Source organism: Lacerta agilis, chromosome 4, assembly GCF_009819535.1.
Source record: "Lacerta agilis isolate rLacAgi1 chromosome 4, rLacAgi1.pri, whole genome shotgun sequence".
Taxonomy (NCBI): Eukaryota; Metazoa; Chordata; class Lepidosauria; order Squamata; family Lacertidae; genus Lacerta; species Lacerta agilis.
This window is the reverse complement of record NC_046315.1, coordinates 395,881-518,515: the sequence shown is the minus strand read 5'-3', so window position 1 is coordinate 518,515 and position 122,635 is coordinate 395,881. Positions and strand designations below refer to the sequence as shown.

Below are 122,635 nucleotides of genomic sequence, written 5' to 3'. Positions count from 1 at the left end.
ACGGGGCAATGGATTCAAACTACAAGAAAGAAGATTCCACCTAAACATTAGGAAGAACTTCCTGACAGTAAGAGCTGTTCAGCAGTGGGATTTGCTGCCAAGGAGTGTGGTGGAGTCTCCTTTGGAGGTCTTGAAGCGGAGGCTTGACAGCCGTCCGTCAGGAATGCTTTGATGGTGTTTCCTGCTTGGCAGGGGGTTGGACTGGATGGCCCCTGTGGTCTCTTCCAACTCTAGGATTCTAGGATTCTAAGTACAATATTGCAAAGCACGAAAAACAGCTAGATAAGACTCCAAAAGACGGAATTAAGGTGGTCCTAAGAGCATTCATTGCATCTCTGGCTGCCAGGAGCTCAGGGGGGGGGGCAGGTTGGGGGGGAAGGCTAGCATGGCAGGTGCTGTCTCAGGTGGCGCCATGAATATCTCATGAAGCCCTGGCAGACTCTCTCTGTCTCTTTCCCCACGGCTGCCCCATTCCCAGGCCAGCCTGCTAGGCGCTCAATTCCTCTGGGGCAGACAGATCCTCAGGGGTGGTGGGTGCCTGAAAGGAATTGGGGGCAAGCCTGTAGAGGAGCAATGCAGGAGACAGAATTATTGGGGTGAGGGTAAAGGACCCCAAGTGCTATGGGGTGGCTGCGACCTCCCCTCCCCTCCTGCGGGTCCCCAGGGCCCCACGAGGGACTCACCTTCTCCCTGAAGCAGCAGGAAGATGCCCTGGGAAGGTGAGGGGGCTTCAGCTCAGCTCAGCACAGGTGAGAGGGAAGTTGCAGAGAGAGCGGAACTGGCAGGCAGGTGGGGGGGAGAGGCGTCACGTGATCCTGGAGGCTCTGGCTGGGTTGGCATCCTTTGCAGGGAAGCTCAGAGCAGGAGGGGGTGGGGGGCAGGTGGGGACACGGGCTGCCCCACCCTCTTCAAAAAGGTACCTGAGCGGGACACTTTAGCTTAGAGGAAAGGTGAGGAAGAGGCGACACGATAGAATCTTATTATAAGATTGCAGCCTAGAGAAAGTGCAGAGATCAAGCTGAATGTGGGAAGATTCAGGACGGAGAAAAAGAAAGTCACGCAGTGCAGTGACTATGGAACTCCCTCCCACAAGAAGCAGGGATGGCCACCAACCTTGATGGTTTCACAAGAGGACGGGAGGCAGCCGTGTTTCTAAATGCCAGTTGCTGAAAAATGCAGGAGGGGAGAATTGTTCTGGTGCTCGGATCCTGCTTGTGGGTTTCGCTTTGGGGCAGCCGGTTGACCCCTGTGAGGAAAGGAGGCTGGACTAGGTGGGCCACCTTTGGCCGGATCCAGCTGGGCTTCTCCTATGTCCTCAGGAGATGCAGCTTCAAACTCCACAAGGAGGGTTTCCATATTCTGAAGGGCAAAAAAGAGAACACAGTTGTGTGCCCTGTCATCGGTTATGTGGGGCGGGGCTGGCATGACCCCCCTCCCCTGCCAGGGATACTTTAGCTGAGATTCTTGCATTGGCAGGGGCTGGACTAAATGACCCTCGGGGTCCCTTCCAGCTCTGAAGTTCAATGATCCAGGAACCAGAAGAAGAAGAAGAAGAAGAAGAAGAAGAAGAAGAAGAAGAAGAAGAAGAAGAAGAAGAAGAAGAAGAAGAAGAAGAAGAAGAAGAAGAAGAAGAAGAAGAAGAAGAAGAAGAAGAAGAAGAGTTTGGATTTGATATCCCGCTTTATCACTACCCGGAGGAGTCTCAAAGCGGCTCACATTCTCCTTTCCTTTCTTCCTTTCTTCCCCCACAACAAACACTCTGTGAGGTGAGTGGGGCTGAGAGACTTCAGAGAAGTGTGACTAGCCCAAGGTCACCCAGCAGCTGCATGTGGAGGAGCGGAGACGCGAACCCGGTTCACCAGATTATGAGTCCACCGCTCTTAACCACTACACCAAACTGGCAGAGAAGCAGAGGCTCACCGGGCACCTTGGCAGCGTGGCAGGCCCAACTCAGGAGCAGGTGGAAGGAGCCATTGTCCAGCTGTAGCACTGGGTGCAGGTCCCAGTGGACATCGCAGAAGGGAAACCCCCCCAGCCTCCTCCATCACCCTGCCCTGCCTCGGCTGTGTCCACCCCCTCTGCCAACTGGAAACCAGAGCTGCGTTTCAAGGTTCCGCTGTTCAGACAGGCCCTGGTAACAGAAAGCGGAAATTCTTGCTCTCACGAAGAACCCGGACATTTAGCCAAAATTAAAAAAATCCACCTGAATGGGGGGCTTTTTGCCCTGAAAAAGAGGACATGTCTGGGAGAAGCAGGACATACGGCAGAGGTTTTCAACCTTTTGTGGTCCACAGCTCCCTTGACCAACCGCATTCTTTCTGCAGCTCCCCTTGTGGGGTGTTCCCTCAGCCTCCTCTCCTCACCCCCCTCCTTGGGAGTCCTCTGGGCAGCAGCTGCCCCTGCCCCTGGTCTCTGTGCCTCCTCACACTGCCCCACAGGGGCCCAGGAAGCACCCCCTGGCCAACCTCAGGCACACAATTTATCTAGGGGGCTTGTAGCCAGGTCTGCTGCAACAAACAGCCAAGCAAGCCTTTGGGAGGCAGAGATGTGAGAGGGCATCAGAGGAGCAAGGGAAAGAAGAGGGGCAGAGGCCAGGGTTGCCCACAGCACCTCTGAGCATCATTCAAGGCACCCCAGGGTGCCATGGCACACGGGTTGAAAACCAGTGCTATAAAGCTTTTTGTCTTCTTTTTTTGGTGAAGTACCAACTCCTAGAGTGAAGTGACCTTGGATAGGTGGGGAGGAGAGACTCAGGACGGAGGGCAGTGTCGGCATCCAGAGGGAGTCGGGAGGCCAGCTGGCTAGCCCCCAGCTGGATCATGTCCTTCCAGCTGACCTGCTGGACGATCTCCGATCTCTGGTGCGACTTAAATCAGCGACCCAGACTTCAGAAGCCTGGGCACATTATATTTGCAGGGCGCCCTGTGCAACAGAAGTGGCAAAGAGAGGCTTGTGGAAGCATATTTACAAGCAGATTTATTTAGCATAAATCAAGACAAGGAAAACACGTCGTCTCTCCTTCGTCTCCTCAGAGAGAGTCGCAAAAGCTATACACAACGGAAGTTCCCAGCAATCTGTGCTGGTGTGTAAACAGACATATGACACACAACAGTTCCATGTCTGCAACTTAAGGTGGAATGGAATTTCCTAACCGGCAGCCGTAGCCCCTGGCAATTCCTTCCTGCTGACCCTGAAAAAAGAAAGAAATATACATCTTCTTCTCTGTTGGAGGCCAATGCTGAGAGTGGCAGGCTTCCTGGTCCTGTGGCAGAAGATGGGGGGGGGCAAGGTCCAGCTGCCAGGCCCATTGGCTCCTGGGTGTGTGTGGGGGGGGAATGGGGGTCCAAATCTTATCTCCGCCCCAACAGGCAGGGATATGTCCTGGGACAGCCCGGCCTCCTTAGTGTCTGAATCTTCTGCCCATCCATTTCTAGGGCTATTCTGAATTGAGATCCCACAAGGAAATGGCAAGATAAGTGGGGGGCTGCTGCCCTCTGCTCCCCCCTCACTCACCTCAGGCCTCCTCAGCTGCTCCACTTTCTGATGGGAGCAGGGGGGGGTCATTGTTGGGCCTCCCAGCACGATGCTTTTCTAGCTCCTTCTCAAATGTATGTTGCCCAAGAAACAGCCAGGCTGGCCATAAGAGCATTGGAAGAAGTTGCTGGATCAGGCTAAGGGGTGACCGTTCAGTCCGGCCCCCTGATCTCACACTGGCCAACCAGATGCCCACGTGGGCCCCCCCAGCAGGATTCCAGCACAAGAGCCCTCTTCTCCCCTCCTGCGGCTTCCAGCAATTGGTCTCCGGAAGCCTTGCTGCCATCGACAGCCCTCTCCTCCTCCATTAATTTCTCTAATCCTCCTTTAAAGCCATCCAAATCTGGTGGCCATCGCTGTCTCCTGTGGCAGGGAGTTCCAGAGTTTAACCATGCGCTGCGCGAAGCAGGACTTGCTCTTATCTGTCCTGAAACTTCCCACACAAGTTTAAATCTTTCCTCTACCCACCCTCCTTTCTCGTCTGCAAAGGCAGCACCAAAACGTGCACCCACCCCACCCCCGCCCGCCTTGCAGAGAGCTCTCCCCCCTCCCTCTGTGCTGCTCAGATGCAGCCCCCCGGGGTGATGGCGGCAGGGCGCCCTTTGTGACCTCACAGGCCAGCCCTGCCTTCTGCTGCTCCCAGCTCCAAGCCTGCAGGGAGGGGGGGCACATCTCCCCAGCCACTGAACAGCCCCTCCATGCCCAGCCCCATGCCCTTGCCCATGCCCATGCCCACGCTCTCTTGCCATCCTCCTGGACCCCTCTAGGCCTTGTCCAGTTGCTTGCAAAATGGACGGCGGGGTCCAAACCCTGCAGATTGGGGAGGCGGATGCCAATTGGGAGCTGATCCGGGACAAGGTGAGGAGGAGGAGGAGGAGGAGGAGGAGGGGAGCTGGCCTGGCGAGGGGCACCGTGGGAAGGAGGGACTAGTCTGCAGCATGGGCTTCCTGAGCACCCTTCACACCAAGACCCCCAGCTCGGTATCATGGGGGCTCTGCTCCACTTCCTCAGGTGGAGGCAGCAGTGCTTCTGAATGCCAGTTGCCGGAGACTCCGGGAGGGGAGAGATGCTCTGGTGCTCAGATCCCATTGGGGCATCTCTTGGGCCCCTGTGAGAGCAGGAGATGGGCCTGATCCTACAGGCGCTTCCCTGGAGAGGGGCAGCAGAGCTAACCTGACCTGGGGGCTCTCATGTGACACCTTGGGACGTGACTTGTGGGGCCCTCAGTTTAAGGAGGATATGGATCGTGCTGGGCCCCCTCCTCTGCCCGCCTTCCAGCTTGTCACACATCCTCCTTAAATTGTGGTGCCCAGAAGTGGAGACAGGACTCCAGGTGTGGTCTGGCCAAGACAGAATAGATAGAGTGGCACTATGACTTCCCTTGATCTGGACCATGGGTAAGCAGACTAAGGCCCGGGGGACGGATCCGGCCCAATTGCCTTCTAAATCTGGCACATGGACAGTCCAGGAATCAGCGTGTTTTTACATGAGTAGAATGTGTCCTTTTATTTAAAATGCATCTCTGGGTTATTTGTGGGGCATAGAAATTTGTTCACCCCCCCAAAAAAAATAGTCCAGCCCCCCACAAGGTCTGAGGGACAGTGGACTGGCCCCCTGCTGAAAAGGTTTGTTGAGCCCTGATCCGGACACTAGACTTCTGTGGATGCAGCCTAGAATAGCATTAGCCTTTTTTTGCTACTGCTGCATCTCATGGTGGGCTCATGTTCATCAAGACCCCCAGATCCTTTTCACATGCACTGCTACTAAATCAGATGTCCCCCATCTTAATATTTGTGCATCTGGTTCTTCCTGCCAGGGACGGAGTGAGGGGGGCGTAGGGGGCGGTCTGCCCCGTGTTCCAGGGAAGGGGAGTGACACTTGGGCCGGTGCGTGCGTCGGATGCAGCGCCGCTGCTGGGTCCCCGGGTTTGCAGCCCCGGGTGAAAGAGCGGCTCGCTCAGCCCCTGCTTCCTGCACCACCTTACTTTTGTCCCTGCTGAAATTCATTTTGTTAGCTAGCACCCGGTTTTCCAATCTGTTAAGGTCATTCTGTCTTCAGTCTCCCTCCAACAGTGATCCCCGGGGGTTGCCCTAGATGACCCTTGGGTGTCCCTCCCCACTCTCTGACCCCCCCCCTCTCTCTGGGCAGGTGGTGGAGGAGCGCTTCGGCCCCACGGTGGTCCCCGTGCCCTTCCTGGAAGACGCCGCCTCCTACGACCTGCTGACGGTGCTGATCAAGAAGCCCCCCCTGGGCCAGGGTCTCCTCCGCCGCCAGCGCTGCCTGGTCCCCGTGGGGCCCCTGGAGAACCTGCTCCAGGAGGGCACCCCCGCCCGGGAGCTGACCCACTGCACGCGCGAGTACAACGCCCGGGTGCGGGGCGAGTCGCGCTACGAGGAGACGCGGCTGGTGGGGGGCGCCCTGCGCCAGGTGCGCCTCACCATGTCGGGCGTCCACAAGAAGGTGGCCTTCCTGGTCCTGCGCCCCGGGACCGTGTCCCTGCGCCCGGACCTGCCCTGGCTGCGCTCGCAGAGCAGTGTCTACGTGGTCTACGAGGTCTTCTACTGCGCCAGCCTGACCATGGCCGTCACGCAGGGCGCCGAGCGCAGCTTCTTCCACCGCGACCAGCCGCTGCCCGTGGCCTTCTCCTGCCTCAAGTTCGCCCTCGGCCCCAAGGGGGTGCTGGGCTCCCAGAAGCCCACGGGCCACAGCTTGCCTGCCAGGGCCGCCTGGGTCCGGATGGCAGTGCTGGAGCCTCCCCCGACCCCAGCCCCCCACCCGCCCCTGGAGAGCCCCCTGCCCAAGGAGGAGGCCAAGGCTGCCCGCAAGCGCTGGAGACCCCTTAGCAGGCCCACCAGGACCCTGGCAGGTGAGGCGGACGTGGGCGGGCCGGGGGTGGGCCTCTCCCTACGAGGAAGCCCCCCATCTCGCTGTTCAGCTGGTCATCGGTCAGGGATGCTTGAGCCGAGATTCCTGCACTGCAGGGGTGGGGCTGGATGACCCCGGGGGTCCCTTCCGACCCTGTGAAGGAAGAGGGCTCTCCGCAGCCACTAGGAAGGGAAGCTGCGCTCTGCCTCTACAGCTGGAGGAAGTTTTCAATGTTTGGCGCTTTCATTTTCGGAAGCTGCCAGGAGTGGCTCTGCCCCCCCCCCCCGTTGGGGGCAGCCGTGTTTCTGGGTCCCAGTTGCTCTTGTGTTCGAATCCTGCTTGTGGATTTCCCACAATGAGCAGGAGACTGGCCTGGGTGGCCCCCTCTGACCCAGATGAAAGCCTCTTCTTCTGTTCGTAGGTTTCCAGCTGTGCCTTCAAGTGGGGTAAAAATAAGGCCCATTGTTTTGGCGACCCATGAGCCCCCTTGGTTTCAGTAGCACATGGGAAGATGCATCTAAAAAAGCCCAGGACACAAATCCCCACGGCCTTCTAGTGGCTAAGTGCCTCTGCCTCAATTTGCTGGCATCTAGACCCACTCCCCCCCCCCCCGGTCATTTCTCAAGGGCACCACCCCACTGGCGCCATGCTGCCTGGCACCCCCTTTCAGCCACTTGGCTCCCTGGACTAGATGATCCTGAATTGTGTGTGTGTGTGTGGGGGGGTGTGCCATTGCTTGGCTCTTTCCCTGTTCAGAATTGCACCCCCCCCCATGATACAAGGTCCAGATGCGTTAGCTGCAATTCTTGCACTGCAGGGGGTTGGGATGGATGACCCTTGGGGGACCCTCCCAACTCTATGATGCTATGCTTTTCCCACGAGGGGAGAAGCGCTTTGGGGAGAGGGGTGCTCTTGCCCACAGGCAGAAGGCCCCCCACTGGAAAGAGCCCCACATTAGCCCCTACAGAGGCTTCTCCCCCTATGCCCCAGCTAGTGGGGCTGAAATGTGGGGAGAGGTGGTGGTTTGGGAATACCCAGCGGGCACCAGGGCACCTTCTGGGAAGGCCCAGGAAGCCACCTGCCAGGGGTTCCTGCATCACGGGGCTGGACTAGATGGCCCCCGGGGAGGCCCTCCCAACTCTCTTATGCCGCGATTCTTCCGCCCCCCGCAGGGAAATGGCCCTTCCGGCGCCACCGCCCCAAGTCCGGCTCGTCCACCACCAGCCTGGCTGATGCTGAGAGGCAGTCCATGTCGCTGCCCCTCCTGCAGAGCGCGACGGCCGAGAGCGACACCGAAGAGTGAGCTGAGAGACGCCGCCAATAAAGGGCCCTTTGCACCCAGAGCCAGGCGTGTGGCCCCAATTGGAGGGGGAGGGCGGGCGCAGGAAGCGGATGGGGGGCAGCAAGCCAAGGGAGAGAGCCTGCAGCGGGGGCAGGGCAGGTCCCGGAGGAGCCGCCTCATGCTCTGGGGGGGCACCCAGAGGCCATCTAGCAGGAACACACTTGGCTGAGGCTCCTACCACCGCCACCCATTGGTCGGAGCAGCTGAGAGCCTGGGGGGCTCTGTGTGTGTGTGTGTGTGTGTGTGTTGTGTGTGAAGCCCCACACTGAGCAACAAGCTGAACGTTAAAAGATTCAGGACAGGACATACAGCACAGAGCCGAACACTGGAACTCCCTCCCACAGGACGCAGTGATTCGGGTCCTGTTTGTGAGAAGAGGAGGCTGGACCAGATGGCCCCCCTTAATCCAGCTGGGCTCCTCTCACCCCCCCCCCCAATTCTCTGCCCTTGTTTGGGGGCAGAGGGAAAACTGAAGCAGGCAGAGAGGGGGGCGGCTTTGGGGCTGGGTGCCTGCCTGCCTGCCTGCCAGGGATGCTTCAGCTGCGATTCCTGCATTGCAAGGGGCTGGGCTAGAGGACCTCTGGAGGTCCCTTCCAACCCCGCAATTCCACAGCGGGCACAAAGGGCACGTTGACGGTCGCCCCCTGCCCTCCCCCAAATGCAAAATCATCCAGCAGAGAGACAGAGAGAGAGAGAGAGAGAGAGCGCTTCTTTTATACATATTGCAACGAATTCTCCAGAAAAAAAAACATTCATTCCCAATAAATTAAAAAGGTCCTTGTCCTGGTACGGAGTTTTCTTTTAAAAAGGTGCCCCCCACCCGCCCCACGGGGTGCCCCCCACAGGCTCCCCGATTAGTGCAGACCCAGCCAGGGCTGAGCCGGGGGGTGAGGGAGAGTCGGGAGATTCCAGTTAAGAGCCCCGGACGGGGGGCGTGGAGTGGCGTTGGGGTGGGGGGAGCAGGCGGGCAGTGGAGGGGGGTCCCGGCCGCGCTCACTCCTGCCCCCCCGCTTCGGCCTTCTCCTCGGGGGGCTCCAGCAGGAAGGGCGAGGTGACGGCGTGCACCTGGGCGATGGCCGCCAGCTCCTTGAGGAACTCGGCGAAGATGACGGCGCAGTAGACGGCGTTCTTGACCCGCAGCGCCTCGCTCTGCTTCTCGGCCGAGGTGCGGAAGAGGGAGGAGCCCCCCGCCAGCGCATGCATCACCGGCCCCTCGCGCATGTGCTGCAGCGCCAGCTGGGCCGCCTGCCGCGCCCGCGTGGGGCTGTTGGTGTGGCGCATGATCAGCTCCCCGATGGACGGCTTGCGGCTCTTCACTGCAGGGGGGGGAGCAAGGGGGGGGTCAGTGCCAGGCAGCGTTTGGGGGGGGGAATGAGAGCCCCCTTGCAACCCCCCCCCCAAAACGCCATGGCCGCTCTGCGCCTTGTGACAACACAAAAGCAGATTTTCCAGTTCGCACATTTCAAGGATTAAAAGCCCTGAAACGTCAGCTGCAAAACTCCTAAAATACGGAAAAGGCAACGTGAACAGGGCAGATCCAAGGAAGGACTGCGGAACTCCCTGCCACAGGAGGCAGTGGGGGCCTGGCTGGCTCTCAAAGGAGACCAGGCCAATTCATGGAGGGGGAGAGAAGGTTCTACTCCACCCTCCGTAGTCGGAGGCAGAGATGCCTCTGGGTACCCGGGGCGGGGGGGGGGAGGGATCTCGTGTTCAAATCCTGCTGGATGATCCCCCTTGGCCTGACCCAGCAGCCTCTTTTGATTATCTTGTGGAACCTCCAGACCCAGAAGCAGTCTACCTGCACTGCCCGGTTCATGGGAGTACTTGGTCTCTGTGAGAACAGGGCGCTGGACTTAGCTAGTTAAATATCACATTTTGCATCCTCAAAGAAGCTGCTTTGGGCTCTCGGAAACCTCAGGTGAGCCTGTGGCTGGGAGTGAGGGGGGCAGGCCAGGAGACCCCCCAACCCCTCCCTGCGTGGCCCATGCAAGACAGCTCCCCTATAGCCACACACAGTAAATACTCCATAGGTCAGCAGCTGGCTGCCCTTGTGGGTTGGGGGGGATCCAGCCCCGTGGCGCCACAGCTGGGCCTGATCCAGCAGGGACTCTTTGGATGGTCTGGTGGAACCTCCAGGCCCAGAGGCAGCCTACCTGGAGTCTGAGGCTGCTGGGGCCATATGGCCGCTGCGATGAGAACAGGATGCTGGGCCGGATGGGACCCCTGACCGTTAGGACCGTTATTTATCTACTTGCACTTTGACGTGCTTTCGAAGTGCTAGGTGGGCAGGAGCTGGGACTGAACAATGAGTGCTCACCCCATCGCGGGGATTCGAACCACCAACCTTATGATCGGCAAGCCCTAGGCTCTGTGGTTTAACCCACAGCGCCACCCGCGTCCCGGGAGAACCGAGGCAGCACTGTATTATTATTATTATTATTATTATTATTATTATTATTATTATTATTATTATTATTATTATTATTATTATATAGCAGGCTTCCACGGACTCTTGTCCCCCAGGGGACCTCTGGGGGCATGGGCTCCTCTCGCTGCCCCTGAGCCACCCCCCCAGAGCCCCCTCCTCCTCACCCAGAGTCTCCGAGCGGCGCAGGGCGGGCGCAGCGTTCTGGGTGTCTGACCAGTCCAGCTTCCCTCGGGCCACCAGGTACTTCTTGGCTTTGGAGAGGAGGGAGGGGAAGTCCTCCTGGGAGGCAGCAAAGCTCTCTATCTTGTTCTTGACCGAGCCCAGGACCTGCCGGGGGGGGGGACGGAGGGAGGGAGGGTGGGTCAGGGGCGCTGCCAGGAAAGGGGTCCTGCCCGCCCCCCACCCCCAGCCTCCTCCTGCGAGGGTCTACCTGGATGAGGGACTTGACGCTGGGCTGGAAGACCATGTTGGTGTTGAGGAGGAAGGAGCGCAGGAGCGGCTGAGGGTGGGCGGCCAGCTGGGCGATGAGCCCCGTCAGGAGGAAGTTGACGTAGAGCGAGTTCTGCAGCATGTTCTCCAGCTTGGCCAGCAGCACCGCCACAAAGGGCCCTGCGAGGGAGGACAGGGGGACGGTCAGCCAAGGGACGGCCCACTTCCAAGGGAACCTGCTTTCCTTCTTTCCTAAAATAATCATCATTCAATGTTCTGCTCCACAATTTGCACAGCCTTCAAATATCAATGGCTTCCCTTCTTCTCTTCCCGTGGTTCATTTTGCGCATCGCAAATCCCTGCATTTTTTACAAAAACTGTACCATTCAGTCAGGGCCAGATTTCGGTTTGATGCGGCCCTCAGCTCCTGAAGGGAATGGAGCCCTTTCTATGTCCAGCTGTCCTTTGTCAACCACAAATTGCCGCTGTTTTTTGTGTTGAATATATGCCATGTGGTAATTGATGGAGCTAAGAGGTATCTCAAGCCATTTGCGCATTACAAAAGATGTATTTTATCTTATAAACTGGAAATGTACATCCAGTTTTTTCCCTTTTGGGGCCCCTAAGAGAGTGGGGCCCTATGCTATAGTTTGTTTAGCTTATATGTACCGGTAAGTTGGGCAATATTCCCTTATTGCATCCATCAAAACTTGTCTACACTGTTGAACTGATCTTAATGCTGCCATCCTTTTCAGCTGTACACAACCCCCCCCCATATCTTCTATATATATAAAATGCAAGTGTCTCTGCGTCCAGTCCCTGTGTCTCTGGGTTTGCGCTACTGAGCATGTGCCCCAGGGACACAGGGATTGGATGGAGAGACATCGGGCCGGGAGCAGCGGCGGCAGTTGAAGCGGGGCAGTTGAAATGGAACGCCAGCACTCCAGAAGAGAGGGGAGGCCAAGGAGGAAGGCCACACTGCCGCTGCTGCCGCTACGAGAGCCCAGAGGCCTAGCGGCCCAGGAGCGGCCCAGAGCAGCCCGCCCCCGTGGAGCGCCGCCGTTTCGCTTCAACTGTCACCGCTGTAGGAGGGGAGGAGAAGGGAAGAGGAGCATTATTGTCATTCTTAAAGGCTCCAGGGTGCCGCTGCTGCCAGTCCGTGTAGGCCACACTGAGCGAGACGGCAGCACCCACGGCGATTCTGAGGTGAGGCCCAGCCGCGGCGGCGACGTATCCAAGGCTGGCGGCCATGAGGCCAGTGCCTGCGCCCATCTCGAGCACGGCCTTGCGGCAGAGAGGGAGCCCCGCCGGGCCCGCCGCCTCTGAGTCCTCGGCCCCCTTCTCGAGGAAGCGCGCCAGCACCAGCGCCGCGTCCCACACCACGTAGCCGTCCCGCCTGGTGAGCGCTGCCCGAGGCGGAGCCCCGCCGAGCCGTCCCGCCGGGCCAGGGTGCGCTCGAACCCCGGCCCCGTCTCTGGAGAAGGGGAAGAAGACATGATGGAGGCCGCGGGAGAGGAGACGGAGGCCGGCTGGCCGGAGAGAGGAAGGGAGGGAGGGAGGAGGAACGAGAGGGAGGGAGGCGGCTTCTGTTCTAGCGCCCGTTATTTTAACGGGCTGAAACCACTAGTATTCTATAATCGTTTTCCACTCTTCTCTAAACGTGTGTTCTTCTTCTTCTTCTTCTTCTCTTATCATGTGTTAAGTCTGCAAGCTGCGCATATTCCGTCAGCTTAAGTTGCCATTCTTCTTCGTTTGGGACCTCGCTCCTTTTCCATTTTTGGGTTAAGAAGACACGGGCCGCAGCATCGGCATGCATAAATAACCTTTTTTTGACACCTGGGAATTTCAGTCTGAATTATCCCCAACAGAAAGGACTCTGGGAGACGCTCCTGAAGGAACATCTCCACCTCCATCATTCAGCCCGGACACTGAGGTCCAGCTCCGAGGGCCTTTTGGCGGTTCCCTCCCTGCGAGAAGCAAAGCTACAGGGAACCAAGCAGAGGGCCTTCTCGGTGGTGGCGCCCGCCCTGTGGAACTCCCTCCCACCAGGGGTCAGAGAGATAAGCAACTACCTGACATTTAGAAAATAACTGAAGGCAGCCCTGTTTACGGAAGTTTTTAATCTGCGACTTTGTATTGTATTTTAATATTTGTTGGAAGCCGCCCAGAGTGGCCGGGGAGACCCAGCCAGGTGGGTGGGGTACAAATAAATTATTATTATTATTATTATTATTATTATTATTATTATTATTATTATTTGGGGGGGGGAGTACTTTTAAACATTTTCTCCTTCCTTGCAGGTTTCTAAGCAGCTTCTGGGGCATTTGGTGCAAATAGGGCCAAAGACCTGACAGGGGATTGCAGAAATGTAGAAGCCCCCCCCCCCCCCGCAATGCACATGCCAAAGTGGCCGGGGTCTCCTTAGCATGCAGAAAAGCACCTGCAGCTTCAAGAAAAGGGACGGAGCTGGCAGCCGGTGACGGGGAAAGAAGGGCATCTCTCTCTCTCTCTCTCTCTCTCTCCCCAAGAGCCTCAAGGGACACTGGGGGCAGGGTGGTCCAATGGGCAGAGACGGGCCGGGGCAACGTCAGCCGTGTTGCTCTGCAGGGGAAAGGGCCCCCTCCAAGGGGGAAGAGGCCCCCGGGCGACACCAGCGCTGCCCTCAGGACTGCCCCTTGGCAGGCTCTGGCTCCTGGAGGTGGGAGCCCCATCTCGCCCAGGCCAGCCCTGCCTGGGCTGGAGAGATGCTGGGGGGCGAGGGCAGGGGGGGGCAGGCACAGGAAAGGAGAGGCGGCAGCAACACACACAGACCCAGCCAGGGGGTCCCCAGTTGGGGGGGTGTCTTAAAAACAGAAAGTAGGGGAGGAAGGAAGGAAGGGAAGAAATAAGAGGGAACAGGAGCAAAAGAGGAGGAGCGGAGGAGAAGGAGACGGATGAAAATGGAAGCAGAGAAAGGAGTCGCTCCCACTGGGAATGGAGCACAAGGCTGGGCAGCGGGCAGAGTGCCCATGTGCCCCCAACTCCTTCTGAAGGGAACTAGGACCCCCATATCCACTCGGCCTCAACCATCTCCTGCCAAGGACTGACCCCTCTGATCCCAGCCAGAGGTTCCTCTTGGGAAGCCCCGCTCAGGCGAAACTCCCACCATGCGCAGCAAACTCAGCCTTGGGGGGCTAGGAGCGCCCCTGGAGGGTGCAAGGCCTCCAGGAGCAGCAGGGGCAGAGAGGGGGTGGGAGCTGCCTCAAACGGCTCACCTGTGAAAGGCTGGCTGGGGAGGGCCCCCGGGGTGGGCGGGGGGCTGCCCACAACCTGCGCCAGTGGGTCGGACAGCCGGGTTGGCCCCAGGCTGCCCTCGAGGGGAGTGGCGAAGCTGCGATAGGCCTCCTCTTCCTCGGGGCTGAGGGGGTCCGCCTGGGGGGGCTCCTCCTCCTCCTCCTCCTCCCGGCCCCCATTCGCCATCTCGTCCTCCAGGCGCCGCAGCTCCGCCGCAAACCTCTCCACGGGATGGGCGCCCCCGTTCTCGGCCGGCGCCAGCGACTCATCTGGGCCGGGGGTCTCTGGGAGGCCCCCGTTCTCCACCACGGCCCCCTCCTGAGGGCACCGGCGGACCTTCTTGATGACGGCAGGGTCCGAGTGCGCCCCGTTCAGCAGGGGCCCCGGGTCCTCACTGCTGGGGGAAGCGGCAGGGGGCGAGGTGCCAGTGTCCGGGGTCCCCTTGGCGGCGGCCCCCTCCTCAGGCGGAAGGCCCCGCTTCTTAGTCCGGGGGGAGGCAGGCCCCGGGTGCCCGCCAGGCTGGAAGGAGGTGTAGGCGAGGGGGTCGCCTTGGCGGGGGGGCAGGGAGGGGTCCAGGCTGGTGGGAGGGGGCCGGTCTCCGTCGTAGGGGGCCGACCAGACGCGGCAGGCCCAGACGCAGCGGTCGACGTTCAGGCGGGCATCGCGCAGGTACTCCAGGTAGTTGCTCTCCAACTCGCAGGCCTCCTCCCAGCGAGGGGGGGTTCGGTGGGAGGGGCTGCCGACGGGGGTCCCCGGGGAGCGGGGAGAGGCGGGGCTGGCGGGATCGGGGCCAAAGCTGGGCTGGCGCATGAAGAAGGAGAGGCGAGACGGCGTGGAGGGCTTGGGCACCGTCACCACCGAGGAGGAGTCCACACTGGGGCTGCCGTGACCTATGGGGGGGGAGAGAGGAGGGGGGTCACTGAATCATAGAGCTGGAAGGGACCCCAGAGGTCATCTAGTCCAAACCGCTGCAAGGCAGGAATCTTTTCCCCAATGTGGGACTCGAACCCACAACCCTGAGATTATTCCTGGTGCCACCCGCCAGGGCCCCTGGAAGACCCGCCCTTTTCCTGCCCCCTTTGCCTGGCCTGCAAGTGAGACCCATCCCATCTGTTTAGCTGTGGGGGTGGACTAGATGACTTTTGGGGATCCCGTCAAAATCTGCGGTTAAACTAACTCCTGCCGCTCCGGGGTCTCCCTCTGCCCCCAACACAAACAGGGAGCAGAGGAAGTTTTGCAACCCCAGTGGGAAAATGCTCCCAAAGAGGGGTGGGTCCAGCACCCCCCCCTGCGCAAAAACCCTCCAAGCCCCACTGCCCCAGACCCCTCAAGAGAGGAGCCCCAGAGATGTGGCAGGGAGCCTTGCCAGGCCGGGTGGTGCCTGTCGTGGATGCCAAGGCCCCCCTTGCCCGTTCCACGTGCCCCTCCAGCCCCCCTGCCGGCCGGCCGCGCAAGGCTCACCCTTGGACCAGGTGGCGTGCTCCTCCTCCTCTCGCTGGGGGGGCGGGGGGCTCTCTGGGCGGCAGCACTGGGGGACGAGCGAGAGGAACTTGCTGGCCGCCTTGCCGTAGAGGTCCAGCTCCTTCACCGCCCGCTTCTGGCTCAGCATGACGTGGCTGCAGGGGATCAGGTACCTGCCGCGGAAAAGCAGAGCTGTGGAGGGGGACCCAAAGGCCATCCAGCCCACCCCGGCGGGGCAGGCGATCACAGAATCGTAGCGTTGGAAGGAACCCCGGGGTCATCTACTCCAACCCCGGAGGAAGGGGAGGCTGGAGGGTGCAGAGGGCCAATGGCGCCACCAGGGGGAGCCCCCGCACCAGGGAAGTCTCTGGGAGCAGGAACAGGCTGCCCTGCCCACCTCTGACCACTAGAGGGAGCCCACGGCTCTGTTGGCGAGAGCAGGAAGACGCCAAGGCTGCGGGTTCGGTCCCCGGCGGCGGCATGTTCCTGCCTCGCAGGGGGCTGGGCTAGATGACCCTCGGGGTCCCTTCCAGCGATCCCATGAGCCAGAGAGCCAAGGGGTCGGGGGGGGGCGCTACCTGAGCACCAGCTGCAGCAAGACGTCTTCACAGTGCAGGTTGAGCAGAGTGCGGAAGAGGCTGAGCGAGACCATGCAGAGCTGCGGGGGGGGGGGGGGAGAGAAAGAGAGGAATGAAGGGGGCAGTGGGGCAGAAGGCTCCCCCCACTCCACCAGCAACCCCCCCCCCCCAGCCAAAGGTCTCCCACCCACTGGGCAACGAGCAGAAGAATCAAACTCCCCTTTTGTGGGACGGAAGATGCCTTCCTGCCCTCCCCCCCACCCCCGATCCCAGGACCCCTTTGTGTGGGGCAGGGCAGGACCTCAAAGCCCAGGGAGCCAAGAGCGGCCTTTGGGAGCCACAACAGCCCTGCGAGGCAGGACGCTGGACTCCCAGGGTGCTTCTGGTGCACAGCCGACTCCAACCCCGCTGCCCCCCGTCCCCTTGGGGTCTCCCCCACTTGCGCACCCCCCCCCAAGACACACCCGGGAGTTGCTGGCGATGCGGGAGACGAGCGTGTCGAGGATGGTGCTGTTGTCGTGGCGATGGAGGAGGAGGAAGCGCAGGAAGGTCTTCAGGAGGGCTGCCTCGCTGATGCTGCGCAGGAACAGGTCCAGGTAGGCCGTGCTGGCAATCATCTCTTCAATGGAGGTCTTGCGGGGGGGGGGAGCAGGGAAGGAGGATCAGGGGGGCTGCCACACCCCGGAACTGCTGAGCTAGGTGGGACCCTGAGGGTCATCTAGCTCAACCCCCAGGAACTGCAGCGCAGAAGCCGGACCAGTCCTGGTGGGGCTCATGCCTCCCCCCCCTGCTTCAGTCCCCCAGAGGCCCACACATGAGCTCGGCTCCTCCTTGCCCTCGCTCCCCACTGACTTGGCGGTGAGAAGCAAAGCCAGTTCCGAGTCAGGTATGCTCCAGCGGCAGGAATGATCTGGCGGGAGGAGGCTTGCTATCAACCTGCTCCAAAGGCAGCTCTAGGAAGCCGGGGGGGTGGGGGGAGCGGAAGGTGGGCTGGGGGGGTCCTCCCTGGCCAGGCCACACAACCCCCCTCCTCAAAGCCCAGGCATGAACTGACCTTGTGCAAGGCAGGGCCCAGGACCGGCACCAGGAACCCATTGTGGATGTAATCCACCAGCTGCTTCTGGACCAGCGGGTGAGCCACCTGGGGGTGGGTGGGAGAGAGAAGAAGGTGAGAAGCGGCCCCAGGATCAGGCCAGGGGCCCAGCCAAGCCAGCGTCCTGCTATCACAGGGGCTATCGGACACCCCACAGGGAAACTCGCAAGCGGGACCTGAGTGCGAGAGCTCCCCTCCCCTCCGCTGGCTTCCAGCAACCGGAATGCAGAAAAAGTGTCTTAAACGGGTGTCACCAACACAAAAAGGTTGGAAAGCTCTGGGTGCGAATGTTGGACCTGGACCCCACAGACCAGGCTTCAAAGCAAGCTTTGACTGAAGGCGACCCTGGGCCTGCCTTCTCCCAGACTACCCTACATTGCAGGGTTGTTGTTGTTAAATTGCCACCTCTGACTGGCAACAAAGAGCCACGGGCAGCCCTCTCCTCCTTCATGGATTTGCCCAATTCTCTTTTAAAACCGCCCTTTCTTGGTGGCTGGCCCTGCGTCCTGCGGGAGGGAGTTCCACCGTTTAACTCTGTGCTGCCTCCACAAGCCCAAGTGCTGCCAAGAGGCCCCAAAACCCGCCCGCCCGCCCAACCTCGGATTTTGCAAACACCAGACCACCCGACAGTCTGGGCCTGCAGAGTTGGCAGGGACCCCTTAGGGTCATCCAGTCCAACCCCCTGCAATGCAGGATCCGCAACCAGATCCCCCTGAGCCTGGCCTGTCCCAGAAAGGTCCCAGGGCAAGAGCTGTGGTTGCAGGTGGGGGAGGCCGGCCAGCCCCTGCCCCTGCGGCCCCACCCCACCCACCCAAAGGCGACTCACCTGGATGACGGCATTGCAGAACTCCAGCGAGTTCATGAAGAGGACGAGCGAGGGAACGCCCACCCAGTCCTCCCGCCGCAGGAAGTGCCAGTCGTCCCCCCGGACCTCCAGCTTGCGGGGCAGCGAGGAGTACAGGGCGCTCAGGCCAGTAGCCAGCACCTGCGGGGGGGGGGCGAGGAAGGAGAGAGAAGGTGTTTGGGGTAAAGGGGGAGTTTGAGATTTATCAGGCGCAAAAAAACTGCCTGGCCTTTCTCAAAGAGCCCGGGCTTTCCAAACCAGAAAATAAACTCTGGCTTCCTGGAAGAAGGAGAAGCCCCCCCCGCCCTCCCGGATGAGGGGCTGCGCAAAGAGCATGGACATCCATCAAGACTTTTAAGCAGAGGTTGGGTGGTTGTCCGTCACAGATGACCTAGTGGAGATTCCCGCTTTGCAGGGGGTTGGGCTAAATGACCGTCGGGGGTCCCCTTTTGATCCTACAACCCCAGGGGGTCGGGGATTCCTGCATGCACAGAGGATGGTATCTGGGGCACAACCGAATCGGGGGAGGCTGGAGCAGGGGAACTGGTATGCAGGATTCCGGATTGCAGGGTTTTACAAGTCTTTTGCCGCCTGCGTATTGTGGCTCCGTGTGCCTAGTCCTCATGAGGGCACCCTGGAATAACCTCTCAAGCCAGGGCATCCTCCATGGGCAGAGCACACGAAGCACTCCTGTCTCAGGCACTCACAGGGGACCCCGGGCGCCATCTAGTCCAACCCCGGCAACGCAGGAACTGCAGCTGATGTGGGGCCAGGGCTTGCTGGGGCTTCTGTCCCCCCCTTCCACCAGCTCCCCCCTTGCTGCCCCCTTCCTTACCGGGCAGAAGAAGGAGTTGTCGGTGATGTAGCGGGCGACGGTGTGGCTGCCGGCCGACAGGGCCATGAGCAGGAGGAGGGCGTCTCTGGCCTGCTGCCCCACCAGCCCCTCGCGGTGGATGAAGGGCACCAGCAGGGAGAAGACCAGCAGGTTGGCAGCGGGGGCCGGCTCTCCCGCCGCGGGGGGGCTGTGGAAGAAGAGCTCCAGCAGGGGGGGCTCCCTGGCCGCCGAGACGCAGAGCTGGTGCAGCAGGAGCACCAGGCTGCCCTCGAGGGCCGCGGAGGCCGGCCCCGCGCACAGGCCCAGCAGGCGCAGGAGGGGGCCCAGCACCGGCCGGTGCCGCAGGAGGGGCTGGTGCGCCTGGCCCAGGAGCATCTCGTAGAGCTTGAGCAGCTCGGCCTTGCGCTCCTCGGGGGGCTCCCCCCGCCGCAGGTGCCAGGCCAGCAGGCGGCCCAGGACGTTCTCGGCCAGCGCCAGCTCCAGGATGGGGCCCGGGGAGCCCTCCGCCCGAGGGCGCTCCTCCGCCAGCAGCGTCAGCATCTGCAGCGTGTGGTTGCGCACGGCGCTCAGGTCGTCCGCCGCGCCCCCCTGCGCCCCACCCCGCGAGGCAGGGCTCTTCTCCAGGATGCGCAGCACCTGCGAAGGGGGGGGGAAGAGTCAGACGGAAACCAAGGTAGACTGCCTCTGGGGCTGGAGGCTCTGAAAGAGGAGGCTCTGCTCTCACGGATGCCCCCAAAGGGAAAACCGCAAAGCAGGACCCAACTCTCCCCAAACAGGGTGACGCTGGGGAGTCTTTTCAAAAACACAGCGGCACCTCTGTTTCCTAACATAATCCGTTCCAGAAGACCCATCGATTTCTGAAACATTTGAAAACCGGAAACTCAATAGCCGAAAGAGAGCCTCCCCAAGCCCCTTGTACTCAGCAGAAGCCGCATGACATGTTCAAGATCCGAAGCATTTGCTTCCAGGTTTACGGCATTCAATAACTGAAATGTTCGTCAATGAAGACGTTCAAAAACCCAAGTACCACCGCACATCGTGACTGTGTGTCCTGACACGTCCGTGTGTCGGCTGCAATGTGCAGGAACACACACATTGCACAAACACTCTCTGCGCCCCTTGCGAAACTGGAAAGGGGTTAGTTTAACCTCCGGTTTACCAGTAAAACTGAATTACTGTGTCGCAAAATGATGCATGTCTAAAAAGTGTGTCACCGACAGGAAAAGCTGGGAAAGCTCTGCAGCAGGTTGTAAAAAAATGTGTAATTATTGAAATCACAATTTCATTTATATACCTTTGTCTTAGACAAGTATGTTTGGAATCAAAGTATTTTGTTTTTTCTTTCTCTGCCCCTTTTTTGCTGTGTTTTTTCTCTCTATTTTGTATAATCTAAAACTTTTCAATATTATATATAGAGAGAAAACACACACACACACACACACACACACCCCTTCCTGTGGTTCCCAGCAACCGGGATGCAGAACATTGCCACCCCTGACTTTGGGGGGCAAAGCAGACCCACTGCGGCTACTAGCCCTCAATAGCCCTCTCCTCCTCCTCCATGAATCCACCTGATCCTCTTAAAGCGGCCATCACAACCTCCAGTGGCAGTGAGTTCCACAGCTGTCCATGCAGGCGCCCCCCTCCCCCCTTTCTTCATTTCCCCACCCTGAAGCCTCTCTTGGGAGGAACGCCCCCTCTCCCCCACCCCCTCCTGGGCCAAGCACCCCTACAGCCCCCACCCCCCAGCCACTCACCTGGACCCAGTGATTCTTGAAGACCATGAGACAGGTTTCGGGGTCGGCCGCCATGGGGCTCTGCAGGCTGGCTCCGCGGGTTCCCCGGTGCCCCCCGGCCCCCGCCCGGGGGTTCAGCTTGCTCAGCCAGCTCATCCTCTCCATGGGGAAGGGCAGCGCTGCGTGGGGGGGGCGGGGGTCACGGGAGGGGGGGGAGAGGCTGTGGCGGGAGGTCAGAGGTCACAGGCGGCCGCGCGCTGGACTGACTCCTCCGAGGGCGGCTGCTGGGCACGGCTGCGGGGCGGGCAAGGAGGGGGGGCGGGAGGTCCTTCTGGCCAGGGGGGGCGCCATGATGCTTCGGAGGAAGCCCCAGCCTGGAAACAGAATGCGGGGAGGAAGAGTGAGGGGGAGCCCCGACCTCAAACTGGGGTGTCAAAACTCTTTCAAAGGAATTGCAAAATTGTAGGGTCGGAAGGGACCCCGCGGGTCATCTAGACCAACCCCCGGCAAGGAATCCCTGACAGACGGTCTTCCAAACTCTGCTTAAAAACCTCCAAGGAATAACAGCTGGGAGGGACCCCAAGGGTCGCCCAGTCCACCCCCTCCAATGTTGAGCAACATTTCAAACAAAAGAAACAGCATTTCCCCCCCCCCCGACATGATGGGCAGACACTGCCGCTGTTTCAAGGCAGCTGAGTTTGAAGGCTGCCTGTCTGGGATTCTTCCGCTGGGATTCCCGCAATTCTCTGATCTCCTGTTCAGCCCAGCGATAGCCCCCTCCCTGCGCTGCAAGGCTCCGCAGAAAGAAAATGAAGCAACCGGCTCTTTGGAGGAGTGTTAAGCCAAGATACGATCTCCTGCTAGAACCTCCCTCCTTCCTTCTCTCCCGAGGCGCCTGCCCCAGAGATAGGTCACCATCTCTTTCCCCCTACTCATCCGGAGAGCAAACGGAAGAAGCATTTGCAGAAGCCGTTTCTCAGACATTCAGGATAAATCCCTCCTGGCTGGCACCATTCAAAGATCCTAAACGCCCGGCATCTGAGCCCATCTTCAGAGAGGCTGTGTGGCACAGTGGTTAGAGTGGCAGGCTAGGGAGCTGCGAGAGACCAGGGTTAAAATCCCCACTTGGCACCCATGAAACTCCCTTGGGTGACCTGGGCGGCCTCTCAGGAACCTGGCCCACTTCGCAGGGTGGTTGTCGTGGGGATTAAATGCAAGGTGGGACAGACATGCAATAAAAGAAAGAAACTTTTATGGCGGATCCGCGTCCCAAAGCCCTCTCTGCTCCTGCGGTTCCCCAGCGGCACGGCTGCCTCCGACTGCGGAGGGCGGAGCCAAACCCTCCTGGCTAGGAGCCCCCGAGAGCCCCCTCCTCCTCCAGGAACTTGTCCAATCCTAAAGCCATCCCAGAGAGTGGCCATCCCTGCCTCCTGCAGCAGGGAGTTCCACTGGGCCTCTTCTCCCGGCTTGGCTGCTGTGCTGAGATACGTTGAGGGTGGCTGGGCGGAGGCGGCTCCCGCTGCCCTTTGCCCAGAAGCAGGGGCTGCGGGATCAGGCCTGGGAGAGGGCGAATACGGAGACCAGGACGGGGGGGGGGCTGCTCTTGGGCTTGGATCCTGCCTGGGGGTTCCAGGCTCCCTTTGGCCTCATCCAGCCAGCCCCTCTGACGCTCATCTTGCTCTGCAACTGCATTTGGTGCTGCTGGTGTCACTTAAGGCAGCGAGGTCCCTGAAGCCACAGGTTGCCGGAAGCTGCGCTTGTGGTCCTTGAAACTGCAGCCAAGCGGCGATGCCACACGCAAGAAACTCGGAGGCTCCTGCCAACCCTCGTGGTGTCAACCACCACCAGCAGGCGGAATCAAGGCTTCCTAGGCTCCCCTGGCCGCTCAGGAGGCCGCGATGCCCGCCTGGAGGGAGACATGCGCTGTGCCCGGCCTTCGTGGTCCCCCCTGGCGCTGGAGAGCAAGAAGAGCCCGCAGGATCAGGTCCCGTCTGGCCCAGCACCTGCTTCTCACAGGGACTAATTTCCCTGTAGGAAGCCCAAATGTTGGAGCTGTTACGGAAATTACCGGGTCGAGGAGGCTCAGCTCCCGGTCCTACGGAGGAAGCCCGTGGTTCACTGCGGAGGTAATGGAGACCAGCCGGAGATTGGAGCAAAAGCAAAGGAGTTTATTGCGCAACAAGGTTCAGGAGGATCCGAACCCCGAACAAAGGGTGTCCTGGACTTTTAAAAGTTCCCGCGATAGCCCAGAATACACAGCGAAATACATCACAGAAACGTCAGAGATGGGGAGGGGAGAGAGGAGGTTACAGTAAAATTTACATAGGGGAAAAACAAGTTTTGCATATCAGGAAGGATGGCAGGAACCGGTGAATGGATCTAGGGTGGGTGTAATACACATTGAAGGTTTCCTCTGCGTCAGGACAATAGAACGCTCCTAGGAGGATGTCTGCTGCCATGGTAACTGATGGACGGGTGCTTGACTGGATTATCGGGAGGGGTGCATTTCCTCCTGCAGCTGGATGAGGACGTGACTCGCCGCCTAAGGGATTATGAAAGCTGCTGAGTTGAGAGTCCAAAAATAGTGCAATATCGAAATAATATACTTCCGATGATCGGAGGATGGCGGGAACCGAGGAGTTAGAAAGGTTATTTTATAAGGAGCAGATAGACACTTGAACCAGGCAAATCGGACACTGCGTTCAGGAGTTGTGGATTTTTACAATAATAAACATTTCGAGCTGTCAAAAACGGGCCACCCAGCGTCTAAATTGTCCATTTGATACATTGTTGCAAGTTATAATTAATAGTTTCCCCAACTGGTTACATTTTGGTTTCGATTCCATTGTTCTCCCAGCAGGGAGCCTGTCAAAACCCACTTAGCGTGCACTGAAGCGTGAAGGTGATGATTGAATCATAGTAGCTGAGCTGAACGTTCCATTTTGCAGGCTGAGCTGAATGCATGCTCCTGATTGGTGGGTTTGCCGTTCATTGAGAAAATGGAGCGTGTACGGAGAGCTGTTTGACAGGAGCGCTTTTCCGGAGGCTTTTCGGGGCGCAGATCGGGACATTTAGGGGAAACCCTTTATCGCGAGGGTTTTATGTGGTGCTTGTGTGACTTGTGTGGTGAAGGGGTACCCGCTCATCGTCGGGGGGGGGGGCAAAGAGAAGAAAGAGGCTTCCAGGTCCCGCATTTGGCAGCGCGGGAGTCCCGCGAGGAGGCTGCGCGGTGGGGGAAGGTGGCGGCTGGAATTTTCCTTATCAGTCCCGCATTTGGAGATAAGATTTGTATCTGGTTCGCAGAACCACAAATCCTTTTCTCCACACCTACACCTTCAAGACTTGGTACTCACCTTCCCCACGCGCCTCGGCTGATCGTATTCAGGGAGAGCGGGCCGGTCATGGTTGGATGCCAACATCGGGTGCAGGCACGGTGGGCTGTCAAAAGCCAGCTGATCGGAGAGTATGATGAGCTGTCACACGGCTGTCAAAGTGGCAGGTAGTCACACCGGCGAGCTGCCAAAGGTGGCCAACGGGGAGACAGGGTGCGCTGTCAAATAGCTGTCAAAGCGGTAAGTCCGAAAATGTGGAGAACTGTGAAACAGCTGTCAAACGGCAAGCAGTCAGAATAAGGCAAGCTGTCAAAGCAGTGAGTCCGAAAATGTGGAGAACTGTCAAACAGCTGTCAAACGGCAGGCAGTCAGAATAAGGCAAGCTGTCAAAGCGGTGAGTCCGAAAATGTGGAGAACTGTCAAACAGCTGTCAAACGGCAAGCAGTCAGAATAAGGCAAGCTGTCAAAGCGGTGAGTCCGAAAATGTGGAGAACTGTCAAACAGCTGTCAAGAGTTGTCAATAGCGGCAAGTCTGAAAATGGTCGGTGGGAACGATGTACGGAGACTCGGGAATGGTGAAGCAGGAACTGGGGTGCGATGGACAGGAGCTGGGGTGCGATGCTGGGGTACGATGCTGGGGTGCGACGAACTGGGGTGCGATGCTGGGGTGCGGTGCTGGGGTACGATGATCAGGAACTGGGGTACGATGCTGGGGTACGATGATCAGGAACTGGGGTACGATGCTGGGGTACGATGATCAGGAACTGGGGTGCGATGCTGGGGTGCGGTGCTGGGGTACGAGGAACAGGAACTGGGGTGCGGTGCTGGGGTGCGGTGCTGGGGTACGAGGAACAGGAACTGGGGCGCGATGCTGGTGTACCGTGGGCTGTACCCCCGGGTATACGAGGAATGGGAATTGAGCGCAGTCCAAAGGGGAAGGGCTGCAAGGTCCTGTTGGGGCTCTCCTTATGTTCTCGAGTCGGAAGGAGGGGCTTGAACGAATTGCGGGTCAGTTTGAGCTGGCAGAGGGGCACGGAAAGGATTTGGAGGGTGTGACTCTGCGGTTGGTTGGGCCACTGAGACCTGGGTGCCTTGGGGTGGCCAATTCCCTTGGGGATGAGGTGGCACCATTTGCGGGTTCTCATAACCCTGGGCCCAAGGAGGGTGCGAAGGAAAGGTCGTGTATGGTGGGTTTCCTCCGGGGAATGGGTAAGAGTTAGCTTCAACCCATGGGCTCCCCGGGTATAAATATGGGCAGTTTCGTCTTAGGTGCCCTGGTTGAAAACACAGGTGACAAAGGCCAGTGGATGGGCCCCAGGGTCGTGGCATGGATGGGCTTGCATTCAATCCTCCCCCTCTTCCTCGCCCCCTGCCTCCTCCCCTGGCCGGGAACCCTGGAGCTGGGAAGTAAGGGGTTTCCATACTGAGGGCAAGCACTGCCTCTTCCTCTGCCCTGGTGTCCGTCCTTTTCTTTTCGTCCCGGTTGTTAAAGACGGACTTGGCGATGGACAGAATTTCGCTAAAAGTTTTCCCATCGTAGCCAACTAGGAGATTTAAGGCTTTCCTTATATCTGGCGTTGCCTGGTCTTTAAAGAAGCCTTTTACTATTATATCATGGTGCGGATTCTCGGGGTCTATTCCGCCCCAGGTTTTAATAGCCGCCACCAACCTAGAATAATAGTCCGACGGGTGTTCATTGGGACCCTGGATTACAGTCTGAACCTTAGTCCAGTTTATGGAGCGCTGTCCTGAAGCTTTAATGCCATCTAGGATGGCCCTTTTAAACAAGTTCAGGCACCAGATGCCATTAGGGGTATTGTAGTCCCAGGCAGGGTTGGGTTCAATACGGAGATCTCTAGGTGTCAGGGCCCCCACCCCTTGAGGTCTTCCTTCCTGGTAGTTTTCTTGGTTTAAGGCTTCTTCAGCCTTACTGAGGATGTCAGCCTTCTCAGCCTCATTGAATAGGGCATTTAAGAGTACGTGGACATCCGTCCAAGAAGGGTGATGGGAAGAGAAGATTGTAGCAATTTGCCGGTGGCACTTGTCAGGGTCATCTCTCAAAGAGGGCATCACGTTTGCCCAGTTTACTAAATCTGCAGTCCGGAAGGGCTGGTGAGTGTAAATCATCCGTGGGGCCCCATCCGGAGTTGCAGGAGGGATGGGAAAGGCACGTAGGGGCATCTGGTAGGAGGCCGCCTGGTGATTGATTCCCCCACTCCCTTTAGCCTTTCCTTTTACTGGCTGCCGGGAAGCAGATGGCGAGAAAGCACCCTGGATGCGGATGGCAAAGTCCTTAGCAGTCTGCACCATAGAGCGGGTGGTCATGCCCTCCACGTTTTCAAGAAGATTGGAGTGGGGCGACAAAGTATAGGCAGCGTGGTCACTGACTGGCGTTAAGACCGGGTCAGGTTCCATTTGGTCGTTGGATACTGTGGCTATTTCTCCCTGGTCCATGGGTTGGACTATTAGCTGCCCGCCTTGAGCTCCTGCCTGATTGTTCGGGTCTGCATCATTTTCGGGTCCCGGGAGATTATTTTGCCCAGGGACATCATTCTGTGCAGGGGGAGCTGTAGGGGCTTGTCTGGGTCTATTATAGTATAGCGCCATGGCCTGATCCATAGAATCATCGTCCGATGGATCCTCATAAGGGGGCGGTGCAGGACCTCCCTTGGGTTTCCTAGAGGCTTTCTTAGGAGGCTTTATCATAGGCATCTGGAGAGCCGGGGAATCCTTCAGAGTAGTGAGGATTTGATATACGACCTCGAAAGCTTTTAGGTAGTCCAACTGGCGGGGTCTTTCTTCTAGTAAGTGCTTCTTTAGAGCATTTAAGCGATCCTGGTTGAAGGATCCCTCCGGTGGCCAGCGGAGTTCAGATGACATTTTATTAGTAAAAGATGGCCAGGTGTTTTCGCAGAGGTCTTGCAACTTCTGCCTGGATAACATTTCTGAACCCGGAATCTCTTTCCAGTGATCCAGTACAAACTCGAGGGGGGAGTCGGGTTCCGGCTGGGTAAAAGAAGGCTTGCGAGAAGCCTTCTTCCCAGCGGAAGTACGACTGGGCTTCGAAGCCTTGGCGCCCATTGTTCCTTGGGTTTTAAGAGGAACCTGGGTTTTTTTGGGAAAAGAGGAACGGGAAAGGTATCTTAGTAAGTCAGGGTTTCTCACTAAGGGAGTGGGACAGGGGGGTTTCTTAACATAAGCAAAGTACAGTACACAACGTTCCAATAATCTAGCCTGGTCCCTTGCGTTCACTAGTTCGGCTAGCGGGGCGGCTGACCAGGGGGATCTACTCTAAACTACCTCTTCCTTTCCTTTTTCTGGAGCTCCCTTTTCCTCTTCCTTTCTCTTCCGTTTCTTCTCATCTATTCCTATTTCTCAACCCCCATTTCCACCCATTACAGGGTACCCCCACCTGGCAACCTCCTGCCTATCGTTAACAGCTAAGGAAGGGAGCCCTACTGGACGCCTGCCACTGCAGTGCCAGATCGGGCAGCCCTTTAAATAGAGTTAAACGGTCCGGAAAAACCTCCCTTGCGTTCGGAAGCGGGCTCACGCACGACCAGCGTGTTTTACATGGCCCGACCGGGGCGGCTGAGGTTTGGGATAGTGCAGAGAAGTCCTTTGCCCCTTGGCAGCTGGCAAAGTAGAAAAAGAGCCCAGTCCCTTGCGTTCGTTAGACCAGCTAACGGGGCGGCTGACTGGGTATTGGAGAAAAGAGATAGAGCTCAGGACTCCCCTTTCGAGTTGAGCAGCAGTCCACGGGACAGACTGAGAGACAGGCAAGAAATGATACGCAAGAGAGCAGTAGATTGCGGTTGCCAGGCTTACCTCCCCCCTCCCCCCAATCACCAGTGCACTGGATTTATACTTACGCGTCTTCCACCGCGATCCGCTGGATCGTTGGAGACGAAGCCGGCTGAACTTTGCCTTTGCTCCCCGGTTGGCTCCCCTTGAGACCTGCAATTACCGCCCGGAGGATGGCCAGGGATCCGTCGAGTCTCCACGGGAGAAAAGGGTCCCGTTGCCGGCTGAAGGCTCGGTGGGGTTCCCCAGCCACCACGGGAGAACGCAGGTCCCGGGTTTCGGCGCCAAGACTGTTACGGAAATTACCGGGTCGAGGAGGCTCAGCTCCCGGTCCTACGGAGGAAGCCCGTGGTTCACTGCGGAGGTAATGGAGACCAGCCGGAGATTGGAGCAAAAGCAAAGGAGTTTATTGCGCAACAAGGTTCAGGAGGATCCGAACCCCGAACAAAGGGTGTCCTGGACTTTTAAAAGTTCCCGCGATAGCCCAGAATACACAGCGAAATACATCACAGAAACGTCAGAGATGGGGAGGGGAGAGAGGAGGTTACAGTAAAATTTACATAGGGGAAAAACAAGTTTTGCATATCAGGAAGGATGGCAGGAACCGGTGAATGGATCTAGGGTGGGTGTAATACACATTGAAGGTTTCCTCTGCGTCAGGACAATAGAACGCTCCTAGGAGGATGTCTGCTGCCATGGTAACTGATGGACGGGTGCTTGACTGGATTATCGGGAGGGGTGCATTTCCTCCTGCAGCTGGATGAGGACGTGACTCGCCGCCTAAGGGATTATGAAAGCTGCTGAGTTGAGAGTCCAAAAATAGTGCAATATCGAAATAATATACTTCCGATGATCGGAGGATGGCGGGAACCGAGGAGTTAGAAAGGTTATTTTATAAGGAGCAGATAGACACTTGAACCAGGCAAATCGGACACTGCGTTCAGGAGTTGTGGATTTTTACAATAATAAACATTTCGAGCTGTCAAAAACGGGCCACCCAGCGTCTAAATTGTCCATTTGATACATTGTTGCAAGTTATAATTAATAGTTTCCCCAACTGGTTACATTTTGGTTTCGATTCCATTGTTCTCCCAGCAGGGAGCCTGTCAAAACCCACTTAGCGTGCACTGAAGCGTGAAGGTGATGATTGAATCATAGTAGCTGAGCTGAACGTTCCATTTTGCAGGCTGAGCTGAATGCATGCTCCTGATTGGTGGGTTTGCCGTTCATTGAGAAAATGGAGCGTGTACGGAGAGCTGTTTGACAGGAGCGCTTTTCCGGAGGCTTTTCGGGGCGCAGATCGGGACATTTAGGGGAAACCCTTTATCGCGAGGGTTTTATGTGGTGCTTGTGTGACTTGTGTGGTGAAGGGGTACCCGCTCATCGTCGGGGGGGGGGCAAAGAGAAGAAAGAGGCTTCCAGGTCCCGCATTTGGCAGCGCGGGAGTCCCGCGAGGAGGCTGCGCGGTGGGGGAAGGTGGCGGCTGGAATTTTCCTTATCAGAGCCAAAGACAAGAGCAACACTCCAGCCCCTGTCCTGCAGTTGCTCACAACTGGCTCTCAGAATCACTGTTCCCTCCAGCCACAGAAGCAGGGACTCTCAAGATAGAAATAATAAAATTATTATTCTTATTATTAACCTTTGTGGCTATAATTTATTTTTGTTTATACCCATCAGATCTAACGACATTAGAAACGCATTAAAGGTAAAGGGACCCCTGACCGTTAGGTCCAGTCGTGTCCGATTCTGGGGTTGCAGCACTCATCTCGCTTTACTGGCCGAGGGAGCCGGCGTACAGCTTCTGGGTCATGTGGCCAGCATGACAAAGCCGCTTCTGGCGAACCAGAGCAGCGCACGGAAACGCCGTTTACCTTCCCGCCAGAGCGGGACCTATTTATCTACTTGCACTTTGATGTGCTTTTGAACTGCTAGGTTGGCAGGAGCTGGGACCGAACAACCAGAGCTCATCCCGTCGTGGGGATTCGAACCGTTGACCTTCTGATCAGCAAGCCCTAGGCTCTGTGGTTTAACCCACAGCGCCACCCGTGGTTTATAGATCATCAATGATAAAAACATAATAAAAAGCAAACCGACAGACAACCTAATAGTGAAATGATCATCGTAAAAAAAAAGTCCTCTCTGCCTCACTTTCACAGGCCATGGGTTATTTAATGGCCAAAGGCCTGGGGAGAGAGGAATGTTTCTTCCTGGCGCCCAAAGGCACCTAAGGATGGCACCAGGCGAGTCTCTCCGGGGAGAGCGTCCCACACTCCGGGAGTCACCGCAGAAAAGGCCTGTTCTCCTGCTGCCGCCCTGCGAACCTCTCTGGGAGGGGGGCACCGAGAGACGGGCCTCTGGGGAGAAGCGGAAGGTCCTGGGTGGGTCGGGGTCCTGAAGGTCTTGAGGCCCTGAGCCACGGATCTCCCTCCGTCTTATCCTCTTTCAAGGCCATTCCAGTGGGCGGCCATGCCCGCTTCCTGCAGCCGGGAGTCCCACAGTTTAACTCTGCGCTACACGAAAAAGGACTTTCTGAATCTTCCAACATTTGGCTTCCCGGGAGTTCTCACGTTCGGCCTCTTTCCCCGCTGCTCCTCTTGGGAAAGGGTTGGGGGGCGGAGCTGGGGATAAATGCTGAATTTTGCCAGTTCTGCCCTGAAGGGCCCTCGGCCAACGGCCGTTGCGAAACTTTCACGTCTTCCAGGGTTGCATTATGCAAAGTCGTGCATCAGCTCTCAAGGGCTGTTTACTCTCATGTAGACCTGCCAGGGCTTTGGCCATCAGCAACCGCAGGAAATCCAGCAGCTGAGCCCAAGGGGGAAGGGTCTGGGGGGGCAGCCCTCCCCCCGGCCTTCTCTCTGAGCCCCTTCACCTAGAGATCAAGGATTTAGTGCAGCAGACACTTAATTCCCCCCACTTTTATTTTATTTTATTTAAAGCCACTTCTGCTTCTGGTGGTTTATTTCAGTCCCGGAAGAGGAACGAGGTGCTGCTTTTAATTGCATTTCTCCTTACTGTCCTGGGTGACTTTCTAGGGAAGTTTCCCCAAATGCAACCAAAAGACGAGCATGATCTGAATGCAGCCCCTCTCTGCTGGGCATCTCCTTCCCCCGCCAAGGGGAGGCTGAAGGGGGGGGGTGAAGCAGAATGCCAGGCGACCCACGGCTCTGCCCTCTCACTGCTGCTGCTTCTGCTGAGCCAAGTTCTCACCTTACAAACAAGCAGGAGGACGGCAGGCCAAGGAGGAGCCTGGCCCCCCGGGGGTGTTCCTCTTGGCAACCAAGAAGCAGCCGCAGCAGCAGCTGCCACCCTTGGCAGCAGCGGGATCAGGCCCTGCCCTCACCCACAAGCCCTCCCTCCCGCTGCTGGCAAGGGTGGGGCTCTCTGGCGCAAGTTGGAGGCCCGGGGAAGGGGTTTCCACGTATCCCAAACATGTCCTTCCTGGCCAGATGAAAGAAGGGGGGGGGGAATTCCTTCTGCATCCAGGCCAGGGAAAGTCTAAAGTCCGCCCAAGAGAGGCTGCCGCCTGCCTTCTGCGGTAGCAGCAAGAGAGGGAGTGGCGTAGGTCCCTGCCAGGCCCGTCTCTGGGTTGGTTGCAACAGGCTGGGCGCAGATCCCGGCTGCCAGGAGGGCTCCTGCCTGGCGGGTCTGGCATAGGGAGCAGCAGGGTCTCAGAAGGGCTGGCTGGATCAGGCCGAGCCCCCCCCCCCAACGAGCCCAGCACCCTGTTCTCACAGGGGCCAGCCAGATGTGTCCCCAAAAGGACATGGGCAAAGCAGCAGCCCAGCCCCCTCCTGCCCTTCCCAGCAACTGGGACTCAGAAGCATTGCAGGTGCCCATTGTGGAGGCAGAGAAAAGCCGGGGGGGGGGGGCAGATCACCAGCTGAATATTGCAATATACCGGCATCTCACGGTGTCTGAAATAAGGACAGAGCTGTGAAGAGGCATTTGCTGGCTTCACGGGTTTCCCCACATGGTGATTTTTGCACAGCACGCAAACACACAATAACACATCATGATTCACAATATATTGCCAGGCAGGGGCGTTCCTAGCCCCTTGGCTTCCCGGGGCGGGAAGCCAAGAGGCACCCCTGGGGGCGGGGCATCGCGGCGCGTGCATCATGACGTCATGACGCACGCACACGCGGCCACGCCCCGCCCCCAGGGGATGCCGGGCGGGGGCTTTGGGAGCCTCTGCGGGCTGCAGAGACTCCCGAAGCCCCCGCCCGGGCCCCCTCGGGGGAGCGCAAGTGGGGCAGGGAGAGGGGCGGGTCCCCTCTCCTTGCCCCGGCTCCGCAAGCCAGCCAGCGGCGTGAAAAGCCGCTGGAGGGCGGGGGCTATTTTCGGCGCTGCCGGGGCAGAGCCGCAGGGGCGGCCAGCGAGGGGGGTGACACCCCGACTCGCTGGCGGCCCCTGCGGCTTCACCCCGGCAGTGCCGAAAATAGCCTAAAAAGAATTTTTTTAAAAGTAAAAAAAAAAAAAGCCCAATGGGTGGGGCCACCTCCCGATGTGTCACCCCAGCAGGGGCGCTGCCCGGGTCCCCCCCCCCCGCGACGCCCCTGTTGCCAGGTCCGAAATTATGAAACTGATATCACAATATGGATTTCAAACCGGATTTGGACAATATAACAATAGCTGGCCCAGCCCTTTCCTCCTCCGTGAACTAGCCTGCTCCTCTTGTAAAGCCATCCAAGTGTGTGGCCCTCGTGGCCTCCTGTGGCAGGGAGTTCCACAGTTCAACTCTGCATGAAGAAGAAGAATCTTCTTTTCTCTGCCCCGAATCTTCCAACATCTGGCTTCACTGCATGCCCAGAGGTTCTAGCATTGGAAGGGAAGGGGGATTTTTTTTCTCTCTAGCCACTTTCTCCGGCCCAGGCATCAGTTTATAAGCTTCTAGAATGCCACCTCTTCCCCAGCCTCGACAAATGTGGCCACCCCTGAGGTCATCTAGTCCACCCCCTGCAAAGCAGGAATCTCAACAAAAGCATTCATATAGTTCTTGACACTCTCACAGAACTCCAAAAAGTTGGTGAGACGTGACTTGTCCTTGCCGAAGCCACGCTGACTCCGCTTCAGCAAGGCTTGTTCTTCTATATGCTTGGTTATTTCATCTGTAGCAATACTTTCCCCGATTTTCCCCAGGACATAAATTCAGCCAATCAGCCTGCAATTCCTAGGATCCCTTTTTAAAAACCGGTGTTACATTGGCTACTTTCCAGTCCTCAGGTATGGAGGTTGATCCGAGGGACAAGTTACTTACTTTTGTTCAATCAGCAATTTCCCGTTTCTTTGAGACCTTGCAAGACAATTTCCAGTCTTTCTCTACCAGCCAATCATTCCTCACTCCTGCCTCAGTTTCTCGGACGGATGCACAGAATTGCCTTGGCTTCTCCGCAATTTCCTTCTCCTCCTTTAGCCCTCCTTGGCCTTCCCTGTCATCCAAGAGTCTCCTTGGACAGTACCTCTCTTAAGGCTTAAGATCAGCCTCTGAGCCCCTCCACACATTCCTCAAAGGGCAGCCCCATTAAGCTGGTGGGGGCCAGAGGCAGGACCTTTTTTGGGGGGGCAGCTCCACATCCTTGCCCCTCTCTCTCCAGGCATGCCCTCCCACATGGGCTCCGGAGGCCATTTTTGTTCAAAACAGCTGTTCCTTAATACTTTGGCTGCTTTCGGAGTTAACTGCTATTTAAAACTCCGTTTCTGCTCGTTGCTTGTATTTTACTGCTGCTATTTTCAGAAGCTTTGGTGTTTGATAGAGTGTGGCTTGCAATTCCACTCAGAACAGATTTTGCGTTTCCAACTATGCCGCCTCGGGTGGGTCAGTCCCCCAATAGATGACCTGTAGCATCAACAGGGAGCAAATCCCAACACTTCCGAGGAGGAGGGGGGGGGTCGGCATCTCCGAGTCCCAACCCAACTCCAGACCGCAGCTACAGGCCAGAGCTGGAGACGGGCCACAATCCACACCCAGAGGAGAGATTGGACTAGAGAAGTCCCTTGCCACCCCCAGCTTTGCGATTCCATGAACAGCCCCAGCCGCTGCTGCTGCGCTGCTTCTCTGGGGGCCACAAAGTCGTGCTCTCTGGGTCCAGAGCGGACCTCCTGCCCCCTCCATCTTAACCAGCCCTTCGTTCCCATCCCAAAGCTGGATCCTGCCACGGGGGCCGGCGTGCCCCCTTTAAGGCCCGAGGTGACGGGGAGGCAGGCAGAGCAGCTACCTGTCAGCCCAGGCCTCCCTCTCCTGGCTGGCTGCATTCCCAGGTAGGTCACAATCCTGCTCGGCAGGTGAACTTCAGCCCTCCGTGCCTGCTGCCCACAGCTCAGAGCCCCACGGCACACACCAGCCCCCCACGCCACCTGACACGCAGAGAAAGAGGCCACCCCCCCCAGCCCCAGTGTGGAGGAGCACCGCAGAGCTGCCCCCTCCCCAGAGACACTACTCACCGGCAGGCAGCAAAGGCGGAAGAGCAGCTCAGCCGCTCCCCCCCCCCCGCCCCGTGTGTGGACTCTGCCCCTTGTCAGGGCAGGGCAGGGCAAAGCCAGAAGGAGGCAGCCTGGTCCGGACACCCCACAGCCATGGGGACAGCCAGGGATCTACGGGGCGGCTGCGTTGGGAGCCCTGCATTTGATGACTCAATTCAAAAAGGAGATTGCAGAGTTCAGAAAATAGCAATCGGGATGATCGAAGTGACTCCTGCGAGGAAAGAGTGTGGCCTTTGGGATCCTTTAGCTTGCAGAAAACGAGAGGCAGCAGGAGAGGCACTTGTAGAATTATTCACGGCAAGGAGAAAGCGGATAGGCCACAGTTTCCCTCCCTCTCTCCTAACTCGCAGACCTCCAGCTGAATGGGGGGAAGCTGAGGAGCAAAGGAAGTTGGACTGTGGAACTCCCTCCCACAGGAAGCCCCCCCCCAACCTGGAAGGCTTTAAAAGAGCATCCAAGCAACTCAGGGAGGAGGAGAGGGCCATGGAGGGAGACTAGCCAGGCTGGCTCTGCTCTGCCTCCAGTTCTTCTCCCTCTCTCATAATCCCAGAATTCGTGGAGATGCAACAAAGCTGAAGGTTGGAGGATTCGGGGCAGGTGGAAGGAAGGACTTCCCTGTCCCGCCCGCCAGCCTGGAGCCAGACCCAAGAGGATCGTGTTGCTGCCTTTCCTCCAGGAATAACAGGAGCCGAGGCGGCAGCCAAAGACCAGGCACCTTGCCCAGGAGCGGAGGCAGCAGGTTGGAAGAGAAGGCGGCCCAGCCACACCTGCCTCACCTGTCTGCTGAGGGAAGGAGTCCTTCCTTTCACCTGCCCTCAATCTTACTAGCTTCTACTGCGTCGCCTCTCCATACTAAAAAGTCCCCAAAGCTGCAGCCTTCCTTTGCAGTCACTCCGTCCCTGGCTCAATTTCCAAACCTTTTCAAACTCTCGCCATATCCTCTTTGGGGATACAGAATGCTAGAGTTGGAAGAGACCCCAAGGGCCACCCAGTCCAACCCCCTGCCAAGCAGGAAACACCATCAAACACCTAATATTTATTAGGAGAGGCACAAAGGGGGGCCTCGGGAGACCTGAATCTCCCCCCCCCCACCACGTAACTCTGCCAGAAGCCAAGTGTGTTTTGCAAGGGGGGGGGGAGAGGTTGCTAAGATCTGCTCCAGGCACCAGGTCCCTCCGGAGGAGCAGCAGCCCCACTGGGATTGCAAGGCAGGCTGCTTTCCCTTTTGCAGCAGCAAGAGCTCTGGGGCTGGGAGGGTCTTGATCAGGAAGACGAGGGGGAGGGGAAGACACCCACCCCATAGCGCTGCTCCTCGGGTTTCCGTTCACCCATTCCCCCCCCCCCCCCAAGCTGCTCTGAACTCCGAAACCTCCTGCAGGAGATCCAGTGTCACCTCCGCTTGTTCAGGACCTGGTTCTAAAACCGGACAGGGTGCCCCAGGGGGCAGAAGGCCAGGAGAGATGGAAGGGACCCCCAGGGTCATCTCGCCCACCCACCCCAGCAGGTGGCCATCCCACCTCTGCTGAAACATCTCCCAGGGAGGAGTCATCGGACGTTGTGGGGCAGGAGCTGTGGAAGGAAGGAAGGAAGGGAGGGAGGGAGGGAGGAAGGAAGGAAGGAAGGAAGGAAGGCGGCCTCCTGATCTGAGTGTCAGACAAGAAGACTCCCCTCAGGCACAGAAGCAGGGGGCTGGGGAGGACCCAACAGCGACCTTCTCCACCAGACTCACGGGGACATCAGGACGTCAGAAGGGCCTGTTGGATCAGGCCGAGCCTCCCGCTCTCACAGCAGCCGAATGCCCCTATCAACCCAGGAATCCAGATAGACTGCCTCTGGGCCTGGAGGCTCCATCAGAAGAGCCAGCCGGATCAGGCCAGGGGTCCACCTAGTCCAGTCTCCTGGGCAGATGCCTGAAGGGAACCTGTGGCTTCCAGCAACGGCTCTTCAGACGCAGGGTTGCCTCCGGCAGTGGAGTCAGAGGCTGGCCAGCCTGGCAAGGAGCCCCCCCAGAGCCCTCTCCTCCTCCTCCTCCCCCGTGAACGGGTGTGGTCCGCTTTCAAAGCCATGAGGCCAAGCATGACCACCAGCACCCTTGCATCGCAGGGGGTTGGGCCGGATGACCCTTGGGGGTCCCTCCCCACTTTACACTTCTACGAACGACTCCAGGCAGGGGCCCCTTATCCTCACTTTGCTTGGGAGAGCTGGCATGTCTGACTTCAGGAAGAAGAGGGGGGGGGGAACGGGACATGAGCCTTGCAAGCCAGGACTCCTGGGTCCCAGCGAAGCAGCCCTCCCCCCCTCCAAAGACGCCACCCTCCACAGGGCTTGGGTGCCCCCCCTCGGTCGGAAGAAGAGGCGAGGGCGAACTCTGACACAGGCTGAGCCTGCCCAGCCCACAGGAATTCCGGCACATTCCACAGGGCGCTGGCCTGGGCTGGGGGCCAAGGAGGCTGGGGGGGGGGCAGCTGCAGCCTTAAGGAGAGAGGGAGGGAGGGAGAGAGAGAGCCATGCCCTCTGGCCCAGACAGGCGTGGCGTGGCTCAGGGGAGAGCAGAGGGCACTCTGCGCACGTGCAGAGGCACTGCCTCCTCCCAGGCATTCATGCCCGCTCTGGCCCCCTCTTCATCCGGTGCTGCAGAATGAAGCCCCAGGAGTCTGGCTAAAGAAACTGTGGGGCGCCCCAGAACTAGGCCGAAACAGGACTGTGGAGCTGGAAGGGGCCCCCAAGGGCCATCTAGTCCAACCCGCTTCAATGTACGAACCGCAGCGGGAGAACCAGCCTCCCAACCCCTTTGGAGCACTTCAGGAAAGCTGAGCCAGCCTCTGGAGAACTGGGGGTGTCTATCACTTATGGGGGGCATCTTCAGGGACCAGGGCAGACCAGCTAAGTCTTCCGTCAGCTTCAGGCAGCCCCCACCCCAAAAACTGTGGGGGGGGGGCACACACTAAATCTGGCCCAAACTGGACCCTTCCTTGGGGTCAGAAGGAAGACACAGCAAGGGGGAGGAGGACAAAGAGGGTGGCGTTCCTGAGAGCCCCCCACCCACAAAACCCCTTCTGCCACAGGGTGGGCAGAGGCAGAGCTAAGCAGAGGGCGGTGAGAAACAGCAGAAATCTCCCCCTCCCCAAACACACACACACACACACACACACACAGTGTTTGGATCTCAGAGGCGCCACCCAACTCCCCCCCCCCCAAGCCGTGAGTCAGGCCAGCCAGAAATAACCATTTGCAGCAGCAGGAGGAGCATGCTGGGAAGGGAAGAGGGAGGGGGCTCATCCTGGCCCGGGACCACCAACCTTCTTTTCCTTTTTTCAATATGGACTTGATTCCATGCTTGCCAAACGGGGGGGGGGGGTTTCCCCCGTTTTGAATTTCCGGGTGCAATTGAGGTTTCGAGCGTCTGCTGTGAGTCGCTTTGGGCACAGCTCCCCCCCCCCCCCGGTGGGGAAGCATCAGTAAACACGGGGCTCAATCCATCCCTCCATCCCAGCCATAAAGGCATCGGGGTGGGGGCTGGCACAGCAAGGGGGTGGGTGGGGCAAGGAATTTGGGTGGCCGTCTGCCCCCAGTGTTTTCCAGCCCGGTGTGGGCACAGCGCTTTGGGGGAGAGCCCAGTCCTTGGGGGGCAGGCCGACTGGGGCCCCGAGGGGAGGTCTCTGCCAGGAGCAACCCCCACCCCTCCCTGCCCCACACACCAGCCTGGCTGCTGAAGACCCAGAGGAGGCCAGACCCTCTCCTTCTCTCCTGGCGCTCAAACTCAGGGGCATCTATGAAAGGGCACCAGTTGCCTCCTGAAAACATTCCCGTTCACACAATCCCATATAGATGCTTAGGAAGTGGAGGGAATTCTAACCCGTTTTCCATGCTTTAAAGCACGGTTGCAGTTCTTTTTGGATTTTCTTATCATTTTGTAAACAGCTTAATCATAATAAATAATGTTTTTCTACCCTGCCCATCCCGCTGGGTGGCCTTGAGGTTTGTTTTGTTTATCAATCAAGCAGTGTATAAACCTTACGAAACAAATAAATGAATCTCAGGGCTGGAAGGATTCAGGGCAGAGAAAAGAAAGCGCTTCTTCGCGCAGAGTTGGCCTGGGGAACTCCCTGCCACAGGAGGCAGCGACAGCCGCCAATCCAGGCAGCCCTGCGAGCCATTTGTTGAGTGTGATAAGTGGGGAAGGGGCCCTGGTGCCTCTGCAGGAAAGAGCCCGTGCCAGGGCAGCCCCCACCCAGGCGGGCAAGGCGGAGGGTGCCTGGCAGGGCAAAACAGGCCTCCCACGCCGCCGGGGATCAAAGCCCTGCTTAAACCTGCCCAGTGGGCAGCTGCCCCGTGCCCGCTGCCGGGCCCCATGCCCAGGGAGGGAGCTGCCAAGGGAGACGGGCGGTGCCAGGCCAGGACGCCTTCCAAGAGGCTGGCTGCCTCTCGCCCTGCTCCTGCTCCTCCTCCTCCTCCTCCCTGCCAGGCCAGGGGGACGAGGGCCGGCTCTCCACAGCCTGGCGGCTAAATTTAGCTCGGAAGAGGCTCTTTGGGGGCCGGGATGTCCTTGAGAACAGCTCTAGAGCTGGAAGGGACCCCAAGGGGGTGACAGGGAAGAGGGCACAACAGGCGGGCAGGGCAGGGCAGGGCAGGAGAGCGCCATCCCAGAGGGAAGGAGGAAGCTGAGCCAGGCCGTTGGCTCCATCCAGCTCCACACTGCCCACACAAACTGGCAGCAGCCGTCCAGGGTTTCAGGCGGGGGTCTCTCTCCCAGCCTGGGAATTGAATCTTCTACATTCCAAGCATGTGCTCTGTCCCTGACACCCAGGAAGGCAGAAAGCTGCCATGCGGGGGGAAGAAAAACACTCTGCACATGGCCAGGTGCCCGTTCTGCCCACAGATATTCAGAAGGCAACGGCTGTGCACAAATGGCAGGTGCCCCCTCAGAGGGCGGACCCCCCCCCAAGAACCCCCCTCTGTCTGGGCACGTTGTGCAGGCAGGCGGCCGTGTCCCAAGGTGACCCCGGCAGCTCAGCTCACTTGCCAGGGAACCTTGGAAAAAATGACGGAGGAAGAGGAGAAGCAGCAGCCAGGCAGGAGTGGCCCCTTCCCTTCCCCACAACACAGCCAGCAGGAGGCAGGGGAAAGGGAGGGACTCCCTACCCAGCACCCCAGAACTCCCGGAGCAGGATCTGAGCCCCAGAGCCCCTCCCCCTCCCAGAATGCAACTGGTATTTGGCTCCAACCAGGAGCCACGTGTCCAGCCCTCTCCTCCTCCTCCTCCACGAACCCGCCCAATCCTCTTTCAAGGCCGTCTCTGCCTCCTGTGGCAGGGAGTTCCGCAGATTAATCTGTGCTGCGAGAAGAAGGGCTTTCTTTGAGGAGGAGGACCTTCCCCTACTGATCGGCTTCTTTGGGCAACCCAGAGCAGCCGGACTCCCCCCACCCACGGGGCACCCGTGAGAAAACGGGGCTCCCTCACCCGGGGGGGGGGGACACAACAGAAAAGAGGTTCCGTGGACCCCTTGATGCGACTGGTGTCAGGCCCACAAGGATTATATCGCAGCCCCACACTTATGGGCTCCATCGAGGCCTGCCCACCCCACCCACTCTCAAACCTCCCTCTACAAGATACTAGTCCTCATTTAATCGCTGCAACAAGCACCAGTGCCCGCCTCCCAAGGTCACATCCAATGAGCTTCAGGGCTGAGTTGCAAGCGGGGGGGGGTGGGGTGGAGAACTGGTTCCCCCCCCCAGATCGTAGCCGTGTGGCACTCTAACCACTATGCCACGCTGTCATGAGCTGCCCTGAAGCCCCCACCCTTAATCCAGTTTGCATCACCCCTACTCCCCCCCCCCCATTGCCACTCGCCAGGCCCACAAAACTCACCTTAGCTGCCTTCTAGGGGGTGGCCTCCTGGTCCTGACCCCCTTCTTTATTTTCAGGGGGCCGCCAAGCAGGGCCGCTCCCCCCACAATCCAAGAGGCCTCTGCGGTGACCCCCTCCCACAAATGCCCCCCCCGAAAGTCCTTTGACGCTTACCTTGCAGTGTAGGCTCCTAGGGTTCAGGTCCCATCCACACAGCAGCTGAGGGGGAAAGGCAGGTGGGGGTCAGGGTGGAGCCCCCTGTCCTCTTCCGGGGGTGCTCCCCCACCCAAAGCCCCCTTCTGCCCTGGGGGGGGGGTCCTACCCAGCACCCCGTCGCACAAACACAGGTAGATGCCCCCCTATTGCAGGCGGGGGAGGCGGAGGCCCACGGGGGGGGGGCTGCCAGCCCAGCCTGCTCTTTCCTTCCAGGGATGAGGAGGGGGCGACCCTTGGCCCCAAGGACCCCCTCCCTCCGCACCCGGTGTCCGCCTGAAGGCCGGGGATCCCCTCCACCGGCGAGACGGACCAGCCCCCCCCCCAAGCTTTGCCCCTGGACCCTCCTGGGGGGGGGGAGTAAAGGGAAGGCATCCCTCTCCCTCCGCCTGCGCATCTGGGGGGGGGGCTGCGATCCACAAATAGACAGACCCCCCCGCAGGGCGCGACCCTGGACACGCGGGGGAGGGGAGGGGAGGGGAGGGGGGCTCTGCTCCCCAGGGTGGGGCCTCGTGGCGGGGGGGGGGAGATGGGGAGGGGGGTCCGAGGCCCAGCAGCCCCCCACCCCGCGGACAGAGAGACGCACCAGACTAGAAAGGGGGGCACGAGAGGGAGCGCCCCCTCCCCTCCCCTCCCCTCCACCCGGGGGCCCCGATCCTGCCTGGCTCCGGCCCGCAGTGGGGCCCGATCCCCCCTCCTTCTCCCGCCTGCCGCCCCCCCCGGCTTTGCCCCCCACCCTCTCTCTCTCTTCTCTCGCCTCCCCCCCCCCGCCGGGCACCTGAGTGTCGCCGCCTCCGCTGCCGCCGCCGAGCCGCCATTTTCCTTCGCCCGCCGCCGCCGCCGCCGCCCGGCCAGGCCACGCCCACGGGGCGGGTCCCCTCCCGCCGCAGTCTCCGCCCCTCGCCGCGCCCCCACCTGCAAGCCCCGCCCCGGCACCTCCCAGGTACGGCCGGAGACCTCTCTGCGCATGCTCGCGGGGGACGCCGGGAGGCCGATGGGGACAGGGCGCCTCTGGGCATGGGCAGAGGGCGCCGAGGAGCAGCCAAGATCCCAGACCCGGCAGGCTACGGGGCCTCCTGGGGGTCTCGGGGGCAGGGCAGGTGCGCAGGCAGGAGGTGAAGGGAGGCTGCGAGGCAGCAGAGCAGCGCTTCTCAGCCTGGAGCTCTTCTTTCTTTCTTTCTTTCCCTCCTCCCGATTCTTAGCCTTCCTAACTGGGATGCTGTGAACCGTGCGGAGACCTCTGGCCTTATGCAAATTTAATTAATAATAAATAACCAGTGCTTTTTTTTCTTTTAAAAAATGTTTAGGGGTACTCTCATTTTGACTCAAGGAAATCACAATTTGGTAGTTCCAATCGGGGGAAATAAATACAGTAAATGGACAAAAGTGCAAAGATTCCCAAAATGTTCAGGGGTAGGCGTGCCCCTGTGTACCCCCACAAAAAAGCACTAATAATAATAATAATAGTAATAATAATAATAATAAATTGTAGTGGAGGGTTGCGATTTTAGCCCTGTTTCTCAAGCGTTTTCCAGCACAACATCTGGGAGTCAAACTACATTAGGTTCTAAAGGTTTGCTTCACCATGAAATACCTGAGATGTCAGTCTCTGCAGATTTCCAAAACATTTGGGCTTGGGGACAATTCCTGAGAAACTCATCCTGCTTCAATGGATCTGCCTGTCCACCTTGGTCGGATCCAGGGCCGGATTTCGGTTTGATGCGGCCCTCAGCTGCTGAAGGTAACAGGGCCCTTTCCATGTCCAGCTGTCCTTTGTCAAGAACCAATTGTCGCTGCTTTTTGTGTTGAATATATGCTATGCGGTAATTTATGGACCTAATGGGTATCTAAAGCCATTTGCGGATAACAAAATATGTATTTTGTCAAATTAATTGATGAACTGAAATACAATTAAGAAGAAGTATATTGATAGTGAAATAATTATTGAGCTCTAACTTGAAATGATTGAGGGCCCATTCCTTGCATCATAGGAGCCTACACAACACAGAACGCTGTTGCTGTGTGTAGGCTTTACTTTATTTGTTTTTTAGCTTATATTTTGGAAATGTACATCCAGGTTTTGTCCCTTTAATTTTTGGGGGGCCCTCAAGAGAGTGGGGCCCTAAGCTATAGCTTGTTTAGCTTATACGCAAATCCCGCACTGGTCAGATCCAAGCCTATATATTCAGGTTAATCTAAGGTAAAGGTAAAGGGACCCCTGACCGTTAGGTCCAGTCGTGTCCGACTCTGGCTCACCTCGCTTTACTGGCCGAGGGAGCCGGCGTACAGCTTCCGGGTCATGTGGCCATCATGACAAAGCCGCTTCTGGCGAACCACAGCAGCGCACAGAAACACCATTTACCTTCCCGCCGGAGCGGTACCTATTTCTCTACTTGCACTTTTGACGTGCTTTGGAACTGCTAGGTGGGCAGGAGCTGGGACCGAGCAACGGGAGCTCACCCCGTCATTGCGGGGATTCGAACCGCCGACCTTCTGATCGGCAAGCCCTAGGCTCAGTGCTTTAACCCACAGTGCCACAGGTTAATCTGGAAGGGTGATAAAGGCCAGTGGCATAGAGTCCAAAAAGAATTTCCTCTTGCGCTTGGGTCTCTCTTGCTGGTTCCGTTTGGGGGACCAGGCTGACCCCTGGGGGAAAGAGGGCGCTGGCCCAGGGGGGGGGGCCTCTTGTGGCGTCTGTGTGTGCGGGAGATCGAACCCGGGAGATGAGCTTCCTGATGTGGAGGAGAATGTCCTTATTTTCACCAGAGAAATGTCGGAGGGGATGTGTCTGCCCTAGAGCAGATGGGGGACACTGGCCTGCAGAGCTTGGTCTCTGGCCCCCATCTTCCCTGCCTGCTTGCTACGCTCTGGCCTGGCAGCCGCCGCCCCCGCCCTGCCTGGTCTCCCCAGGGTCCTCATCAGCGCTGCTCCCTCCCTGATTGGGCCCTTTAGGGTTGCACCTGCCGGCTCAGGTGTGTGGCCGAGCCCCACAGGGAGCAGGGGGGAGGGGGGAGCCCCGCTGCGTTGCTAGGCTCCGATGCGCCTGGATGCAGAGAGCCAGCCGGAGGAGGAGAGTGAGGCTCTGCTGTGGGGCAGAGAGAGAGGGGGGGGGCTGTGGCCTAGCTTGGACCAGGAGCCCGCGGCTGCCAGCCCGTGCCAAGATGAATAGGCTGGCCGGGGTCTTCCGAGCCAAGGACATGGAGGGGGAGGCGAAGCTCGTCAAGACGGAGGAGAGCAGCCCTGGAGCAGCCCCCAAACCACGGTGAGTGGGGACCGGAGGGCGGGGAGAGTGAAGGCAAGCATTGAGGGGGGCAGGAAGGGGGAGGCCCCACAGTAGCAGATATGGCAGGCATTGTACAGGGCGCAGGTTGGGCAAAGGGGTGGCGTGGGGCTGGCCGTCTAAGAGAGGAGTCGGGGAAGTGTAGGACTGAAGAGCTGGAAGGGACCCCAAGGGTCATCTAGTCCAACCTTGTGCAATACAGGAGTCACATCTAGGCCATTCCTGACCGATGGCCCTCCGACTCCTGCTTAAAAACCTCCGGTGAAGGTCCACCACCTTCTGAGGTCCTGCTATCTGTATATATATATACACATATACATGTGTGCGTGTGTGTGTATAATTTTTATTTATTTTCCATTTAATAATATACATTCACATCATTACAGCTTTCAAAACTTTACGGCTTTCAAAATTAACCTTTATATCATTACATTTTGTACCTTTCCCAATTCTAATTACACTCACTACAAAAGAACTCAAAATTTGAATAAATATAGAAAGGTGGAAAATTTCTCATTATAAGTCTTCAGACAGCCCTGCTGGTGATGTTAATTGCTTACAATAATCTTTCGGATATCGTATAAATTTACTCCAGTCCTTTTGGAATACTTGATCTTGCTGGTTTGGGGTTTTTCCTGTCAGCTTTGCCAATTCTGCGTCAGGTCCTGCTATCTGGACCCGCAGAAAACCAGCTTGTTCTCTCCCCCAGGTGGCAGCCCTGGAGATATTTGAAGATGGCTCTTGTATCTCCTCTGAGTCTCCTCTTTTTCCAGGCTAAACAAACCCAACTCCCTCGACCGTTCCTCAAAAATAAGGCTTTGTTTCCAGACCCTCGATTGTCTGGCTCACCCTCCTCTGCCCCTGTTCCAGCTTGTCCACATCCGTCTTCATTTGGGATGCCCTGAACCACCACTGGACAGAGGCCCCGACCGCTGTGGTTGTGATCTGCAGCCCCTCTCTCCCTGTGCCCCCCCCCCCGGTCTTGGGGGGTCACACGCCTTAAACCAGGTTTTGCCCACCTGGTGCCTTCCAGGGTCTCCCATCACTCCCCCCCCCCAAACACAGCTGTGTTGCAGGCCCAAACCTAGAGAACTCCCTGCCACAGGGATAGCCACTGATTCGGAGGATTGGACAAATCCCGTGAAGGTGGAGAGGGCTCCTTCCAAGGGCTCCGGAGGCAGCCACGCTTCTGAATCCCAGTTGCTGCAGGAGCAGAGGGGGCTCTGGAACTCGGATCCTGCTTGCAGGGGGTTTTCATGTGGCTGGCCCCCGTGAGAAGAGGATGCCGGACTCGATGGGCCCCCCGTGGCCTGATCTGGCAGGCTCTTCTTGGGAGGTTCTTAGGGGCTGGCGAGGAGGGAGAGACATCAAGCGAAGTAATAGTACCACTATATGGTCAGACCTCACCTGGAATACTGTGTCCAGTTCTGGGCACCACAGTTCAAGAAGGATACTGACAAGCTGGAAGGTGTCCAGAAGAGGACAACCAAAATGGTCCAAGGCCTGGAAACGATGCCTTAGGAGGAACGGCTTAGGGAGCTGGGTATGTTTAGCCTGGAGAAGAGAAGGTTAAGGGGGGATATGATAGCCATGTTCAAATATATCAAAGGATGTCCTATAGAGGAGGGAGAAAGGTTGTTTTCTGCTGCTCCAGAGAAGCGGACACAGGGCAATGGATTCAAACTGCAAGAAAGAAGATTCCACCTAAACCTTAGGAAGAACTTCCTGACAGTGAGAGCTGTTCGGCAGTGGAATTTGCTGCCAAGGAGTGTGGTGGAGTCTCCTTCTTTGGAGGTCTTGAAGCGGAGGCTTGACAGCCATCTGTCAGGAATGCTTAGATGGTGTTTCCTGCTTGGCAGGGGGTTGGACTGGATGGCCCTTGGGGTCTCTTCCAACTCTAGGATTCTATGATTCTATGACGTCCTTCAGTCCTTGGGATGTTCTGTGACCCAGCCGGCTTCCTCTGCTCTCTTTTTCTCTGTATATACGTATATATATAATTTTTATTGGTTTTTTCACAATTTTATACATTTTAACATAGCCATTTCAAACATTAAAGTGCAAGGTTCTTTTGAACCTCCGGACCTCCTTCCCTCCCTCCGTGGGTTCCACGTTTAAGATTAAGTTTGCTGCATCTTTTACCCTTACCCACCTGTTAAATATCCATAATTACTACAGATAATTCCACATCACAAATGTCATTGCATCCCTGCCAGTCATTTTAACTGTTTACACTGGTCTTTTAAATAAGTTACAGATTTGCTCCGGTCTTTAGAACATACTTGATCTTCCTGGTTTGGGATCTTCCCCGTCAGTTTCCCCATGTCCGTTTCGTCTCGCATTCTTCTCCTTCCTTCCATCTCTGGACTGGTAGCATTCTTGCTGCCGGTGTTGCATACAGAAAAAGTCTTTCATCCTCTTTTGGCAACTCTTCACCTGTTATACCTAACAAAAAGGCTTCTGGTTGTTGTTGTTTTTTAACAAATGTATTTTTAAACATTTTCTTCAGTTCGTTATATATCATTTCCCAGAAAGCCTTTACCAATGTCCCCCACTCCTCTGCTCTGCTCTCAGCCAGGAGAAGAAACGGATCCTGGACCCGTCGGGGGACTATTATTACTGGTGGCTGGTCACCATGGTGTTTCCCATCATGTACAACTGGATCATCCTCATCTGCAGGTGGGCTCAGGGGGGCCTGGGCTGGATCCGCCCCGGGGGGAGGGGGCCGGGGGGGGCTCAGGGAAGCCACGGAGGTGGCCCAGCCCTGGGGCCAAGGCTCTCCGGCTGGGAGCATCATTAGAAGCACGACTGTTGCCCAAGAAGGGGGTGGACGGAAGGGAAGTGGCAGAAACCCCTTTTGGATTTCAGTGCCTGCCTGCCTTCCCTTCCTTCCTTCCTTCCTTCCTTCCTTCCTTCCTTCTTTCCTTTGCTTCTGCATCTGCCAGTCACCTCCTTCCATGCAGAGGAGAGAAAGCCCAGCGGATGACCATAGAAAGCAAAATAGGAAAACAGCAAGAGGCCTGGGAAGCAGACTCCAACAATCCAGCCATGGGGGGGGGGGGGGCAGGGTGGAGGCAAACATTCAGCAAAAAGACATTGGGCTGAAGTCATAGAAAGAGAGAATTATATTTGGAAGGGGCCCCCGAGGGTCATCGGATAATAAAAATACCGCATTTTTTGCTGCATAAGACGCACTTTTCCCCTCCTAAAAAGTAAGTGGAAATATCTGTGCGTCTTATGGAGCAGATGGTGGTCCCTGGAGCTGAATTGCCCAGGGGCCAAAAGAGGATCATGCTTTTTATTTTACAAAGAGAAAAGGGGGTGTTGAAAGGACCCCGATCAGCAGATCAGCAAGAGATCAGGAGAGAGATAAGAGTCCCTGGCTCCCTTTCAGCCCCACCCTCCATTGTTGAATGTGCTGCAGAGGGAGGTTGTTTGTTTCCCCAGCGACATGTGACTGGCTGATTAGATTATCTGTCTGGAAACTGTAGAAAAGGCTCCCTTTCCTTTAGAAGCTGCAGAAATGTGAGTTCAACCCTATAAAAATGGGGCTTTTCCTCTTTGCTTTTCCCCCTTTGGAAAAGGAGCTGCAAAACTTTTAGCTGATCCTAAAAAAAACAGGGTTTTTCCCTTTGCAAAAAAGCTGCAAAACTTTTAGCTGATCCTCAAAAAAACAGGGCTTTTAGAGAAGGAAAACCAGAAAAAAAATTTTTTTCTTGTTTCCTCCTCTAAAAATGAGGTGCGCCCTATGGTGCGGTGCACCCTATGGCGCGAAAAATATGGTAATAATTTTATTGTTTATACCCTGTCCATCTGGCTGGGTTTCCCTGGCTACTCTGGGTGGCTGCCCGCAAAATATTAAAAATAATAAAGTGTCAGACATAAAAAACTTCCCTGAACTTCCCTACTCCAAGTACCCCTTCTGTACTCCAACGCGCCCCACAATGCAGGAATCCCAGCTAAAGAATTCTTGATAGGTGACCATCAAACCTCCCATGAAGGAGACCTTTGAAGGTCTTCTGTGTCGCTGTCAAAGGGCTCCTGCTGCCGGAAAGTTCTTCCTAAAGTTTATTTGGATTTCCCTTCCTTGTCTTTGGAATCCATGGGTTCAGGTCTTGAAGGGTCACTTTCTGGCGAAACAAGAAAGCAGTTCTTTTTTGGGGCGGGGGAGTCCTTTTTGGGAGGGAGGGAGTTTCAGAGCAAACTGGGGGCCCCGATGAACATTTTGGGGAGATTCCTGGGGAACGGGGCGAGCTGAATGGGGGGGGGCTGCTGGTGGATGGAGCAAGGAGCAACAAGGAGAGAGCTGGGGGGGGGGGACTGCCTGACCTTTGGAGCAGCCGCTGCAGTGAGAGGGTTGTGGGTTCAGATGCTGCCACCCACCCCTCTCTCTCCCCTTCCCTCCTGCGCAGGTCCTGCTTCCCTGAGCTGCAGCGCAAATACCTCTTCCTCTGGCTGGCCCTGGACTACCTCTGCGACCTGCTGTACCTGCTGGACATTGGGGTCCACTTCTACACTGGTCAGTGGCCTTTCCTCCTCGGGGCCTTCTCCTCGCCCCTCCCCTTACGCCCCCCCCGCACCCCACCTGGCGAAGGCTTCTCCCCCTTCATCCAATGAAGCTGAACATTGGGAGATTCAGGATAGAGAGAAGAAAGTCTTTTGTCTTTCGTAATGCAGAGTTAAACTGTGGAACTCCCTCCCACAAGAGGCAGGGATGCCCACCAGCCTGGATGGCTTTAGAGAAGACTAGAACAATCCATGGAGAAGGAGAAAGAGATCAAGGGCTCCTGGCCAGCATGTCTTTGTTCTGCCTCCGCAGTCGGATCCCAGTTGCTGGAAACTGCAGGAAGGGAAGAGAGGGGCTCCTGCGTGCGAATCCTGCATGCAGGCTTCCCATAATGGGCGTCTGGCTGGCCACAGTTGAGAACAGGAGGCTGGCCTAGATGGGCCCCTGGCCTGATCCTGCAGGCTCTCCGTAGCATCTTAGGCCTGGCTCTTCCCCTGGGATGCGTCCATCCTCTGCCGGCAGTTTCAGCCTCCACTGGGGGCCCATGTGCATGCCAGGAGTCTGGGCATCTCTGCGGGGGCCGGGGGGGGCTAGTCTTTGTGGTCCCTCCCCCAACATTCTGTGCCCGGATCCCCCCTGCCCCCCCCCCGCTATGCCACTTCCAGGGAGAGACTCTTGGTCTGAAACCCTAAAGAGCTGCTGCCCGCCAGTGCAGACAATACTGACCTGGGTGGACCCGCAGGCTCCCAAATCTGACTCTTCTGTGCCCTGCAGTTTTGTGTTATTCCACTGGGGGGCAGCAGCTGCCCGGCTTTGGGCCCTGATAAGGCTGGCCTGAGAAAATGGCTCAAGAGGATGGATTTGGGGGTTCTTGTAATAATAATAATAATAATAATAATAATAATAATAATAATAATAATAATGTTATTTATACCCCGCCCATCTGGCTGGCTTTTCCCAGCCACTCCCAACAGAATATTAGAAACAGGATAAAACATCAAACATCAAAAATTTCCCTAAACAGAGCTGCCTTCAGGTCTCTTCTAATAGACATCTTGGTGGGAATCTTGTCTGCCTCCTCTAGACCTCAGCCCGGCACTGGGATATGAGGGGCTACATTCCTCCAAAAACAGGTTTCGGCGGGTCCTGCGGTCACACTCTCTTGCTCCCCCACAGGCACTGCCTTTTGGACAATGCCAGGAACTCTTCAACCACAAAGTCTGACCGTTAAACTTTCCCAAAAAACCATCAACACTCCTGGGAAACCCCCCCCCCTTTTAACTTCTCAATTAAATTTTATGCAGCTTCACCAATTTTTATCAAGTTAACATCAAATTTAATACATTCGTACCTAGGTTTTCGATCTGCTTAGTTCTCGGACATTTCGTCTCCCAAACACCGCAAACCCGGATGCGACTGTTTGCTAACTATTTTTGGAAACTGAACGTCCAACGGGGCTTCCGATTGGCTGCAGGAACTTCCTGCAGCCAATCAGAATCCGTGCTTTGGTTTCCGAATGTTTTGGAAGTCGAACGGACTTCCGGAATGGATTCTGTTAGACTTCTAAGGTACGACTGTACATATTTAAAAGTTGACTTCCCATCCTTCTTCCATGATAATAATTGGAACAGAGGAAATGTGTAACAGAGAAATATATAATGTGGGAACAAAAACACTAGAAAACCTCTGACCATAAGATCTGTTCAGGGCCGGATTTAGGATTGATGAGGCCCTCAGGTACTGAAGGTAATGGGGCCCTTTATATGTCCAGCTGTCCTTTGTTTTTTGTGTTGAATATATGCTATATATACAGGGAAGTAGCCGGTCTGGTCTGTCGTAGTCGAAACAAAATGAGAATTTTTTAAAAAAAATCCTTCCAGTATACACACGAAAGCTCGTACCAATAACAAACTTTGTTGGTCCCTATTATGCTATATAGTGATTTATGGACCTCATAGGTATCTCAAGCCGTTTGCATGTGTCATCATGCAACCAGTCCATGCAGAATGTAGGCAGCCTATATATAGAAAGGAGCAAACCAGTGATATTTTAGGGAGCAGGCTGGCAGGCAGGGCCCATGATTTACATCATAGGAGCATACACAAAACAAAACACTGTTGCTGTATGTAGGTTTGATTTTATTTGTTTTACATCTTATGTTTTGGAAATGTACATCCAGTTTTTTTCCTTTAATTTTTTTGCCCCCCACCCCCAAGAGTGGGGCCCTAAGCTATAGCCTGTTTGGCTTACACGTAAATCCGGCACTAGATCTGTTGAAATACTTGACCTATTCCTTTGAAGAGCAGGTTCCAGCTTAACCGGCCCTGGCGCTGACGGAGAGAGAAGCAATCATGGCTGCTTTTCCATCTCTCTGATCCCTACATTTCCCACCTTTGAAGGGTGAGGGGACTAGATGGGACCCTCTGGCCCGATCCAGCAGACCCTTCTTAGGTTGTTCCGTTTGGGGGAGAGCAGTGGAGATGCCTGCCCGGGGCCGGGGGTCTCCTCTCTCTCCGCGGCCCTGACCCACCTCCTTCCCCCCTGCCCACCCCCCAGGGTTCCTGGAGCAAGGCATCCTCATCCAGGACCGCTCCCAGATCTCGCGCCACTACACCTGCTCCTCCGCCTTCCTGCTGGACCTCCTCTCGGTGCTGCCCACCGACCTCCTCTACCTGCGCCTGGGCCTGGCCACCCCCGCCGTCCGGGCCAACCGCTTCCTGCGCAGCCCCCGCCTCTTCGAGGCCTTTGACCGCATCGAGACGCGCACGGCGCACCCCAACTCCTTCCGCATCTCCAAGCTGATGCTCTACGTCTTTGTCACCATCCACTGGAACGCCTGCGTCTACTTCGCCCTCTCCGGCTACGTGGGCTACGGGGCGGACGAGTGGGTCTACCCCAACGTCAGCATCCCCGGCTTTGAGCGCCTGCTGCGCCAGTACCTCTACAGCTTCTACTTCTCCACCCTCATCCTCACCACGGTGGGCGACACGCCCATGCCCCACCGCGAGGAGGAGTTCCTCTTCATGGCGGCCGACTTCCTGCTGGCCGTCATGGGCTTTGCCACCATCATGGGCAGCATGACCTCGGTCATCTCCAACATGAACCAGGCCGATGACGCCTTTGTCCCCAAATCGGACCTGGTCAAGGGCTACCTGCGCACCCACTGCGCCAGCCGCCGCCTCCAGAACCGCGTGGTGGAGTGGTACCAGCACCTGCAGATGGAGAAGAAGATGACCAACGAGCTGCAGATCCTGCAGCACCTCCCCGAGCGCTTGCGGGCCGAGGTGGCCATCAGCGTCCACCTGGCCACGCTCCGCAAGGTGCAGATCTTCCAGAGCTGCGAGCAGAGCCTGCTGGAGGAGCTGGTCCTCAAGCTCAAGCCGCAGGTCTACAGCCCCGGGGAGTACGTCTGCAAGAAGGGCGACGTGGGCCGGGAGATGTACTTCATCCGGGAGGGGAAGCTGGCCGTGGTGGCCGACGACGGGGTCACCCAGTATGCCGTGCTGGGAGAGGGGCTCTACTTTGGGGAGATCAGCATCATCAACATCAAAGGTAAGCCCCGGGGGGGGGGAGAGGGAGAGGGAGAGGGGGAGACGGGGGTGTCGTGTGTGGAGGAAAAACTTAAACACATTGCAGAGTTCCCCAAAAATAGACCAGAGGCAATTTCACTTGGCAGAGCATTACTGCTGCTGAAGGCAAATGAGCATCATGTTCAGGATTGGCCCTCCCCATAGGAATTCCAGTTGCAGCAGACTTAACTGAAACTTAACAATAACTTACAATCAGTGCTTTTTTCCTGTAAAAAAAATGTTTAGGGGTACTCTCCTTTTCCTACTCATATTGAAATACTGCCCCTCAATGAGGCCAAACTTAGTTTTACAAAATGTTTAGCGGTATGCATACCCCTGCCTCCCCCCCCCACCAAAAAAAACAACACTACTTATAATAAGACTAAACCTTAACACTAAGCATACAGAACAGAACACCACGGCCAGAACAAAGGGACAGAAAGAGAAAGTGAGAGACCCAGGCTCCTTCTGACCCCCTCTTATAGTCAGCATGGCCTTGACCAAAAGCATAACAGGAGCACTTTAACCCAGCTGTACTCCGCTTCCCAGGAGGAATAACCCAAACATCAGGAACCTTCTGCCTGTTTCTTTCACATAGAAAGAAACTTTCCAGAACCCTCTTGAACTAAGCAGAATCGGAAAGGTCTCTACACATCCGATCAATACTTCCTGTACTAAGAAATGCAAACTGACAGGGGGCTCCTCTCAACCGCCTTCGCAAGAACCTAAGAAGAGCGTGCTGGGGGAGGCAGGGGACCCACCCGGGCCGGCAGCCTCTTCTTAATACCCTGCTTCCAACAGAACATTAAAATGCAATAATCTATTAAACATTAAAAGCCTCCCTAAACAGGGCTGCCTTCAGATGTGCAAGTTGGAGTTAACTTGTTATCAGCAAAAACGGGGCTGACGCAGGAGTGTCAGGCCCAGTGAGCACAGTGATTATTTTATTTATACCCCACTCATCTGCCTTGGTCACTGAAATGCCAATAAATGCCAAAGACTCAGGCACCCCCAAACTTGGCCCTCCAGATGTTTTGGGACTACAGCTCCCATCATTCTTAGCTAACAGGACCAGTGCTCAGGGATGGTGTGAATTGTAGTCCCAAAACATCTGGAGCTCCAAGTTTGGGGGTGTCTGCCATAGACAGAGGAGATTCCCATAATCACTCCTTTTTTCATCTGAGTAAAACAGAGCGGGCAAGCCACACTCACCAGCGTGACGGTGAAGCCGCCCCAAATAGCCTTTATTCGTGCTTTTTTAGGCACCCCCCCTTGCTTCCCCCCCTTCGAGGTTCCTTGCGCTGACCAAAACAGGACACCCTGCCTGGAGACCTGGAAGGGGAGAGTTGCCTGGCAGAGGGAGAATTTCCTGAAAATTGCCTAGCAAGTTATCTGGTCTTCACCTCAGTGTGGCTCACCCTCCTGAATGCTAAAGCAGGCAGTGTTTTTTTTTTTACAGAAGCAAAATGGCCTCAGTTAGGCTAACCAGAAAACAAGACAAGAACAGGCCTCTGGCTTTTCCTGAGACCCCACAATAGTAATAATAATGTTTATTATTTCTACCCTAGCCATCTGGCTGGGTTCCCCCCCCCCTCACTCTGGGCAGTTCCCAACAGATTAAATGTGATAAAAGATTAAACATTAAAAACTTCCCTAAACAGGGCTGCCTTCAGATGTCTTCTAAAAGTCAGATAGTTGTTTATTTCCTTGACATCTGATGGGGAGGCGTTCCACTGAGCGGGCGTCACCACCAAGAAGACCCTCTGCCTGGTTCCCGGTAACCTCACTTCTCGCAGGGAGGGAACTGCCAGAAGGCCCTCGGCGCTGGACCTCATTGTCCGGGCTGAACGATGGGGGTGGAGAGGCTCCTTCAGGGATACTGGGCCTTTGAGGCCATTGAGGGCTTTCAAGGTCAGCACCAACACTTTGAATTGTGCTCGGAAACGTACTGGGAGCCAACATAGGTCTTTCAGGACCGGGGTTATATGGTCTCAGCGGCCACTCCCAGTCACCAGTCTAGCAACACATTAGCATCTTGTCTCCGGTGGGTCTTGCCCCGTGACGCAGTTGCTGAGAAGGAAGGTCCCCCCCCCGTCCCTGCCGCTGCCTCAGCCCCCTCCTCTCCAAGGTTTCTCTTAAGGAATTCCAGATGGCATCTGTGTGCCCCCAATCTCTCCTCCACCATTTTCATGCCTCTTCTGGAGACGAGAGGGGAGCTTGCCTCAGCAGGAGGGGGAGACCCCCCCTGGCTTCTTCACCAGCCGGACTCCTCTCTGCCTCCCACCCCCAGGGGCCTGATCCTGCATGCTCTGCTTATGTTCTCAAGGCGGCGCTCTCAGTGCCCCCGCTGACCTCGGTGCCCCCTTCCCCCACAGGGAACAAGTCCGGGAACCGCCGCACGGCCAACATCAAGAGCATCGGCTTCTCGGACCTCTTCTGCCTGTCGAAGGAGGACCTGACGGAGGTCCTGGCCGAGTTCCCCAGCGCCAAGGCCATGCTGGAGGCCAAGGGCAGGGAGATCCTGCTCAAGATGGACAAGCTGGACGTCAACGCCGAGGCGGCCGAGATTGCCCAGCTGCAGGAGGAGGAGCGCCGGACGGCCGCCCTGGAAGAGGGTCTGGACGCCCTGCAGACCAAGCTGGCGAGAATCTTGGCGGGACTTGAATCCAGTGCCTTTAAGGTGGCTCTGCGCCTGGAGCGCCTGGAGTGGCAGATGCGGGAGTGGGGGGCTGAGGAGGAGGCGGAGAGGGAGGGGGTTGAGCCTTAGCCACACACACACACACACACACACACACACAAACCCCCCACACACCCCACCTGAGCCAGTGAGGAGGCTGCCCACCCCACAGTTACAGCTGCCAGGCTGAGTCCCCTGGCCTCCGATGCAGGGGTGGGGGGCTGGCCAGCCTGCACATGGCCTCTGGTGCAGCCAGGGGGCTGGCGTGGGGGGTGGGATTCCTGCATTGCAGGCTAGATGACCCTCGGGGGTCCCTTGCAGCCCCACAATTCTGGGATTCATTTCAGGCTTCAGAGCCAAGGCTGGACGGCCATCCATCAGGGATTCTGGAGCTGCCATTCCTGCATTGCAGGAATGACCCTTGGGAGACCCTTGCGACCTGACGGCTCCATGATTCTGTGTGCCTCCACTCACTAAGGCACCCATCAGAGCCATCTCTGCCCACGTGGCAGATGCCAGGGAGGAGAGGTCTAGCCACAACTTATCCCTGGCATGATGGCTTTTGAGGTGCAGAGAGAGGGAGGGAGGGAGAGCCCCCCACTGAGCTTCAGCCCCCTGAGTGGAGACTGAAAGCCAGAGCTGATTCCTCCCTCCTGGCAGGTGGAGGGCAAAGGGGGGGGGGGTTAAGGGCTCTTTCCCCTTTTGCTTCCCAAGCACCAGTGATGGGCGTTGCTAGGCAACCTCCTCCCACTCACCCAATGCCTGGCTAGCTCTGGCCCTGTGGTCCAGACTGAAAGTCCCCTTTATGTGGGGCATCTTCCTTGCATCTATCTCTCTTCCTCCCCCCACCCCAAGCTCTGTTTCACCCAGAGCTTGCCTCAGCTCCCACCCAACCCCCGACATTCACCCTTGAGGACTGTTGGAAATGCAGGTTTTTCTGCCAGCCCAGGATCAGGGCCTTTAAGCTTTGGGGTGGGGGTGGCACAGGAAGGGCTGGCATCCCTCAGGAGAGCAGAGACCCCCCCTGCCCCCCCTTGGATCTGACTGGTTCCTGAAATGGAGGCAGAGCTGGTTGGGTCATCCATAATACGGGTGTGTGTGTGTGTGTGTGGAGATGATGCAAAGCTTTGAGCAATAGACTGGCTCTTTTTGTGCCCCCCCCCTTCCCCAGGCAGGGGCAAGCGTTTTTCAGGTGAAGGCAGCCCAGAGGGAGGGGGATTTCAAGCTTGAGGAGAGAACCAGGGGGTTGTAGAGTTGGAAGGGACCCAAAGAGTCATCCAGTCCAACCCCGGGCAGGAATTGAATTTCACAGTCTTCCTGTCCTGCCTCTCTGTCTGCTCTGTTAATGGTTGGTGGGGGGTCCTTCGGTGACATGACAGGTCTGCTATGGGCCTGGGGGGCAGCGGGGATGTGTCCCTGGGGGGCCTTGCAAGCCTGACTCTTCTCTTGCCCCAGCCCAACTGTTGAGTATCTGTGCGAGAGCTTTGCTGAGATTTGGGCGGGGGGGGGGTCCTCTGGATCGTCATGGGCTCCAAAACATTAGGAGCTCCAGAACGGCTCTTGCTGCAGCCTCGACCCAGGCTCAGTTCCCTTGGGGAAAAGGCGGCTGAAGTCTTATGGGGCACTTTTGTGTTCATTTACTGTTGGAGCATAGATGGAGGGGCACGGCAAAATGCCCCCCAGGCACCCTGGAACACGCTGCTCCTGTATCAGGTCCCATAGGGGACACCTAGAGCCATCTATCCGCCAGGGAATCTTTTGCGGTGGTTCCTGCCTCGCAGGGGGTTGGACTAGATGACCCCTGGGAATCCCTCCCGTTTCTGCAATCCTGTGATTCTGTCTGACCCCTCTGACTCTCTCCCCAAACTGTCTCATGTGGAGACTTGTTCCAAAGTGGCAGAAGGCCAGCAAGAGTCCCAGCCGGATGCCTCTAACCACTGAGCAAGCTGGCCATTGAGAGCCACTGCCAGTCCAGGATTCCCCTAGCCAAAGTGGGCCTGCCAAACTAGACCAGAGATGAGGACCCCCCCCCCAAATAATTATTTTTCATCTATCGTAATCTTAGCAGCATTTATAAGGTTGATCACTATTTCTCACACTTTTTTGAGATAACATCCCAATAGCAGAAATATTGTAGGTTCTGACAGTATGTGATAGTCTAATGTATCAGAGATACCAGCCTGAACACATTTCCAAAATATTTTTATTCTTGAGCAGTTCCAAAAGACGTGCTTGGGATCTCCAGGCTTTGTCTGATCTCAGCTTATATATTAAGTTTAATTTGCAAAGTGTTAAGTACCGCTGGTACTTACAGTAATGTCTAAAACCATTTTTTTTTCCAAAACACTTAACAGCTTATTATAAAATGAAACTAAGAGCACTAATCATGTTCCATTATTAGGGGAAACAAAATTAAAAAATTCCTTCCAGTAGCACCTTAGAGACCAACCAAGTTTGTTCTTGGTATGAGCTCTTGTGTGCATGCACACGAAAGCTGCTACTGGAAGGAATTTTTTTTATTTTGTTTTGACTACGGCAGACCAACACAGCTACCTACCCATTATGAGGAGATTCATCATGTTTTTGTTTGCAATGCTTCACCAGTATCAATTTCATTATTTATTTTTCCAAGTGATCCTATAGCACATTTCCCCGTCAGAATCCAATTAATGGACAGAGGTTATTTTGTGCTGTACTTATAGATGGAACAAAGCAGAACTCGGTTGCCTGGAATTTTGCAAATATTTTCCTTCGTCTCCTGTGTTAATTTTTCCATCCAAGTGATTGTCCAAATTTGTTTCCCCCATTCATTCATTAGCTGCCACCCAACTTCTTCCACCATCTGGCTATGGTCAATATCACTGCTATTAGTTTTTTTAAAAAAATGCAATAAGTCTTTTAATGGTGCGTCCTGTCCTTCTGGGGAAACAAAGAGTAGAGTCGTTCTCAGGTCTTAATATTTCTCCTGCTATTAAGCCCATTTCCTAATAAGCAGAGGCTACAGGATCAGGCCTGGGGCCTGTTTAAACCAGGATCCTGCTCTCAGTGTGGTGTAGTGGTTAAGAGCGGTAGACTCATAATCTGGTGAACCAGGTTCGATTCCCTGCTCCTCCACATGCAGCTGCTGGGTGACCTTGGGCTAGTCACACTTCTCTCAAGTCTCTCAGCCCCACTCACCTCACAGAGTGTTTGTTGTGGGGGAGGAAGGGAAAGGAGAATGTGAGCCGCTTTGAGACTCCTTCGGGTAGTGATAAAGCGGGATATCAAATCCAAACTCCTCCTCCTCCTCCTCCTCCTCCTCCTCCATGAATTTGTCTCATCCTCTTCTAAAGCCGTCCAGGTGGCCATCATTGGGTGGGAGTTCCAGTAACCGGGCTGCGTGAACCTTTTATTTGTCCTGAATCTCTCCACATTCAGCTTCATGGGGCTTCTAGTGCTATGAGAGAGGGAGAAAAAAATTCCTGTATGCTAGCCCTGGGTTGGTCAGCTGAGCTTTTCTTACATGCTTAATGCTTTCTTTTCCTTTAAGTTGTTGCCCTACAAATAACCCAGAGAGGTGGAGTACAGGATCAGGTGGAAGGTGCTGGTTTTGACATTTAAAGCCTTATGCAGCCCAGGACCCTCATACTCATGGGACTGCCTCTCCTGGTATGCCCCACGGAGGACCTTAAGGTTCACAAATAACAACATCTTGGAGGTCCCGAGCCGCAAGGTGTTTAGTTTGGTCTCAACTAGGGCCAGGGCCTTTTCAGCGCTGGCCCCGACTTGGTGGAATGCTCTGTCACAAGAGAAAGGGCCCTGCAGGATTTACATCTTTCCGCAGGGCCTGCAAAATGGAGCTGTTCCACCTGGCCTTTGGGTTGGACTCAGTCTGACCCTTATGTTTCCCTCCCTTTATGGTTTTGATTTATGGGCTACTCTAAAATGAGGCTGCATTTTAAATTGTATTTTAACCCGTATTTTAATAAACTGTTTTTTTTCTTTCTTTTACGTTTTATTGTAATTTTTTTGGTGTTAGCTGCCCTGAGCCCAGTTCTGGCTAGGGAGGGCAGGGTATAAATAAAAAATTATTATTGTTGTTGTTGTTATTATTATTATTAGTAGTAGTAGTAGTTGTTCAGTCGTTCAGTCGTGTCCGACTCTTCGTGACCCCATGGACCAGAGCACGCCAGGCACGCCTATCCTTCACTGCCTCTTGCAGTTTGGCCAAACTCATGTTAGTAGCTTCGAGAACACTGTCCAACCATCTCGTCCTCTGTCGTCCCCTTCTCCTTGTGCCCTCCATCTTTCCCAACATCAGGGTCTTTTCTAGGGAGTCTTCTCTTCTCATGAGGTGGCCAAAGTACTGGAGCCTCAACTTCAGGATCTGTCCTTCTAGTGAGCACTCAGGGCCGATTTCCTTGAGAATGGATAGGTTTGATCTTCTTGCAGTCCATGGGACTCTCAAGAGTCTCCTCCAGCACCATAATTCAAAAGCATCAATTCTTCGGCGATCAGCCTTCTTTATGGTCCAGCTCTCACTTCCGTACATTACTACTGGAAAAACCATAGCTTTAACTATACGGACCTTTGTCGGCAAGGTGATGTCTTTGCTTTTTAAGATGCTGTCTAGGTTTGTCATTGCTTTTCTCCCAAGAAGCAGGCGTCTTCTAATTTCGTGACTGCTGTCACCATCTGCAGTGACCATGGAACCCAAGAAAGTGAAATCTCTCACTGCCTCCATTTCTTCCCCTTCTATTTGCCAGGAGGTGATGGGACCAGTGGCCATGATCTTAGTTTTTTTGATGTTGAGCTTCAGACCATATTTTGTGCTTTCCTCTTTCACCCTCATTAAAAGGTTCTTCAATTCCTCCTCACTTTCTGCCATCAAGGTTGTATCGTAGTAGTAGTAGTAGTAGTAGTAGTATTTAAATAAAAGCACACTTTCTACTCATGTAAAAACACCAGGCAGGCCCCACAAATAACCCAGAGATGCATTTTAAATAAAAGGACACATTCTGCTCACATGCCCCCTGCAAGCATGACGGAGGAGCGGTAGCGGCAGAGCAAGGCTGCCTCAGCGGCAGCACCTTGCTCACCGCCCCGAACACGAGCAGCGTGCAGTGTACCTGTTCCCTGACTCCCGCTGCTGGGCACCTGCGCCCGGCACCCCTGATGGGCGGGCGCCCTGGCGCAGTGCGGCTCTTAAGCCAAATGGAAAAGACGCCCCTGTCTACTCATGTAAAAACACTGATTCCCGGACCGTTCGCAGGCTGGATTTAGAAGGCGATTGGGCATCATAGGTGGTATTTATCACCAGAAAGGTTAGCCAAAATAAACAAAACCAATCAAAATAAATGTTGGAAATGCCAGGATCAGAAAGGATCATTTTACCATATGTGGTGGGCCTGCCCAGAAATTGGAAGATACTGGAGTATGGTACATGAAGAATTGAAAAAAAAACCTTAAGATTAATATGAGTAAAAAGCCTGAGGCGTATCTATTAGGGATTTTGAATGGTGAGATACCAAAAGATAAAATTACAGTTTATTTATATTCCACATCTGCGGCAAGAATATTGCTAGCAAGATATTGGAAAGAGAAACATATACCCTCCCGAGAAGAGTGGCTCTGCAAAGTAAGTGAATGGTGTTTCCTGCTTGGCAGGGGGTTGGACTGGATGGCCCTTGTGGTCTCTTCCAACTCTATGATTCTATGATCTGGAATTATCTAAACTGACAGATATAATAAGAGGCAAACCTAAAAGTATATTGAAAAAAGAATGGGAACGTCTGAATGACTATTTTAAAAAACAAGGACCAAAATTGATAATCTGGTTGAGTCTAGATTGAATGGTATTTGTGAAGAGCTACAAGACAGTAAGATGAATTATGCTGAAATATATTTAGGAAAAACAAAAAAGGAAAATAAAGGAAAATAAACGAACACAGACTGATGAATGAGAATGAAACGATTGTGCTGTATGGCAGGTGGAAGTCAACATACGGTTTATATTTTGGAAATTGTAGCAATGCAAGGAGGATTATAGGAAAGACAAATAAGGTGAACAATGTATAGTTAGAATTATACACTATATTCTTTGCAATGTAAGATGTTATATATGTACCGGTATGTATATTTTCTTTTATCTTTTTTTTCCTTTTTTTGTTTTCTGTTTTTTATCTTGGTTTACTTGGTTTATTCTACATGAATCTATGGAATGTTTTTAAACTTGTCGTGAAATTGTTGAAGATGAATAAAGCTTAATAAAAAATTTTTTTAAAAAAAATAGAAGGCGATTGGGCCAGTTTTGCCTACCCATGATCTAAGCCATGCATGAAAGATAAATCACAGCAAATGTGGGGCTGGGGCTGCTTGCTGTTCTCCCCTGTTAAAACCAGGAAGGGGGGCAGTTAAACGACTCCCCCAAAATCCCAAGTCCCCACCAGAACCTCTAACTAAGGCCAGGACAATGACCGTTCACACAGGCACCAGACATCCACAACAGCAAAGAAGCAGATACCATGTATAGTACTGTTTCCTCTGACTATCCAATATAGAATCAAATAATCGCCAGAATTCAATGGTTTGACCCATTTCCTTGGTTCCAAGGGATAATGACTGCTCTGGAAGGGGGGAATCCAGGCTTCCCTGAGGCATACAGTCCCGTACACAGCATCCCTCCCTTGAGAGAAACAATGGACATCCGCTGATGGGTCTGCTGAGGCCGGGTGTTCCCAGAGCCCATCCTAGGGAAGTCTGGAGGGCTAGGGTATGCATGGATAGTTTTATTGTTCTTTGGGTGGTGGGTGCTTTAAGGTGCCTGGGACTAAATCTGATAAGCGGAGCAAGCTATGAACTTGGGAACACTGGTGGAGGGAGAGGACCGCCGCCGGCACCACTATTCCAGTAGGGTGCCATCACGGCAGCCCCCCCCCCCCACACATGCCACCCCTCAGTAGCAGAGCATGCAGCTTCGCCACTGCTTGGGAAACCTCAAGACCCCCCCTCCCTCTTTATGACATGTTGATGATCAGTGATGTATCAACAATGCTTCTGGAAAGGTATTATGGGGGGGGGGTGTCTTAAAAGAGCCTGTCACCTGGTGTTATGTACTGAGTTGAATAGGATCCAAAATGCAATAGGATTGAGATTGCAGCAGTCTGATTGGTCCACAGGAGCCACCCAATCCAGCTCCAGGTGGAAGTGAATCCGCAACGTGATTGGCATACAGGAGTATCCTGGAATTAGCCATTCACGTGGGGCCCATTGTGTAAATAGTTTATATAAGGCAAACGTTTTGGGGGAACTGCATTCCTCACTACTATGAGCTGAATAAAGAGCATGAAATTCACACTGGACTCCGAGTATCTTTCAGACCCCCACCGCCTCCCCACTGCACCCTCTGGGGGGTGGGAGAGAGAGAGGGGGGGGAGACTCACCAGATCCCAGGAGGGAAAAGCCATGCAGCCCTTGCAGGAGAGGACTGGGGAGGGAGGGGCCTGGGCTCTGGAGGACCACGCCTCCTTTTGCTTCCTGTCCTCTCTAGGAAGGCAGCTCGGCTCCCTTAACCCTTGCAAAGCCGAGTCCGCCCAGCTCAGCCCGCTCTCGCTTGGCAGAAGCTCAGATTTTTTTTCCTTTTTTATGGATCTAGGGGGTAGCTGCCCCCCCCCCCGGCTACGCCAATGCCCAGATATCCTCTCGGCCGGGCTCAATCTGGCTTCCCCTCAGCTTGGGGGGCGGAGCGGCTTCTTCGCCCAACCGAGCCCGGCGGCGCCCCTCAGGCATGAGGAGGAGGAGGAGGAGGAGGAAGAGCAGTTCGCCTTCCTCAGGATGTCGGAGCCGGAGCAGCCTGGGCGGGGCGGGGATTGGGCACGTGTCTCTCTGGCTGTTTCGGAGCTCGCGGCCAAAGCTGCCTCTCAACCGCCGGCTCAGCGGAAGCAGCCGCCCCTCCCTCCTAACTGACGCTGCGGCAGCCAATAGACAACGGACCTTTCCGCAGTCGAGAGTCGCCTGGCCAATCGCCGCAGAGACGCCCGTCCCGCCAAGAATAGGCCTCCCTTGTAGAAGACAACCTCCCCCCCCTTTCAGATTCATGTTGAGTCAAGAAAGGTCCTCTTATTATACGCGGGGAAGTAGATGGTTGAACTGGATGTCACAGGACTAAACACGCTTCTCTCAAAATCCCTCCTCTCAAAACCCGTTGTTACACTTCAAGTATCCAGAACAAATACTAAAAGTTTGAGCTCTGTTTCTGCTGCTTCTCTCTCGTTCCCTTACGTAGTTATTGACAGGTGTTTCCGTGAAATACTTTTGACGAAGCCCAGCTTCCTTCACGGCTTCATACTTTGGTCCCTGAGCGAGGGAGGGGCCACTTTTCCTTCCATTCCTGAGGTATTTTACTTTTCATGCCAGACCCGGAGGATCCTCTCGGCCCTTGCTCCTTGGGAATCTCCTTTTCCATCTAGAAGATCTCTCCCCTCCTGACTGGAAGGAGACTCCAAAAGAAGAAGAGAGTCTTCCCACAGTTTCTCCTAGATCAGGGGTCCCCAAACTAAGGCCCGGGGGGCCGGATGCGGCCCAATCACCTTCTAAATGCGGTCCGTGGACAGTCCAGGAATCAGCGTGAGTAGAATGTGTCCTTTTATTTAAAATGCATCTCTGGGTTATTTGTGGGGCATAGGAATTCTTCATATTTTTTTTCAAAATAAAGTCCCCCCCACAAGGTCTGAGGGACAGTGTACTGGCCCCCTGCTGAAAAAGTTTGCTGACCCCTGCTCTAGATTAACTCCCGTCTGAATACTCTCTCCAGACCCTCAACATGGTCTCCCCTTCTAACCTGTGAGCTTCCTTCCTCTGGCTCTATAAATATTCTCCTCAGAGAGGATGTTCCTCTCAAACAGAGCCACTTCTCCTTCCCTCCAACCCTCTCATCCTCCCCATCTTCTCTCAACCTCCCCTCTCTCCCATCTCAAATCCAGCCCTTTCTCAAAATCCCCTCAGAAATGCTCCCTTTGTTTTCCCTCCAAAAGTGCTGGCTCCACCCCCCTCTGAGTAGCCAATCAGAGAGAGGCTCCGGCCCTCTGGTGGAATGGTGAGGCACTGCACCCCAGACTCTGCTCTGGCTCTGCTGTCCGTCACAGCAGCCAGCTGCCCTGGCAAGCCTTGGAATCTCCCCACTGCTTGAGAGTGAAATATACTTGATTTCATGCTCTTTATTTCAGCTCATAGTATACAGGGAATGAATTTCCCCCCAAACCTCTGGCTATAGACATATTATTTATACAATGGGTCCCGCGTGATTGGCTGACTCAAGTCCTCTCCTAGAGCCTGATTCTGGTTCTGGCTTGTGTTCCGGGGCTGCTGGATGCGCTGGGGCCATTTGGTGTGGCGCAGCCAGCCCACTCAGTCGCAACTCTGGTTCCTGTGGCCGCTAGGCCTTGGTGCATACCTGTGCGTACTGGTTCTGCCTCCCCTGCCCACTCCTCCTGCTCTGTGGGCCGCACCGCCCAACTGTCGCCTTGGGACTTCTCTGTCCAGCCCTCCAGGAACCATCACTGTAGCTCATTGCAGTGGTGGTGTCAGCCTTGCCCCCCTCTGTTAGCACCTCGTAATACACGGGGCAAGTCGCCCTGGTGACTGTGGCAGTTACCCATGCCAGGCCTGCCCTGTACACTGGGTCCGGGGGTCCATGCTTTCCCCCGCCACTGCCTCATCCTGAGCTCTGCTGGATGTCTTGTTGTGAGGTGCCGGCCCATGAGTTTTTACATGAGTAGAGTGTGCTTTTATTTAAAATGCATCTCTGGTTTATTTGTGGGGCATAGGAATTTGTTCATATTTTTTTTCAAAATATAGTCCAGCCCCCCACAAGGTCTGAGGGACGGTGGACCGGCCCCCTGCTGAAAAATTTGCTAACCCCTGGTTTATATTGTGAAATCTTCAGATGAAGGGCACATAAATTTTAAAAATGAAAATAAATTAGGATATTGACAAGCTGGAACATGTGCGAAGGAAGGCAATTTATGTATTTAATTTGTATACCACCTGACCCAGTCCTGCCGACTTGAATAAAATATTGGGGGGCCAGGTAAGGCCTGCCTTGCACAATCAGTCACATGATGCATGCATGCCATTGGAATGGCAATGCCTATCAACTGGGGGGGTGGCCCCCTCAAATATTTTATTGGGGAGGGCAAAGACCCATTGGCCGCTAAGAGTTGCCTCCTATTCCCTACACCCACAGGTCTCAGGACGGTTACAACAAGAAAAGGCAATATAAAAACACAAAATACACATCTGTAACCCCCCTCCCCACCACATTTTAAAAGGGCATTAGATGTCAATCAATCAAAGGTCTGGTTACAAAGGTGGGTATTTGCCTGGCTCCTAAAGCTATTTAATGAAAGGTGTTTCCGACCTTTGTATGGATTCTTTCATGGGAAGTGAGATTGGAGCCCTGACTGAAGCTCTTTCCACATTACCTGTACTGTTAGGGTTTTTCTCGTGTGTGTGTGTGTGTGTGTGTGTCTGTGTGTCTGTGTACACATACACACACAATATTCTTCTCAAATTTCCATTTTAACAATCCAATAAAAAACACAATAAAACATTCTCAATTCCCATGCTCTGAATTTTGGGGAATACTGATCTAATGTCATACTGCATTTCTTAATTAGCCCAACGAAATCATTTCCGATGTTAATCCTTCATTTATTTTTTGTTTATTTTAACAGCCACAAGTCCATTTAATTTTCACTCGTATTCAAATAATCCGTCCATTAATTCAGCAGGCGAGTTAGTCCTTTATACTTCTGTATGAAATATTTTTAATTTTCTTCTTCGTTTTCCTGTTGTTTTCCAAAGTCCTCAGTAATGTTACTTTCGCGTTCTGCACACAAGGGCAAATCTCAGTGTGTCACATCCAAGACAAAGGGAGGTTTAGCCTTCCGCCATTAGCCCTTGGCAGATATCCAAAATTCCCTTCGGTCATCTAGTTCCAGCTACTAACAAGTTGATGCCTCAGCAAAAACCACAATTACTCCAGTCAATAATTATTTTTATCATTTCATTGAGGGTCGTTGCCAGAATCATAGTCAAAATGTCACAAGTCTATTTTGAAGTTAAATTATAACAATAACAAAATACTCTAAATCCCGCTTGCATATTTCAAACACTTAACCTTTTCGTGGAAATTTGCTGAGAAAAACAGCAAACGCAAAATATATCAAAAGAAAATATTTGAGGCTTGTTAAAATGATGTCATCCGCAAACGCCTTGATTTTAAATATATTTTCCCCTAGTGTAATCCCTTTTATTTCATCTTCTTTTCTTAATCCTGAATTTAGAATTTCAAGAGTTAAAATGAATAATAAGGGCGAAAGCGGACAACCCTGCCTGGTGCCCTTCTCAATTTTTATAATATCGGTCTTGGTGTTGTTTACTATTAAACTGGGTTGTTGTTCTTTATATATTGCTTTGACACCTCTACATAATTTTTCTCCAAGATCTGATAGTTCTATAGTTTTTTTGCAGGAAGGCCCAAGATAGTTTATCAAAGGCCTTTTCGGTATCTATTAGCATAAATGCTACTTTTTTGCTAGGTCTTAATTCCAAATATTCAATTAAATCGATAACCACTCTAGTGTTTGTTTTCATATGTCTGTTTGGTAGAAAGCCTGATTGATCATTGTCAGGAACCCCCCCTCGTCGCTGCTGGAGAAAGCTAAAGAGCATTATAATTACCGAGATCCTCCTAAATTGTATTCCAGCGGAGAGAGTTCTGAAAGCGAAAATGCCTCCTCCTCCTCCTCCTCCTCCCCCCCGCATTCCTCAAGTGGCGAGAGGCCAGCAGAAACAGGAAGGAGGGATAGAGGCGAGGGGACGAAGCAGCCTCATGGCCGGGGGGAAAGCTGGGGGGAAGGTCAGATTCCCACGCTAAGAAGCAGAGAAGGGAGGCGTGCACATCGGATCCCAAGCTGGTTTTGCTGGGCAAGGAACAGGAAGTAGTTATTCCTGGGATCTTGAGTAGTCAGGGATGGAAATGTTTCTTTTTGCTCTCAATGTACATATTTTGAGCACAATAAAGAACTTAGTTTAGAAGTTCCTGTGTCTTGGCTTCACTCATGAACAGCCACTGAACGTCCTTACAATCATAATTAATAGTATCTTAATTATGAAGGCAGCCCTGTTTAGGGAGGCTTTCAATGTTTAATAGATTATTGCATTTTAATGTTCTGTTGGAAGCTGCCCAGAGTGGCTGGGGAAACCCAGCCAGATGGGTAGGGTGTAAATAATAAAGTATTATTATTATTATTATTATTTGAGTCTGCTTGCCAGGATGCCCGCAAATAATTTATTATCATTGTTTAATAGCGAGATTGGTCTGTAGTTACTTACTGGTTCTCTAGGTGTTTCTTGCTTATGAATTAATACAATATTTGCTTATTGCCATGACTTTGGAATTTTACCTTCTTCCAATATTTCATTCATTAGATTTTTTTAAAGGCAGGACTATGTTATCTTCCAAATTTTTTATAATGGATTGACGTTTGTCCATCTGGGCCAGGAGCTTTACCAATTTTCAAACTGGAAATTGTTTGGTGTAATTCCATTACTATAACTGGGGCATTTAACTGTTGCACTTTCTCTTTGCTTATTTTAGGTATTTTCCTCTTTGAGATGTAATCTGCAATTTCTTGTTCTGTTTCTGACCCTCTTTTATATAGTTTTGTGAAGTATTTTTCAAAACATTTATTGATTTCATCTTCCGTTTCATAAATATTCCCTTCATGCTCTACTTTATTTATCTGACTTTCTTTTTATTTTTTCTTTATTTGCCATGCAAGTAGTTGTCCTGGTCTATTCCCTGCTTCAAAGAACCTTTGTTTCATCCATTTGATATTGTTTTCAATCTCATTATTTAGCAATGCTGAAAGCTGTATTAGCAATAATTTTATACTTTGATTCAATGTTTTATCTTTAGAGGAATTTGCTAGTAATTTTTCATGATTTTCTGTATCCTTCTTTATTTTATTTTATTTTAGATTCCCTAATCCTTGTCTGTATTATATTTTGTATAGGACTTACTTGCATCCCATATTATTACTCTGGGAACTGTGTCTTGCGCCATGTTTATTTCAAACAAGTCTTTTAATGTTTGTTGAGCTTTTTGTAAAATCTTCTCATCATTTATTAATGTATCATTCAGTTTCCACCTTATGTTTCTTTTTGTGTTTTGCCTCATTTCCATAATAATTGGATTGTGGTCCGATATCATTTTAGGTGAGATTTCTATTTTTTAAATTGAAGGTATGAGATTATGTGAAATCCATATCACATGAATTCTACTTGCTGATTTATAAGCATCAGAATAATATGCATACTGTTTGTCATTTGTGTGCTTATCTCTCCATATATCTTTTACAGTTAAATCATCTACCATTTGGCAGAATGTTGTCGGAAGTTTCCCAGTTTTAACCGGGGAGTCTTTCTCAGTCCTATCCAAGTTTGATGAAATAACCCCATTTAGGTGTCCCGTGATTATCATATTCTCATTATTGTATCAGTTTCTCCTGTAGTTTCTTGAAATACTTTGATAGTCTCCTATTCGGAGCATACACTCCTACTATTAATAACTTCTCTTTACCTTTAATTAATCGAATTCCTAATGTTCTGCCCTCTTTATCTTTGAAGACTAATTCTGCTTCGTGTTTTGGATTTCTATAAATAACTGTGCCTCTTTTTTTTAGGGGTCTGATGCTATGAATTCATTTCCCAATCTTTTATTGATTAACACTTTCGTGTTTCTGGGCAATATGTGTTTCTTGGAGATATATAATGTATCATGCTTTCTTTTTAAAAAGATGTTCAGTTTTATTCCTTTTAATCTTGTTATTTAGACCATTGATGTTCCAAGAGATTATTTTCAAGTTCATCCTATTTTATTAATTTCAGATTGATTTTTTACTGTCAAGAATAAAAACGGATTGTGAAAAATAATTGAAATAGTATCAAGGTTATGTTGAGCTTAACTGAAGGCGTATTTAAGAAACTTCTCCCTCACTGAGACTCCAAACAACAATCGTAAATCTTCCGCCCGGTGCGCTTCCCAGTCTTTGCACCAACTGGCTAATTAGCAGAGTAAAAATGCAATGTGATTTATGTCTGAAATGAGTAGAATAAAGTCCTGGTAAGAACTTCTGGAGACGGCTGCTTCTAATATCTAATGTTTATTTCAAAAGCAAATATACACACTGGGAGAATTCCTGGAGAGATGTGACTAGTGGGGTGCCACAGGGTTCTGTCTTGGGCCCAGTCTTATTCAACATCTTCATCAATGACTTGGATGATGGGCTTGAGGGCATCCTGATCAAGTTTGCAGATGACACCAAATTAGGAGAGGTGTCCCCAGAGGACAGGATCACACTTCAAAATGACCTTAACAGATTAGAGAACTGGGCCAGAGCAAACAAGATGAATTTTAACAGGGAGAAATGCAAAGTACTACACGGGCAAAAAAAAATGAAAGGCACAAATACAGGATGGGTGACACCTGGCTTGAGAGCAGTACATGCGAAAAGGATCTAGGAGTCTTGGTAGACCACAAACTTGACATGAGTCAACAGTGTGATGCAGCAGCTAAAAAAGCCAATGCAATTCTGGGCTGCATCAATAGGAGTATAGCGTCTAGATCAAGGGAGGTAATAGTACCACTATATTCTGCTCTGGTCAGACCTCACCTGGAATACTGTGTCCAGTTCCGGGCACCACAGTTCAAGAAGGATACTGACAAGCTGGAACGTTTCCAGAAGAGGGCAACCAAAATGGTCAAAGGCCTGGAGACAATGCCTTATGAGGAACGGCTTAGGGAGCTGGGTATGTTTAGCCTGGAGAAGAGAAGGTTAAGGGGTGATATGATAGCCATGTTCAAATATATCAAAGGATGTCATATAGAGGAGGGTGAAAGGTTGTTTTCTGCTGCTCCAGAGAAGCGGACACGGGGCAATGGATTCAAACTACAAGAAAGAAGATTCCACCTAAACATTAGGAAGAACTTCCTGACAGTAAGAGCTGTCCGACAGTGGAATTTGCTGCCAAGGAGTGTGGTGGAGTCTCCTTCTTTGGAGGTCTTTAAGCGGAGGCTTGACAGCCATCTGTCAGGAATGCTTTGATGGTGTTTCCTGCTTGGCAGGGGGTTGGACTGGATGGCCCTTGGGGTCTCTTCCAACTCTAGGATTCTATATAATTTTCATGTACTAAAACTGGTAAGGACCCTTTAAAATCTTTGAATTCACAATCCACCTGGGCTAGAATGGTTTTTACTGCTTGGACCCCATAGGGCAGGCATCCCCAAACTGCGGCCTACAACTCCCATGATCCCTAGCTAACAGAACCAGTGGCCAGGGATGATGCGAATTGTAGTCCAAAACATTTGGAGGGCCGAAGTTTGGGGATGCCTGCCATAGGGAGTTCCAAACAACTCTTTGCCTTCTAAAAATTGGCCAGGCTGTAATAACCCCTTAGATGCTGAGGAAATACCGGCCCCTGTGTCCTGTAACCCAACTACTAATATGTTATTAATTTTAATTTCCTCACTGAATTGCATCTAAGCACCTGAGCCCATCTAGATTGACACAGGTCAATTAATGCCATTCTCACAGAGAATGAACCATTCTGATTAACCATTTTCTGTTGAAGCTTGGTTCCGGGGAGTGGGAGCTGCCGTTAGATATTGACTTGGCCTTTCTCCCTCCTTCCATGAAGCTTCCTCAGACTGCCGCACACACACTTGTGCTGTTCTCCAGATGGACCTGTCCGCCATTTTCTGTCTTGCCGCAAGCTACCATCTTTCTTCCAGCCATCAATCATGGAAGGCGTGGCAGGAGAGGTCCCGGCTAGGCTCCTGGGATGCTAGTCCTCAACATAGAAAAGGTGTGATTCACAACAGCAGATTCTCATGGATTAGTTTACTCAGTTGACAACCACTGTGCACAGGAGCCCACCCCTAGGGGGCAGAGGTCCCTTGACCCTCTGATCACCCTGTGATCGATTACGCAGGGGGAGCTTACCCGCTCCACCCTCAATATCAAGTGGGCACCCCTGCCACCATGAATGCAATGAAAGCAGCTCCACATGCTGCCACTGCTGTGCCCACACCGGTGTGGACCCCAGTCTTGCTCCCTGCCAAGGTCTGAAGAAATCGAGAGCAGTTCAATGTGTTTGTTACCCAATGTTGGCCCTATATGAGAGCAAGGTTGCCGGAATTTCCCAATGAGAAAGCCAAAGTTGTATTTGTAATTAGTCTGCTAGAAGGGGACACCAGGTGCTGGGCGGCCCCCATTCTCATTGCCGTCAGAAAACAGAAAACAGAAAACAGGCTATGATTGGACCCTTCCATTCTCTATTTTTGTAGCCTTATTTTGCAAAATAGGGTCTTTTCAAGGTGATTTAAAGGACTGATGCCAAAGAGTCCCGTAACCTAGATGGATTGTGCATTAAAACAGTGGGGTGGGGGTGATCTCTTGGTTTTGCTTTGTGTAGAAATCATGGGATACAGTGTCTTCTTAGAGCCAAGCATCATCAGGCACCTTCTTACAAATATACTGCATTTGCTTCTCACATTCTAATGCCACCCAGCAACGTCCATAGTAGGAAGTAAAATGCATTGCACCACAGTGGTGATTCGCTTTAGTAGATGGCTCACCGTATCTCCAGTAGCTGAAAATGAAAGAAACAGCAGCACTGATCAATCAAGATTGGATGTCTACTTCCTCACTCACTCCTCACGCCTTCTACCATTAAAAAGATGTTCAGCTCTTTCTCTCTTAACCTCCTCCACAATTGTGATGGATTTTCCTCCCCAGATTTTAGAATTCTAACCATGTAAAACACACACACACACACAAAACAACCCTGACTGTCTATATTCTTTTCATATGAAGTGATTTCTCATAGGAAACTACAAAAAAGTGAGGGTGTCACTTTGGAAGCCTCAGTGGTACATACAAGAACTTTCATTCAATTTATTTAACAGTTTTGGGTAGTATCCAATGCAATAGTCCTGCTATTGCCAGGATTTGCATTTCTGCAACAGAACCACCCCTCTCTCCTCTCCATATGCACTCCACATCCTCCTCAGATCTGCTCTGGACCATTGTGGGTGTTGGAGAGAGAGTTTTGGAAGAGAGAGACTTACTCTCTCGTAGCCATGTTTACACAGTAGTGATCATTCTGAGCATATTCAAACCTTGTTAGATTCGCATCTGCCTTCATCCACCTCATCTCACATCCATCACCCACCCCATGCATGAGGATAGCAATGGCACTATATGTATACAAATGAAATACAAAAAATAATCTGTAACCACAAAGCCATTATGGAGTTGATTGAAATGATACATCTCCCACATACATATCTTATCTAAATCTTACATGATGGTTCTAAGTTTAATCAATTATCACCCTAGCCTCCCACTTATTGTCACTTCTGGTAAGGCCTTGCATTCTCCAGTGTCCATTGTATACTGAATCAAGTCCCACTGCACAGCACTAAGATTCTGTGGAAAATGTATTCTATAACTCCCCCATTTTTAACTCCACGAACCTATTAAATTGACATTCGTGATAATGGTGTACTAGATGTTTTATACAGCCATGAGATGCTTGGGTTGGATCTGACCTTTGATCAAGTCTAAGTTCACATAGACCAGGGGTGGCCAACTTCTAAGAGACTGTGATCTACTCACAGAGTTAAAAACTGGCAGTGATCTACCCCCTTTTGGGGGATTCAGGTCAAAGTTGTTGAGCCTTTTTTTTAGGAAGGAAAGCCCTGTTTTGGGGGGTTCACGTAAAAGTTGTTGAGCTTCTCTAGGGAAGAGGAAAGCGATGCTGAGCTTTTTTAGGGAGAAAAGCCCTGTTTTTGGTGGTTCAGGTCATTTTAGGGGTGCAGGGCAAAGATGGTGAGATTTTTTTAGGGGAGCCAAAGTTTTTTAGCTTCTTTGGGGGGAGCCACTGATCTACTGGTGATCTACCACAGACGTCCAGTGATCTACCGGTAGATCACGATCTACCTGTTGGACATGCCTGATAGACTATGTAACATAGTCACATAGACTATGTTAAAGCCATGGATTTCTCAGTAGTGATGTATGGAAGTGAGAGCTGGACCATAAAGAAGGCTGATCGCTGAAGAATTGATGCTTTTGAATTATGGTGCTGGAAGAGACTCTTGAGAGTCCCATGGACTGCAAGAAGATCAAACCTCTCCATTCTGAAGGAAATCAGCCCTGAGTGCTCACTGGAAGGTCTGATCCTGAAGCTGAGGCTCCAGTACTTTGGCCACCTCATGAGAAGAGAAGACTCCCTGGAAAAGACCCTGATGCTGGGAAAGATTGAGGGCACAAGGAGAAGGGGATGACAGAAGACGAGATGGTTGGATGGTGTTCTCGAGGTTACCAAAATGAGTCTGACCAAAGTGCGGGAGGCAGTGAAAGACAGACATACCGGTACCTGGCGTGCTCTGGTCCATGGTGTAAGCAGCAGCCAGACAGGTACGCGTTCACTCGGTGAAAGGTTGAAGTTTATTAACAGAAAAGGAAAACAAAACAGCCTCAGGTCTGGAGCCCCCTGCTCTCACGACTGCCAGCTACATTGGATGATGACTCATCTGGCTCTACAGCGTTCTTCCTCCTTCCTTTAACACCACGTGAGGACCCCACCCTCTGATGTCGCTTAGGTAATGTCACCTTCCCCCTCTCTTGTAACCCACCGATGCTTCTGCAGTCTGAGGGGTGGGGCATCAGTCTCTGAAGAACTATATTCCAATATGTCTTCTGACTCTCTGAGCTGCACGCCCCCTCCTTCACTTTCTTCTGCAGCTCTCTTATCAGTCCTCCCTTGCAGATCTGGGCTGGCCTCCAAGTCTGATAGCTGCGAGAGTTCACTGGAGTGTTCTAGCCTGACATCATCTCCCCCCTCTAGGGTCCTCCTCCTCCCCTTCCAGTCTCCCCAGTTCCTTTCTTGGGTGTACTTCCCACCATTCCTCTTCATCACTTTCCCAATAACTGCAACCTGGTTGCGGCTCCTCTGCTTCTTCCTCCCGGACCGCCTCACCGGTCGCTTCTGTTTCCCACTCTAACTGTTCCTCAACACAACCTTGGGGTCTTGGTTTGTTGGGGTATCTGCGATGAAACTCATTCTGTAGCCTGGAGGCATGTACGTTACTCGCATTCTCCCACGAGTTCTCTTCCGGTTCATACCCTCTCCAAGCCACTAAATACTGCACTCCCCTACCCCTCCTTCGAGAGCCTAGCAGCTCGCGTACCTCGTATTCCGGTTCGCCCTCCACCCTGATGGGCAATGGCGGAGGCTCTGTCCTCTCCTGATACCGGTGCCTTGGAGTTATCGGCGACAGCAGTGACCAATGGAAGACGGGATATATCTTCATTGATGCAGGTAGGCATAACGTACGACTCAGGGTTGATTTGTTCCAGTACTTCGAATGGCTCTACCCTTTGCGACTCCCTTGCTCAGCCAGTCCTTTGTGGACAACCACACTAGGTACCTGTTGGGGCGCCAACAAGTTGGCGTGCTGAAGTGCAGCAGTCAGTCAGATAAGCCGAGGTCAAACAGTTTGAGTCAGAAGCCAGCTGAAGTCAGGTATCAGCACGGGGTCAGGAGAAGCCGAAGTCAGGAACAGTCCAAGTCAGGAACCAGCCAAGTCAGCCAGGAACAAGCCAAGGGTCAGGAACAAGCCAGGAGTCAGGAACAAGCCAGGAGTCAGGAACACAGGAACAGAACAAACCAGGAGCCAGGAATTTCCCCAGGTTCTCCCTTGGGTGCAGCCTTGCCAGGGGGGGCTTGCCACCACTCCTCCTCATCTGGCTCAACCCTGACAGTACCCCACCCATATCTCCTTGCCTACTTGCCCTTGTTTATCAGCTTCTGCCTTGTACTGTGCCTTCGCCCTCTCTAGATGGTACCGCAGAATACTATGCAATGCTTCCATCACTTCCGCGAACAGTTCCAGAGCTGGCACTGCTAGATCGTCCCCCTGCCCAGGAAACACCCGTGGGTGTCTTCCGTGACAAGCAAAAAATGGCGTCTTTTGAGTAGACGCATGCACTGCATTATTATAAGTGGACTTTGCCAACACCAATTTCCCAATCCAGTCATCTTGTTGATAATTCACGTAACACCAAAGATACTGTTGTAACGTGGCGTTCGTCTGCTCTGACTCTCCATTTGTCTGTGGGTGGCGGGCCAAGAAGAGACACACCTCCACCTTCAGCAGTTGCATCAATCTCCTCCAAAACTGGGAGGTGAATTGTGTCCCCCTATCCGACACAATCTTCCATGGTAGTCCATGCAATTTAAACACATATTCCACAAAGAGTTGAGCTGTCCCCTATGCCGACGGCAATTTCTTGCATGGGACAAAATGCGCCATCTTGGAAAACAGGGCCACCACCACCCAGATCACTGTGACTCTGGAATAATGAAAGGCAACACGTAGACCAATAAATAGTAAAGGCACTAATTCATTCAACATAACAAACATATCATGACATCAAATCTCTGAAAATAAAGTGAGTCATATAGTCTTTTTTAGCAATAACTGCAATAAGGTTCATCTGGCAATACAATAATAAGTCTTTAGATGCATGTCAATGCACATAGATACACGTGGAATGGTGCCAAGGTGATCATGAGGACAGCGATCTGGATAATTGCACTGTTTCAAATTAATCTTCCTCAGCAGTAGCACAACAATGAAAAGAGTAGACTTCTATGGAGCAGTGGCCATACACCTCGGTGAAAGGTTGAAGTTTATTAACAGAAAAGGAAAACAAACCAGCCTCAGGTCTGGAGCCCCCTGCTCTCACGACTGCCGGCTACATTGGATGATGACTCATTTGGCTCTACAGTGTTGTTCCTCCTGAGGACCACACCCTCTGACGTTGCTTAAGTAACGTCAACTTCCCCCTCTCTTGTAACCCACCCCTTCGACGCTCCTGTAGGCTGAGGGGTGGGGTACCATTCTCTGAAGAACTATATTCCGATATGTCTTCTGACTCTCTGAGCTGCACGCCCCCTCCTTCGCTTTCTTCTGCAGCTCTCTTATCAGTCTTCCCTTGCAGATCTGGGCTGGCGTCCAAGTCAGATAGCTGCGAGAGTTCACTGGAGTGCTCTAGCCTGACACATGGGATCACAAAGAGTCGGACATGACTGAACAACTGAACAACAAGTTCACATATAGCAGTGGTTCACCAATTGGTGGTCTGTGAACCACCCACTCAGGGGGTCCATTACACCATTCGGATAACAAAAACTGCCACATAGATATCAATTTGCTCAAAGGCAAAGGGGCCCACGGCTTGGCTTTTGAAAAACAAGGGGTATGCAGTACTTAGGTAACTGGGAACCACTGGCATTCAGGCCTTCAGAAATCGGCCCTGAGTGCTCACTGGAAGGTCTGATCTTGAAGCTGAGGCTCCAGTACTTTGGCCACCTCATGAGAAGAGAAGACTCCCTGGAAAAGACCCTGATGTTGGGAAAGATGCAGGGCACAAGGAGAAGGGGACGACAGAGGATGAGATGGTTGGACAGTGTTCTCGAAGCGACTGGCATGAGTTTGGCCAAACTGCGGGAGGCAGTGAAATATAGGCGTGCCTGGCGTGCTCTGGTCCATGGGGTCACGAAGAGTTGGACACGACTGAACGACTCAACAACCACAAATTGGGCGCATCAATGGAGATGAATATCATTGGATTTTGTTCCAGGCGACCTGGCACAAATAGAAAGCGACCGTCTGTTAATCCAGACTTGGTAATAAATGCCAGACCAGCTCGCTGTTCTACTACCAAGCTGTGGATAAGTGAGATCTTACTCTGACCTTATCAATGCATCAGCATGGGGTGAAAAGATTGTTAAGATACTTAAAGGGAACCATGAACTGTCTTAAACTGCCAGCTGACAGCAAAAAGTATTAGGAATCTGTCAGGGCTTCTTCCGTTGTGATTCCTGCTTTGCAGGGCGTTGGACTATATGACCCTTGGTGTATCATGCAACTCTAAATTTCTATGTGTCTATGATTCTATCCAAGAGAGTAAGCTTCATCTACCCTCTCTCACACACTTGAGATTGCTGGTTATTCAGCTTGTTTAGCAGATAACTACAGAAATTCTTTCCTAAAGAGAGTGCTGCTCAGCTTTAGGTTCTTGCAAGTCCTTTTGAAGCTGAGCTAATCAGCACAAACCATTTAAAATCAGACCTTCAGCCTCTTCCGAATCACCATGTTCACTAGGTTAGAGAAGCAAGAGGAGTAGCCTTCCTGCCTCTCTAACCTTGTGAGAAGAAGCAGGCACTCATCTGGACAACGGTGTGGAGGAGTACATATGTAGATCTTTGGTAGTAGAGAAAAGTGCATGGCAAAATATATCTGGAAAGGAAAAGGATCAATTGTAAACAGAATCTGCAACTTGTTGGATGCATGCCATTCTTCATAAACTTACGGCTTTCCAGGACCCACCCCTGAAATCCATTTCCATGTCCCTTCCTTGAAGAGTCCAATCCAAAAACGCATGTTACGGCTTATTACTTGCTGGTTTATAAAGTACTAGGGTAGGGGAAGGGAGAAAGAAAAAACAGAAAATCATCAGTAGGAATGAGGAGCAAGGCACTTCTCTCCAAGCCTCTCTAGACAATGTTCCTTTCTCTGGGAGGCTACAGCCTTTTACCGACATTCAACTGGCATAAAACAAATACCTTTCAAAAAGAGCAGGTGTTACCATTGAAGGGCCAATACACATTTTTTTAAGAAGCAATGACCAAAACTATACAGTGGTAACTTCATTCTCAAACGCCTTGGAACTCAAATACCTTCATTCCCAAATGCCGAAAACCTGGACGTGTTCCAGTTTTCAAACATTTTTCATCTGATGCAGCTGTTGGCTATTGTTTCTGGGGCGCCTGCACTAACCAGAAGCCGCTCCTTGGGTTTTAAACATTTCAGAAGTCAAAGGGACTTCCGAAGCGGATTAAGTTTGGCGCTTTTTTTTTGTTATTTATTTTGCCTTTTTGTTTTTTACGCTCTTTTGCTTAATTTGTTTTTGTGACTGTGTGGAACCCAGTTCAGCTACTGATGGATTGTGTGACTGCAGAAATAGTTTAAAGCATCCCATCCAAACAATGACTATCATCAGTGCAGTTAAGGAAATAATAATAATTTTAATTTCCACCCTCTACAATACTTTTTATTAATTTTATAGTATCTTGCATAGATTCTTGCTTTCATTTTATGGTCATGTTAGATAGTCAAATTCATGTTGAATTGCTTTTTTAAGAGGTTGTTTTTAAAAGGCTGGAACAGATTAATCTGTTTTGCATTGCTTACTATGGTAAAGTGCATCTTGGTTTTGGGACTTCTGGTGAAGCGCCATTCCGTTCAGTCAGGAGCTCTCTCAGCTCCGAGGGGGCTCCGGTGTTTTCGGGCTAGGAGTGACCGCAACCGCGCTGCGGGCTCCATTAAAACTTCAGGACGAGCGTCCTGAAGACCTGGGATCCAGCAGGTACCAGATGTCCCTTCCCGGCTCTTGAGTAGACCTAGTAAGGTCTGCTTAAGCAAGCGGGGCTCCGCTGCGGTACTGAGGATCTACCACTTTCCCAATGACACGAAGCAGCGGCTGCTGACGGACTTTGAGCGCTTTGCTTTTCCTCGAATTGGAACTAAAAAGAAGGATTCTGTAAGTACTGAGCATAATTTGACTTTAAATTGGAAAATTTGGCTTATGGAGAGAGATTTAAAGAGGAAGTCCGTCTCTCTCTTACAGCAGCAAGATCAAAGTAACGTCATAGAACTGAAGCCGCAAAAGACTTGCTTTTAAGCTGTATGCTGATTTTGTAGACTGCTGAAAACCCTGTTAGGGGTATAGGACTTAGAAATATTTAAGATTTCTTCCTGTGGATTATAAATTCGTAAGAAGACACCGCTCACCCTCTGGAGTACAAAGTACGGGTCAGTTAGCGGTTGGCGATTGATACTTTCTGATTGATTGTTTCCGACTTTCGTTTCCGACTGGTTACATTGTTATTTTGGAATTCTGCTACTGTTCAACTGAAATTTTTTAAAACTGTTACGCTGGAACTTGGATTACAAGTAACAAGTTGTCTTGGATTGCTATATCTTTACCCTCGTTTTCTTGACTTTTGAGAAGTGCAAAGCTTTGAACTTTTTGAATGTGCATTTTAAATTGCTGGAGCTAGGATTGCATGGGACTCTTGTTGTGAAAGGACTGTGCTGTTGACTGTTTGCTATCTGGCTCAGCCTTGGAAGCCACCTGGAGTTATTTGAAGGATTGTTTAGGTTCTTAGCCTGTAGAAAGTAAAGTGACCTTGAGTTCCCAGCAGCAGACTGTTTTGATATGGAAGCTGTGATGCCACTTGGTTCTACAAGAGCGATAACAAAGCAGCTAAAGGAAGATAAACAGAAGGAAGAGCAAAAAGGAAAACTTCTGCAACAAAATCTTTTGAAGAGCAGGTGCTTGCAGCCTTTGAAAAAGTTAATGCATCTATTCGTGCAGTGTCAGACAAATTAGAAGAATCTACAGAAAGACTTGAGAAATCCATTCAATCTGTGGACAAAACAGTGAAGGAAAACACTGAAGAAATTAAACAGATTGGAAAGGAAGTTAAAGTATTGAAGGAAGAATCAGAAGAATTTAAAGTTAAAATTACGGCTGTGGAGAATAGAATTGAAAAATTGGACACAGAGAAATTTCAAAGGCTTGAGAATCAACAAAGAGACGTGCAGGAGTCTCTGGCTTTTTTGCAGATAAGAGAAAGGGAACAGAATTTAAGACTGAGACATCTTCCTGAGCTGGAACAAGAAAGCCTCAAGGACTTTATAGTTAAAGAATTTTCTGCTTTCTGGGAACTGGAAGAGAGTGATTTGCAAACATTTATAGTGAAGGCCTACAGATTTGGAGCTAAAGGCAAGAAGAACACAAAGACTGTTAATGACTGTATGATAGTGTTCCAGAACAAGCAGCAGAGAGATCAGATTCTTGACTTTCACTACAAGAATAATTTGGTGGTACAACAGCATCCTGTGATTATTTACAAGGATATCCCCAGGTACTTCTTAAATTTAAGATCTGGATTTGCTGATTTGGCAGCAGAATTAAGAAGAAGAAAGATTCCTTACAGCTGGGAGTTTCCACAAGGCCTAACGTTCAGATACAAAGAAAGAAGAGTAAGAATAAGATCGATTGAGGACAAACAGAAGTTTCTGGAGAAATACGCACCAGATTTTGAAGGCTCTTCATTAGATTTGACAAGACTCTACCCACCTGTACTAGGAAGACCGGCACCAGGAGAAGGAGAAGGAGAAGAAGAGGAAGGAGCAGTTGGGGGTACCACCTAACAAAATGATGCTGAAACTACTGACGTGGAATGTCCACGGTCTGAACCAGAGGCCCAAGAGACATAGAGTGAACCATGCACTAGAAAAGAAGAATTTGGATATAATTTGTTTACAGGAGACACATGTAATCCGACAGCATAGAAGGATCTTACAAAATAAAAAATTAGGATAATAATTTGTTTCTTCGGATAAGGTCAAGAAGAGAGGAGTTGTAATCTACGCAAAAGAGAAATACAATCCAAGACAGCTGTTTAAGGATGAAGAAGGGAGATACATTGCGATTGAAATAACAGTGCAAGGCGAAAAATACATGATACTGGGAATTTATGCGCCAAATGATGGAAAATTAATTTTCTTTAAGAAGATTCATGACATCCTACTGGACTATATGGACTATAATCTTATTTGCCTAGGAGATTTCAATGGGGCAGTTTCCACCTTGATGGATAGCTCACAAAGGACTAAAATTACAAATGAAGGGAAACTGCCAAAAACTTTTTTTGAAATGGTGGACAATTTGGACTTCATGGAGGTTGAAGAATCCCACTGAGACAGAGGCAACATATTATTCAGACCCACAAATGTCATGGTCACGGCTGGATTATATATGGATTTCAAGACTTTTGGCACCTAAAATTCACAAGGCAGAAATCTCCCCCAAGACGTGTTCTGACCATAATGCAGTACAATTGGAATTGAAAATTTTCTCCAAGGATTCTTTCAGATGGAGAATGGATGATTCCCTGCTGAGAAGAAGTGTGCATCTGAAGAAGTATCTGAAGAAGTGTGCATGCACACGAAAGCTCATACCAGGAACAAACTCAGTTGGTCTCTAAGGTGCTACTAGAAAGAATTTTCGATTTTGTCCCTGCTGAGAGACTCTAAAGTTTTAGAAGATGCCCAAAAGATGATTAAAAAATATTTTCAGATAAATTTGAATATACAAGTGGAAAAAAGAATAGTGTGGGATGCAAGCAAAGCAGTTATGAGTGGGTTCCTCATAAGAGAAAAAGCGAAGAAGAAGGAGGAGCAAAATTTGGAAAAGGAAAGACTATTGGAACAAATAAGGCTGAAAGAGAAAAAATTAAGAGGACACCCCAAGAACCAACAAATACAGAAAGAAATAAAGACCTTGCAGTCCCAATACTCCAAATTGCTTAACCAAGAAATAGAATGGAAAATCAGATTAATGAAGCAGAAAACTTTTGAATCGGCAAATAAATGTGGAAAATTACTTGCTTGGCAGTTGAAGAAAAGACAGAAATTGAATACCATCACACACATTAAAGTAAAGGAAAAAATATGGAGAATCCAGGGGAGATTAGAAAATGTTTTCAAAAATTTTATAAACAATTGTACAAACAAGAGAAACAAGAGGAGAGTGTCATTGAACAGTTCTTGGAAAGGAATGGTTTGCATAAAATCCCAGAAGTAAAATCTGCATTACTCAACCACCCTATCACAAGCCAAGAGATAGAACAAGCAATCAAAATAATGCAAATTGACAAGGCCCCAGGACCAGATGGACTGACTACAAAATACTACAAGATGTTGAAAGATTGGTCGATTCAACCATTGACGGAAGTATGCAATGATATGTTAGGGGGAGGTAGGGCACCGGACTCATGGAAAGAAGCATATATCACGTTGATTCTGAAACCAGAGACTGATAAAACACAGATGAAGAATTATCGACCAATTTCACTTTTAAATGTGGATTATAAAATTTTTGCAAATGTCATGGCCACAAGGTTAAAGAGAGTATTGAAGGAATATATCCACAAAGATCAAGCAGGTTTTTTACCTGGTAGACATATGAATAGTAATACAAGGAATATTGTGGATATATTGGAAAGATTGGAAAAGAAGATAAATACACAAGCGGCTCTGATGTTTATAGATGCGGAGAAGGCCTTTGACAACATTTCTTGGAGTTTTATGAAGAAGAATTTAGAAAAGATGGAGGTCGGTCAAAGATTTCTGAATGGCATAAATGCAATTTATAAAGAACAAAAAGCTAAAATTATAATAAACAATGTGATATCTGAAGAAATTAGAATTGAAAAAGGAATGAGACAAGGATGCCCTATCTCCCCCCTACTCTTTATAACGGTTCTGGAGGTCCTACTGAACATGATTAGAATAGAACAGCAGATAAAAGGAATAAGTGTGGGAGAGAAAGAATTCAAATTGAGAGCCTTTGCTGACGACCTTGTGTTATCCCTACAAGACCCAGAAACCAGCGTGATTAAAGCATTAGAGACAATTGAATCATTTGGACAAGTAGCAGTATTTAAGTTGAATAAAGCAAAGACCAAAGTTTTAACAAAAAAATTAACACCCATGCAGGTACAGAAACTACAAGATCAAACTGGACTTAGTTTTGTTAACAAGGTGAAATATCTGGGAGTTAATTTGACTCCTAAGAATCTGAACCTGTTCAAGGATAATTATGAGAAATTATGGAATGAGATAAAAAGAGATTTGGATATATGGACGAGATTGAAATTGTCTTTGATGGGCAGAATAGCAGTTATCAAGATGAATGTGTTACCAAAGATGCTGTTTCTATTCCAAGTGCTTCCGATTATTGACAAGATGGACTGTTTTAGAAAGTGGCAAAAGGACTCATCTAAATTTATCTGGCAGGGGAAGAAACCCAGGATAAAATATAAGATTTTGACTGACTCTAAGGAAAGAGGTGGATTCTCACTGCCAGATCTTAGAATTTATTTTGAAGCTGCAGCCTTTTGCTGGTTGAAAGATTGGTTTAAGTTAGAAAATACGGATGTGCTGGACTTGGAAGGACATGATAACATATTTGGTTGGTGTCACGGAGACAAGCCTGGATCGGGAGAGGAGCGTGGGAGGAGGATCAGTGAGGGAAAGCAGCAAAACAGACAGGCAGGGGGAGGGGGCGAGGTATCGAGAACTGGGCCCATTAATCTCAACAGATACGTCCGACGATGATGACAGCAATCTCTTAGAGGTATCGCCAGAAGAAAGGGGGAGTGCTGATGTCAGTAATAAACAGGGGGAGGGGAGCAAAAGCGGGAAGAAGAGATTCACGCGTCACTTCCGGAACACCAAGGGGTTATTGTGTTGGAAAAGGCGCGTAACGGAAGATAGCAGTTAGGATGTTTGTTTTAATGGAGTGCAGACGTGAATTATAGCTCTGTAATTAGTAAGGACAATAAAATGCTTTCAAAAGCGAGAAACGAGCCGGCTGTTATCTCACCGCAACACCAAAGGCAAGGTTGCCGTGACAACACATCCTAACTCCACTGCGTTGCTGTGGGACTGTTGGAAAGGAGACATGGAAGGGGTCGAAGAGAAGCTGAAAGCTGCGAGGGCCAGCTGGGAGATTCAAGCCAAGGAAGCAATTTTGAAAGTTCGGCAGGAAGGAGAAGCCAGAGCTGATGATTTGGAAGAGATAAATAAGCGTTCTGAGCTTCGAGTTGCCAAACTGGAGGAAGATTTACGAGATCTTCAAATTAGGCTTGATGAGGCTCGCAAGACCGGTGGAGGAGGAGCCACAGCAGTGGTGACTCAGAGGCAACAGCTGGCATCAGTGAGTACGTTTGATGGGGACCCCAGGGGATATTTGGGGTTCAGGACTGAGGTTGATTATGCCCTGAGGGTGAGAGGGAAAGACTTTGAGACTGATGCTGAGAAGGTAGCCTTTATTATTTCACACATGACGGGGTCAGCGAGAGAATGGGTACGCCCACTTTTGGCAAGTAACAACCCAGCGCTTGGGAATCTCCAGGATTTCTTGGATGCCATGGCGGCTCATTACACAAGTGACATTGATCAAGAGATAACAAAGCAGGAACTCATGAGTCTCAGACAAGGGAAAGGGACAGTGAGAGATTATGTGGCTAAATTTACCCTTCTCTGCCATAAACTGGGATGGGAGATTTTAGCCCCACAAACTGAAGCGCTCTTTCAGCAGGGGCTGAACCCGGAAATTTTGGATGAAATAAGCAGGGGACCGAAACCCAAGGATACGGATGCTTATATCAAACTGGCTCTGCAAGTGGGGGTTCGGCAGGAACTAAGGGAATGGGAAGGGCGAAAAGTACCGGGCAGTAAGACATTCCATGATTACAGGAGGCCTTCCCAGGGTGTTCAGCCGGTTCAGGGAAACAGGCAGCATCTGCCCCCCGAAGAGCCAATGGAAATCGGTCGTTTGGACACAAGAGAAAGCCTCAAAGAGAAACCTCGCAGGGAGCTGCTAAGCAAGGGGGAGAAGGAGACGCGTAAATGCTTTGTGTGTGACAGGACGGGACACCTAGCCCGTAATTGTTCGCAGAAGCGAGTGTGGCAAGGGATGGCAGCGGCTGCGGGGCAGGAGGCGAGTGGGGAAGCACAGGAGCAGGGAGACGCCAAACGCCTGGTTGGGAAAAAGAGAGAGGAAGACCAACCAGGCGGCACGCAAGTAAACCCCCCACAACGGCAGAGTGCAGTGACTCCAAGGGAGCCCAGGCCGGGAATTGTGCTGATGGTACGGCTGGAATTGCCAAACGGGTACCCCCTAGAGGTCGAAGCTCTACTAGATTCGGGCAGCTCAGCCTCTTTCATGTCCGAAAGCTTCGCCAAGGCCCACCAGATCCATTTACTGCCTTTGGATTTTCCCCTGGTGGTGACCACAATTGATGGGAGAGAGCTGCTGGGGGGCCAAGTGAGGCATCAGACACCGCCCATGAGGATGAGCGTCTCGAGGCATCAGGAAGTGATTGCTTTCAATGTCACACACCTGTCCGGAGCGCCAATCATATTGGGCATGAGTTGGTTAGATCTTCACGATCCGGTCGTTGCCTGGCACCAGAGGTCGCTCACCTTCGGTTCTTCGCATTGCACGGAGAATTGCCTGATGGAGGTGGAAACGTCGGAGAAGGAGGGGAGGATCGCCACGGTACGGTTGGAAGACTCCAGGGGAATTCCACCACAGTATGAAGATTTCAAGGAAGTGTTCAGTGAAAAGGAAGCCAACAGACTGCCCCCCCATAGGCCGTATGATTGTCAAATTGAGTTGCTGCCGGGAGCAAAGTTGCCTGCAGGAAAGTTGTATTCTATGTCGGAGCAGGAGTTGCAGGAGCTGAAGGAATTCCTCACACTGAACTTGGAAAGGGGATTCATTCGAGAATCCAAAGCGGTGGGAGGAAGTCCGATTTTTTTCGTGGACAAGAAAAATACGGCACAAAAACGCCTTATTTGCGACTACAGGATCTTAAACTCGCGAACGAAACCGACCGCCTTTCCGATGCCCAGGATCGACGACTTGTTGGCGGCAGTGCGAAAAGGAAAGATTTTCACGAAGTTGGACTTACGAGGAGCTTACAACCTCATAAGGATCAGAGAAGGAGATGAGTGGAAAACAGCTATGTTTACCCCGTTTGGCACCTACGAATACACAGTGATGCCTTTTGGCCTCCAGGCGGGCTCACACACCTTTCAAGCCTTTATGCACCATGTGCTGGGTCCCTTGTTGTACCGGAGCTGTGTATGTTTCTTGGACGATATCTTGATTTATTCGGAAAATGAGAAGCAGCATGAGCAGCATGTGAGACAGGTGTTGCAGAAGTTGAAACAGCATCAACTGTATGCGAAGCTGGAGAAATGCCAATTTCATGTGCAGCAAGTGGACTTTCTGGGGTACAGGGTGTCGGACAAAGGTCTGGCAATGGACGGGGAGAAGGTAAAGGCAGTGTTGGATTGGAAAACACCCAAGACCAGAAAAGATGTACAACGCTTCCTTGGGTTCAGCAATTTCTACCGCAAGTTCATCAGGAATTTTGCGCAGCTCACTAGCCCAATAACTGACACGTTGAGTACTAAGAAGAAGTTTCAGTGGACTCCAGAGGCGCAGGAGGCGTTTGAGCAGTTACGCAAGGTATTCGCCTCGGAGGAACAGCTGCTGCACCTCGACGCGGAGCGGCCCATACGCATGGAAACTGATGCGTCGGACAGGGCGGTAGGAGCGGTACTGCTGCAACAGGATGCAGCAGGCGACTGGAGACCTTGTGCGTTTTTCTCAAGAAAACTCAGCAAATCGGAACGCAACTACACCATCTGGGATAAGGAGCTGTTGGCCATTGTAGCGGCGCTCAAAAAATGGAGGCATTTCCTTATCGGAGCCCGCCATCAGATCCAGATCTACACGGATCACAAGAATCTGGAGTACTGGAGAACAGCCAGAGTGCTCAACCAGAGACAGCTCAGATGGGCGGAATTTTTTGCCGACTTTGATTTCAGGATCCATTACGTCCCGGGGGACAAGAATGCGAGGGCGGACGCCTTGTCTCGCAAGCCGCAGTACCTAGAGGACGAGGGAGTGCCGGAGGAGAGACATGTGATGCCACCCAGCCGATGGCAGTGCGCTGGAGCCAGGGATCAAGAGTCTCTCATACGACGTCTAACTAGGGAAGATGCGTTTGCGCAGCAGAAACTCAAAGACCTGCAACAAGGTACAGGGGTGGAAGACGGCTTCGTAGCCAAGGATGAACTGTTGTTCTACAAGGGAGCATTATATGTTCCGGGGGATCACTTGAGGGCTAAGGTTCTCAAGCAACTGCACGATAGCCCTTCGGCAGGGCATCCGGGACAGCAAAAGACCTTGCAGTTGGTCACCAGGGATTTCTGGTGGCCAGGGGTGCAGGAGGACGTTAAAGGCTATGTGCAAGCTTGTGATTTGTGTCAACGGGTCAAAAGTGACAATAGACCCCCTGCCGGACTGTTGCAGCCCATGCCCACCCCGGGGAGGCCATGGGAGATGGTGTCCATTGACTTCCTGACAGATCTGCCGGCGTCGAAGGGCAAGACGGCAGTGCTAATCGTAGTGGACATGCTCACCAAGATGTGCCATTTTGTGGCTTGTCCCAGGGCAGTGTCGGCAGAGGAGACAGCCAGGTTGTTTGTAGACAACGTTTTCAAGCTGCATGGAGTACCATCGAGGGTCGTGAGCGACAGAGGCCGCCAATTTACGTCGCGGTTCTGGCGCAAGCTCATGGAGCTCTTGGGTGTGGAACTCAACTTGTCGACGGCCAGGCACCCACAAACGAATGGACAGGCAGAGAGGGCCAATGCTATACTGCAGCAGTACCTACGTTGCTACGTTAGCCGACGACAGACGGACTGGCCAAAGTTCCTAGCTTTAGCGGAATTTGCCTATAATAACTCAGTTAATGTTTCCACAGGGATGACACCCTTTCTTGCGAACTATGGAGGACATCCGAAGTCGTTCCCGAGGGGAGAGGACCGGGGCCCGAGTGTGCCAGCGGCAGAAAATTTTGCGGAGGAGATGCTCCAACTGCACGAGCAACTCAAGAGCACGCTGGACAGGGCCAAAGAAGCCTATAAGAGGGCTTCGGATCAGCATCGGAGGGAGGGGGAGGCCATCAGGGTGGGGGACAGGGTGTGGTTGTCCTCCAGGGGGCTGCCCACCAGAAGCAGGTGCAGGAAGTTAGAGCACAGACGTTTGGGACCCTTCGAGGTAGTGGGCCAGGTCAATCCCGTAGCCTTCAAGCTGAGGTTGCCTGAGGACATGAGAATTCACCCCGTGTTTCACAGAGCGCTGTTAACACCATACAGGGAAGGGCACCCCTATCAAGGGGAAGGGGGGGTGACAACAGGGCCTTCAGTGGAGGAAGTGGGGGCAGGCAATGAGGCCACTGAGATCCTCGATTCCCGGTGGAGGGAGGGGCAGGTGGAATACTTGGTAGCCTGGGAAGGGGAGGACCCCGAGAACAACACATGGATGCGCCATGATAATATTCAGGAGGAATACCTCAAGGCTGAATTCCATGCGTTATACCCACAAAAGCCAGCCCCACCGGGGTATGAATGTTGGCAGGGACATCAGGAGGAGGGCATGGGGGACCAAGGGTACAGAGGAGGGGAGGAGGCAGAGGAACCCCATCCAGACTGGTCAGAGGAGGAGGTGGACGAGGTAGTGTCATTCGCACCCTTTACGACGGAACAGTGGAAGACGGTGTTTGAGTCGGATGAAAATGAGGACACAGACTTCCTGGGGTTTGTCACTCCACCGCGCACGGAACAGTGGCAGCATGGGAACGGGGAAGTGGAGGATGTTAACACGATCATACACCATCCGCTTGAGTCCAGCGACTCCGGGGAGGAAGGGGGCTTGGAGGAGGGAGTGGATGTCACGGAGACAAGCCTGGATCGGGAGAGGAGCGTGGGAGGAGGATCAGTGAGGGAAAGCAGCAAAACAGACAGGCAGGGGGAGGGGGCGAGGTATCGAGAACCGGGCCCATTAATCTCAACAGATACGTCCGACGATGATGACAGCAATCTCTTAGAGGTATCGCCAGAAGAAAGGGGGAGTGCTGATGTCAGTAATAAACAGGGGGAGGGGAGCAAAAGCGGGAAGAAGAGATTCACGCGTCACTTCCGGAACACCAAGGGGTTATTGTGTTGGAAAAGGCGCGTAACGGAAGATAGCAGTTAGGATGTTTGTTTTAATGGAGTGCAGACGTGAATTATAGCTCTGTAATTAGTAAGGACAATAAAATGCTTTCAAAAGCGAGAAACGAGCCGGCTGTTATCTCACCGCAACACCAAAGGCAAGGTTGCCGTGACAGTTGGCATGCTTATTTTTGGTACGACAAAGTTAAGGCCCACAAAGCTTTTAAAAATCACATTGTTAGGAATGCCTTGTATCAGGTTTGGATTTGGAATAAAGACCTGCTAGAGAGGAAAACCCCCAGATGGATATCACCAGTTGAAGCTAAGGCCTATAAGAGACCCAACATGCCTGCAAATTGGCTGAAATATGTTGACATACTAAAACAAGAAGGTCAGAATTTTAAATTGAAAAGTTACGAACAGTTGAAAGAGAAAGTATCTGACTGGTTGCAATATTATCAGATAAATGAAGTTTTTAAGCTGGACAAGAAGCAAGGCTTTCAGTCAGAGAAATCCAAGTTGGAAACGGAGTTAATAGAACCAAGCACAAAAAATATTTCCAGAATGTATAATTTGTTGCTAGAGTGGCATACGAAAGATGAAATGGTTAAATCAGTTATGATTGATTGGGCGAAAGATGTTGGACATAATATAATGTTGGAAGATTGGGAGAGGTTGTGGAAGGAGGGTACTAAGTTTACTGCATGTAATGTGTTAAGGGAAAACATCATGAAAATGATTTACAGATGGTATTTAATGCCAGTTAAGTTAGCTAAGATGTATCATGGTTTGTGTAATAAATGCTGGAAGTGTAAGCAAGTAGAAGGTACCTTCTTTCATATGTGGTGGACGTGCCCAAAGGTAAAGGACTTCTGGGAGAAGATTTATAATGAGCTTAAAAAGGTGTTGAAAAACACATTTACTAAGAAACCAGAGGCCTTTCTGCTGGGCATGACCAACTATGAAATCCCCAACAAAGACAGAACATTTTTTATGTATGCCACTACAGCTGCTAGGATTTTGATAGCTAAAAATTGGAAAACTGAAGAATTATCAACAGTGGAAGATTGGCAGATGAAGTTGTTTGAATACATGGAACTCGCAGAACTGACCACGAAACTCCGAGACCAGAGGGAAGAAACGGTGCAGGAGGTTTGGAAGAAATTTAAAGACTATTTTAAACGACGTGAAAAGATAGACATTTGAAATTGAAATCAGAGGACATTTAAGGCTACAGTAATGCCAGAAGTTAGATTAAAATAGGATATAAGAAGTAGTTAGAAATTTGTTGTTGTTCAGTCGTTCAGTCGTGTCCGACTCTTCGTGACCCCATGGACCAGAGCACGCCAACATAGAAATATGTTATGTTTTTTTTAATTAGGATTAAGATTAGAGTTATGATTATTGATTATAAAGATTAAGATTAGATGAGAACAAGGATCCTACAATGTTACAAAGTTACTAAAGAGGATTAGTTACAGGTGGGTAGCCGTGTTGGTCTGCCATAGTCAAAACAAAATCGAAAGTTCTTTCTAGTAGCACCTTAGGAACAAACTCAGTTGGTCTCTAAGGTGCTACTAGAAAGAACTTTCGATTTTGTTTTAAAGAGGATTAGAAATGAACGCAAAAGAGAGGATGCGAGGAGGTCCCAATATAATGTTATGAATAAGATAAGGATAGTCAGATAAGTGTTTGTTCGTTAAGATTTTTGTTTTTTGTAGTTTTGTAGTTTTTTGTTGTTGTTTTGTTGTATTTTGTATTGTGTGTGTGTTTTATTGGTAAAATTTAATAAATTCTTTTTTTAAAAAAAGCGCACCTTGGTTTTGGAACGCTTTGGTTTTGGAACGGACTTCCAGAACGGATTAAGTTTGAGAACCAAGGGAGCACTGTACAGTACCTAGTATTCCAAGTAAGATTGCATCAAGCACCAAGAATAATTGTGTACCGAGGATGTGTTATTGTCACCCTGATCCAAATGATGATGATGATGGATTCAAGGAAGCATCCCAAAGAGGAAATATTGTAGTGAAGGGTAACTTCACCTGCCCTCACTGAGACTGGCTACATATGTCTTCCAGTCATGAAACAGAGTCAAAATTTCCAGATACTGTAAATGACTGTGCCATAAAACAGTTTGTCTTGAAACCATCTAGCAGGACGGTGACCTGTGTAGCAAATACTCCAATTTCTGTATCCATGCTTGTTTGTTGATTCCAGAGATACTGGAATCAGTCTGGTTGTGGTATGCTTGAAGGATTGGTGATGGGTTCTCACCCATGTCTGTGCCCTGCAGCACCCCAGGAGCCCCTCTACCTGGGCTATGGGGCTGGGAGAGGGATATACCTTGCAAGCTCCTCTAGAGTCATCTCCATGATACTTTCATGCCAGAGGGTATAGGGTGGTGAGGGAAGCCTTTTTCTGAGCACTCAGTACATCTCACAGAGGAAGACTCTACAGGCAATCCAAGGGATAGATTCCCCTCAAGTATCTCCTCCTCCTCCTCCTCCTCCTCCTCCTCCTCCTCCTCCTCCTCCTTCAAGACCTCCTTCCTGACTGCCAGCTTCATTCTATTAGAGCTCAGCAGCTCCAAGAAACCTTACTTAGTCCCAGATGGTAGCAGCTGCTCCCTGCCCCAGCCACCCCTTGGCTTGACTGATGGAGTTGCTGTCTTGGCTGCATACAGGTGGACAGGACCTTCTTAAACGGATAGTGATGATGGGAGCCCTTTGGCTCAAGGAGATCCCCTACCTTTTTCATACTCGGCTCACCTGTTCTGCGTCATTTTCTGTAGAAACAAGTTGGGCACCTTCCCTCTCACACTTTTTTTTGGAATCCATCCATGTGCTTAGGTCAAGAGAAAAGTAATAGAATGAACTTTCATATACAATCCAACCATTGTCCAAGTTTCTAATAAGGGTGTCTTTGAGTCAAGCCAGATATGGAGGAAGAAGAGAAAAAGAAAAGAAGATAGGGAATTTAAGGGGACCAACTTTGTATTTCTGTGCATATTTCAATTACTTTTGTTAAGTTCATTTCTGAGGCCACATGATAACATATATTCATCTAGGAAGCTCAGAAAGATTAAAATAAGAACATTCACTCTTCAACCCATGCCGATGCTGCAGGAAATACCTGGGTGGGCATAGCTGGGAGTGCAGTCAAGAACCTTTTATTGGAGGGAACAGACAAAAGATGTCCCCACACAGGCCTTATCTGAACTCCAGGTACCTCACCCACTTGTCTCCATCTGGATACTTAGGGCAGCTTCAGGGCAGACTTGAAGGTTGGGGAGGGGAAGCAGCTGTGGTTTATCAAAATTCTCTTTCTCTCTCCAGGCTCTCTGTCCAGTTGTGGAGGGGGGAGGGGAATCTACAGTGTGTGCTGCTGGCATTGGGCAACTGGGACAGATGAGGGACTCAGCTGGTTTACCACCCAGTTTGCTGCCCAGCAGTCTCCCTGCCTGAGCTGAAAGGATGGATCCAGTGGGCTTCCAAATGGCTCTGGGGGATTTTCCAGCTGATCTGACTGGTGCTCCTGCGGAGCTTTGGCCGAGCTCTGGAACAACCTAATAATAATAATAATAATAATAATAATAATAATTTATTTATTTAATAATAATAATAATTTATTTATATGCTTTTATTTATGTTGTGCCTAGCCACTCTGGGTGACTTCCAACAAATGAAAACACAATTGTACACGAACCATTAAAAACTTCTCTGAACAAGGCTACCTTCAGATAGTTGTTTTTCCCCTTGACATCTGGTGGGAGGGAGTGCCACAGAGTGGGTGCAGGTACCCAGAAGGCCCTCTGCCTTGCCTCGGGCAGTTGACACAATTGCCCCTGAGTGCCCCCTCCTGCTTCATGCAGCCTGTTTGGCCCCCTGATATACTGCAGAGGTTAGGGCGAAGGAAGAATCTGGGAGATGGCTTGAACGTGAATGGAGGAAAAATCTGGTTGAATGCAATCGACTACTGGGGAGGGCTCATCATCGAGCCTACCAAGTGGCAGTGAAGGCCACAAAGAAGGCTTGCTTTGCTTCCTCCATTGTGCCATCCAGTGGAGCTTTCCCGGGTAGCACATGGCCTGCTACAGTCTGGCCCGAAGGAGATGATAGAACTGACAGCAACTTTCTGTGACTTGCTTGCAAAGCATTTTGAGGATAAAATTGCTTGCATCTTGACCCTGCTATTACAGCAGATGAATTTTGAAAGGTGTCCAGAGGAGAGTCTGTTTCCGTTGTGTTGCGTGTGTTTCAGTCGGTAAGGTTCAAGAATGCGGACAAGGTGTTTGGACCGGTCAGGACAACCACTTGTGCTCTGGCCCCCTGTCCCTTGTGGCTGATAGAAACTAGCAGGGAGGGGAGAGCTGGCTGGACCAGAAGGGCCATTAATGCCTCTTTATAAGAGGGCCACCTCATGAGAAGAGAAGACTCCCTAGAAAAGACCCTGATGTTGGGAAAGATGGAGGGCACAAGGAGAAGGGGACGACAGAGGATGAGATGGCTGGACAGTGTTCTCGAAGCTACTAACATGAGTTTGGCCAAACTGTGAGAGGCAGTGAAGGATAGGCGTGCCTGGCTTGCTCTGGTCCATGGGGTCACGAAGAGTCGGACATGACTGAACAACAACAACATAAGAGGGGTTGGTCCAGGCGTGCTTGAAGGAGGCAGTGGTAAAACCACTCCTTCAGAAACCTTCCTTTGGCTCAGAAAATCTAAGTAACTCTCCATCAGTTGCTAATCTTCCCTTCCTGGACAAGGTTCTTTTTTTAAAAAATAATAATAATATTTTACTTGATTTTTACAAAAAACAAATTCAAATAATAGAAAGAAAAAACGTTTACCATATCCATATATGAGATTCTCTGAATCTCTCGGCTTCCCCCATCCCCTGCATGGGTCCTTAAAACAATTCTTCTGAAACTACATATCATTACATTCTCCACATTTTTTCATTTCTCAAAATTGTTCATATTTTCCATTTCTTTGCATGTTATTTTTACACTCCAGCTAAAGTTTTTATTTGCTTACAGTGGTCTCCTAAGTAAGTGGCCTTTCCCACCAAGAACAATGTAACTCTTACCTACATCAGCACTTTGTCATGGCCACTTTGCTAAACTCAGGAAGGAACAGGATTCTAATCACTTCCCATCATTTCCCTCCCCACCTCTCATTACCTAGGTTACTCTTCAATACAATACAATATAAAATAAAAGGAATTTATATTCCTCAGTGTAAATCAATATGATTTTAGTATCCAGTACAAATACATCAAATAGATTTTCATTTAATTTGGATCTGAAATAATCCTGTTTTGACAAACGGGTGTTGTAATCCTCTAATTTCAATCTTGTTGCTTGTTACTTGATCTGCTGATATATATGACTGTCTCAGAAGTCTTATGTTCCTCTTCAGAAATATAGAATCACAGAGTGAATCATAACTGTCTTTCAGGAATTCAAAGTATTCTTCGTCTTAGGTTTAAAGTCCGATCCAAGGTCAAGTCACATCTCAGGTTCAGTTCAAGTTTATGTCAAGTTCATTGCTAAAGGAAAACTTTAAAGATCCAGATAGTTTTTTTAAAAATAGAAAAGCTGTGTAAAATCATTCATCCTTGTTACTCATTAGTTGGCTTTAAATCCCACAGTAATTGTAAACCTCTTCACTTGTAAGAGTTTGCAAGCATGATGAAATGCCCATAGACAGGAGTGGACTTCCTTTTAAAACTCCTATTTTTGCCGAATTAGTAAAATTAAATACTCCTCACCCTTGCTGTTGGCTTGGATTTTGGGGGGGAGAAGTAATCACTGTAGAAGGCTGTCCAGTTTTTCTGGCTCCCCCCCCCCAGTGCTTTCCAATAAGGAGGCAGAGATCGGAGCTTGCCAAGCTTTCTTGGGTGTGTGTGTCACTCTCACGCTTCCCCCGACCCTCTGCAGAGCCTAATCTGACAGCTCTCATCTGGAGCTGTCAGATTCCTGGCCGGCCAGCATCTCGAGGCTACCCAGAAGTCCTTGGTTTCCTCCCCTGCCAGATAAATCTGGAAATGACTTTTTGCCATTGCTCGAAGCATCCAACACTGCCTATTACTGGGGCTGATTGAAATAAAAATAACATTCTTGGCAGTACATGCATTTTTATCACTGATATTCCCCCCCCCCAAAAAAAATGATACGTTCATTCTTCTCCAAATCTCTAAGTCTCTTTTTATTTCTTCCCATTTTTTGTTGTTCAGTCGTTCAGTCGTGTCCGACTCTTCTTGACCCCATGGACCAGAGCACGCCAGGCACGCCTATCCTTCACTGCCTCTCACAGTTTGGCCAAACTCATGTTAGTAGCTTCGAGAACACTGTCCAACCATCTCATCCTCTGTCGTCCCCTTCTCCTTGTGCCCTCCATCTTTCCCAACATCTTTCCCAACTTTCTCATAATTGTCTTTATATAAATTAATATTCTTAGTTGTTAACCAAACTCCTAGATATTTTACCTTTTTTGTGTATAACTAAATTTGTTTTCCCAGTAGTATGGTTTTCCCAGTAGTAAGGTACGGAAGTGAGAGCTGGACCATCAAGAAGGCTGATCACCGAAGAATTGATGCTTTTGAATTATGGTGCTGGAGGAGACTCTTGAGAGTCCCATGGACTGCAAGAAGAGCAAACCTATCCATTCTTAAAGAAATCAACCCTGAGTGCTCACTAGAAGGACAGATCCTGAAGTTGAGGCTCCAGTACTTTGGCCACCTCATGAGAAAAGAAGACTCCCTAGAAAAGACCCTGATGTTGGGAAAGATGGAGGGCACAAGGAGAAGGGGACGACAGAGGATGAGATGGTTGGACAGTGTTCTCGAAGCTACTAACATGAGTTTGGCCAAACTGCGAGAGGCAGTGGAGGATAGGAGTGCCTGCCGTGCTCTGGTCCATGGGGTCACGAAGAGTCGGACACGACTGAACGACAAAAAAAAATGTTTTCTGTTGCAAATCCATTTTTTCTTGCTCCAACATCTTTTTAACAAAAACCTTAGTCTTATTTAAATTTAATTTAAAACCTGCAACCTGCCTGAAGTCTTGTATCTTTTCTAAAACTTTCGGTAGAGTATCTTTAAAGTAAAGCTACTCCCTGGGCAAGGTTCTTGAGTGCTCTTGGAGGAAAATGATATTCTACATCCATTTCAATCAGAGTTTAGGCTTGGTTTTGGCATAATGTCTTCAAAGGCAATCATATTTCAAAGAGTCAAAGAGAAAGAGGGGAAATGGTATACAACTCTCACAAAATGTGTGTTTTGGTGCTGACCACCCTTCACTTGTTTTTGTAGAGGTTTGGAGCTTTCAGGGTTAACAATCTCAAGCAGGTCGTCCCACCCACAAGAGGAAAAGCATCGCCAGAAGACTCTGTGTAATGTGTAATGTGATACTTGTTGTTTCTGTATCTTTTCTCTTTCGTTTTAGGCCGGAGAAGGAGAAGGCAAAATGTCTTGTGTCTCTCCTGGAATGTAATTTATGCCTTGTAAATAAAGCTTCTAGATTAGGAAAAGAAGCTGGACTCTGTTGTCTGTAAGTGCTGGCATGCACACACACCGTTGCGCGATAAGAGACTCTGCGGATGGCACAGGAGGAGCAAGTGAGAACGTACAGCAGGTACGTGCGCAGCAGAAGCTTGCCGGACTCCATTTGTGTGCTAAGTTGGTTTGAAGGCTTTCCAACAATCCAAAAGCCTTTCAGTTTATATGTACAAGTGAGGCAATCATTCTGCATTTGTTCCCCTTCTCTGCGCTCGCATCTAAAGCTTTATAAACAATTTTATAATCACTTTACCTATTATGTATTCAGTGGTTTGTGTTTGCCTGAGCTTGAGTCTGGACTAAGGATGTTCTGAGACCCAGACAGATGGGCGGGGTACAAATAACAAATTATTATTATTATTATTATTATTATTATTATTATTATTATTATTATTCGATACATGATATCCAGTCACAGGACATTTCAGGATTTGGGCTATAGCCATTGGCCCCTAAACTCTAAGTTATGATTCTTAGCATGGGAGTCTAGACAGCCAGTCACATTGAGAGTGGGAGTGGCCCAGGACTTCAGAAATGTATGTAAGCCGTTGCTTTGCCCCTGTTGTCCAGTTTTGTTAGTTCAATAAAGGTTCTTGCTGTTATCCCTGGGTCTTGCTTGGTGGGAACCCACCTAAAATCATTACCTATTTACAGTAGGAAGTGTTTCCAGTGAAGGAGAGCCCACCTTACAGACCTGGGCAGATAAAGGGAGGACCCTATCCTGACCTAGCTTTGGCCGTCTGGGTACTTGCTGTGGCTGGCACCGTGGGAGAAAGGGTTGCTATGGTCCACAGGTATTTTATCCCACTTGCCAATGAGCCAATTCACTATGTGAGTGGGCTTGAGGGCTTCTTTCTGATGATGGGCTTGTGAAACAGGAGAGAGACTTTGCTGTTGCACCAACCAACCACCCCACTGCCCAGCAATCTCTCTGACCAAGTTGGCGCAAGTTGCCTCGGGAGTGCTGCTCAAGAATCCCTCTCTTCTGGGTCAATATAATAAAGGATAGGTCTTTTAGCTGACCTGTTTTCATGGAATCATAGAATTCTAGAGTTGGAAGAGACCACAAGGGCCATCCAGTCCAACCCCCTGTCAAGCAGGAAACACCATCAAAGCATTCCTGACTCTGTTATAGCAAAGAATGGCGAAGTCTTTTCTTTCCTCACTATAGAAGCTAGATCAATTCAGCAGTTCAGGAGAGATGAACTGAATATCTCTGGTGTTTCTCTAGGGTGGCCGGATGCAAAGGAGGGCAGCACTCTGCTCTGGCTCTAAGAGTTTTCAGCTAGAAGAGGGGCTTTCAGCTGCTGCAGACTCAGGGCAGGTTCCCACTGCACTACAATTCTTCAGCATCGTAGGGTATCTTACCAATTTCTCTTTGCAGTTGATCATTTAGGTTGGCAAAATACCGCATTTCCTCTGATATGTTTAGAGCTACAGCGAGTATTTGGAGGTCTAAAAGATTTGAAACAGTTTAAGGCAGGCGTATCTGAAATAACAATCTGCAAATACTAAGAAACCGTCTTCAAACATTTTGAAACACTCTAGCCTGAAACAAGAAGCAGAGCTCCAGGATGGGGTTCTTATGAATATGGGGGCAGACTTGATTCTCTGTGGCTGAGATCACCAATGGAAAGCATCAGAAGAATCCTGCAGCTGGATCAGACCAAAGACCCATGCAATCCACTATCCTATTCTCATATTAAAAGTGCCTCATAAAGTATCTGTAATGTTCCCCTCCTATGTCCTCCTTTTCTGCTGGGAATCACAGGGTCACAAAGCAATTCCTCCCTGAATTCCACAGGAAAGCCAAATATACAAAGAATACTTTGCCGTTTTCAATTATGCTTTGTGAGATCTAACAAAATACAGGCACCCAAACTCTTTTTCTGATGAATATTGGTTGCATTCCCTATAGTTCTAAAGAGGACGTTATGTAACCACAGGAATTTCTCCTTGTGCAATGCAATCTTCAGTCCCTTTCCCTCCAATCTGTTCTGAAGTTTCCCCCCACCCTGGAGAGCAGCTTTGGTGACGGCATGCAGGGAGAAGTGGGGGCAAAGTTCCTTTGTACTAGTGCTAAAATCTGGCACTAGCACAAACATTGTGAATTACCAAGTTGGGGGGGGGGACAGCATTTCTAGTGGGGAGGTGTGAAAATCACAACCGTCTGCTTTTCTTCCTGCTGAGCAATGAAACAGTGATAAACTCTATTGGGTGATGAGTTTCATTGAATAAAGGTATGGCTCAAGCAATATGAACCCCAAATTTAACTACAGGAATTGAAGTCTGTTTAAATGAAACATGTTCTAGCAAAAGTGAGGATTTATGCTTACCATCCTTGTTCGTATGGTTTGAATCAATTCCAATAACAAAGTTTCGAATCATGGTCATTGCCTCTTGAACCTCTCCTCTTCTTTTCACTTCCTTCTGATCTAAAAGGAGATGGGCAGGTAGAAAAGAAATGAAGAAAATGTGTTCTAGCACACGAGTCCTTTGAAACTGTCCCAGAAACTCCAGCGGGTGGAGAACGCGGCAGCGAGGCTCCTCACGGGGTCCTTGCCATGGGAGCATATTCAGCCAGTGCTTTTCCAGCTGCACTGGCTCCCGGTGGAGTGCCGGGTCAGGTTCAAGGTGCTGGTTCTGACCTTTAAAGGCCTATGCGGCTTGGGACCCTCGTACTTACGGGACCGCCTCTCCTGGTATGCCCCACAGAGGACCTTAAGGTCCACAAATAACAATAGCTTAAGGGCCCCAGGCCCAAAAGAAGCCAGATTATCCTCCACAAGGGCCAGGGCTTTTTCAGTGTTGGCTCCGACCTGGTGGAATACTCTGTCCCACGAGACTAGGGCTCTGCGGCACCTGACCTCCTTCCGCAGGGCCTGTAAGACAGAGTTATTCCGCTTGGCCTTTAATCTAGCCTGATCCCCTATTCCTTTTCCCCTTCCCTTTTTTCTGAAGAAACCCTTCTGGGTTCCCACATTAAAATTCCTCCCTGGTCTCCCTACTGGTCTAGCAAGACTAACCTGGCCAGTTAGCCCTGGTGATCTCACTGATATCTGTTTTTTATGCTGTTTTTAAGCTCTTTTTAAGTTGTTCTAATCATTGTCTTATATTTGTAGTTAGCCGCCCTGAGCCTGGTTTTTGGACCGGGAATGGCGGGGTAGAAATAAAAAAATATTATTATTATTATTATTATTATTATTATTATTATTATTATTATTAGTCCAGTGAGCTGTGCAAGGGGGATACTTGGTTTCAAACTGCTTTTAATACTGAATTTTAAATGCTGACTTGAAACATGTCCTGGGACCTTAGGGAGAAGGGCAAATAAAAAGAATCAAATCAACAGAAACAAGAATGCAACTTCTATTAATATTTTCTGCTCCAAACCCTTATATTGAGGTTTCCTATGCCTTGATTGTGGCTGCCCTGGTGGTCTGAAGTCCTGTTTCCATTTGGCCTGTTGCTTCTGTCATCAGATGGTTGGCCTTCCATAGAGAGCATTAGATTTTTGGTTGTCTAGCTACATATGTCCTCTTTGTCCTACGGGTGTGCATTTGCCAGGCTGCCTCATGCCCTGCTGCATGCGTAAAATATTCAAATTCTTAGATCACTGACTCCCTCCCCCCGAGCTTTGCTTACTTTGGAGTACCCTTTAAAAACGCATTATCTAGGCAAGTAGGCCATGTATTCATCTATTAAGTGCTATTAGTTGGGAAAGGAGCAGAGAATGGAAACTGGCAAGGGGAATTGTCCAGGGTGTCCCAGGGACTCATGTTAGCCTGTGCTTCTGTTCCAAGTGCTGGAACTCACTTATTCGGGGAGAACAAAACAGTGCCGTTACTCTCACGGGGTGACAGCTGTCACTCACCCCCTAAAATCAAGGAGAGATGAAAGGGGCAAATGGAAGGTGGATCCTGCCATCTCTTTTTGGAAATGCTATTGGCACTGAAGCAAAGCCCACGACAGTAGTATCAACGCGTACGCCAATCATGTACTTACATAGAATATAAACCAGCAGTGTCATGGCAGTAAGGACGAAAATCTCAAGCACGATCAATCTTTCACCCTCTGGAGATTGGAAGAAAGTAACCAAGTCCTGAAAAGCAGATGCTTGAAGAAAGAATATTCTGCTTTAGCCATCAATAGCCAACATACCCCTCCCACCCCAGGAGAAAGGGTTTCCATATGCTGTGGAAGCCATCAGCCAGAGACACTCAACTGTTCAGGGGGTGGGCACTTGGGAGGACAAGCAGCTGGAGGAAGCAAGCCGAGGAAAACTTTTCTGACCAATGTCTGGATCCGAGGACAGCAGCCTTTGATACCACTTTCTGCCCCCTGACAAATGACAAGATGCTCCCTCCAAACACACAATGCCACATACACAAGCTGAGCTGACCAGGCCGTTGGCTCTTATCTCGATGCTGCTGATGGGGCAGCAGACTAACTGAGGAGGTGCAGTGCAGCTTGTGTGGTCTGCACATCTCTGCTCACGCCAGGACCTGCTACCTGAGGCAACCGCCTCATTCTGCCTAATTGTGCAGCCATTCCTGACTGCGCACACTGAAGGACCACAGCAGTCAGCAGCAAAGAGTGGGGTTTCTATGGGGTTTAGTGGATCTCCAGCACCCAAATAGTTGCGTGGGCTTTTCTCTGCACTCCTCCCTGGCACAACACGACTAGTTCCACTGCCAGCCCGTCTCTCCATCAACTTCCCTTTCCTGTGCATTCCTCTATGTGAAACCTCAACCCATATGACTGTGCTGGATACAGACCTTCAGTTTCACTTGCTTTTGCTTTTACTTCACGCTTTCTGGACGCTGCATGCCTTTTGGACGCTATACGCTTTGCAGGCAGTGGCTTCCCCATCCTCTCAGATTTGTCTGTGAAACAACAAAGTGTTATAACATGGAGGAGAAGATTTTGAACACATTGGCTGGATGCTGGGTTTTTTGCCTTCCAAGCTCAGAGTATGCCAGCAAGTCTCTTGCCAAGCATGGAAGTTCACAATATTCTCTTTGCTGTCCTGCACTTAAACTCCCCATTTCAAGAACATAATTTTTAAAGTAGATGCACATCTAGAACTGTCAAGGATTTCATCGGTACAAAGTTGAAATGGGCATCTACTTCTGGCCAAAAATGTGTCTCAATGAGGCAATTCCAACATTAAACTTTGGCGTCTGTCAGGATTAGACAATCCTTTCCCATAAAGACATTGTTGAGTCCAATATAACTGAAATGTCTTTCTTTTTCTTTTGCTGGATCAATCTCCATTTTAAACCAAAAAGATGTTCCGTATGGATTCGAAGGCATTTAAAAAAATGTTTTCGATAACATAGCTTTCTCATTTGCATTCTATTCCTCTCTAAGCTCCTGGACATCTAGTTCATAGGACTTCAGTAAGCATTTGCAAACAACAGTTATGGGTTTGATCCATCTGTTGTCTGTATATTCATTTTACGGGGTAAATCAAATTTGGGGCAATCTTCTTTGTGGAAGAAATCGGTTGATTGTGAGATCTGTACACTAGATCAGCTGATAAATCAGATGGGGAATTTTTGGCTTTTTAAAAATTGCAGCTGAAATCTCAGTTACTGGTGTGTGCTGAAAAGAAATATCTTGCTTTGCAACATTTATTGGTGTTCATTTATAGGCTTTCTGCTTTGATAGCAGCCCACAGGCTGAAAGTGGCTTCCCCATAATACATTACCAGATGTCCACCATTTAATAGATCGTGTGGGATCTATGAGGTCTTCAGATGTTCCTGGGTGCCAACTCCTTCCATCACAGGCATCATGGTCAATGTTTGGGGATGACAAGAGTTGTAGACCAATAACATCTGGAGGGCAACATGTTCCCCATTGTTGATGGAAGGTATATAAATTTAATTATGTAATTACCTCTTGATCATCAGAAGAGATGGAGTACTACATCCCATCTCAGTTGGATGCATATAACTCCAATTGAGTCTAGCAAGACTTTGGAGACAATGAGTTGGACCTGGAAAAGAAGCAGAGAGAAGCTGGTACACAGGCTCTCCAAGTGTGCCATTTTGTTTTCTTTTTGCAAAGACCCAGCCTGCCTGGCATCTGATGCTGTGGCTTAAAGAAAGAAAGAAGAAGGCTGTTGTCTTATCCTGTTTTGTAGCCATCTGAGCTAGCAGCCCTTGATATGCTAGCAAATGGGTTTTCCAAAGACTCATATTTTCTGGATCGTGATCTGGATCTGGATTGACAAACTGGGCCCATGAATCAGAGCAGGGCACCTGTATTGCCACAGAATAAAACAGAAAGTGGTGCTCCTGATTTGCAATGGAGTTGTAGCTTTAAGATAAGGAACTTGGCTGTTTGAGAAGAAGTGAAAGCATCTTCATGGCTTGGCCAGCTATCAAACACCTGACTGCATGGGGGAAGGAAGGAGGAACCAGTTGTCTGGGAACAAGGAAACAAGCCTTATTTTGATCATACTGCAGAGATAAAGACAGAATGCAAAAGAAGGCTCATGCCCACATGTGTCAATTCCCATACCAGATCAAAGGATGGGAAGGGGATTACATCATGAATTACTTCTAGTGGTGGGAGGAAAATATCCTTAAATAAGAGCCATGGGGGAATGATCAATGGTCTTCAATGTCTGTATACTAATGCACAGAGCATGGGAAATAAACAAAATGAACTTGAGCTCTTGGTACAGAAAACTAAATATGACATAAAAGGCATCACTGAAACCTGGTGGGATGAGTCTCATGATTGGAATGTAGTAATAGAGGGATAAAATCTATTTCAGAGAAATAGACCAAACAGGAAAGAAGGAGGAGTAGCATTATATGTCAGGGATGTGTATACTTGTGAAGAGATCCAGGATTTGAAACTCCAAAGCCAAGCTGAGAGTATCTGGGTCAAAATTAAGGGAGAGAAAAATAACAGAGATCTCACTGTGGGAGTTTACTACAGACCCCCAAGCCAAACTGAGGACACAGATTATGCCTTCCTGGAACTGATGGCCAAGCATTCGAATGGAAGTGAGATAGTAGTAATGGGGGATTTCAACTACCCTGATATTTGTTGGATGTCAAACTCAGCCAAGAGCATGAGGTCAAACAGATTCCTCACTGGCCTTGCAGACAATTTCATTGTCCAGAAAGTGGGAGAAGCAACAAGAGGATCAGCCATTTTAGATCTGGTCCTAACCATTAGTGATGACCTGGTTAGTGGGGTAGAAGTGGCAGGATCATTAGGTAGGAGTGACCATGCTCTACTGGAGTTTATTATACAGCGGAAAGGAGCAACCAAGCATACTAAGACTCAAATTCTAGACTTTAAGAAAGCCGACTTTCACCCAGGGAAATGCTGGATGAAATCCCATGGACAGAAATACTAAAAGGGAAGGGAGTTCATGATGGTTGGGAGCTTGTTAAAAGGGAGATATTAAAAGCACAACGTCAGGCAATACCAGTGAGACGGAAACATGGAAGGTGCCTAAAGAAGCCAGGGTGGCTATCTAAAGAACTTTTAATTGAGTTAAGATTTAAAAGGGATATGTACAAAAAAATGGAAAAAGGGGGAAACCACTAGAGAGGAATTCAATCCCGACTATGGGGAACTGTATATATATAAAGGTAGCGCAAAGTGTAAAGAACTATTTTATTTAAGCCTAAAAACGTGGACTAAATATTAAAAGCAGGCTTGGCTCGAAATAATTGGAAGAATTTAAAGACCCTTTCGTTTTGTTACGGAGACGCTTGAAGTGGCGATCCCCAGTGGATTACGGAGCTAGCTGGAGGAAGAGCTCTCCAACTACTTTCACTTTCATTCTAACTTTGCTACAGTAAGAAAGTTTTAAAAGTTACAAATTGATACAAATATACCGCTCCAGCAACAACTGTAACTCAATATAAACTGTCTAGAAATAAACAACACACGAGAAAGCTCTAAAAGCTTTTTAAAATAGCTTTATGAGTACAGCGACGGAAAAGGTGCCTACGTGACAATTTGCTAGTCTTTCTGTCTCGGTCTCCGCCATAACGGAGTGGGGGGGCAGACAAAGAAGAATAATGGAGGATCTTACTCTCCGACTAAAGATATTCCAACTTGCGGATTTAGCCAACCAAGTGGCAGAAATTAAAAGTCTGTTAAGAATCCAAAGTGGGAACCAAGTGGAAGGGCTAGAAGACATAAGAAACACGGTTTAGCCCCCCTTTTGGGGGGGAATGGTTTTTTCTATTTTTTCTCTCTCTCTTTTTCACTCCTCTTTGTTACAAACTAATTCCCTTTGATGGTTCCCAGAAATTTCCAATTTGGATCTAGCCAAGCAAGTGGCAGAAGACAAAGATTACAACTTATAAAAGAGAAATTAAAACAATTAAGAAGTGAAGGGAACCAAGTGAAAGGGGTATAGAACATAAAAAACACTTAAGCCCTCTTTTTGCTTCTTGCCTCTACATACTTAGCAACTCCCTTTGGTGGTTCCCATCAACCCCTGTGGATTTAGCCATTCAAGTGGCAGAAGAAAGAAAATTTAATATTATAACTTTATTTTTTGCTCTTTTTGCCTTACACTTTTTATAATATAGATTTAATATTCTAAGGGGCAGTGGGGGATCAAGTGGAAGGGTTTAAAGAGACTGAGCTAAATAATCCCTTTGGTGGTCCTCATCTGTGTATATGTATACTTGGATCTAGCCATACAAGTAGCAAACATCATTGAACATATCCATCTCCTTAAGAATAGACAGATATTGGTATTAAGGACATTGGAAATAAATAACAGGGAGGGTAAAAAGGTGAAGGTTTAAAGATAAAAGGGGGAAAAATAACCTGAGAAATAAAAATTGTGAAGTGATTGCATGTTATAAGTATAAAATTTGGAGAAGTTATTGATAGTGAGAATAATAATATTGTATTAGAATATAAAATAAACAAAAGAAGAAAATGGCAGAAAAAAAGAATGGATTAAAAGGATCAGCAACACCAGGAGATAGAAGAGGTTCTAAACAAGAAGATTCCAAGGAAATAATAAAGATGTTAGCGGAATTAAAAAAGGACATAAAAGATACAAAACAAAGTGTGGAAGACAAATTAGAAAAAATGGAACAGAAGTGGGATATGACAGTTAAAGAATTGAAACTGCAGGTTCAAGAGATAGAAAAAAAAACACAAAAAGTGGAAGAAGGAGTTAAGCGTATGCAAAAGGATATAAAAGATCTGAGAAAAGAGGATGATAAATTAAGTAATGCAATATTGGAAGTGAATAGAACACAAGAAGACATGCTGGATATGATCGCGATGCAAGACATGAGGCAAAGAGAAAAAAATTTGAGATTGAGATCAATTCCAGAGACAGCGGGAGAGAATATTGCAGAAAAAATTATCACTGAATTAGCAGCATGGTTGGAGATGGAAAAAGAGGAACTGGCAGAAAATGTCGTGAATGTCTTTAGAATAAAAACAAAAAGGGAAAAAGGGAAAAAATTCCCAGGAGACTGCCTAATTATATTTAAAGATAAAGGAATGAGAGATTTGATACTAATGAAGAATAGAGAAAAGAAATTATATATGGACAATACAATGACAATTGTGTTCAAAGACATTCCTATGCATTTGTTAAAAAAAGAGAAAAATATAAACGACTAACACAAATATTGAAAAGGAATCAGATCAATTTCAAATGGGAATTCCCGGAAGGGATCTCATTCTACTATAAAGATTAAAAACATAAATTGAAGGGACTACCGGAAGTGACCAAATTTCTAAGGAGATACAAGGAGCTAGAGAAAAAGGAAGAAACACTAGAAGGAGCAACCGCAGCACCGTTAAGGGAGGAAGAAGAAGAGGAAGACACAAAAAACAAAAACAAAATGGCTTTACGGATATGGACATGGAATGTAAACGGAATAAACCAGAAATCGAAACGCAACAAGATTGAACATGTATTACAGATTTTTTAATTTAGATATTATCTGCCTACAAGAAATGCATATTGCAAAAAACACAGAAAGATCTTGATTAAAAAGAAATTAGGAAATGAATTCATATCATCAGACAAAACAAAGAAAAGAGGAGTAGTTTTATATATAAAGCAACATCTAGAGGCCAAACAATTATTCAAAGACGAAGAAGGTAGAATGATAGCAGTACAGGTCAAGACGCAAGGGGAAAAAATAATTCTGGTTGGAATCTATGCACCAAATGAAAATAAATCAAAATTTTATGAAAGACTGGAAGAAAAACTTTTAGAGTATATGGATCAAAAAATAATAATATAAGGAGATATGAACGGAGTAATTTCATTAGAAATGGACAGAAGCAGAAAAAGAATGGAAGCAAAGGATGGAAGATTACCCAAGACCTTTTTCTCGATGATGAAAAATTGCAATTTGGTAGACATTTGGAGACTAAGACACCCACTAGAAAAAGAATTTACACATTTCTCGGAATCAAAACAATCAAATGCAAGGATTGACTATGTAATAACTTCAAACGATATAACTCCAAGAATAAAAAAAATCGAAATATTACCAAGGACTTTATCTGACCACAACCCAATATATTGTGAAATAAAAGGAATAGAAGAAAGAACATTCAGATGGAGACTTAATGAAAACTTGCTGGATGATCAAAGAATAGAAGAAGAAGCAAAGGAAAAGTTGAGAGAATTTTTTGAAATAAATAGAAATAAGGGAACAAAAGAACATATTGTATGGGACGCCAGCAAGGCAGTAATGAGGGGATTCTTCATACAGAAAAATAGTATAAAGAAAAAGCTTAAAGAGAAGAAAAAAGAAGAAATCCTGAAACAAATTATGGAAAATGAGAAAAAGCTGGCATCCAAACCAAATGATGTGAAAGCAAGTCAAAATATTAAAATATTACAAAGTCAATTCGCATTAATTATAAATCAAGAGGTAGAGTGGAAAATAAAATGGATGAAACAGAATAATTTTGAGCACGCGAATAAACCGGGAAAATGGTTATCTTTTTTTGTGTAAATAAATTTTTATTGATTTTATCTGAATACAAACCCAAAAATTGTTACAATAACTTTTACAAATGAGAATAAAGTAAAAATTATAACACACCAAACATTTAAATCTTAAATCCATAGACTTCCCTTCTTTCATATTATGTCTTCCTTATATCTTACATCTATATTTCGCACTTTAAGTTCATTTCCACACATTTAATTTCCCTTTTACATCATATTCATTATTTTTCCAGACTCATTTCCAAATTATATATCCTCCCATGTTACATAATTTCACCTTCTAACATTTATTTATAATACCTTCTTCATTTTTTGTACGCCATGAGTTATATGTCCATATTCACATCTTACATACCTTGTCCAAGTATTCAATAAACTTTCCCCATTCTTTTCTAAACGTTTCATCCCCCTGTTGTCTGACTCTCATTGTCATTTTTGCAATTTCCATATATTCAGTGATTTTCTGTTGCCACTGCTGCACAGTTGGTATTGTCTTTTGTTTCCAGACCTGTGCCAGCAGTAGTCTCGCCGCTGTTGTGGCATATAAAAAAAAACTTTTGATCTGAATTCTTAATCTCTGGTCCTACCATTCCTAGAAGGAATGCCTCTGGTAAATTTTTTAAGGTATATTTAAATATTTTCTTGAGTTCATTATAGATGTTTTCCCAGTACTGCTTTACTAGGTCACATGTCCACCAAAAATGGAAAAACTCCCCGTCCTTCACCTCACATTTCCAACAAAATTTACTTCCTGTTTTATATAGTTTCCTTAATTTAGTTGGAGTGAGATGCCAACGGTACATCATTTTGTATAAGTTCTCCTTCAATGATGTACACGCCGTAAATTTCAGACTGGTATTCCAAAGTCTTGTCCATTTAGCAAATTCAATATTATGACCGATGTCCATAGCCCACCTTATCATCACAGTCTTAACCTCCTCGTCTTTCAGATTCCATTCCAGCAAGTAGTCGTAAGCCTTAGATAATATTTTTGTATTATTTTGAACAACCTCCTTTTCTAACCATGACCTATCTTGTTTGAAACCTTTCATTTTCTTATCTTTTACAAAGACACTATTCAACTGATGGTATTCTAGCCAGCTTGTTACCCTTCCTTTAATTTCTTCATATGGCTTAATCGTCTGTATGTTACTTTCCATTTCTAATAATTCTCTATATGTTAACCAATTCACTTCCATGTTAGGTTTTTTAATTGCAAAAGCTTCTTGTGGTGACACCCAACCTGGCGTCTTCCCCTCAAACCAGTCTTTGTATCGGCTCCACACCTGGTACAATGGTTTCCTGATTGTATGGTTTAAAAAACCTTTATTGTACCATAGGTAGGCGTGCCACCCGAATCTGTTTTCCACCCCCTCCAAATCGAGTAAATCAGTATTTTTTAATCTAAACCATTCTCCCAGCCAATCAATACACGCCACCTCATAATAGATCTTGAGGTCAGGTAGCGAAAAACCACCTCTTGTCTTTTTGTCCGTTAATAATCTAAATGCAATTCTCGGCTTCCTCCCTTGCCAAACACATTTCGAAATAATCTTCTGCCACTCTCTGAAATAATTCTGGTTAGTTATAATAGGTATGTTTTGATAAAGAAAATGTATCTTCAGTAGGATTGACATCTTAATAGCAGCTATCCTTCCCAGAAAGGATAAATTCAGTCTTCCCCAAATTTCCAGCTTATTTTTGATTTCCTTCCAGAGCACTTCATAATTATCTTTGAACAAATTTACATTCTTTGTTGATAACCAAATGCCTAAATATTTTATCTTTTTTACAATCCCAATTTCTGTTTCTCTTTGGATTTGTTCAAGTTGTTGCACATTTAAGTTTTTAACCATCATTTTTGTTTTACTCTTGTTTATTTTTAGACCTGCCAATGCCCCAAATTCCGTAATTACCTTCAAAGTCTCTCCGATACATAAATGTGGGCCCTCAATTGTAATAACAATATCATCGGCAAAAGCTTTAACTTTATACTCTTTACTTCCATATCTTATACCTTTTATTTTGTCCGATGTTCTAATCCTTTGTAATAGCACCTCTAAAGTTAATATAAATAGAAGAGGAGAGAGTGGACAACCTTGTCTTGTACCTTTAGTGATGTTAAAGTTTTCCGTCAAATCATTATTTACAATTAAGCTCGCTTTTTGTTCTTTATATATCGCTTCTATACCCCTCCTAAATTTAGTACCAAATCCTAATATTTCCAAATTTGTTTTCATAAAGGTCCAAGACAGGTTGTTGAATGCTTTTTCAGCATCCAGGAAAATTAACGCCGCTGATTTGTTAATCCTCAAATCCAAATAATTGATAATGTTTAACATTATTCGCATATTATTTTTCACTTGTCGCCCCGGAAGGAAACTTGCCTGGTCTTGATGAATGAAATAAACCATAATCTTTTTCAGTCTTTGGGCCAAGATATTTGTATATAATTTATAATCATTATTCAATAATGATATCGGCCTATAATTTTTTACACTTGTAAGGTCAGAATCTTGCTTTGGAATTAGCGTAATATACGCCTCTTCCCAAGACCGAGGCAGTTGTCCCTTTTTCATTATATTGTTCATTACCTCCCTCAGTGGGGAAACCAACTGCTGGCTTAGTTTTTTATAGTATTTTATTGAAATGCCATCCGGTCCAGGAGCTTTTTCATTTCCCCCCTGCTTTATTGTGTCTAGAATTTCTTCCTCTGTAATCTGCTTCTCTAATAGATCTATTTCTTCCTGTGCCAGCGATTTTAGCTTGTGTTGCTGGAGATATCTTTTTATCTTTTCACTGCACTCTTTTGGTGCTTTATATAATTCTTTATAATATTGAAGAAAAATATTATTTATCTCTTTTGGTTTATCCACTGTTACATTATTGTCAATCAATTTATTTATCGTACTCTGCGCCTGTCTTTTCTTTAATTTCCATGATAACCATTTTCCTGCCTTATTTGCGGTTTCAAAATTCTTCTGTTTTAATAACTTAATCCTCCATTCCACTTCCTGGTTTATCAAGGTGTTAATTTGTATTTGTAGCAACTTATACATTTGTTTTAATTTTAAGTCTGTTGGTTTAGTTGTCATTTGTTTTTCCACTTCCTTTATTTTAGATAGTATATCCTCCTTGTTTTTTTCTCGCTTCTTTTTAAGTATACAGTTTTGCTGCAGGAAAAAACCCCTCATAACTGCTTTGCTGGCATCCCAGACCATATTTATGTCAGTCCCCTTGTTTAAATTTAATTCAAAATATGTATTCAACTGCTCTTTAGATCTTTCAAAAACTTCTCTATTATCTAGAATGCTCTCATTCAATCTCCATCTCAATTGTTTAGGTCTTTGAATTTCTAGCTCCAATGTAACCGCGTTGTGATCTGATATAGTTTTTGGTAATATCTCCACCTTTTTAACTTTGATTGTTAACTCTTTGGATGTCCAGATCTGGTCTATCCTGCTCCAACTTTGATTTGGTTCTGAGTAAAACGTAAATTGTTTAACCGTTAGGTTTTTAAACCGCCATATATCCACCATTTCGTTTTGTTCTATTATATGATCAAAAGCCTTTGGAAGTTTCCCTGAATTTATTTTCTGTTTCTTACCTGACCTGTCCATTTCCGTTGAGGGTACCCCATTGAAGTCACCCATTATTATTGTCTTATAATCCACATATTCCATCAATGTTTTTTTTCCCCATAGAATTCAGCCTTTTTGTCATTTGGGGCATAAATCCCCACCACCAAGATCCTTTGACCCTCAATCTGTACTTCCACTCCTATTATCCTTCCCTCATTATCCTTAAATTTTTGTTGGGCTGTGTATTTATTTTTAACATATAATACCACTCCCCTTTTTTTCTGTATGTCCGACGACACAAATTCATTTCCCAACCTTTGATTTTTCAAAACCCTATTATGTTTTCTTGTAATATGAGTTTCTTGCAGACATATTATGTCTGCATTCAATTTATTTAATACATGTGTCACCCTATTTCTCTTGACCTTATCATTCATGCCATTTGCATTCCAGGATATAAACTTTACAGTCATTGTTTATGTTCTATTAAATATTTTTATTTCAATATCCAAAATTTAATTTTCAACTGCTTTTTGTGACTGTTCTTCTTCAATAATTTCTCCTTCGTCTTCTTCCTCCTCCTCTGCCCCTCTACGGAACTCCTTATATCTTCTTCCAAACTTCTCTAATTCTAATTCTGACTTTATTTTAAATTTCTTCTCTTTATAATAGAATGAAACTCCCTCGGGATATTCCCAACGGAATTTAATTTTCTCGGCATTTAGGTTTTTAGTTAACTCTTTATATCCGTTCCTTTTTTTCAAAAAGCGGTTCGGGATGTCTCTAAAAACCACAATTTTCTTTTCATCAATAATTAATTTACCATCTCTAGCTTTCTGCAATATTGTGTTTCTTACATCTATCGAACTGAAAGTCGCTAGGCAGTCTCCTGGATATATCTTTCTTTGTCTATTCTGTTGAGGAGGAGGTCTAAATACATTTGTAACCCCATCATCTAACTCATCTTCCTTTACTTCTATCAGTTTTGCCAGTTCTGTTATCAACTTACTCCTAATGTCCTCCCCCTTTTTCTGGAATCCCACGAAATTTCAAATTTAATGCTTTTTGATTCATTTCCAAAAAAGCAAGACTGTCTAGTGTACTTTCTTGTATCTTAGAAAGCTCCTCTATCCTTTCATTTTTTCTCTTTCCTTTTTATTTTCCTTTATCTCCTTTTGCACTCGCTTTTGTTGTTCTTCTACCACATGCACCTTATTATGCAATTCCTTCATTTGCCCAGATAAGTCTGCTGCTAAATCTGCCAGTTTTTCTCCAATGTTTTTTTTTCCACTTTCCTTGGCTGTCTCTTTAACCTCTCTCCTTATTTCTCTTATTTCTGCCAGGATTTTTGCCAGCTCTCCTTCCCCTTCTATATCTGCCTTAGAAGGTCTTCTATCCCCTGGTGTCATCACTTTTTGAGCTTTGTGAGCCATTCCTGCTCTTTATATTCCTTCCTATTATTTCTATTTACTGGGTTCTGCTGGTGATGCTCAAACTTGTTAGCCACACTGGATATCGTTTCTCCCCACACTCTTGATATTTAGTTAATCCTTCCAACCTCCCCCTTGTTCCCAGTCACTCTGAACCTTATGATACCAATTGTCTATACATTCAACATTAGAATCTCATTGCACATATATAACAGTTACATTTACAGTTGGGTCTCCTTACATGCAACCACAGCAGTCCCAGCAGCACAAAATCAAACCCCCCAGGTCTTAAAGTTCAAATGTTCTAATGGCTCTTCCACCTTGCCTTCTCCGCAGATTTAACTTGTTCCCACTTGGCTGATATAACTTCTCAAAAGTTCCACGATTCTTTTTCACCAGTTTCCGCTGTGGGGAAGTCCCAGGCTGGTTTACTTTGGCTTTGTTCTTTCCCTCTGGGTCTTGAAAAAGCCTTTCCACCCCGCCTTTCTCAGTTCTTTCGTGTTACACGGAAATGCAACACTGTTGCAGCAGTGTAAAAACTTTAAACTCCAGTCTCTTAGATTCACTTTTGCCCTTTAAAAGTCAAGAGAGCCAGGCTTTGGGCTTAGAAACTGTATATGTTCAGCTATTTATTTCCTTATGTCAAATTTGTCAATCACTCACCCTTGCTCCTTCACACACCGGAGCCGTCTCCTCGCGCTACTGCTTCCGCAGCTGTTTTAATCAAGCTCACTCAGGGCGTTTGAGTCCATGCGCCATTTTCCGACATCTTCTGAAAGAATTCCCATAACTTGAAAGAAAATTTTCAATCTTTTCCAGCTCCTTACTGCACTTCTCCACAGACTTTATACTGATCCTCTATTTTCCTGCAGTGGAGTCTGGAATAAATTATAAATCCCGGGAGACTTTGCCGCTTCTCCTGAGGAGCTCGAAGCTTCGCTCTGCAGGCTAGTGTACTCCCAGCGTTCGCGCCTCAATCCTGCGCCTCCCGGACCCTCTCAGCGGTCCGGTGTTACGCTAGGAGAGTCGCCTCGAACGCAGTAGGAATTTCTGGCTCCAAAGATTCTTCTCTCTGGTGTTTGAGGACCGCGGCGCCTTCGCGAGCCTCTGAATAGCCTTTCAAAGCTCAGGACGTCTCCGGAGAGATCAATCCTGCGCTCCTTCCCGGGCAGCGGCAAAACCGGAAGTCCGGAAAATGGTTATCTTGGCAGATAAAGAAAAGGAAAGAACAAAGTGTTATAAGTAAGATCAGAATTGAAGAAAAAGAAATTGAATATCCAGCAGAAATAAGAAAAGGATTTGAAAAATTTCATAGACAACTATATAAAAAGGAGAAACCAAAAATGGATAAAATTGAAGAATATATAACTAGGAAAGGAGTGCAGAAAATTCCAACAGAAATGAAAATACAATTGAATGAGAAGATAGATAAAGAAGAAATCTTAAATGCAATAAAGAATTTGAAAAGCGGAAAATCACCAGGACCGGATGGATTTACAGCGAAATATTATAAAAAAGCAAGTAGCATCCTATTAGAACCATTTAAAGAAGTATTAAATAACATATGGGGAAAGGCAGAGATACCACAAACCTGGAAAAAGCTTACATCACTTTAATTCCTAAACCAGATCCGGACATTCTACAGATTAAAAATTATAGACCAATATCACTATTAAACACAGATTACAAAATTTTTACAAGCATAATAGCAAATCGCATGAAGAAAGTATTAAAGAGGATTATCAATGAGGACCAGGCTGGCTTTCTACCTGGCAGACAGTTAAAGGACAACGTAAGGAACATGGTAATTATAATAGAATATCTATCTGTCAGGAACGAAAAGAAGGCAGCGATGATTTTCATTGATGCAGAAAAAGTGTTCGATAATGTTGATTGGGACTTTATGATAAAGAATTTGGAAACAATGGATATTGGAGAAAAAATATTAAGAAGTATCAAAGCAATTTATACGGAACAAAAAGCAAAATTAATAGTAAATAATGTTGTATCTGAAAATATAGAAATATCTAAAGGGACAAGACAAGGATGCCCACTATCGCCACTGCTATGTATATCAGTCCTGGAAATTCTATTAAGAAGAATAAGAGAATCAGAAAAAATTAGGGGAATAACAATTGGGAAAAAACAACATAAAGTAAAAGCCTTTGCGGATGACCTAGTACTGACACTGGAAGAACCGGAAGAAAGTACAAAAGCTGCACTACAAGAAATTGAAGAATTCGGTCAACTCGCAGGATTCAAATTGAATAAGAAAAAGACAAAAATATTGGTTAAAAACATGGACAATGACAAAATTAAAAAATTAGAAGAATTAACAGAAATCGAGGTAACCAAAAAAGTCAAATATTTAGGAATTTGGTTGACAAATAAGAACATCAATCTATTTCAAAACAACTATGATTTGGTCTGGAATAAAATAAAGAGAGATTTGGAAATATGGGAAAGGCTAAAATTATCACTATTAGGAAGAATCGCGGCAATTAAAATGAACGTGCTACCGAGAATGCTGTTTTTGTTCCAGACAATACCCATACTCAAAGGAACAGCAATATTCAAAGATTGGCAAAGGAAAATTTCAAGATTTATTTGGCAAGGAAAAAAACCTAGAATTCGATTCAAATTATTAACGGACACTAAAGACAGAGGGGGGTTTGCACTGCCGGATCTGAAACTGTATTATGAGGCGGCATGCCTTTGTTGGATAAAAGAAGGGATGACATTAAAAAATACAAATTTATTGGATTTAGAGGGACACAACAACAGATTCGGCTGGCATGCTTACCTATGGCAAAGTAAAATTAAAGTGCATAAAGGATTTGGAAATCACATTTTCAGGAAATCTCTTTATGAAGTATGGGAAAGATATAGAAGTCTATTAGAAAGGAAAACTCCGTGGTGGCTCTCACCATTGGAGATCATGTCTTTAAAAAAAACAAATATGAGTGAGAATTGGCCGACATATGAAGTGTTACTTAAAAAAGATGGAGCAAATTGGAAACTTAGACCATATGAAGAGGTTAAAGAGTACGTAAACAATTGGCTACATTATCATCAAATAAACGATTTGTTTAGAAGTGATTTAAAGAAAAACGGCTTTAATGATGTTAAATCTAAATTCGAAATCGAAATATTGAATAATAATTGCAAAACATTGTCCAAAATGTATAAAATATTGTTGGAGTGGGAGCTAAAGGATGAGGAGGTAAAGTTGGTTATGGTAAATTGGGAAAGGGATTTTGGCTACAATATTATGATGACAGATTGGGAAAGATTGTGGAGAGAAGGGATGAAATTCACGGCATGTAATGTGTTAAAAGAAAATATTTTCAAAATGATATACAGGTGGTATATAACCCCAGCAAAATTGGCAAAAATGCATAAAGGTGATAACAAATGCTGGAAATGTAAAGAAAATGTTGGAACTTTCTACCACATGTGGTGGGAATGTAAAAAAGTTAAAAATTATTGGAATGAAATATATAATGAAATGAAAAAGATATTAGGATATAATTTTGTCAAAAAACCAGAATCTTTATTATTAGGCATTACAGGTACAGGAATTAAAAAAGATGACACAAAACTTTTTCAATACATGGTAACAGCAGCCAGAATCCTAATGGCACAAAAATGGAAACAGGAAATACTGCCGACGAAAGAGGAATGGATTTTGAAAATGTTGGAATATGCGGAGTTAGATAAAATGACAGGGAGAGTTAGAGAACAGCGAGATCAGAAATTTATTGAGGATTGGAAAAAAATTATTTGAAGAAATATATACAATTGAATACGTTAGTAGGATTACAGGAAGCTTTGCAGTAAAAAATAAATATTATTGTATGATGAAATAAGCAATGATTATGTTAGTTATGACTATCAAAGCAATAATATATGGAATAAATATAAAAACAAAGAAAGAATATTGTGGAAACCATATGGAAGGCTTGAGGGAAGTCCGGGCCCAGAGAGGCCAAAATACAGAATGTTCAACAAGCAATGAATTGTAAATTAATTGTATGTTTGTAAAACTGAATAAAAAAGATTATGAAAAAAACAAAAACAAACAGCCATTAGGAGGCCCTGGCAAGACAGCACCTGTACACAGTCCTAGAATGTACCACCACTCAGTTTCACTGGATGACCCTGAGTTCTGGTATTTCAAAGAGAAAGACCACCTGTAATTTAAAAAAGCTCCTTATCCTCTTAGTGACCTTTTGGACCTGGAATGAGACCCTGCAAATATAACAGCTTGTAAGGAAAGTGTTAAACCCACCTCGCCTCTTTCTGTTCAATAACTTGTTGTCATGGAACAACCTTTTCTCTAATTTCTTCTTAAGGTTGTTTCATCCTCCCACTGGCTAAGAACCACCTCCCTTGTGATGTCAGGTATTCCAGAACTCCTCCCATTTAGTCTATACCATTTCCTGATTGGCTCCTCATCATATCCAATCATCATTCCACATAAAGCATAAACTCAGGAAAATGTTTATTTCAGATTTGTTAGACCACCTGTTTTTTCAAAAGTTATTACATTATTATTATTTATTTAGGTCGGATACACACTTTACCTTCAAAGCATAAACTCTGCTAGTAATATTGGAAAGCTTCCTGTCTCAACACTTGTACCAGGACATGTGGCAAAGTGCATTCGTGTAAATCTTCATTTGCAAAGTTAAAGCACAAAGAAAAGGAACAGAAGCAGTCAAATTTCAACATGTTTGGTCAACATTTATTGAATGTATCATCATCAAAACATACAGGCCACCAGTGCTCTTTTTCCAGAAAAAAGGATGCTGGAACTGACCATAAACACTTCCCTTGCTCTCTTATAATGGTGTCCAGCTGAGAGGTGTCAGAACTGAGTCCCAGTGAGTTCCACATGGAAAAAAGATCTGCATGCAACTGACCTTCAACACAGGGTAACTCATGGAGAACTGTACTTGGAGTGAAAGATAGATGTGCACAAACTCTGAACTGGACTCTGCTAATAACAAGGCCAGTGGAAGTGACAATATTCCAGCTGAACTATTTAAATTTTTAAAAGATTATGCTGTTAAGGTGCTATACTCAATATGGGGCCAAGATCAAAGATGTAACAGAACGGCTGCAAGGAATCATAAAACCCACTGACAAATACCCCTTCCTTTTGGTCCATGTGGGAACCAATGACACTGCAAGCCATGGCCTCCAGGAGATCAAAAGTTATTATGAGGCTCTGGGCAGGAAGTTGAAGCAATTAAATGAACAAATTGTCATCTCATCTGTCCTCCCAGTTGAACGACATGGCCCAGGGAGGGGGGGGGAATAGGGGAAGTGAACAACTGGCTTCGCAAATGATGCAAACAGGAACGGTTTGGATTCTGAGATCACGGTCTGCAGTTTCTTGAAGATGGACTTCTGGCAAGTGATGGGCTGCACCTCACAAGGGTTGGAAGGAATGTTTTTGCCATGAAACTCAAAAACCTCATCAGGAGGGCTTTAAACTCTTATGTGGGGGAGGGAGACAGTGGTCCTGAAGGTAGGAGTCTATCAAGTACTGAAGATGATCATCCAAATGTCAAGGACCAAATGGAGCAAACAGCACGCAGACCTGGTGGTGGGAGGAAAATATCCTTAAATAAGAGCCATGGGGGAATGATCAACGGTCTTCAATGTCTGTATACTAATGCACAGAGCATGGGAAATAAACAAGTTGAACTTGAGCTCTTGGTACAGAAAACTAAATATGACATAATAGGCATAGCTGTCAACTTTCGCATTTGAAAATAAGGGATCAGCAGCCTCACCTATGAGTCACATGGCAGTGGTGGGCGGAGCCAGAAGCAAAAGTGGACGGAGCAGCTAGAACGTGACGTCAGCGCTCTTCCCCCACACCGCCTCTGCCGCTAACTACTGCTACCAGTTTCAGAAGAAACTGAAAAGGGGGAAACCGCCTTTCCCCTGCAGGTCAAGCCGCTGCCGCACGGCCGGCTCCTCTCTGTCCTCGCCAATAGCCAAGGGACAGCCTCCTCCACTGCTCAGCAAATCCTCCTTGTGCCGGAGGCTGCTGCTGCTGTTCGGCTTGAGCGCGAGGAAGCGACGGCACTGCGGCGCTCGGTGGCTCCCGCTTTGCTGCTGCTGCCCTTGCTCTTGCCGCCCAGCTGCAGGTTTCTCCACAGCCGGGCCTGGAAGGAGGAGGACGTGGACGCCGGCTCGGGGTCGCTGTGTTTGTCCGCTGCTGCTGCCTCAGGCTCCATAGCCGCCCGCCGCCTCCTCTTTCTCCTCCTTCCCGTTTCTTGGCCGCCGCCTCCCGCTTCTCCGCAAACGCCACCACCGCCGGCGTCTACTGCTGTGGAGGCAACAGCATCAGAGCCCGGTGGAGCCTGGAGGCTTCAATCCAGGCCGGCCGAAGGAAGAGGCTGTGCGCTGGATGCTTCAGCCCCGCGATAGGCGGCTATGACAGTGGCGTGCCAGCCGAGCCGGCTTTCTCTCCGCCCCGCCAAGCAGGGCCAGCAGGCAGGCAGGCAAGCAGTCCCTCCGGCGAGCAGAGGAGGGCGAAGCAGGCCAGCCCGCCCGCCCGCCAGGCGAGAGGCGCGCCCGGCCCCTGGAAGCGCTGCCGGTTCCGGCGCAGCAGCCAGCAGGGGAGGAGAGAGTGAGAAAGCTTGGCTGGGCTGCCGATGGAGCGCTCCCCCCAGCGGCTTCTCGCTCGCTCTCCTGGCTCTCCTGCTCCGCTTGCAACCGAGGGAAGCGCCGACGGCTTGTCTCTCCTCCCCCCGGGCATTCCCGGCCCTCTGGCCTGGGCGGAGGGGAAACCCCAAGGGGGAGGGCTCCACCTCCACCTCCGCTGCCTCCCTCCTGCTTTCCCAGGCTGAGGAGCGCCTGTCGCTCGACAGCCAGCTTCAGCAGCCTTCCTCTGTGCTCGGCAGGCCTGCAAGGCGCACGGCCGGAGGGGAGTGAAACAAGCACAACCCGGGAATAAACGGGTTTTTGACTCATCCGGGATAGCAGCGGGAAACGTGTTTAAAAACGGGAGAATCCCGGCCAATACGGGATACTTGACAGCTATGCATAATAGGCATCACTGAAACCTGGTGGGATGAGTCTCATGATTGGAATGTAGTAATAGAGGGATAAAATCTATTTCAGAGACATAGACCAAACAGGAAAGAAGGAGGAGTAGCGTTATATGTCAGGGATGTGTATACCTGTGAAGAGATCCAGGATTTGAAACTCCATAGCCAAGTTGAGAGTATCTGGGTCAAAATTAAGGGAGAGAAAAATAACAGTGATCTCATTGTGGGAGTTTACTATAGATCCCCAAGACAAACTGAGGACACAGATGATGCTTTCCTGGAACTGATGGCCAAGCATTCAAAAGGAAGTGAGATAGTAGTAATGGGGGAATTACAACTACCCTGATATTTGTTGGATGTCAAACTCAGCCAAGAGCATAAGGTCAAACAGATTCCTAACTGGCCTTGCAGACAATTTCATTGTCCAGAAAGTGGGAGAAGCAACAAGAGGATCAGCCATTTTAGATCTGGTCTTAACCAATAGTGAATACCTGGTTAGTGGGGTAGAAGTGGCAGGATCATTAGGAGGGAGTGACCATGCTCTACTGGAGTTTATTATAAAGCGGAAAGGAGCAACCAAGCATACTAAGACTCAAATTCTAGACTTTAAGAAAGCCGACTTCAGAAAACTTAGGGAAATGCTGGGTGAAATCCCATGGACAGAAATACTAAAAGGGAAGGGAGTTTATGATGGTTGGGAGCTTGTTAAAAGGGAGATATTAAAAGCACAACGTCAGGCAATACAAGTGAGACGGAAACATGGAAGGTGCCTAAAGAAGCCAGGGTGGCTATCTAAAGAACTTTTAATTGAGTTAAGATTTAAAAGGGATATGTACAAAAAATGGAAAAAGAGGGAAACCACCAGAGAGGAATTCAAACAAATAGCCAGCACGTGTAGAGATAAAGTCAGAAAAGCTAAAGCACAGAATGAACTCAGGCTTGCTAGAGAGGTTAAAAGCAACAAAAAGGGCTTTTATGGGTATGTCCGTAGCAAAAGGAAGAACAAGGAAACAGTGGGGTCACTTAGAGGAGAAGATGGTAAAATGCGAACAGGGGACAGAGAAAGGGCAGAACTCCTCAATGCCTTCTTTGCCTCAGTCTTCTCCAAGAAAGAAAACAATGCCCGACCTGAAGAATATGGAGCAGATGATTCAGCAGGGGAAACACAGCCCAGAATAAGTAAGGAGGTAGTACAGGAATCCTTGGCTAATTTAGATGTATTCAAGTCTCCAGGGCCAGATGATCTACATCCAAGAGTATTACAAGAACTGGCAGAGGTGATTTCAGAACCACTGGCAGTAATCTTTGAGAATTCCTGGAGAACAGGCGAAGTGCCAGCAGACTGGAGGAGGGCAAATGTTGTCCCTATTTTCAAAAAGGGGGAAAGAGAAGACCCAAACAATTACCGCCCAGTCAGCCTGACATCAATACCAGGAAAGATTCTAGAGCAGATCATTAAGCAAACAGTCTGTGAGCACCTAGAAAGGAACGCTGTGATCACTAAAAGTCAGCATGGGTTTCTGAAAAATAAGTCATGTCAGACTAACCTGATCTCATTTTTTTGACAGAATTACAAGCCTGGTAGATGAAGGGAATGCTGTGGATATAGCCTATCTTGATTTCAGCAAGGCCATTGACAAAGTGCCCCATGATATTCTTGTAAAGAAGCTAGTAAAATGTGGGCTGGACAATGCTACCATTCAGTGGATTTGTAACTGGCTGACTGACCGAGCCCAAAGGGTACTCATTAATGGCTCCTCTTCATCCTGGAGAGAAGTGACTAGTGGGGTGCCACAGGGTTCTGTCTTGGGCCCAGTCTTATTCAACATCTTCATCAATGACTTGGATGATGGGCTTGAGGGCATCCTGATCAAGTTTGCAAATGACACCAAATTGGGAGGGGTGGCTAATACCCCAGAGGACAGGATCACACTTCAAAATGACCTTAACAAATTAGACAACTGGGCCAAAGCAAACAAGATGGATTTTAACAAGGAGAAATGTAAAGTACTACACTTGGGGGGGGGAAATGAAAGGCACAAATACAGGATGGGTGACACCTGGCTTGAGAGCAGTACATGTGAAAAGGATCTAGGAGTCTTGGTAGACCACAAACTTGACATGAGTCAACAGTGTGATGCAGCAGCTAAAAAAGCCAATGCAATTCTGGGCTGCATCAATAGGAGTATAGCGTCTAGATCAAGGGAAGTAATAGTACCACTATATTCCGCTCTGGTCAGACCTCACCTGGAATACTCTGTCCAGTTGTGGGCACCACAGTTCAAGAAGGATACTGACAAGCTGGAAGGTGTCCAGAAGAGGACAACCAAAATGGTCCAAGGCCTGGAAACGATTCCTTATGAGGAACGGCTTAGGGAGCTGGGTATGTTTAGCCTGGAGAAGAGAAGGTTAAGGGGTGATATGATAGCCATGTTCAAAGATATAAAAGGATGTCATATAGAGGAGGGTGAAAGGTTGTTTTCTGCTGCTCCAGAGAAGTGGACACGGGGCAACGGATTCAAACTACAAGAACATTAGGAAGAACTTCCTGACAGTGAGAGCTGTTGGACAGTGGAATTTGCTACCAAGGAGTGTGGTGGAGTCTCCTTCTTTGGAGGTCTTTAAGCGGAGGCTTGACAGCCATCTGTCAGGAATGCTTTGATGGTGTTTCCAGTTTGGCATCCCCAAACTGCGGCCCTCCAAACTGCGGCCTACAACTTCCATGATCCCTAGCTAGCAGAACCAGTGGTCAGGGATGATGCGAATTGTAGTCCAAAACATTTGGAGGGCCGAAGTTTGGGGATGCCTGCCATAGGGCATTCCAAACAACTCTTTACCCTCTAAAAATTGGCCAGGCTGTAATAACCCCTTAGATGCTGAGGAAATATCGGCCCCTGTGTCCTGTAACCCAACTACTAATATGTTATTAATTTTAATTTCCTCACTGAATTGCATCTGAGCACCTGAGCCCATCTAGATTGACACAGGTCAATTAATGCCATTCTCACAGGGAATGAACCATTCTGATTAACCATTTTCTGTTGAAGCTTGGTTCTGGGGAGTGGGAGCTGCCGTTAGATATTGGCTTGGCCTTTCTCCCTCCTTCCATGAAGCTTCCTCAGACTGCAGCACACACACCTGTCCCCCATTTTCTGTCTTGCCGCAAGCTACCATCTTTCTTCCAGCCATCAATCATGCAAGGCGTGGCAGGAGAGGTCCCGGCTAGGCTCCTGGGGTGCTAGTCCTCAACATAGAAAAGGTGTGATTCACAACAGCAGAATCTCATGGATTAGTTTACTCAGTTGACAACCACTGTGCATAGGAGCCCACCCCTAGGGGGCAGAGGTCCCTTGACCCTCTGATCACCCTGTGATCGATTACGCAGGGGGAGCTTACCCGCTCCACCCTCAATATCAAGTGGGCACCCCTGCCACCATGAATGCAATGAAAGCAGCTCCACATGCTGCCACTGCTGTGCCCACACCGGTGTGGACCCCAGTCTTGCTCCCTGCCAAGGTCTGAAGAAATCGAGAGCAGTTCAATGTGTTTGTTGCTCAATGTTGGCCCTATATGAGAGCAAGGTTGCCGGAATTTCCCAATGAGAAAGCCAAAGTTGTATTTGTAATTAGTCTGCTAGAAGGGGACACCAGGTGCTGGGCGGCCCCCATTCTCATTGCCGTCAGAAAACAGAAAACAGAAAACAGGCTATGATTGGACCCTTCCATTCTCTATTTTTGTAGCCTTATTTTGCAAAATAAGGTCTTTTCAAGGTGATTTAAAGGACTGATGCCAAAGAGTCCCGTAACCTAGATGGACTGTGCATTAAAACTGTGGGGTGGGGGTGATCTCTTGGTTTTGCTTTGTGTAGAAATCATGGGATAAAGTGTCTTCTTAGAGCCAAGCATCATCAGGCACCTTCTTACAAATATACTGCAAATGCGTCCCACATTCCTTTGCCTCCACGCAACCTCCATAGTAGCATTGAAAGTACATTGCACCACAGTGGTGGTTCGGTTTAGAAGATGGCTCCCAGTAGTTCCAGACTCTGAAAATG

The 122,635-nt window shown here is 49.6% G+C and overlaps 3 protein-coding genes and 1 long non-coding RNA gene across 4 annotated transcripts; 2 read left to right on the top strand and 2 right to left on the bottom strand.

Moving 5' to 3' along the window:
- Window positions 1-4,152: 4,152 nt before the first annotated feature.
- Window positions 4,153-7,727, top strand: C4H11orf42 (chromosome 4 C11orf42 homolog). The gene is made up of 3 exons (XM_033145707.1): window positions 4,153-4,392; window positions 5,683-6,400; window positions 7,572-7,727. The coding sequence occupies exons 1-3, from the start codon at window positions 4,324-4,326 to the stop codon at window positions 7,700-7,702; spliced, it is 918 nt and encodes a 305-aa protein (XP_033001598.1). The 5' UTR covers window positions 4,153-4,323; the 3' UTR covers window positions 7,703-7,727.
- Window positions 7,728-8,437: 710 nt separating this feature from the next.
- FAM160A2 (family with sequence similarity 160 member A2) lies at window positions 8,438-20,616 on the bottom strand. The gene is made up of 11 exons (XM_033145657.1): window positions 20,440-20,616; window positions 18,683-19,318; window positions 17,830-17,988; window positions 16,965-17,051; window positions 16,375-16,542; window positions 15,911-15,990; window positions 15,333-15,505; window positions 13,853-14,761; window positions 10,600-10,778; window positions 10,334-10,496; window positions 8,438-9,057 (listed from the first exon to the last, which is right to left on the bottom strand). The coding sequence occupies exons 1-11, from the start codon at window positions 20,581-20,583 to the stop codon at window positions 8,735-8,737; spliced, it is 3,021 nt and encodes a 1,006-aa protein (XP_033001548.1). The 5' UTR covers window positions 20,584-20,616; the 3' UTR covers window positions 8,438-8,734.
- Window positions 20,617-20,622: 6 nt separating this feature from the next.
- On the bottom strand, window positions 20,623-40,908 carry LOC117044936. Its single transcript, XR_004426379.1, has 3 exons — window positions 40,874-40,908; window positions 40,057-40,101; window positions 20,623-20,792 (listed from the first exon to the last, which is right to left on the bottom strand). It is a non-coding gene; the product is annotated as an uncharacterized LOC117044936 (long non-coding RNA).
- Window positions 40,909-45,937: 5,029 nt separating this feature from the next.
- Window positions 45,938-54,218, top strand: CNGA4 (cyclic nucleotide gated channel subunit alpha 4). The gene is made up of 4 exons (XM_033145806.1): window positions 45,938-46,054; window positions 47,788-47,894; window positions 50,439-51,434; window positions 53,827-54,218. Exons 1-4 carry the CDS (start codon window positions 46,011-46,013, stop codon window positions 54,216-54,218), a joined length of 1,539 nt encoding a protein of 512 aa, XP_033001697.1. The 5' UTR covers window positions 45,938-46,010.
- The last annotated feature ends 68,417 nt before the right edge of the window (window positions 54,219-122,635 follow it).

Coding starts and splice junctions, on each gene's coding strand:
- FAM160A2 (XM_033145657.1), bottom strand. CDS start 20,583: ATGGAGAGGATGAGCTGGCTGAGCAAGCTGAACCCCCGGGCGGGGGCC. Junction 17,052..17,829: donor TCTGCAATGCCGTCATCCAG/GTGAGTCGCCTT, acceptor ACCCACCCCCAG/GTGGCTCACCCGCTGGTCCA. Junction 15,991..16,374: donor GCATCGCCAGCAACTCCCGG/GTGTGTCTTGGG, acceptor CCCCCCCCGCAG/CTCTGCATGGTCTCGCTCAG.
- C4H11orf42 (XM_033145707.1), top strand. CDS start 4,324: ATGGACGGCGGGGTCCAAACCCTGCAGATTGGGGAGGCGGATGCCAAT. Junction 4,393..5,682: donor GGGAGCTGATCCGGGACAAG/GTGAGGAGGAGG, acceptor CTCTCTGGGCAG/GTGGTGGAGGAGCGCTTCGG. Junction 6,401..7,571: donor GCCCACCAGGACCCTGGCAG/GTGAGGCGGACG, acceptor CGCCCCCCGCAG/GGAAATGGCCCTTCCGGCGC.
- CNGA4 (XM_033145806.1), top strand. CDS start 46,011: ATGGTGTTTCCCATCATGTACAACTGGATCATCCTCATCTGCAG. Junction 46,055..47,787: donor TGGATCATCCTCATCTGCAG/GTGGGCTCAGGG, acceptor CCTCCTGCGCAG/GTCCTGCTTCCCTGAGCTGC. Junction 51,435..53,826: donor CAGCATCATCAACATCAAAG/GTAAGCCCCGGG, acceptor CTTCCCCCACAG/GGAACAAGTCCGGGAACCGC.